Source organism: Aulonocara sp. 'chitande type north' Nkhata Bay, linkage group LG11 (genome assembly GCF_057382095.1).
Source record: "Aulonocara sp. 'chitande type north' Nkhata Bay isolate Kocher_YH1m ecotype deep benthic linkage group LG11, A_spYH_male_GT1.1, whole genome shotgun sequence".
NCBI classification, from domain to species: Eukaryota; Metazoa; Chordata; class Actinopteri; order Cichliformes; family Cichlidae; genus Aulonocara; species Aulonocara sp. 'chitande type north' Nkhata Bay.
In genome coordinates, this window is record NC_141354.1 from 27,959,948 (window position 1) to 28,094,063 (window position 134,116).

Here is a 134,116-nt window from a genome sequence, read left to right on the forward strand (position 1 = left end):
CAACACATGCACGTGTATACACATGCAATTTGTCTCCAACTTCACAGTGCTCATGCAGAATGCTTGGCCTGACCTACATCTTATCGCCCATAGCTTCAGACAGCAAACAGTAGGGTAAGCCTTACTTATGAACAACATTACGGACACCTACTGCAGCTTAAAGGATCCTGGTCCGGTGCCATCGGCACCGTGTTAATACAGCTGTCGGAGAAAATGACGGCTGTGCATTTGCAAGCTGTCGGAGAATTAAGCAGAAAGACAGTCAGTGGACAATCTGTATTTAGGGCAATTTAAAAAAAAAAAAAAATTCAGCCCTGATCCTTGTGTCCTTAATGCATTGTCCAGTCTGCTAGAGTCTCCACAAATTAAGGACGAGTCATTACAGTGACCGGACTGCATCAGGAGGATCAGACAGATTCAGACAGGCTACATTTAATTGACAGAATCTGTCTCACACATTTCCTTGTTTTTGTCAAGCTGAGTTGTGAAGAAATGAAAGGATTGGAGAAGTTTATCGGACATAGACGGGCAAAGGAATAGAAACGAGGGCAAGTGAAGGGCCACAGATTGTAATTTGGCCCTGCTTCCTACTGGTCAATTAGTCTAGGTTACCTTGGCAACAGCAGACACAGCTGGGTTTTATTATGGGGTATATGGGATATGCCAATGCAAACTGCCAACACAACCCGCAAGTCTGGGTTATTAATAGAAAGGAGCATGTACGTGAAGAAACACTCGTTGGATGCTAACATTAACCTGCTATATCTACCTTTGCCCTGCTGAGTCACATGTTTGGAGCGTACGTGCTTTGGGTCACAGCAAGCTTAATATTATACGGGTACTATTATCCAGTTGTGCGTGCACCTTGTTCAAGAGCAGATAAGAAAGTCATATAAAGAAGATATAAACCAAGAGAGAGCGGGCCTGTGCACCTGTACAAGTGTTATCACGACTCAGTAAAACTTTTATCTTACAACTGTATGCGCAAAGTTCACCTGTGTTTCTCAAGAATTGACTTTGAAAGTTGTACTGTTTTGGCCTGAACAATGTAAACTGTAATCGCAGCTCTGGAAGCTTTCTTGTTGTGTGCCTGCAAACTCCCACAGAGACAGGCACGGCAATGCTCTCAAGGTTTACACAGACACTATTGTCCCTTCATCAGACTAGCATTGTCTCTGTTTGTGCATCGGGTTGCACTTTTGCAGCAGTGTGTGGAGGCATCCATTAGTACATAAAAAAAGAGGCATGCACGAGCATGATGACAAGCAAGAAAAGAAAAGAAGGAAAGAAACACCCATTGGACCTTTGTCTTATCAAACCTTATAAAAGGTGACATCATGCCTGCTGGTAAGGCCGGCCACTGATACTATACTATTTACATCACCAGAAACACTTCTCTTGTTTACCTCACCACATGCTCTGTGCTTTCTCATCTGAGTCAACCATTAATGCGATACAGTGTCCACTCCTCTGTGATGCCATGGTGCGGTCAGCATTATTCCAGGCATCGAAATTTGAAGCCTCCTGCTAAGTGTTACAGTCTATGTTACTAGTTTAGTATTCCCACTCAAGTATACCTGATAATTGTAGCTTTTGTGTTCCTGTTTGCATAGCCTTTGTAAATGGAGGTTTGATGTGGTTTCAGGAGACAGCAGACTGAGCAGAATAAACAGTGGAGTGCAGTAAATCTATGAAGCAACAGCTGCTGAGAGTCCTGCAGCGAAGTGTGAATTTCCCTTATTTTATTGTACCTTTCTTTTATAATGCCCAAGGCCAAAGTGAATGATGTGGTGTTTTGTAGAAATGCTCTTCTTTATCATATAAAAAATAATGACTGTGATTTATGGAGAAAGCCAAGGTTTGGTAATTTTCACATGTAGTTCTCAGTTCTGTGCTTGGCACATCAAAACCAGCAATTAAGTCATCATCTAAACCATTGAAGAAATGAAAATATTTGTTTCTTACAGACATGTCCTGCTCCCATTTTCAGTCCATGTAATGTCTATTTGAGCACATGTGGGAATAGAGCAGGCCTATAATGTATAATTCTCTACCCAGACGCCACCCTGGCCTAAACCACTGTAGTATTTCCAGTAGTGAGAACACATGTTATGTGGACAGCCTCCTTCTGTGTGCTACATGGGACAGTGTCCTGACCTGATTCTCCCGACAGTGTCCGGACTTGATTTGTAGAAACAGCTTAAGTCTGCCATGGCAGGACCTAGTGTAGCCCAGCTTTGCATTCTAGGTCAAGGGAGCTCAAAGGCTATGCTCTTCCCTTTATTCCAATCGTTTTATGCGCCCAACAATAACTGGGTCTCTGTTTGGTGCTGCTGTAGTTTCCTCGTATCACAGAGCCCACTGTGGCTGTCAAAAATGTGTTTGTTTCAAAAGCGATGGATTTGAGCAGAATTCTGCTTTTTGTCCGAAGACAAACAATTAGATTAGTGTGTGCAGGGGATGTGGGTGTGGGTAACAGAGTGAGGAGAGCCGGCATTCAAGGCTGTAACTGAACAAACTCATTTACTGGCCGTTTGTTAGGCCTGAGACAGGACCAAACAAGACACAGAGAAGCAGGATAACAGAGGTTTGAGAAAGAGAGCAGGCTTCAAAATAGTTTTTTTTATTTGACCTTAACTCAATTCGTGGTCAGGTTACAAATCATTGTATTTAAATCTGCAGTCACAGTAGATGTTAGCAAACACATGTACAGGGAGGCCTAATCTTACTGAAGATACGTACACTAACTAGCCACTTTGCTGGGTGAAGCTGTGACATCTGATGAACATTTTTCATTCTACTTTTATGTGATAAATCTCTCAGATGTTTGTTTTTGAGGCTACGGTGGGTGCTGCTGGTGGAACACATTGCATCAAATTCAAACATGTTCCTAATAAATATTTTGTCCACACATTAAGACACATGCATTGGCAGGTATACCTAATAAAGTGGTCTGTGAATGTGTACGTATTGTTACACATGAATAAGTCTGTCATGCAAAAATTACACATTCTTATTAAACAGACTTCAACACTCTGACAACAGCCACTTATGCTTCATGTGATTTCTAATTCATACGGAAAAAAGAAAACCATAAATTGTATAGTATAGGTCTAATTTTTTTATAGGTTGTAAGTGCTAAAATGATAGAGTAGAATTAGGTGTGGAATTATTTAAACATTACTTTGAAAAATGATCTTTTGTTAGCACAGAAATTGTCCTCTTTATCATTATAAAACAAAGGACTGAGTTATGAAGAAAATGCAAATGGGGGCACTTTCATGAGTACAGCTAATATGCGTCAAGTCTTTTAAAACTTATATATATGTTTTCTATTTCTTTTCCATATGGGAAACACAATTCAGCTTGACATTAACGATGAAACCTAAGTGCTGAGAAAAAGCAATAAAGAAAAACTAAAGTTTGTAGTTCGGCTTCTGCGCCATATATTTTAAATAATGCATGGATGGCACATTTTAATAATACTGTCCTCTTGCATTAGGAAAACCATGAAAAATGGGCTCTACTTGAAGCAGCTGCAAAAACCAGTCAATCAGTCATTTGTTTCTATCTATTTTTGACCCTGTCTCATCAACAGGTCTTCTTGCTAACACCAACAATCTACTGAAGGGGACACAATCTGCACATCATTGTAGGAAGCATGAATGACTGTGAATCAGATCCACCTGCTTTGGTGCAAATGAAAGTGACAACAGGTGCACTGGAGAGCCAACAAGACCACCAACAATATGGCAACAATTTTGCAAGCGGTGCCGACAGACCATTCCTCTCTCCTTACATCTGCAGACAGCACAGTGTTTGCTATCGTGTCTCCAGACTCGTCTGTCACATGTTCAGCGCAAACCAGCTCTAATGTGCGAAGAGAACTGGGCGCTAGTGGTGGCATGCCAGTTCTGTTGTTCTTGGTAAATTGCCTGAAAACAATCACATCGTCCTGGGCTGTGAGCATAGGTTCCTCTAAAGACCCTTATGCCAAACCCATGGAGTCTGATACGTTAGTCAGTAACATGCACATGATCGCTGGAGGTCATCTGTAGGGATCTAGCCGGGATCCTTTTGTTCCTCCTTGCACAAAGATTCAGATACCACTCCCGCTGCTGTGTTCAGTTGGTCTTTCACAGTTTTGAGAGTGTGCAGGAGGCACATATCCAAATAGCGTAATGATACATGTGACGACATGTATGGATTTATGGATTTAATATTCTGCAGGAGCTGGATACCCTGTGCAACCTGAATGAGCTGCAGGTACCATCTCATACTACCAGCACTGATGAGGAACCTTTGTATTCTAGGCCAAGGGAGATCAGAGGCTATACTCTTCCCTTTATTCCAGTAATTGTATGCTCCCAACAATCGCTGAGTCTCTGTTTGGTTTTGCTGTAGTTTCCTCAGAAAAGCAAAACTGGAGAAAAATCAGCCAGGCGGGATAAGGAGAGGGCAATGATCTGTGGCAACCACCTGCAAACCATTGCTTTCTGGGAGGTTGTCTTGTAGCTGCCTCTCCGCTGCACCTGGTGTCACTTTCATTTGGACCAAAGTGGATGAAACTGATTCACATTTGTTTATACTTGCAAAGTGGACAGATTGATGTCCCTGAAGTTTTACGGACTTTGTGCTGTGTAGTTATTTAAGATGACCACTTGATATGTTTGTTGTTCAAAATTCCTTTTCATGTTTAGACATTTGTTATACTTTGAGTTTAAAAGCACAACTGCTAATAACAATTTCAATAGGAGATTTTTCACATTATATCTATTTCAAGAGAAAAAGGAAAATAAAATTAATGATGGCTCAGTTTCATTGAGTCCTTTTCAGGGTGCTCCTATTTGTGCATGCTGGCTCACTGAACAGACTGAATAGAAGTTGTTTTTGTATTTGATCGTTTTTGCATTAACAGCTGTGCTTCTCTTACAAAGCTGCAAAAAGGATAAAAGAGAAACAAAACAGATCCCACAGTTAACAGCTGCATCCGTAGGTCAGTACCTTTGTTATTCCAACAAAAACACCAAAATGAGAGAGGAAAATTACAAGTATATTAATAATAATACGTAAGCTGCAATGCAGATTTGCATAGAAAAAAACAAGACACAGTAACATAAGGCAGCTTTATTACTCATTTATGTCAGATCTGAAGATCAAGGCCACTCACCATCTTGCACTTTCAACACTGCCAAAAGGGAGAAATCCTCTATAGAGCTGGAAAGGCAAAATATCAAATTCTTCACTGACAGTGGCCTCAGTAGAGCGTGATGCAACACAGCCAAAAGGCATGTCGTGTTTTGAGTAATGGACACAAAAACTCTGGCTTTCACCCACCGGGGACCTCCTGCTGCGACTACCACTAACACCTTAACTATCACTGCTGAGGTCTGCTCCAGGATATAAACAATGGCAGGATATGTCCAGGCATGTTTGGTGAAAGTGGTTCTGGGAAATGTAGTAAAACACTTAAATAGTGAGGCAGGTTGTGAGGCAACAGAAGGAAAAACATTCTACATAAAGCAGCAGGCAAAGAGACGGTCGTCATGGACGGAGAAGGGAGGCCAACCAAAAGCAGATCTGTTCTTTGGGTCATGTAGTAGAAATTATTTATTATCTCTATGTTGTGCATATGAGCGAGCATTTGTCAGTATAAGAAACCACCCCCGAGACAGCATGTCCAGATGTTCCCAGATTATTTTTCATCATCATCTATCATCCTTCCCCTTCTGTCCTGCCCCACTGACTTACTGCTGTTGATACGTGTAATCCCACCTCTATGGTCGTTGTGTCCTTGGGCAAGACACTTCACCCGTTGCCTACTGGTGGTGGTCAGAGGGCCCGGTGGCGCCAGTGTCCGGCAGCCTCGCCTCTGTCAGTGCGCCCCAGGGTGGCTGTGGCTACAATGTAGCTTGCCATCACCAGTGTGTGAATGTGTGTGTGAATGGGTGGATGACTGGATATGTAAAGCGCTTTGGGGTCCTTAGGGACTAGTAAAAGCGCTATATAAATACAGGCCATTTACCATTTATCTCTCCCCCCCCCTCCCACGGCCGTGTCTTCATTATGTATTTTTCTGTCCATCACTCTTCCCCATTTAATCTCTTCTCCGCTACAGGAGGTATTTTTGGACTTGTTTTGTATAACACGTCTTTAGAGGGCGTGGGTGTATTTATAGCTCACAAACTCTGGTACGACCCTTCAGTAGACACGTGTTAATATGCTGATGATGCCGAAAGAAGCAAGGACAGCCCGCAGAATTGGTGTTAATGAGGTGTTTGGATTGATTGTAATGTAGCATACTATATGTGTGCGTGTTTTTCTTTTTCTTTTTCTTTTTTTTTTTCTATCTACCAGCTTCATGGGAGTTGCACAAACATGCTCAGCCTTGGCGAAAACAGGAAGCGCGCAGGCTCAAATCCCCACTTGTAAAACCAGAGCAAGATTTTCTATATTAATAACTTGTTTTTTTTATGTAATAGTCCAAAATAGATGTTATCAAACCGTCATGTAGGATGACATTTTGATCGCAAAAAAATAAGCTGAAGTGAGGAGAAGGGTTAGACCCTGTTTTTAAAATCTTTATTTTTGAAGATACCAGATAACCCTTCCTGATGTACAACAAAACAGGGAGATTTTTTTTTTCATCAATTCATAAATATCTCACCTTAAAAATTAATTAAATGGTTGTAGCAAAAAACATTTTATACAGTAAAATACAGACGATTTTGAGCCATGGATATGCACTGATAGATTAACTGTGCCTGAAATTATTTAATACAATAAACGTAATATAAATGAAAGTTTAGTTGCTATTTTTCATTAACCAATGGATGAGGAGATAACGTAATGCCCCTTCTTCTTGTGTTAGTTTACTTTTTACATTTGCTGAAATAAATGACTAAAGTTTGTGATGCTACTTTTAATCAGACCAGAGAGGAAATTGATGCCTCTGAGTTTATGTAAACTAGTATCTCTTCAAAGGCAATGCAGTCTTTCTCAAGTAGCAATGTATAATCCATGTTAAATTAGGTAGAGACCAATGCAAATACCAGAGAAACCCGAGAACTTACACTGCCTAAGAGGTGTCAAATCAACTTTTAATTTTTTTGTCCACAACATCGATACACACAAGGGCAAAGGTATTATGATATATACTATAGTATTATGATACAACCGCTGGATGCTGGAGTATTTCTCCAGTTAGCACTGGTTCCTGGTAGTTTCTGGCAGTAGCTCCACCAAAAACCTTCTAGTGATTACTAGTGGTTGCTAGCACATTGCTTAGTTCGCAAGTTCAATAAAAAGGTTCATGTTTGGCTGCCAGTCTGTTCTTTTGCATCACTTCCACTTTCCCACGCTCTAAAACTCAATACATCATTGCTGTAGTCCAGACATATTTCTGCCCACCTTGTTTAGGTCAATCAGCCTACATGCTTGCACTTTAAATTGCACTGCTCATCTTTCGTCCTCCCTTCCAGACTCCTTAATGCAACCCACCTCCTCCACATCTCCACCTCACACAAGTCCCTCCATACAAGCCTCAATCTCATCTTTGTCATCACCAACATTTATACTCTGAGAGGTCCTGTCCTATTTCCCATCTCTGTGTTAATTTCATTCAAATTGTCAAATAGCATGGCTGATTTTGTACATCATTAAATCCTATTCATTTTCTTCCAGTGATCTCTCCTAATTGAATTACTTGTTCACTAAATTGCTTGTTTGCCTCACACTTTTCACCATGTTGCTACAGCTCAGAGAGCAGAAGGCGAGTATTTGAAGAGAAATCTGTCACTTCCATTAAAACTACAATTGCAGCAATGTACTAGTAACCAGATCATTCACAACTGGTTGGACAATACACATTTTTTACCTAGTGACAGGTTTTTGCCAGGGGGGGTCACTGACCGGCCTGTGGGCTAGTGTGAATGGAGCTTTAGCAGAGATTTTCCTGGCGACTGTCATCAGCTTCCAGCAACCACTTACAACATTTTGGGGAATGTGTATTTTTCCATCAAGACCAGTGTTTGCTAGATGGTTGCAGATGGTCGTCATGTCAAACAGACCATTTCTCTCTCCTTATGTCATTGTCATCCCCCAAAACGGCAGAAAAATTAACATACCATGGTTAGAAGTCACATGTTTGTAAAACCTCGGTAATGTTCCAGGATCCTTTACAGTATAAAGTATACATAGTATATAGTAAAGACGTTTTTGGTTACTATTTTCATATCTCATATCAATCTAAAGTACTGTCCAAAAGATATTGACTGTAAATCTGAGGTGCAGAAACGACATTGACTCACCTTGTGAGTTAAGTGTCTTTTTATGCTTTAATGATTCATAGGTCAGTGGACGGATTGAAAATGAGTGAAAAAGCAATAAAAGATCAAAGAAATTGTGCCTCAAGACTTTTACACGCCACTGTAGCTTATAAAAACAATACCAGTCTCAGTGCAGTGCTTTAGAGCAAGTCAAGAGAGCATGAAAATCTGTACAACTGTATTAAAAAAAAGTGAGACAGTCCATCCTATTGGAGGGGAAATATTACACTCCAGACTAAAGTGGTGTATACATTAACAGAGAAACATTTCTCCTGCTGGAGTTGCACAGCTTGAATGGCTAAAAATAACAATAGAGCTGAATCAACACCACTCTGACACCACATCAACAAAAGATGCTTCATTAACACGTGATCTGCTACATTCGATTGTATAAAGTAGTCCTGCAATGGCTAAACGAACAACAGTAGATACAGAACAAAATAAATAAATATACACCCTCACTCAGATCCTATCCCAGGGGGGCCGGAAACATATATTACCAGATTTTTGGGTGCGTAATGTCAAAAATAATCAGGCTTTTAGTTTCAGCCTGATACATTCAGTTAATGCATTTGTGTTTACATGAATGTGCGGAGTAATCACTGCTAATTAAAGGTAAGGTCAAAAACAGGTAAATTAGCAAAATTAGCAATGCTGCAGAGTAACTTTCTTTCAGTGAATTTTCTGTGTATACATTCACTATCTGCAGAGGCTCAATCACATTAATTATGTTTGGGTCTTTTGTTGTTATTAAATTTGGTCTCGACAGTGTTTAAGATTTAAATGATTTCTCATTTCTGGACTTTTCTTCTAGACAACCAAAGATCTTACCATCCAAAAGCTTGTACTTTCTGAACGTGAAATAAAAACTTTGCGCAACCAGAGAAGGCTGGGATGAATAAAAACAGGAACTTTTTGTGTATTTTGTACAGTTTACAAGGCTGCACTGTATGAGGCAAGTATAACTACATTACAAATCAGAAGTAACATAAAAAGTGAATACCTGCCTTCCAGCTGTTACCTTCTGGAAAGATATGGAAGCGATTTTCCTCAGATATCTTGTCCTCAGTTGTAAATATTGATAAGAATTACCTCATGCCTTAGTACAGTCCACATCATCAGATGGTGAAAGAATTTCTATGGGAGCAGAGGTTAAGATGCATTGGACTTTCTTTTTCAACTCAACTGTGCCGTCCATACATTCAGGACATGTTGTTCATTTAACCATCATTCTAAGTTCTCTCTTCAAATGGATGAATAATATATGTACATTGTATTTTATATGCATAGTGTTCTCTATGTTAAAGCACGGCGTCTTGTTTTTATTTGTAGGCTGTGTACACTGTGGACCCTGAGCTTCGCAGTTTCATCCCTCTCTATACTAATACAGAGATGACAATAAAGTTCACTTTGACTTCGACATAGGCGTTAAAGACTTTAAGCGGCCATCCTTCCCTGTGGCGTATCTGGACCAAACCTGAGGAAGAGGAATAGGCATTATTTAGGATTTGTCATGGTGAAAGTGCAGTCAGTGAGCACTGATTCTATGGTGTGTGCGCAAGCAGGAAGAATATTGGCTTTTGCCTCACAGATTTCCCCACTTGGATGCTGTAAAAGAAACAAACAAAACCCCCAATAGCATTTAATTTGTGGCCAATGTGAAAACAGACCCCTGAAGCCTACAACAGAAAGATAGCATCAGCAGAAATGCATCGTTTGATCTGCAGCACCCATCACAGCAGGACTGCGCTCTTTTTTTTCTAATCCTAGCAGGAAAAATGACAATTGCAGTTACAGATGGAAAGCTGAATGTATGTGTTTAATACTGGCGAAAGCAAACAGTATTACAGTGAGGCTGAGTAGTTGGATTTAATGGGAAACCATTGTGGTGAAATGAAATAGACACAAATGGCTGTGCATCAAGGGATGACCTTTTTCAGATTCAAAAAAACAAAATAGGGGTTAAGGTTAGAAGACTGCAAAGGCGAAGTACATTAGATAACAGCCATGCGTTAGCTAATGCATGAATGTCATATGAAGTTTATTAATAATAAATGTTTGTACAAAACAATGTCTCTAATGCGTTTCACCGCAGGAGCACACATTTGAAATAAGGCTGACAATATAGGACGTGGCTCAGTCTATATTATGAAATGCAGTGACCTGAACACACCCGTTATGTCAGTTGCATATAAGATTTATCACAGTAATAACAATAACTGCGTTATACAATTGTCATTATAATATCCCGATTCTCATAGTCATTATCAAAACAGTTGGTGTATTTCTGGCATCTGATTTATGCAAAGGTCAGAGGTCAGAGGGGATCAGGACAGCGCAGCAAAAAAGCCAACAGTTATGAAATCGCTGCAAATTACGAGCCATAGGCTTTGGTGAAATCCCATCACGAAAAACTACTCATACAAACATCGTCAGAATTTATCATTAAGGAAAGTGTATTTCAATGTCTGTGAATCTTTTAAAAACAATCAAAAAGATTAAACCGTCATTTTGTAAATTCTTGCTTTTTCATCTGGCATTTATCCTCAAAAATCTCGACCCCGATCGCACAAAGGGCACAGAGTGTGAGTGATGCAGTTCAAGATGAATCCCAATCAAAAGGATGTTCTATAATTAGAATCAGAGGGGTTCATCTGCCTCTAACATACCCCCATATAATGAAAGGGCATTCTGGGACACAAGAAGAACAGCTTTCAGAAACTCGACATGAAGCTCCTGCAACATTAAGCCAATGTTGATTTGTAATTACATGAGATAAGAAGATGAGTGGAGGTTTAGTGCATGTCTTGACTAAACGAGAGAGGTTATTTGTGTTCCAGGGGGCCACGGGATGATACACTCATTTTACAAGCTTAGGCCACTGCACTGCCTGCTCAGAGCATCAAGGCCACGAGAGGATCTTTGCCTCGTTCTCTTTTGTGCTTCCATGTGCTAACAAAGCACGTGTAATTAAACGCCGATGCAGAAGAGCACGTGTTCATGTGTAATGACAGTCTGGAAGATCCTTATTCCCGCTCTTTATTTCCTGCTTGGAACTAAATGAACATAACCTACATTGCCAGGATGCAGGTTACAGCCTCGGAGATGTTTACTAATCAGCATCTGTGAGTGTGTGTTTGTTTTTTCGCCATCAGCTAGAAGAGTCAGTTTAGAATTTATTTTATTATGAGTATTAATGCAGCTAGGATATTTGCTGATATCAAGGATGTCTCCCTCAAGAAAAAATGAAACGTAAGCGTCTCCATTGTGCTCTCTGTTTGGAATTAGAATGAGTGGAAAGTGGTGATGGTGTCGTCAGTGTGCAGGTAAAAACAGAGCACAGCTTCTGCACTGGCTTTTTAATCAACACCTACTGTTGGCCTTGGGTTTGTATTCTGCCATGTCACTTTGTTCCAGCAAAATGGTAAATGGCCTGCATTTGTATAGCGCTTTTCTAGTCCCTAAGGACCCCAAAGCGCTTCACACTACATTCAGTCATTCACCCATTCACACACAGGCGATGGCAAGCTACATTGTAGCCACAGCTGCCCTGGGGCGCACTGACAGAGGCGAGGCTGCCGGACACTGGCGCCACCGGGCCCTCTGGCCACCACCAGTAGGCAAACATGGGGTTAGTATCTTGCCCAAGGATATTTGGCATCCAGCCAGGAGGCAGCCTGGGATCGAACCACCGACCTTCTGATTAGTGGCTGACCTGCTCTGCCACCTGAGCTACAGCCACTGCAAATCAGAGCCAAAATTCACATCGAAAGCTGAATGCAGTAAAAACAAACCAAAAAAGTTCTTATACACTGCATGTAGCGAGGCTACACAACCATTGAGATCTGATTGTTCTATACACACATGCACACGCATGTGCACACTGTCAGTGTCCCACTAGTTGTTATTTTTTCCCCCATTAATTCCTCTATTTGGGCCAAGCATTACTTTGCAAGTTGCAGCATGCTCACAGCTTCAGCCGTGCTCATCAGCTTGTGTGTGTGTGTGTGTGTGTGTGCCATGACGGCTCAGCTGTTTGCTTCAAAGTTGTTGGGCATTTGAGGGACTTGTGGATAACAGTGGCGATGGTAGTCTTAGAGTAAAGAAAAAAATGATGTCTGCTTTTTATGCGGGACAACAAAAAAAAGCAGCTAGAGTCAAAATGAGGCAAGAGATTAAGTGGAAATCTAGGGACAAAACAGCAGCTAGACGACACACCATATGCCTCATGGTCCATTAAGCAGCACTTCAGTCTAGCTGAATGCCACGGATTTTCAAAGACCAACTTAGTCAACCAACAAATAATAGCAGAGCTTTCCATTTTATTCCTCATTTCCACATAAATTACTTACACACAAGAGAATCGTTTTTTCTGTTCATTCATAAATTAAAGAGATAATTTAACTCCCAATTGAGTGTTTGAGTATTAAACAGTAACCCACACAGTCAAAAAGACATAGTGGAAAATGCACTAGAGGTGGGTCTTAGCTTAACTTAGCACGAAGACTGACAGTAAATAACTACAGTCACGTGAAAAAAAACAACTTAATCCTTACTGCTTCCGAAGGAATTTAAGAGGGTAAGAATGAGCCGTTATATTATACTTGGTTAATTGATCATCAGAAATTTCATGTGTGTTTACATTTAAAATTCATAACAGTACAATTAGGAAAAGGACTGAACTAAAAGACTGACGTATGTTTATTGGAAAGGGTTGTTGGGAGAAAGCCGCTCCTCTCTAAAAATAACGACTTCGGTTTCCAAGGTTGCATCTGAACAGACTTTTGAAACAAGGTCCTTCAAACAGTAGAGACCAAAGTGGAGCTTTCTGGCCATAATGCACAAGACCCTATCTGTCCAAAACCAAATACAACTCCTATACAACCATTAACACAAACACCTCACAGCAGTGCCGAGCACGGTGGTGCAGGTGTGATGATTTGTGCTTGTTTGAGCTTTTCATGAATGAATGCAACAAACTGAAGCAAAGGTGTAAAGAAGAGCGGTCCAAAATTCCTCCACAACAATGTGTGGCTGATAAAGTTACGCAGAAACTCATTACTTCAAGTTCTTGCTGCTAAAGGTGGTTCTGTTTGTGAAGTTTCAATTTATTTTGTATGTTTAGGTTGATTTTTAAATTGTGAACTATTCTTGTTCAACAGTGTCGGTTTTTAAACTAAACCATCAGACTACATATAACATTCAATCAACTCCACAATTATCTGCGTCACAGACACATGGAGCCTTTATGTTGGATTACATATAATTTTGTGGCTTTACATTTCTGGCTGAATAAGTTAAGAAAGTCTGAACATGCAGAACCTAAACAATAGATATGAATCCTCTTAAATGTATTCCATTAAACCCGAATGACCCCAAGCTGACCACAGGCGTTCTTTTCCAATGGGGAAATTAAAACCTTTTAAAAAACACATTTCTATGCATCTGTGAGTCTACAGAAGTAGAGGGTGTGGCATTTAAAAAGTGCATTTAAGGTTTATGGCCACGTTTAATCTGTGACACTGCATGAGATGAGAAAGTATAATTGAGAAATATTTTTAATTTAATGCAATTTAAGAAAAATCTAGATGGAAATTGCCACATTTAAGCAAACAGCTTCGTGTTTGTTATACTCCTATTCTGATGAGCATCAGAGAATCATTTTCACGATCCCGACCTGACATTTGGGCTGTGAAGTAAACATATTTCTCTTTTCATGTGACATGGATAAATGGATGAATAATGGAACGGCAACCGTACCCTCTTCTGCAGGTGGTGTGATGGCACGTGTGTCACCGTGTGTGATAAATCCTTTTGGTCTGAAGACCTCACATGACAAACAACACAATATGTCCACCGTGATGGCAGCCTTAGGTTTGTGTTTATGTGTTGTGTTGTTGTTGTACAGAATTAGGTTAAAGTGTGCTCCGTACATCATATGCTCTCTAGACTTTGGCTAAAAATCAATCAACTGGCAGAAAAGAGACAAGATATGTATCATTTCAGAGATATTGACCACAGGTACAACAGTTTGTTCATGTTCACTCATGTGTGACATTTCGACATGAATCAGACAATGACAATGATTCGCCCAGGCTTGCCACATATGTCACAGACCACACTTCTCTATGTCACGTGTTCTTTGTTATACATGTGTATTGTTAGTAGAGATGGACCGATCCGATATTACGTATCGGTATCGGTCCGATACTGACCTAAATGACTGGATCGGATATCGGAGAAAAATAAAAAATGTAATCCGATCCATTAAATATCACGAAAGCACCTCACAAAACTTGCAACACGCCGTAACTCACCTCAGAACGTTAGCATGTCAGAGCAGTATGCATCACGTGATAGAGCGGCTGTGGCATGCGGGACCTGTCGGTGGTCTGGATAGCATTTGGAGCTTCGCTAGCAACCTGGCATTTCATCTCCGACAAAGTTATCCCCGAGAGAAGTAAAGCAAGTGTGTAAGTCCATCTCTGAATGTTTGTAAAGCATTCCTGCGTTAAGCTTAACGAGCGACTGCCTCTCGCTCTCCGGCTGCTACTTCAATCGTGAAACTGCTTAAATGATCAGCTGATCGGCTTTTCTGTCGCGAGCCCGTCTTTGTTTTTGGCCCACTTTGCACCAGAAAGAGGAAACCAGCGGCTGAACAACAGCAGCACGTTTAAGCTTGATAAGCTGTTGTTAGAATGTATTTAATATTACTTTCTACTCCAGGATCTTTTTCTACGTAGCTGACGCTGGTAACTGTGCAGGGGCGGATCTAGCAAAGTTTAACCAGGGGGGCCGATAGGGCATTAACTGGGAAAAGGGGGCACAAAGACATACTTTTCTTTCTTATTCTCATTTAAAATGTCTAGCTTTTAATAAATAATTATCTGACACACAAAGTTTTAATTTGATGTAAAATGAATAGAAGTCAATTACTGTATATAGTGACTATTAAGTCTAATATATATACCCTAGTAAGCTATAGTACTTTTTCCTTTGGGAAGGTACCATCTGTGCAGTCTGCAATTTTGTTGAAGAAAGATGTTGAATCTATTTAATATTTCTTGAAAAATAATTGATTTCTGTGCATTTTTTTTCACACTGCATCAAATTAAGGTTGATTACGTTGATTAAGCATCATGAGGTGGCGCGTGAGGGGTGGTTCCCTATTTTTTATTTATTTATTTTTGTTGTTGCTGGGAGTTGGAACCCTATTAGTTAGGTTGCTTAATATTTACGCTAAGTACTCTTTAAAATACCAGAATAGGGAGGATGGTGTAGGTCTAAGTTTTTTAGATTGATCAGTATTGCTGAACTATGAAATATTTTTTTTGTATACAGGTATAACAGAATAGCTTTAGTGTAGTTGTTGTTTTAATCTTGAGTATGAACTTGCAGACTTGCAAAATGCAGCAAGATATTTTAAAAAACAGTTTTGTTGATTAAAAAACACTATATCGGATTCATATCGGTATCGGCAGATATCCAAATTTATGATATCGGTATCGGACATAAAAAAGTGGTATCGTGCCATCTCTAATTGTTAGAATAGAATAGAATAGAATAGAATAGAATAGAATAGAATTCAACTTTATTGTCATTGCACATGCACAGGTACAGGGCAACGAAATGCAGTTTGCATCCATCCAGAAGTGCTTTAGTGATATAGATATATTACAATATATATTAGCAATAATATAGATATGTGAGTATATTACAGAAATGGGTCTATTATGGTATGTTATAATGTACACGGTATGAAGTATGTTGTGAATATTCTATAACTATAAGTATGTACAGACTGTAGTGAGTACAAGCTATGTACAGGATATGGACAGGATATAAATATGAAAAACTATACAGAATATGAAATAAATAACTTTACAGAAATCTGAGATATACAGCTATACAGAAATGGGAACTATGCAAGTTGTAAACAGTTGTAAGGTTAAAAATTATCGTTAGTGTCTCATAGTTGAACTCTGTGTAGTGTTTCTTCTGTTTTGAAAAGCTTGAGGTGTGTGTTCATGAGTGACATGCTTTTTGAAACCATAGTACCGTGTTTCTGTTAAAAGGTAACTGTTACTACTACACAAGCAGTCCCAGCGGAAGGAGATACATGAAGAGGATGTGGGACCTATGGAATATTCAACACGCAGTATCTACACTGACGAGGAAATAGAAGATGTGGAGGGTAAAGGCAGCAGCGGTTCCTGTGATAAAATGGAGCAAATAGGACAGCGACCTCCAAACTGGGCGAGTGGATCCAGCATCGGGCAGTTCCCAGGAACGACATCAGAGAAGAGCGCAGTCCTAGGAAGATACTTCGCAGGACCCTCAAACTCCAAGGCCTCTGGTAGAGGACAAGCGCTTTCTAATTAGCACACACCCACTCACATGACAATGAATGTATCTGGAGTAATTTGGGATTCGGTATCTTGCCCAGGAATGCTTTGACGCGTGGACTGAAGGAGCCAAGAGTCAAATAACTCACCTTCTACTACCTCAGTTACTGTTATTGGTGTGGCCTTTTAGTTGGTGCCTTTTTCTCTCATCAAAAACGTTGCTGTATATATGCTGTATATCTACCAGGGTAAGTCCTTAGAGTATAAACAAATTTGGTGAAGGAGTTACAGTACTTGCATTGGATCACTGGCTTCAAAATAATAAAATAAAATTTTAAAAAACTGAAAAAAAAACAACGCATAGGTATCACGCAGAGTAACGAGTTACTGTAATCTGATTACTTTTTCGAGTAACGAGTAAAGTAAGGGATTACTATTGCAAAAACGGTAATTAGATTACCGTTACTTTCCCGTAGGAACACTGCGTTACTGCGTTACTAAAACCGTGATTTTTTTGCGAGAATGTCTCACGACAGTGACGTAAGCGAGTGCGCCGTTAGTGACAACAGCTGTGTGCAGATCAACAATGGATCACATATCGATTGTGGGAGAAAACTTCTTTTTACAGCGAAAAAAAACCCCTAAACTTCCAAGCAAGCACCGAGTGCGCAACGACGTAATGGGAAATTCACAGAGAAAGTCGCGGATTCTTCAACTGACCGCGGCACACCTGCACCAGGGTAAACCTCCGCCTACCGCAGTGCTGCTTAATAGGTGAAAATAGAGCAACAGGACCGCTGAGTCTTTGACTTTATTTATTTTCTGCTGTGTTTTACTTGCATCTATTTGAAAGAGTGAGTGTAAACACAAAAAATATTTTATTTTATGTGCTGGAATGTGCAGAAAATAGGTTTAAATGTTAAACTAATTTATTCAACTCAGAGAATGTTGCATATATAATTTTTGCTTGATGCATAAAGTTAAAAGATTAAAACTGATAAAACAAGTTAAAAAAAAGAGATTTTTCCATTTGATTACATTTTGTATGATGGATTATGTAGAAAAAGTAGAATTGGGCTGAAAGATCTATCGCTTTATCACCTCTTCAGGTTGTAAATTGTGTTTTTAAAAAGTAACTAAGTAACTAAGTAATTAATTACTTTTGAAAATAAGTAATCAGTAAAGTACTTTTTTGGGGAAGTAATCAATAATTAGTTACTGATTACTTTTTTCAAGTAACTTGACCAACACTGGTAGCACATTTACAGTAAGCCACTATTATGTGACTTCCTGCCTGCACACGTCATATAAACAGGTAGAACAATTGGTTGTCGTCATTAGCATTTCACACACTCCAAAATAAAGACTAAAGACTATCACTCCGGAAATCCTGGCTCAGATAATCTGGTGCTTACAGGATAAGAAAAGAGGACTTGGCGATTAAATCGCACAACTCCATTTCTCTGATTAATCAATTAGACCTAACTCCATTAAGTCTATCTGAGACATGGTCTCACAGTAAAATCTGTTCTAAGAAGTACAAACACTACGTCGCAACGTTGCCATCTCTCATAATGGTGCACTGACCTTGGAAACATTTCAAATACTTTATATATGCAATATGCTTTTCTAGTATCTTGATCTGACAAATCATAGCAGGATGTTTTCACTCTCCGGTCTCGGTGAGTCTTTCATCTCAAGTGTGCATTTAAATGTTTGCACAGTGTTAAAGTACATGTGTACTGATGTGTGTGCCAGACAGAGAGACAGAGTAAATATAACCATCCCATCTGTTGGGGCTGTGCAGGTGCTGTCTTAGAAGCAGAAGATTAGTGCTAAACTTGGAGAAGAGGGGGACTTGTGAGGAGGGGACAAGGGGCAAGTTAGGCGGTGACTAATGCCAAAGGCATAAATCAGGGGGAGACTGACAGCATCAGAGCAGCCGCTCAGAGGGAGGATGATTAAATAGAGAGACAGCAGAGCATGTGTGTGATGTGACGGGAGGGCCGCGCATGTTGCGCCCACACGAGAGATGAGGAACTGGGAGAAAGGAAAATGTACAGATAAGGAAGACAGGATGATAAAGAGAACTCGCACAATTCCTTATCTCATTATGTCATTAAGTATGGTTGGACACATATATCCATACCCTAGTCAGGGTGATTAAGCAGTTGAAGCAAGAAAAAGCAAATCTCTTTGAGCATGAAAGCAAAATTGCTTTTAGTGAATGTGTGTATGTGAGTGTGTGAGTTTGTCCCCAGAGACTGGATTACTCCACGATTCACATCAAAACTGCTAGGTATTTCAGAGAAAAAAAGATTTTTGCTTCATGAGAAATCCATGGAAACGTCCACAGTGATGAACAAAGTAAGGCTGTCTTTTCACCTCTGAGCTAAAATCCTGGGTATGCTGCTGAGTTTTCTAAGAAAAACTTAAAGTTGCATTCATCTAAATGTCCCTATTTTAGAACAGAACTTAGAAGCAAAATCCACAAATCATGTCCTCTGGTTATTCCTTTAGCATCATGCTTTGTGAGATCAGATGATTAACTTAGCGCTTTAAATGCAGAACAGAGAATTGGGCAGCTTTTGTCGCAAGAGATTCAAAGAGACACAAAAGTTAACATGAAAAGGTTTACAGTTTTTACAGACACATGCTGTTCACCAAATCTTCACAACAGACAGAAAAAAGAAAAGAGTTTTTCTATAAGGTTGGCAAAAAATAAGCCGTTTACAGAGGTGCTAATGAGCTGCTCCAAGCTGTCCTTTCCAGTGTTTGTACAGCAGGGGTTACACTCATTATAATATATGAGTTTTCTTCTGTTTACTCAGAAGAATTCATTGTTGTTTCTCCAATAAGTAAATAGCACATGGCTACCTGTTAACAAGTGTCATGTTCCCACGTGTGTTTGTGGTTTCTGCTTCTTCTTTTTTTTCTTAGGTTGTTTGGGATTCATAGTTTTATTTATTGGTCTGTGTATATAGATATATTTAAATCTTCAGTCTTACAAGCCTTTAGTGGAATCTTTAGTTCTTGTGTCAGCTGCCCAGTTAAGTTCATTCATGCGTCTGTTTCCCCATTCAATCATGGTTCTCACTTCCTGTTTTATTTTGATAGTTTTGTTTCTAGTGCCTTGTGTCCAATTTTACTTCCTCCCTCCTGTCTCATTGTCCGTGATTATTGTCACTTGCGTGTCCTGCTCTGTTCACTTCTCCTAACTGGCCTCATGTGTATAAAAGGTGCTATCTCAGTCTCAGTCTTGGTCTCAGCATCTTTTAATGTCTTCTGCATGTCTCACTCAGTTTTGATTTTTTTTTTTTATACTTTCGGTGGACTTTATATCTTAGACCTTTCATCATCTGAAATAAAGGCTCGTCTTTTGTTCCTTTAGTTGTTTTTTTTTTTATCTGCGTTTGGGTTCAGATCTCATGCTTTGTGACAGCCTGACTCTGCCATCAATGTTAAAAGGTCAAATGAAATGTAAATCACATGCAGTGTTTCACAAACAAATGTGCTGATTTAATGTGTGAGAGAAAAGCAGAAATTGCAATAAATAAATAAATGAATAAATAATCATACTAATTCAAGTCATATAAGACAGGTTAAATGATCAGCATCAGTAATCAGGGATAAAACTGCATCTCTCAAATGGGTCAAAGAGTTGCTTAGCATTAGAATCAAAACTATAAAATTCAGAATGGAAACTGTGTAAGAAGGTTTGAGACCTTAAATACATGTCATTATCCTGAAATTTAAAACAAACAACAACGGAAAACCGAGAAAAAACTTTTTGAATTTTTGTTAATATGTAGGAGAATTTACCTGAGGTGCATCGCTTGATCACCCACACCCAGGTTTAAACACCATGTAGGCGTTATGATTAAAAAGGTGGGTGAGACGGCTTTGTGAATTTGGCTGCAGGTTCCACCGCATTCAGTGACTCAGCTAGCTTTCACCTTCTGGGCTGGTTCTGGAAAGATGCTGCATCATTAAGCACACACACACACACATAGACACACACACATAGACACACATACACAGACACATCATATGCATCAGCACCAAACAACATGTAATCCAGTACATCTTGACGCAATCACCCTTATGTTCAGTCAGAGCCCTGACTGAAACACATTAAATACTGAATTAACATGCAGGCAGAAAGGCAAGGGTCAGGTTATTCGAACAGGAACCATAAGGCAGAGTAGGAGGGCTTCCCTTGTGGCTGCATCAGTCACAGGACTCATCAGCACACAGACGTGCCTTAGGGGACATGGAAAGTTGGTGTGTCTCAACAGGGGGATCGTCTGTTTCATATATGCTCTAGTCATTTCTGTGGGTTGAAGGAAGGTCTGGCTAAAACCACGTCTTAAAGTAAAAGCACATTCCAGCACCATGGCCAACAGTTCTGATAACAGTGTAATGACTAAAGTTATTTTTAAGCTCAGAAAGCCACAAAGAATAAACTGAGTGAGTAAACATGAATGGACCTTGCATTTTCTGATTGATTACTCGGCGCCCTGTTCCAACACTGGTTCAAACACTGCACTGCTCAGTGTAATTATGTAGCTTTAATACTCTATTGGCATTTTTCCATTTTTAGCTTGAAATACTGCCTGGTCAATTCATTAGGTACACCTTGCTAGTACCACGTTGGACCCATTCTTGCCTTCAGAACTCTCTTAAGTCTTAATGGCACCGATTCAACAAGGTGCTGGAAACATTGCTCTGAGATTTTGGTCCATATTAACATGAAAGCATGACACAGTTGCTGCAGATTTGTCAGCTGCACATTCATGATATGAATTTGTTGTTCCAGTGCATCTAAAGGTGCTCTATGGGACTGACTTCTAGTGACTGTGAAGATCATTTGAATTCAGTGAGCTTACTGTTATGTTCAAGAGACACGTCTGAGATGCTTCTGGAAGTATTCTTCAGAAGATGGACACACTCTCTTCATAAAGGGATGTGCATGTTAAGTAGCAGCAGCAATACACAGTTAGGCTGCAGTGTTTACATGATGCTCAGTTGGTGCTAAACAGTATCACCCACTCTATTACACCATTAGACCACCAGCATCTGCCCAAACCGTTGATATAGGGCAGGATGGATCCAATAATTTAAAAAAGCATTAAAATAAAAACACAGAGCTTTTTAAAAGTGTCATGGCAGCATCTAAATTTTTAGCAAACTAAAAAATACTAAAATTAATTATTTCCTCTTTATTTTTTTTTAATTTTAGTAACTAAATAGTTGTGATATGGTTATGTGGGAAAATCCCAGTAGATCAGCAGTTTCTGAAACACAGACCAGCTCATCTGGCACGAACAACCATACCACGTTCAAAGTCACTTAAATCACTTTTCTTTCTCATTCTGAACTTCAGCAGCTCTTCTCGGTCTTGTCTACATGCCTAAATGCACCGAGTTGCTGCCACGAGACTGGCTGATTAGATATTTGTGTTAATGAGCAGATGAACAGGTTTACCTAATGAGGCGAGTGTGTAGTGGTTGCTTTACCCCCTCATAGCTTTTTGGTGTTGTGCTTGTTAAGAATACATTAGCTAAGGTAAGGATAAGAGTTTTAAAAACAGGAGCCGGTGTTTTGTATTTGCATTAAAATTGAAAACAGCTTTAGTGTAAGACAAGACCTGAGGTTAGCCATGCAGCACAGACTTTTCAGCTTAATTGTAGTGTCAGAGGTTTTCATTGCAGAGCAAAAAACATGGGTAGAACTAGCCTGTCGTAAACAGCTTCATATTTACAAGCTTGGCCATGCATAACGTTGGTTTCTCTATAAAACAAACACAATCAGAGAAAGTCGGGGTTATTTTCTCTCACTCTCTTCAGCCTGACTCATTGTGATAAATGAATGCAGAAAGAAAAGCTGCTTTCAAGTCTTTGGCTGGAAGACCTTGAGTTTACACAGTCATTTGCTGAATCCTTGGATGAGCAGTCCTTGAATAATTTTTCACTGCTCAATATGTTATAGTACGAGTACTAAGACGCAGTCATATTGATTTTAACCTTTACAAAGCCACAGCAAAGCCTTCCCCATGAACTCACCTATTGTGACGTGTGCAAAATTAAACGGTTATATCATAACAGTGACATAAATTTGTGCGATTAATCCAGCAGCTCTAGTTACACAATGTCCATTGTGGTTGTAATGGATTTATGTATTGAGGTAAAGGATTACAAGTCAGGGGCATTAGGGAGCAGTGCCTCTGCTCGCCAAAGCTGCGACTGAACAGCATCATCAAGTGGTCAGAACTCGGTGCTGCAGCATGGATGTGTAAGCGCTCCCTTCGTTATGACAAGCATGAAGTATGAGAAGAGTCACAGTTGTGTTTGCATGAGGAGTGGCTGTTTAATTCAATATATTTTTCTGTTTTTAATACTTGGAAGTTTGGAGCGTTTGCTTTTTTGTGCAAAACTGAGATATGGCTGCGTCATCTTTAAAATGAAGATATGTGAACAGAAAGACTTGACATCCGTGAGCATGACAAAGAACAAGAGCCTGATGTGAATAAAGACTGGGGTCAAAGGACCATCACACACTCTGAACTGTGTGCTCCTTGAAAAAGCAGACTTCATTCTGGCAGAAAATGATTTGTTGAATGGTGTCAGTCATAGTAGTCATCCCTCAAGCCTACTTCTCAAATGCTACTGGAAGTCTGAATCACTGACTGCATCCTTTCCCAGAAGGCTGATGATGTGTCTGCTTCCAGATGGAAATGATGAGCACATTAGATCAGGAGGATGGACAGCTGCTCGTTTTCTTGTGATTTCAATGATAATAAAGAAAGCAATCAAACCGCTTCTTCTTATCTTGGTTACAGATCTGCCCAGGTAGCATAGGAGTGTCTGATTGTATTTCCTTTCAGATAATTATTTTTATACTAAACATTGTTGAGCCCTTCTGCAGCTCCTACTGGCCTTGCAGTGGAAGTGCAGAAATCTTAGAGTGGTGTGTGAGCTATATTACCTAAATGCCTAAAGTGCCTGTGGTAGCCTGGAATATCCAACACTCTACATCATCATACTATCCTGTTTTTCTTTTTAAGATTCATTTTTTTTGTTTGTTTGTTTGTTTTGGGTTTTTTGTTTTAGCTTTTTGTTGACTGGAATTATGTGAGAGAAAGCAGGCAGACTGGATTATATATAACCGTAGTTTTCACAGCACCTGAAGTATTTGAAATAAAACCCTGTTCTTGTAGACATAGTTGCTACTCTCTGTTTTGTGTTGCAGAGTGGATCTTGGCCAGCAATAGCAGCCAAGCTAAAAGGTATCTGGTACCAAGATGTTAACAACAGATCTTTTAAATCCTGTAAGTTGTGAGGTGGGACCCCCATGGGGAATTTGGAGGCCAAGTCAACACCTTAAACTCGTTGTTGTGCTCCTCAAACCATTTCTGAACTATTTTTGCTTTGTGGCAGGGCACATTATCCTGCTGAAAGAGGCCACATGCATCAGGCAATACCGTTTCCATGAATGAGTGTACGTAGTCTGCAACAATAGATGATGTGTGTCAAAGTAACATCCACAGGGATGGCAGAAACCAAGGTTTCTTAGATCACTAGCCAAGGCATCACACTGCCTCCCCTGTCTTGCCTTTTTCCTACAGGGAGTGCAGAATTATTAGGCAAATGAGAATTTTGTCCACATCATCCTCTTCATGCATGTTGTCTTACTCCAAGCTGTATTGGCTCGAAAGCCTACTACCAATTAAGCATATTAGGTGATGTGCATCTCTGTAATGAGAAGGGGTGTGGTCTAATGACATCAACACCCTATATCACGTGTGCATAATTATTAGGCAACGTCCTTTCCTTTGGCAAAATGGGTCAAAAGAAGGACTTGACAGGCTCAGAAAAGTCAAAAATAGTGAGATATCTTGCAGAGGGATGCAGCAGTCTCAAAATTGCAAAGCTTCTGAAGCGTTTCATTCAAAATAGTCAACAGGGTCGCAAGAAGCATGTGGAAAAACCAAGGTGCAAAATAACTGCCCATGAACTGAGAAAAGTCAAGCGTGCAGCTGCCAAGATGCCACTTGCCACCAGTTTGGCCATATTTCAGAGCTGCAACATCACTGGAGTGCCCAAAAGCACAAGGTGTGCAATACTCAGAGACATGGCCAAGGTAAGAAAGGCTGAAAGACGACCACCACTGAACAAGACACACAAGCTGAAACGTCAAGACTGGGCCAAGAAATATCTCAAGACTGGTTTTTCTAAGGTTTTATGGACTGATGAAATGAGAGTGAGTCTTGATGGGCCAGATGGATGGGCCCGTGGCTGGATTGGTAAAGGGCAGAGAGCTCCAGTCCGACTCAGACGCCAGCAAGGTGGAGGTGGAGTACTGGTTTGGGCTGGTATCATCAAAGATGAGCTTGTGGGGCCTTTTCGGGTTGAGGATGGAGTCAAGCTCAACTCCCAGTCCTACTGCCAGTTTCTGGAAGACACCTTCTTCAAGCAGTGGTACAGGAAGAAGTCTGCATCCTTCAAGAAAAACATGATTTTCATGCAGGACAATGCTCCATCACACGCGTCCAAGTACTCCACAGCGTGGCTGGCAAGAAAGGGTATAAAAGAAGAAAAACTAATGACATGGCCACCTTGTTCACCTGATCTGAACCCCATTGAGAACCTGTGGTCCATCATCAAATGTGAGATTTACAAGGAGGGAAAACAGTACACCTCTCTGAACAGTGTCTGGGAGGCTGTGGTTGCTGCTGCACGCAATGTTGATGGTGAACAGATCAAAACACTGACAGAATCCATGGATGGCAGGCTTTTGAGTGTCCTTGCAGAGAAAGGTGGCTATATTGGTCGCTGATTTGTTTTTGTTTTGTTTTTGAATGTCAGAAATGTATATTTGTGAATGTGGAGATGTTATATTGGTTTCACTGGTAAAAATAAATAATTGAAATGGGTATATATTTGTTTTTTGTTAAGTTGCCTAATAATTATGCACAGTAATAGTCACCTGCACACACAGATATCCCCCTAAAATAGCTAAAACTAAAAACTACTTCCAAAAACATTCAGCTTTGATATTAATGAGTTTTTTGGGTTCATTGAGAACATGGTTGTTGTTCAATAATAAAATTATTCCTCAAAAATACAACTTGCCTAATAATTCTGCACTCCCTGTATGTTGCATTGTGGTGCCAGGTGTTCCCCAGGTAAGCGATGCACACGCACCCATGTAAAAGATGTGATTCATCAGACCAGCCCACCTTCTTCCATTGCCTCATGGTCCAGTCATGATGCTCACATGTCCATTGTTGGCGCTTTCAGTGGTGCACAGGGGTTAGCATGGCTACCCTCACTGCTCTGCATAAGCAACACACTGTGATGCACTGTATATTGTAACACCTTTCTATGAGAACCAGCATGAACGTTTCTGGCAGTTTTAACTATAGTAGCTCACCTGTTGGATAAGACCTCAGAGGCCGGCCTTTACCCCCTTGCATCAATGAGTCGGACGCCGATGACGCTGTTTCACCATTGTTCACTTGTGATAGATACTGACCATAGCAGGCGAGGGACAGCCCACAAGAGCTGCAGTTTGGGAAATGCTCTGACTCGCCATTAAATTTTGTCAAACTCACTTAAATTCTTACACTTGCCAATTTTTCCTGCTTCTAACACATCAACTTTAAGGACAAAATCTTCACTTGCTCCATGATGCATCCCACCCACCAACACGTGCCATGATGAAAAGATAATCAGTGTTATTTACTTTACCTGTCAGTGGTTATAATGTCATACCGGATTGGTGTACAGTCATGTGAAAGTCATTAGAAAAGTTCCACAGGTCTCTGAAGTCCTGTGGAAAACTAAGAACACCCTATGATTCAATAGCTTGTAGAACCACCTTTAGCAGCAATGACTTGAAGGACTTGTTTTCTCTATGAGTTTATCGGTTTCTCACGTCATGGTGTAGGAATTTTGTCCGTCTTTTCTTTACATTGTTGCTTCAGTTAATTTGCACGCACACCTCTCTTTGAGTCCTGCCACAGCATTTCAATCAGGTTGAAGTCTGGACTTTGACTAGGCCATTGCACCATCTTGATTCTTTTCTTTTTCAGCCATTCTGTTGTGAATTTGCTGCTGTGCTTGGGGTCATTGTCCTAATGCATGACACAATTTCAGCCAAGCTTTAGCTGTTAGACAGATGGCCTCACATTTGACTCTAGAATACTTTGGCATACAGTACGGTTCATGGTCGACTTAATGACTGTAAGATGCCCAGGTCCTGTGCCTGCACGACAAGCCCTCCACCACCAATCCCATGCTTAACAGTTAGTATGATGTGTTTGTGCTGATATGTGTGTGGATTTCTCTAAACTAGTCATTATGGCGAAACATCTTAGAAGTCCTGTGGTTTGTTCAGATACAGCTTTCAAAACCAAAGCCGTGTTGACATGTTCTTTAGAAAGAAGAGGCTTTCTCACAGCAAAACTTCCAAACAAGCCACACCTGTTCAGTTCTTTTCTAACTGTACTGTCATGAACTTAATCAGGTAACATGCTGGCTGAGCCTTGTTGTGTCTGAGATGTAGCTCTTGAATTTAAACAAAACATCTCTTGAACATTGCAGTCTGATCTTGTGGTAAATTTGAGAGGACATCCACTGTTGGGAAGATTGTGGCATTATGTGTCATGGTTCTCAAGATCTGGAGAGGTCGTGGTGTGTGTATTTTTTGTCTTAACCTCTCCCACCAGGGCGGAACTGGACCTTTGTTCCCCGCCTCTGAACCCACCCTGAACACACACCTGTGGCTCATTCACACTGATCCTGGCAGACTACTTAAGATGGCAAGAGAGGCTGCTTCCTCGCTGGATCGTCACACTACCAAGTGTCAGTGTAGCCTAGCCTATGAAAGTGTTCCTTTGATCCCCTAGAGTTTCCTCCTGACTTTGTTTTTTTTCCTCTGTGTACAGGCCTTCTAGACTCCCTGCCCGTCTTCCCTGCCATCTGGATTTCTGTGGATGTGTGTGAGTGAGCGTTAGCTTCTTATTGTGGACATTTTTGAGTTACGGATCAAGTGGAAGAAGAGCGTGTGTGTACCCCCGTCTTGGACCTTCCCTTCGGACCCCGCTCTACCCCCTGGAGCCCCTGTGTTATCTGTTCCATATATGTATATATTCTCACTTGGTGTCACATTGCAAATAAACCCTCACCTTCTCTCTAAACTTCAGAGTCCTGCGAGTGAGTCCTCTGCCTACTAATCTGTGACATTATGTTAAGAACCCCCTGAATGCTCCAGCCCTGCAAATTGCCAAAACTTGCTAATCATCACTTAAGTGCATTTGATTATACTTAGCTTTAGGACTGCATATAGTCCTTTGAGCAGTGTCCTTTTCAAATGACTGTAAATATCCACACTTTGACTTTCTGTATAATCTCATCTTTCTAAATGTCTAACTCTGCATTTCACATCTCCATCTCCTTCTATACCCCAACTCTATCTGTTTATCTCAACCCTTGTGCTGTCCTGTCACTCAGTGGTGAATATGTTACCTCTACCTATATGACAGAAACCTGTTGCATAACATCACAGCCTTTAAGCTTGGCTGCACTCTGACATCAGGAGCAGCATTATCCCTCCATCAGCCGGTCCAGACGTACAGGTACACACTGCTGCCCTGTCCCATTGTCATTCAAATGTTGGGTTGGTGATTGAAGTGCTTATCTCTCCTAATCGGAGTGTGTAAAGGTATTACTGCAGAGGGAGAGCCTTGCCACACCAACTTTGATATGGAAAATCACATCTGTGAGCTCCCAAACAACATTATCTACAGAGAACTGAGTATACCAGGTAAAACCTTTTTTCTGCAACCCCTCCATCTGTTGTCTTGGATTAGCTCCATGCTTATTTTGTTTTTTTTAGATCCTCAAAGACTTAGAGAGCAGGGAGGGTGAGGGAGATTAACAGGGGGAAGCAAATAAAGAGGCGAACACACGTCTTGTTAAAAGTAACATTTGTAAGCTTATTATTTTGTTATCATGATCATTGTTATAACCTCTGTTATGGTTCGTTCAGTTTACAGTTTATTTTCAAGTTCATTTAAAGTCATTCCAGTCGAAGGTAAACATGATTGTAATTGTTGTTTCCAACACTAGTAAATGCTTTTATTGTTTTGCCAGACAACAATCAGTCACATTTTCTCATTCATACGCACACATGGAAAGATCAGAAACAAAGAGTCTGTCGCTCGCTCACTCACTCGCTCTCTCTCAATAATTTGCACACACGAACGCACCCATGAACACACATACATGTTTTCTTGCCCGCGTGTCTGAGTTCTTAAGTGCAACTTCTTGAAGAGTGATTTAACCTTTCAAACTCTTCAATTCTCCCATTGGACACCCGAACCCAAACCTTTCCTCCTTCACCCTCCCACCATGAGCTATATGTACACCTGGGGCTGGATCACACATGGTCTTTTAATTGTTTGTTTATTTCCACAGGCACAATCTCTTGTCAGGGTGACATTTCATTAGACTTACTTGCATTCTTTTCAGTTTTTCTTACTAGACATGTTGATCATTTTAACCCATTTAGGTCTCCAAAAAGGCCAAAATAGGTAAAAATTACACCTTTAAAAAGGTTCAAAATATATCTCTGCCTCAGTGAAACATATGCTATCTATATACAATTAATAGCAAACAGACATAGTTTATTTTAAAAGGTTATCACTTTAGTACTTCCCTTTTATAAATCTGGGATTTCTTTAAGATAAAAGCACATGGCCAAAATGAAAACGAGAACAGCTAAAACAGATAACAAATACCAACTTTCTGTCCACACTATAAAATCCTCAACTCAAAAATACTTGATCTTACAATTCCCATGATGCAACTCTGTAACTCCTCTCAGAAGTCATGTCTTGTACAAGCCTATATTTTTCAAATGTCATGGCCCTTACTGATTAAACAAGACATCTATTTAAAATTTCAAGGCTAAAGTTCAGCTTAGTTTACTTATCCGTTTAACTTTTCTAAAGGTTAAAGTTATCATAATTAGGCATGTGGACTGCCAGGAAGCTGTAGCCAGTAGTTGTCTGTTAAGCCACTGAACTGTACCTCTTTCCTGTGCTTGCAGTGTTGGCAAAAGGCTAAAATAATGGCTTCAAAACTGGACTTCACAAACCAATATGTGATGTCACTGTTGCTGTGCCCATCTTTTATTTACAGTCTATACCCCAGAGCCAGAGATTACATTTAAAAACGTTCTCACGAGTTCACTAATGCTCCTAATTATCTCCTAACTCATGTATATAGTCACCGGAGCGTCTTTTAAAGGAAATAAAGCGACGCGCCAGTGTTGTTGTTAAAAACATAGTATGCAGCATGACTTTACCTTAAAGTTGAACGAGTTGAAGAGAATCACAGAGTGCAGCCCAGGTTTACATAAAGCTTAACCCAACCCAATTTTCAAACTTTTAAAACCCGTCTTCCCATCTCAACATAAGCAGTTATGTACCACAGCAAACTCAAGAAAACTGAAAATTAAAAAAAGAAAGGAAAGGAAAACAACCGCAAAGAAAACTGAGCTTCAAGTTTGTAAAAATGCTTACATCACATTTCACCTTGTCAGATTTCAATACATTAGAATTCCATTCTGTTCTGTTGTGACATTTACACGAGTACTTGAACGCCTCACGTACCGGTGGGCGAGCCGCGTGGCGTCAGTCCTTATCGACTAACGGCCAGCTCACAGTCCATCGTCATCATCCTCTTTATTATCATTATAATCAACATCACCTTCATCATTGTTATCAGCTACTATGGTAAGCCATGCCCTAGTAGAGTCCATCTGTTGGCAGGGTAGGGTAACCATGGTGAATAAGGTGCTAGTTGCTATGGAAACGCTATTCTGAAGCAACCAACTGGTACATTTGTTTGAGTTTTGGACTGCTGTACCTCCCCACCAAAGCACTTGGTTTGTATGTATAACTTGCTGCTTTAGTCGTGTTTTGATTTTTTTTTTCTTTTTTGCGTTTTCATACTTATAAGATGTACAGTATGTGGATGTATGTATTTTTTTAGGCTGCTAGTACCTTTTAAAATAGTCTCTCTCTCACTCTCAAACACAGACAAACAGCACACTCGAGATGGTTTTGTTTTTTCCCCACTCGGGCACGCATAAAACACACTCAAACAGAAACGCAAAAATGTGGCAACTGACATATGGGCATACAGAGAACAGGGTTGGTAGAGCAGGCCGCTAAACCAACATGGCTTGGACAGGACCTATTTATTGATGCTCGTGTGAGTGACTGCTCCTCCTCTCTCGTCCCCTCCTCCGGGTTCCCCTTCCTCTCCTCTGAACAGCTTGCAGTCGCTTGTGAGGAGCGTAGTATTGCTGAGTGTATCCATGGCTGCTCGATGGCCATCGTGTGCTTCATTAACCTCGGAGCTGGCAGAGGACGAACTGAGTACTTCAAGGAAAAGACAGAAAAGTAGCACAGCAACTTCTAACGTCCACAAACCCTTGCACTGTCTGTCAATGCCACATATTCAGGTTCCTTTCCCCCTCTTCTATCTTTTCCTCAAAATGGTGAGTCGACATTTAAATGCTTTGTATTTTCCCATGACCCCTTTCTGTCCTTTTGCCTTCTGAGCGCTGATGGTGAACACAGAATGACACAGCATAGTGGAAATGGCAACTGAAACACTGGTGGTCTGGAGTCCCAGGGTCTATCTGTGTATGAACTACCGGCTACTTTGACTACATGGGGCCAACATAGTTCATCAGCTGGCTCCATTTTTTTTTTTCCTCTGTGTGCTGGGAAAAGCTCCCAGTATCAAGATAAACAACAACAAGAACAACAAAAAGGCAATTTCAGTTCAGTACCGCTGAAATCTATATGAATCAGTTCATTTCAGTTCTATTTGTTGCAAGAAACTATGGCAACTAGACTTAAGGATTCTTACAGCCAATCAGATCCAAGGGAAAGTCTTCAAATAGGTTTCAGTTTGGTGGTTGGATTTCATCTTTTTATTAGGATTTGAGCTCCACCTCACCTGTGGAATAAATGCTTTGTGTGGTGTGCAGGATTCAACAAGCTCAACATTTGGCCTGCTCATGCACACACACACACATTCACACACACGCACACAGAAACAGAAAAACACACACTCACAAACAGTCTACCCCCACCTGCACCTGTGGGCACAGGCTGACTTTAATGCCAGATATGGTTCAGTCTGTGTCACCAAGTGTCTGAAGGTGCCTGTACTCTGCCAAAACCACACTCCCTCAAACACACAGCTGTACACACACAGACACACACATGCACGCACGCACACAAAGACACACGCACTCCCCCCCCCCACACACACACATTGTGATTCTTCCAAACTCTAATTTCAAAGTCTTGCTCCTCTTGCTTTCTGCTCTATTTGCCTCTCCTCTCCTATCCTCTCCTCCGATATTGTACACCTTCCCAAGGCTAGTTGGCATGGTGACGCTAATGGGATGGCCGTTGCTAGGAGATGCAGAGAGCGGCCAAAAAGAGCATCGTCACGGTGAGAAGAAGGCGATCCCTGGATGGGCTGCTTCCACTGACGCTCTTCTCCAGCTTGGGAATAACAGGATTAAATTCAGCTTGAAAAATAAAAGAGAATGAGAAACTATTAGAACGCAACAACAACAGGAGAGAGACAGAGAGATCTTAATTATAATCATGTCAGATGAGAATTTTTCTGTACTTTTAATCCAAGGTTTTATTATTTGGTCATTCAGACGCCGTCTTTAACATCGGCAGCGCTCCTTATATTAGCTGCAAAATTTCTATGTCTGATCTTAGACCATGTTAAGGACAGTTTTTTCCAACTTTCCGATGTATCACCACTATAACCACATGCCACTTTATTAGGTACAAATGTTCAGCAATTTGTTCATGCAAATATCTAATCTAATAATAATATCTAATCAACCAATCACATGACAACAATTCAAATGCATTTAGGAACATTAGACATGGTCAAGTAGTATTAGGTAGTTTCTTTGTACATTTTGGGCTCCTTAACATCAAATGAGCATCATTTAAACACCACAGCGATCCTAAACATTGCTGCTGGCCTGACAATCCCTTTATGACCACACTGTACATATCTTCTGATGGCTGCTTCCAACAGGATAATATGCCACGTCATAGAGATCAAATCATCTCAAACTGGTTTAATGAACATGAAAAGGAGTTTATTGTACTCAAAGGACCCCAAAATCATAACCTGAAATCCATCTCAATACAGTAGAGCCCCTTTGAGATGTGGTGGAACAGGAGATTCGCATCATGAATAAATGTCAGTGCCTTGTTAAATAGATGCTCTCTAGGCAAAAGAGGTTCAACCCAGTAATACCAAGTGGCTGGAGTACACAATAATACACTAAAATAACAGATAATATAAAATATTAGCAAGAGCCTCTACTAATTGAGACTTCAGCTAAACTTCGGGGTACAAAATTTAGGCACTTTTTCCCCCTCAGGTGACGTGGCTGGGATGTGTTATTCTGTATAGCAAAGTATCACAGGGTGCAGTACCCAAACACACTGAGCCTTTCAGGATTTCTGTTGGTGTGTTTTTAGTTTTAAACAAGCATTGTTATTTCAGCTAACTGCTATCTCTTGTTACCTGGCCTCTGTACCAGGACTACAGCTGGCTTCAAATGGAGCACTTTGTTTTACAGTACACTCCACTGACACAAAACAGTCACAAGTCCTAAAGAAATATCTTGATTTTTGAAACAAGAATACCATGCTTACGCAATCCACAAAGCATAAGTCTGCATTATGTTGTTGTTCAAAGTCTGGCTCTTTGTCTCAGACGACATGTTGCCCATCCCTGTCTTAGATCATCTGACCAGATGCTCCAGGTGGTTTCAAGTCCAAGTTACAAACAAAGAGGTTTTGTACTTTTTCAGCTGGCACCTCTAAGCATCGGAACAGACTACCCGTTCATATCAGATCTGTCCTACATTTTTCCCCTCTAAATCCTCGCTTAAGACCTACCTGTCTGACAGAATTGAGACCCGTATGTAATTGGGTAGGCAATGTAATAAAGCGATTACTCTTTAGATTATCTATTGCCCAGTTGTCTTTTTTCCCTGTGTTTTGGTGGCATACTTCTGCAACACTTTTTTGCTGCTTTGAAGCGTTCTCTATAAATAAAACTCGGCTCATCCTTCAGTGGAACATTTAAAAGCGTTTATCTGGCTTCCTAAATGTGCTATAATCTGGTTTCACAGCACAACTTTTTCTCAAATGTGACAAAAAAAATGATGACAGCCCAAGAGAACAAAAGGCAGCTTTCAGTCTTACTCCCACTGAAATATGGTCAGTCTGCACTAAAAACAACACAAAGACTGCAGCTGTTACCAGACAGCATTCATTGTTCTAATAAGGTGACACATTGCCCATCATACCTGAGACATAAATCTACTGTATGCACTGTAATAGCCCCAATACCCCTGCACTTACACCTGGAAACAGGCTAAAAATAGGTTTCTTGAGGGCAACACACCAAACTTTGATGTCTAGTCAAAGTGAGAAACACATGACCGAGCAGACAGTTTGCTACAAGCCTGCACCTATGAGACACACGCAGGGGCAGACACTCCCTCTGTAGTCATTTGATTAATAAGACTGGAGACCAGACAGGAGCACAATTTTCTGTCTGTACAGAAGGTCCCTGATGCTGATTAGCAACTATTGTGTTTACGGTCTGATGGCATTGAAATAAAGCAGGGCTGCTCTCAGTGTTTCCACTCGTCGCTGTATCTATCTCCAGAATATTTCCAGCTGCTCCGTGGGTCAGACAGGAGAGTAATGACTCTCTGACACCTGGTTTTAGAGATGGGCTTCTCTGGTATGCTTTGCCAGCCAGTCTAATGAGGTCCATGCAGCAGCGGAGCTCAGGTTAAATGCTTTGACCGTGGTGTAACTGAGTATGCAGCTGAGGGGTCAGGACACTGTGCGGCTTCAAACTGTTGTTTTGGTGCTGACTGACAGAGGAATGTGGTTTTGTAGACACCAACAGCAGACGGCAGAGCATCTCGTACAACTGGTTCCAAAGTGAGGCTCTGCTAATCGCCCCATTACACAGAGACACACAGACACTCATAGTCTGCCACTGCTGTTAATAACCGTATAATTATTGGCGTACAAGTTGTTTGTGCAAAGGTCATGTGAGGTGCATTGTGACCTTCTGACACGCTGGGCTGAGCTAAACATACAAACGTCTGCATGTACATATTACAGTGCACAAAAAGCAAGTAGCATCTACCTAATAATTAAGCTCAGACAGCTGTAAGTGTCTATAAATCTGGAAGTCACGAAATGCAGTGTTGTGCAAAAGTCTTGAGCCACCCATCATATTTCCTGGGAAACTTGCCAAGACATTTTTGAAACATGTGTAAACCGAAATGGAAATATAGTATATTAGGCAAAAATAACGTTTTTACAGTTCTAATGAGCTTGAAAATCACCACCTTTATACTTCTACACAGCCTGAATTCTCTGAGACAAGCTTTCCTGTCATTTCTTCAGGAATAGTTTTCCAGGCTTCTTGAAGGACATTCAAAACTCTTCCTTGGATGTTGGCTGCCTTTTCTTCTGTTCTCTGTCAAGATGATCCCACACTGCTTCAATAATGTTGAGGGCTGGGCTCTGGTGAGGCCAATCCATGATTGATGGTGTTCCACTGTGTGTTTTTCTATTTAGGTGTGTGTTTGCAGCACAGGCAGTGTGTTTGGGATCATTCTCGTGCCAATCAGATGCTTTGCAGATGGTATTTAATTTAAATCAAATCAGAATCAGAAATTTCTCATTTGGATTCATCACTCCATCAGACCTGTTGCTCCCATTTTTGTGTAATTTGGCCTTTTCTCCCTGTTTCCCTTCCATAAGCTTCTTTAAGAGTGGCTTCATTACAGCCACTCTTCCACTGAGGCCATTTCTGATGAAGCTTCAGTACAGTAGATGGAACAGCTGAATATCTAGATGCATCTTTCCTGTGTCAGGTCTTTGCATGATTTCCGGATGCTGGTGTAGATACTATTTTAGAGCTGTCACTTGTTTGTCCACCACTTGTCCAGTTTCCTCAGTTTTTTTTACAGAAAGCACTACACACCCGAAAGAGATATTTTATTCTGTCAAACTATATTATCTTTGACATTTTTCATAGACTCAGATAAAGAAATGAAAGGAAATCGTGTGTTTTTGCTACAGGCTGCTAATAATAAAGAGTCTAAAGATGTGCCAACACACAATAGTGGTTCATCCCTTGAGTTAAATAAATAAATTGAGTGATTAATAGCTCAGTGATAAAGGACTTAACAAAAAAATCATCTGACATTTCCCTCAGACAGAAAGACTGTACTGAAAATTAGTGAAAAATCAGCCAATGCCCAAAGAAAAACTTTGAAAGACTTTCAGGAAGCCTGGAGAACCATTGCTCACGGCCGCTTTTTAAAAACTGCAAGAAAGTCTCCTTGGAAGCCAAATATAGAGTTGATCGTCAGCTTCAGGAGACGTGAAGAGGAACCTGCTCCGCTTTGCATAAGTGGAAACATTGTAGAGAGAGTGCCCAGCTTTAAAATCCTCGGCACACTCATCTCACACGGACTCTAAACACAACCTCTCGCGTGAAGAAGACACAGAAGCCATTTGACTTCTTAGAAACACTGCAAAGAGCAAACCTGCTCAAACAGCTGCTTGTGTCCTTCTACCACAGCTCGGTGGAGTATACTTAGCCTGGCATCTTGGTGTGGTATGCCAGCTGCACCGAGGCTGACAAGAAAGCTGTTCAGAGAGTCATTAAATCAACATAGAGGACAACCAGCTACCTTCACTCGAGCAGGTCTACAATCAAGGTCCAAACGGCAATCTATCCATCTGTAGCACTCAGAGACAGGCTTCAAATTTCATTGTACTCCCATATAATCAAAAATAAAGGCATTTTATTCTAAAATTTAAGAAAATAAGAGTAGCTTTTGCACAGTGCTGTAGCTTAGACTGGATTACGTCTGTCTAATCTGTGTTTGTGAAGGAGTGTGTGAGCTAAATCCTCTTTTATACACATTTTATACTACATTATGTTACTGTGGGAGTATAAATCTGACCTTATTCTGTATTTTATGAATACTGAGTAATTTAAAAAGAACTTTTACAGCATTATGCAATTCAGTAGAAACGTCCTGGCATAAATAATTTAAGAGTGACTTTGTTGACACTGTGAGATGTGTTGAGTCTTCTCAGAGCTTATAATTTGTGGCGCTCTTGCATCAGAAAGCCCTCATTAAAGGGGCACTGCAGTGATTTAGTACTGCATTTTTACATAGTACTGAGGCTTCAGAGACGCAGGTTAGAAAAAAAACAAACACACAAAAACTGTGACCGAGACTGTTACAAGAGCGCCTTTCATCAGATCCCGCCTGACTGGTTCATACACACGTCTTTCAACATAGTCTTTATTTAACAAACATCTCGCAGAGCCTCCGAAGACAATAGTCAACTGTCTGCAAAAGCCGCGCAGCTCTCGCCGCGACTAGTAAACAGAGTTTGACATGCTAAATCAGAGGCAGGTTACTTAAAAATAAAGAGGGAACGTTAGCTAAACAAACACTGGCTGTCCAAACAAACGCCACAAACAAACAGCTGTTAGATTGCTGAAGAAATTCAAAAGAAACTGACAGCAGACCGCATGCATGTATGCAAATAATTACGCTTTCCAGGAGTTTAACTGCAAGTAAACAGAATCATTAGCAGTGACATTTGGAAGGGATAAATGGTAAGCTCGAGTTATTCATGTTATTGGGCAAATAATAAATAAAACACATTTTAAATATTTACTTATTTGTTACACTTTGCTCCAGAATGCACTCGACCATCTCGCTTCTGTTTTTCTCGTGTAATCTTAGCTTTGTAAACCAAATATTTAAGGCGTGTTTAAAGGTTGCAATTGTGTTATTCAGCTCTCCCATACACCACAAAAATGCATAAATAGGTTTGCACGTTACAGCAAACGTGTAAGCTTGCCAGATAGAGATGGTTTAAACTGGTTGAGTGCAAACTGTCTCACAACTCTTTCTACAAATTGACCTAAAAAACAGTGACAGGTACTTTCACACCTAAGTCCAGCTAAAACAGTTGTTTTTCACTTTTGGGGCAGTTCGATTGGAGAGGTGTGATCATTCACGTACAGATAGACCCCCCGCTTTTTTTTTTCTTTTTTTTTTTTAGAAAAAAGGTCCTCACAACAATCCGAAATAAGTTTATTTGTGATGAGCACGGGCTCTTGACCTCGATGCAACTACCGGGTGACCTGGAGTTTGAGCTCCTGTAGCCAGGTGTGCTGTAATGTAGCAGGGCTCACAAACTGCCGTCCTAAACACCTGACTTTCCTCTCACCTCTGCTTTGCCAGCTATATCTTAACACCCAGTGGGCTGAACTTTCACACATCCCTTGCAGTGGCACATCATAATTACCTGCTACCTTTTTTCCTCAAAAAGAAACCACAGCATAGGGAGAATTTACAAAATTTACAAACTGCAGGTATGAAAACGTTGATCTGTAACTGTGCTGTCTTCTGATGCCAAGTACCTTAAACACACTGTGCTCATAGGAATAGTAATTGCTACAACAAGCCCCATTAACAAGAACACGCTACAGATTTTTCTACTAATGGCCAGAGCTGATCATCGGATGCAGTAATCTGAGCCAACAGGGTGGGAAAATGAGCGTCCTCCCACTGAAAGCCTTCAGTAATCGCACGGTTGCACGGGGAGCAGCTAGCGCCATTCCATCTGCGTTGTAAATGAGATCTAAATGAAATCTAATGCTAGTGGCCGTATTCAGCAGGGAACCACATTGATTGAAAGGGGAAGGTGCCCAGGAAATAAACTGCGAGGAGAGAAGGGGGGAGAAAGACACGGGTGGGTTCCAATACGCAACATTTGAGTTATTTCAACATTTCTACACACAATAATCAGGCAGATTTGAACTGCGCAGTCTGTGTGAAACTTCAGTAACAGTAATTAAAACTACGATGTGAGGACATCTAACCGGCAGCCAGGAGGACTGAGAGCGAAGGAGGAGAACAGGAAACTGTACCACTTCTTTGTCTTCAGCTCGTTTCGCAGCTCCCTGCTGATCTTCTCACTTCCTCTCACACCACTTGGGTTATCGTATTAATTTAATTGGCAACACAGCACTACAGGTGAAAAAGACCCATAGGGGCTGGGGTAATTTCTTTTCAGCTATTGTGTTAGCCGCTCACTATCAACAGTACAGCTAGAGTGCCATGTCCTCGAGCTGTCTCTATCAGTTTAACACATTAAATGTAGATATTCTTCTGTTGAAATGATCTTTAATGTCCTTTTCCTTCGCATAAAAAATCTGTACATGTGTAGCGAACAGATTTTATTTTGCAATAATCATGTTTTGCATTTACTGTATTAGAAAAGAAAGCAAGGAAGGACCAAGTACTGAGGAAATGTGATAAGAATATATCGTACATATTGTAATATATTGTTGCTAAGTAGCGAATGGGAATTTTTAGCTCTAAAAATTGTTTTGGCATAAAAATATTTCAAACTTTTTTTAATATCACTGTGATAGTGTTAATGAATACCATAAAACCTAAGATAAATATCGCTTCGGGGCGGGAAAAGTATTAAACGAGGGAAAAACTCAATTTCACACATCAAAAGGTGAATAAACTGAGTTTAGGTGGCTTTCTCCTCGACTGCATTGCTACTTGTGCTCTCGGAGGAAAAACGGAAGATGGGAATTAAAAGGCAGAGGCATGAGGAGGGCATAGAGAAAGGAGATGGAGTGAGAGTGAAATAAGATGAAAGAATGATGAGAGGAAAAAGAAGCGAGGGAGCGGTATCTCACAGAAACTCGCATGACCTGCAGCTATTTGCCGCAGCCAGTCATGAGTTTTCTTACGACAATTATTAGAACAAACTGACTTACACGCGTGCGCGCATGCGAGCGCGCGCACACACAAACACTCAGGCACACGGGGAGATTAACAACAACGCAACGCCATATTTTACAAGATACCTTGGAGGAGAGCGTGTGATAGCTAGACAGGATTATGATTGATACCAGCATGCCTGGTTGTGTAACGGCTGCTGGATAGGTAGGCCAAGCTACCTGCATGTTGTTACTGTGTTGCTATGCTGTTGCCACAACACTAAAAATCAACAATATGAACAGGTGATCCCAAAGTCTGTCATTTTTTGATTTACTTCTTCGCTTCTCTCTTAAATCGCTGCCAACAGATTTCACATTATACACACGATCAATTTAATCATATAACTCCAAATCGGAGCAACACAACGACAAACAGGAAGCAGTTCCAAACGGGCAGGGGCTATCTGAATACGGGATATCTAAAGAGGCCCCGCTTTTCTGAATGAATTTTATACTTTTTGTTGTAAATTTTCAAGAAACTCTGTGTTCTCTGCTCATCTGGGTGAAAACGGCATGAAATGTGTGAAATGAATATTCATGTCGTTGTTTAGCAGGATCAGCAGCTTGCCAAGCCAGCTGGCGCTGTGAAGTTAACTGCGCTGAATATCATTTCACTTGGTTAGCCACTTTTGATGCTGCACAGTCGCACTGCCATCTATATCAATATCATTGGTCAGCCAGCTGACGCGTTCAAAGAATAATGCTGATGATCTTCTACCATATGCGTTTTTTTTAAAAATTGCAAGCAAATCCAATACAAGCGTGTCGTATCCATGTTTGCAATAATCCACTGCTGAAAATACAGCGAGCAGCATTAATAGGAAGTTGTTATTCCATATTTTCAGTCACTTAATATTTCAGACTAATAACTAATACATTGTTGCTTGTTTATGAATTTATGAACTCTGCTTTAACTTCAATGAGACGTTGAAGGCAAATAATCTGATTTCCTTGATTTGGTACTAAAGTGATCAAAATCAGAGTCTGTCGCTGTTTTTGTGAATCGAGCTGCAACAGACAGATGTGTCTTACACTTCCTGAACTTCCTGTGTGTATTACTCACCAAGCTCATCAATTTTTAGGCCTGGTCTAAGCGTGTAGACTCCATCTGTAGGCCCTGGCTCATCGTCCACATCAGAAGCTGTGTGTGAGAGAGAGAGAGAGAGAGAGAGAGAGAGAAAAGTAATTGAGCTGAAAAAAAAGGGAGCAGGGGTTAAACTATTGCTCCAACCAAGAGGACTTTAATTACTTCCAACATGACATCCAATAGAGTGGCATGACAAGGGTGCAGGGTTGAAAAACCCCACAGCATGCCGACTGACAAGCCACAATATCACAAGAAGCCCTGACAAAAAGATAGAGAGAGACGGGGAAAAGAGGGAATGTGAGGAGAGGCAGATCAAACTGAAGAGAGTCAGTGTGTGAAAAGGGATGGAGAGTGATGGAGTTGTGGGGGTGAAAGAGGGAGGAGAGGTTAATACTACAAAGGACCGGACAGGCCAGGGATCAAAGTCTGTGTGTGTGTGTGTGTGTGTGTGTGTGTGTGTGTGTGTGTGTGTGTGTGTGTGTGTGTGTGTGTGTGTGTGAAAGTGAGTGAGAGCGGGTCGAGAGATTGAAGGGTGGCAGGAGAGCGAGAGAGGATAACACTACATATACATAGCCACCCACTGACCGCACACGGCAATAAATGGATTCTGACAGGGAGAGAGGGAGGAGGGGTGGAAGAGAGAGGGAGAGGAGTGGAGAGGAAGCAGGAGGGGGTTGAGGGCCTTCAAAGCTGAAGCTGCTCCCTTTTTTTGCTGCTGTAAAGAGAGGGAGAGAGAGAGAAAGTGAAAGAAGAGTGAGACGGGGAAGAAGAGAAAAAAGAGGAGCTGGGACGTGGGGGGCTATGCTGTGAGTGAAAATGCTGCAGGAGACTCAGCAGCAGTATTAATAGCTCTGCCTGTTTTAGGCTGTATTTAGATTGTGTGTGCATCTGTATGCAGAGAGTGTGTGAGTTCGTTGGGAGCCTGGTGCTTTCCAGATGGGCAGAGTGGCCAGATGGGTCCAGGTAAAGCCTGCGAACAAGTCCAAGCATTATAGGTCAAACATCACCCCCCCCCCCAAACACAAAGCAGGAGACTTACCCGTGGAGCAGCAGACGTACACTCGTAGTCTCAGACAGGCGCGTCCGTGGTGATGAGTGGGCGTGGCTGCACAACAAAATAACACACAATAAATTAAATGCCGTGTGCACTTTTGTTACAGAGCTTGTACTTAAATATAGCCAGAATTAACCGTTTGGGTCACTATTATCATGCATTTGTTAAATAGAAAAACAATCAGCCAGATGTTATGTTACTACTACTTGACTAATCAACCGGCTGGCAATCAGCGACACAAAACAATGACTCGAGAAGGTGGGTAGAATGTTTTATTGCATGTGGTCTGAAAATGTTAGGATGGCACATGATTCTTGTAGATTTGCTCACTTACCTACCAGAATCCTACGTTAATATTACCAAACCCACAAATACACACAAATATGTACAGGAGTAAATGAGTACTGCACCGATTATACAGTCAGTAATATCTGTTTTGGCACTGTTTTATGACAGGCTAAAAGTTCATTATTTATACAGTGGCTTGTTGGCACAAGGTGCTGCAAGTTAATTTGATTAGCAATCAACAAAATGGATGAGCCTGCACGGCTGCAGGGCGATATGATTAAATGTGAGGCTGCAATTTGTCATCCCCATATTACTCGAGGACATGACTTGGATGATCGAGCCGAATATTCAAAGATAAAAGTTATATGTGTAATATTGTAACGAGCAGGGTTTTTTTTAACCTGCTGCTCTGACCTCAATAACATCGTTCTTTAATATTTATATCTAGACATTTACGACATTAGTGAAATTTCTTTTATAAGATATACAGGAGGTTCGATTCCACTCACAGATGTAGTAATACTCCTGGCCGACGTGGAACTCGTAGCCCAGCGAGAAGGCGCTGTAGCGCTGGAACTTCTCGGAGAACTTGATGGGCGCGTGGGGGGCGTGAGGCCGGTTACACTCCCACCGCTTGAAGCCCATCTGGGGATCACAGCTCCTGTAACCGCGGTAGCTGACCATGTAGAGGACGTACTGCTCTCCGGTGCCCACCATGCGCTGGCTGTCGTTGTAATGAGGGCAATAGATGTCCAGGTAGTCGTTGACGTTCACCTGCATTGTGTAGCCCTCCCTACGCAGACTGGACAAGCAGAGAAGCAGCAGAGATTAAATTATTAAACACTCAAAACAGCTACATATAAATATTACTTGAAATTCTGGCACTTTCTGTCATCATTTACATCATTTTTTTGAAATCAGTGCCATTGCAAAGCTGAACAGAGGTGTTGATGAACACACATTTTACACTCTTTATATTATGAGTGCTAATTTTTGAGTATGTTCGTACACAGATGACACAAACAAACATAAACATGCTTTGGGCATTTCCTCAACACTCAGTATCACATACATCACTGCACAGCAGCAGCAGCGATGTAACATCTCAGATCACTGCACGGGATTTTGTCTTTCGGATGCTTTCTGCTTGAACAATCACCGGGCGTAACACAAATCTTTGTTTCAGAGGTATCGAGTTATTAATACCAGTAAGCGGGTGTGTGCTTAAGGGGGCGAGGGTGTGTATTCGTGGCTGCGGGGCTGCTGCATGCAAAGAATGCGGAGCTGGCTCTTCAGAATGGACTCAAGGCCCCAGGGCCACAGCTCCTTCTCCTGGTGTCAGCGCAGCGTTGTCCCCTAACCCCACTGCTCGTACATCAACCTGAGCGCAACGTTGCACTCACGTCAACCGTCAACGTCCCGGCAACGTTTCTTACCCCCCAAAGCTCATATATCAGCGTCAACCCTAAAAAAGATTCAGCTTGACAGGAAGATAAGGTCTGATTCTGTGTCTGGGAGCTTGTGTGCGCGCCTATGTGTGTGTGTAGTTTCTGTGACAAAGTGAAATAGGTTCTTTCCTGACATCCAAAAGCCCCTTTTTTTCTCCCCATCACAGACACGGGCCCATATCTGTGAGACTGAGACAGGCTGCAGTTGTAAATCATGCACACTCCGATGAGCATGTGCGTACACACATCCGCTCTCGTTCACTCAGACGCTCTAGTGGTGACACCATAAAATCACAAGGGGGCAGCAGTGTGTCATCCTCAGCCCGACTCTGCCTCGCTCCCTCTTTGCCAGTTCTAGGTCATGTCTCCAGGGAGATTATTATTCAATTATTAAATGAAGATCGAAACACTGCTCTCAATGTCTCCTTCTCTCCATCACTTCTTACCGCTCTCTTTAAATCCATCCTGAATTTCTTTTTTCTCTGACCTCTTCATTTTTCTCTCATCTCTTTCTTTCAGAGCAACCTAAGACTAATTGTTCGACATTCATCCTTTACTCCTTTTGCCTCGTCTCCTATCCACCCCTCTCACTTTCACTCATTGCATCACTTAATAGCCTGCAGAGGAGATTTACTTTTTCTGGCATTAGTGGTAGAAAAATGCAGAAAATGCTTTAAGGGAACTATATTTATAGTGAATGCAAAAGAGAGAGACATGGAAAGCAAGCGAGAAAGGACTCGAGTGAGCGATGAGTTTGGTTCCACTAGGGAGGTGTGAATGCAAATTGAGTAGAAGAGGAGTGAAAGCCAGAATAGAGCAGACAAAGAAAAAAGAAAAAAAAAGAAGCAGCAATTGGCGAGTTTTATGATACCAAAGAAAAGCAAGTTTTGAAAGATGAAGTGATAGTGGCAGAAAAGAAAGTGAGAGAAAATGAGGGGAAGGGCATCTCAGGGCATCTTGAATAATCTGAAAGCAAATCACTCCTCCAAGATAAAAGATGCCACAGGATTCCCACTGTGTATGTCCTGGTTTGGTGTGTAGTAGGTACGAATGAGCATTTCTCCGAGCGTACAGCGCTGCGATTTGCCAGCCATTTATTTGATATCTTGACATCTTTAGGAGCCCCATCTCTGACACGCACACATGTACGCACATAAAATCCTACATAAGTGACTTAACAGCAAAACCAATCTTATATAAAAGTGGCATCAGATCATATAATAGCCTTTGTTTCACGCCGTGGATAATCGGAAAATCAGACCAATTTCAGAGTGAGATTAAAGAGCAGATAGAGCATTGCAGTCTTATTCATATATCACAATAATTATACGGCTCTTGCATAAGCAGAAAGACTGATTGCATTAAACAAAAATGATCCAAATTCTGAACTATACACAAGGATTTTTTTATTATTATTACTCGATTAATGACCAACTACGTGACACAGAAGACATGAAAAGCTGAAGAAAAAAAAAGCAAAAACCACGCACAATAAATGCAATGTGGCATTTTGAACAATTTTAACAACACAATCAGATTTCATTATATGTTGCTCATATAATAAAAAATACAGTGTGTTTGAATATTCGCTTTAAATGTAGTTATGAATTATGTGAACTGAGACTCTCTCATCAGAAGAATGACCCCGATGAATTTGACAAGTTGAGATAAATTTTAATCAGAAAATATGCAGGTAATAAAAACGAGCCAATAAAGCATGTTTTGGTTTTACTCGAGTGCGTTACACAGTAAGGCATTTTTACATTTTAGTCGATGCATATGTCAGTAAATATAGAAACGTTTCAGTATAAAGCAGTTCAGTTTAACTACGGCTCAAAAGATGTCCAATAATGTGGCCAACAAATAAACAAAAAGCTTTTAAGCTATAATTTACTGCATGAGTGCGACACTGCATTAGAATCCTGGGTCAGCGTTTCCAGTATATGCAAGACGCTGTTAACATGCTTTGCTCACTATATTTTTAACCATAATGGTACACACTAATGTACTCATGTTTTTAGAGAAATGTGTTAATTCTTCTATAAAACACTTTTTTTTATTCATTTTTATTTACCAACAAAAAGTCGACTCACAGTTACTGAAATATTGACGACTATCATTCATGTACCAAAACATTCTTTTGAGCAAAGAAGCTGCGATAGTCACGTACCAGCCATATCGTTCCTGCCGTCTGCTTCAAGTCCAAAGAAAATGCAATAAATATTTTAATTTTAAAAACAGATTTCCTGAGAGTCGTGAGCGAAAGTCGCTCTGGCTGAGAAGACTATCACAAAATGTTCAGCCTCATTTTGGAATTTTCTTTTATTCCCCTCTATGATACCGGAGTTTATTAGATCGTAACGCTTCCTGAAATTCCAAACAAAGAGAGACGCAGCGATACAGCCCAGCAGGTTATGAAAAGTCAGAATGTGCTGCTTGCTGATGCTGCCTCCTGATGCCTCAGTTTCCTTTTGTGTTGAGGCACCACTAATTTCCTCTCTTACAAGTGATACCTGGCTAGGTGACGCTGATAACAGCCAGAGACCTGATGGGACATTTCATCGGCCTGAGCAAAAGTTTCCAAGAGCAAAAGATCACTTGTATACAGATCCGCCAGAGAGATGGAGCGATGGAAAGACGGAGAGAAAGATGAGAAGATTTATAGCATGAGACGAGGGGTAGTTGGGGTTAAAAACAGCAGACTCTAGCAACCAGAGAGCCAAGGGTGATAGCTGGAGGGAGTGAGAGCGAGCAACAGCTAAGAGCAAGATCAAAGTGGGCCTGGATCAATGTCACTACTGTAAAATCACATCAGAGAGTGTGAGGGAGATACAGAGAGAGAGAGAGAGTATGTTGCCTGTATAAATCAGTCATAGGCAACATAATGCCACAGAGTTACCCTCTATCTACTTATTATCTGTGTGGACTGTTGGAGCATCATATATCAATAAAGCACTTGACAGTAAGCGCCATCGTTCCTTTTTATAACAAGAGCTAGTGGGACTGGCTTACTGTGCTCTTCTGTTGGTTACATGGAAGATTTTGTGGACAGCGGAGGACAATAAGGATAGGTAGAAGCTCAAATATTTAATTCAGCGAGAGGGTCTCCCCCTTAGGACCATGTTTTTTGTGAGAACAGCACATTGGTCAATATGCTGCATAGTGTATGGCACATCTATGTGATTCCCATTACGTGGGATACGTGTCCAGGCATAGCTCCACTATTTCACTGTACCAGCAGTGTTTGATTAACTGCTGAAAATGCTCTCATTTGTTACAATTATTCTAATGCAGGGTATTTTAAACAAGGGATGGTGTGAAAGCTCGCTGATGCCCCGGCTAAGGTGGAAAATGTTACTTATTAAGCATATTTTTCTTATGGCTTATTAAACCTTGCCATGACAGGTAAGCAAATGTGGGAGAACGTTACTTTGTAGCAAATTTTAAAATAAAAGCTCAATTTCAGCAGTGGGCTTGAAAATTGCCATGGAAACAAAAGGAAAGACATTAAAAAACACAATGTAACAGATAGCAAACATTAGTACATAGATATATAAAAAAGAAGAAAAAAAAAGAAGAAATCAAAGAATATAAAAGTAATGCTGCTTTGTTTTAGTGTTCTTAGGCTGTGGATCGCCTGGTTTACCATCACGCTATTACAGAAGTTTGTGGCGCTGTCATTACAGTTGTTCTATTAGTCACACCAGTGTTTTTTTCTGACATGATTTTATACACCAAGTCAAAATGCTTGCTGCGAAGAAGGCCATCTGATTGATTTTTCCTTATTAGGGGAATCAGATTTACTTTTAGAGATATCTCTGAAAATGCAACCATGACAGACGCACAGTAATTTGGAGACGTTACATTCTGCCCCTTTCAAAACTATGATAGTGTCAAGATAGTTAAAGAAAGGCCAAGTCTGGCTGTAACAAACTTTCCCTCAGTAACTCTGACTCACTTAGTTTCTGAACTAGAGCTTTTGAACTTTAATACAACATGCTCAATCCGTTTGCTATAAATGACACAAAATGTAACATTGTGGGTTCATGTCAAATACATCACACTCATTTGAATATCCGTCGATGTGTACACATGGTAGAAAATTTTTCAGAATAAAAGTTGAGCCGACTTCACGGATGTTACCTCAACTTTGTGAATGTTGTCTGAATGTCCTTGTTAAACTTCCTGGAAAGAAAGAGTTTGTTTTCTCCTACTCTATATCGATTAGATCAAATTTCACTGGGGGGGATAACCTCATGTTTTGCTTGGATTCTACCAACTTGGTAATACATGCTGGGGGTTAGCTGAAGCCACAGTAAATACTTCAAATAAGGGTTTACAGTTTTTAAATTCTTTGGCAACTCTTACTCTTACAATGTACTCTGGAGTCCACTGTCTAAGCTCTCATTTGTTAACCTTGGGTGGACATCCCAGACCATCGGGAGTTCAGTACCAAAATTTGGCAAAGATGTACATCTTAAGTTTCCTGATGGTTATCAGTGTAAAACATTTTAATGTCATCATGTTGCCAACATCCACCTAGCAATGGATGAGTTAAATGACCTGTCTTTTTTTTTTTAGCTTTTATGCACCTATAATGCCTTGAACAAAAGAATTATATAACTTTTATCATACACCATTTAATTTATATCCACAAAAGTTAAATTATACCTTATATAATATGCCATAAAGCTCCCTGGCAAACAATTAGTAGCAGAAGAAAATGACCTGTGTTTACCTTTTATTACCTACGACACTATTGGTTTATTTCATCACAATAACATCTCATTTATAGCCACAAAACTTGAATAAGACATCCACAACCACCTAGCAATGAGCTAAAATGACCCATTTTTAAGCAACAACTACCCTTGCTATTTTGTTGCCAGCAGCACATAAACCAAACAATATTGTCACACAGTTAGATCTTTAATAATAACACTACTCTGTAAAATATAGTGTTACAGTCCTATTTTCTTTTTTACCTAAGTGGGTGTTTTCACCTTTGGAAGGTGGGGAGGAGTGAGGAGTGAGGAGGAAGACAAAAATTTCTCATTTGTCGGTGATTGATGGAAATTAACGTGTTGCAACTCTCTCCGAGTTGTAGCCATGCACAGCTGCCTACTCTCCCACTCTCCAGTTATTTAAAATAAAATTTTGATCTAAATAAAAATTTAACTTCAGGTGCATCAGAAAGCGTCACAGCTGTACCGTCCAATGATAAAAACAACCATCTCCCTGCACGCTGGAGAGATGGTGTTATTTTATTACTTATTAAAGTATGTTTATGTTTTTAAATGCTGGCAACAAGGCAAAAATAAATCATTTATGCTTTTTCCCCCTTTGTAGTAATACATTTTTTAAAAAGGATGTCAGACGCTGTATTTTATTAAGCTTTTTAACAACTTTTTTCTTTTTCCATCAACCTTCTTTGAAGATTAACCATTTTGAAGCTGTGCTTCAGCAACACAGCTTTCTATAGTAACTCGGCACAGTGAATGCTAACTTATCTTTGGATTTAAGTATGAAGCATTCAATTTAATTTTTCTAATCATTTGCTGATCAAAAGTGGAAAACCACAGGTGGCTGATTGGGTTGTAAGACTTTAAGTGTGCGTTACTGTTTGCCAAGATAAATCAAGGTTAAAGAAATCAAAAGAGACACACCTGATGGGCACAAGGTAGGGCTGGATTAAAACTTGTCCAGCAGTGTTACAAATGATTGCCAATCAGGACTTAAAAGCCACTTTGCCTCCAGAGGCCAGACTTCTTAATCCCATCTCGGCTCGCTACAGAGATGCTAACATTGTTGCGGGAGGACTCCAATCAGCCAGCGGAGTGGTCGGTGTAATTGAACGGCTCCCCCGGTGAATGGAGACTCCCAGAGATCTGTAGCATCAATGAGGCCCTCATCAAAGGCAGACACGAGTCTTTCCCACTGCCTTGTCATTCTACTCTGCCTTTCCTTCTTTTCTCATCACCTTCATCTTCAATCTGTTTCTGTCTACGTTTAACACCGCATGAGAAGAAGCGCGCAGACAAATTTTGATTAAAAACTTGCGTAGAAGCTTGCTCAAATGATGCCGTCTCATTAAATACTGGTTGCAGATGAATTTATCCCTTTATTTGAATCCAGCTGGATTAGTTGAAGAACATGTACAGTATGTGTGTGTGTGTGTGTGTGTGCCTGAATGTGTGTGTAAAGTGGTGTTTGATAGGGTGTAAGGATTGAAATGGTTCTAAATTCTCCCCGTTAAAATCAATAGCTGTCTTGAGTGTGTCCAACAGCCTGGAATATGCTCCCTTTTCTCAAGGCCACTGCACACACTTCCTCTCTCACACACATACAGCCCAGGCCTGCTGAGCGATGTTCCATCGTTGGTAATTGATCAAAATATTACAGGTAACAGGATTTATTCCCAGGTGGCCTCTCACACACACACACACACACACACACACACACACACACACACACACACACACACACACACACACACAAAGCACCGAAATGATCACACAAGTAGCATTGTCCAAATCACTCCCTCTTTTGCTTAATTTCTCAGCTCTCATTTGACTTTTTCGCTGTCCTGTCCGCTCACTCCGTCTCCCTTCTTCCCTTCCTCTCGGTGTCTGTGGATATTGACTGCACGGTGAGAGAGAGAAACTGTCCCAGCAGCACAAAACCTAATGGCGAGCGTTATTAGCCCTTTGAACCGAGCCGTCTCGCTCGCACACAGAGCCACATTCGGCGAACACACTCCCACACCATTATGTATAATAATAAGCATGTTCTCTTCCACACGTGTGTTTCTGCAATCAATCATACATGCGCTTTTTGTGGCTCTTGTTCAAACACTCGTGACACAGATGGATGAATGTGAGGAAATTAAAATGAACAAACGCACATGGAACACCAGATGGCAAAAGCCGAGGTCAGAAAAAATACAAAAAGAGGGAAAAAAAAAAACACATGCTGAATAAGACAAAAGGCAAAAAAAAAAACAGATCAGAGACGAAGGCGGATAAAAGCGTGAACGACAACACCAGGAAGGAGGAAAGACAGAATACTTCAATTAAGAAAAATGTTGTTTAACCTGTGAGTAAGACCGGGACTTGTGGTCTTTACCTTAATTTGCGTGTTTATTGATTTTGTTTTCAGCTTTAATTTATTGTCCATTTCACCACCATCCCACCCACACAGCCTATTTTACGCTCCAAAGACTTTCTTCACTTTAAGGCTTCTTTTATCTCCCAAACCCCAAGTGTCACCCTCCATGTGTCTGCCAATACAAACCCATCTTTCCTTCTTATTCTGTCACTTTGTTGCCATCAATCCACCCTGCGTTGCTCTATCCCTCTGTTTCCCCACATCTCCCTCTGTCTCTGTTCCTAAAGCCCTTACATGAGCAATAGTGATCCCATCAGACACTGGGCCAGCAGAGGCAAAGAGACGCACTGAGAGCAGAGAGTGTATGTTCCCTAAGCTCTCCCATGATTGATAGTGATCCTGTCTGATGGCTGTGTATAGACTCAGCACTCAGTGAGACATTACCCTCTGACCCAGCTATTGATTCTTGCGTTCCCCGCCCCAAACACACAACTCTAGCCTTGACCCCCAAACACTCATGCTGTGTGTACAGTCCTACAGATTGATAGTTTTGCGGTGTCCTGTGAAACCTGATCAATCTGCTGCATAACAATCGCTCTCCCTGCCTGCCTCAGCCCACTTCCTGGCTGAGTCACACGGCACCAATGTCCTGTTGACTGATGTGTTTGGGTCAGGGAGGCTTGAATATCAGGGCTGTGGGGAAAAGAGCTCCAGCACTGGGATAAACGGTTCTCAACAACAACAAAAACATTACTCAGATCCCTCTCTTGAGCCACTTTAATAAGGGATCCGGGGCAAGAAACGCTGCTTGCCAGGCGTAGGGACAATGTAGAATGAGAAGAAACGCCATCCATCAAGCAGAGCAGGGTCAGGCAGATAATTCTTTATCTGCTTGAACTTGTTTTAACCTACTTGAACTGTAAGGTGGGTGGGGTCTACCATATAGAAGCTGGAGCTACTTAACCAAACTCTTTAAAACTCAGTGAGTTGATTTTCTGTGCCATACCCAGCTGTGCTGCTCTGTGAGACCAACTCGGGTGATGCAAGAAAAAGTATCCCTCAACGAGCACTTCAAACAAGGTGAAACAAAAGCTCAGAAGAATTTAAAACCCTTATATGACCCTCAGCCAATATCGCAAACTCAAGTTAAAACCAGAGAGACTATATTTCACCATTGTAAGTCAAAGGAGGCAAAGCCACAAAGAAAAAAAGAAACCGAGAGAAGTGCCAACCGAGCTCCAGCTTAATGGGCTGCCAAGACAAAACCACAGCTGGCTTTCAACATTAGTCTCCATGACGACTGAAGAAGCCCTTGCTATGGTGCTATTGTAGCAAAAAAAAGAAGAAGAAAAAAATAGGAGAGGGGGCGGACTACAGGGGTTCATTGCTTTGTGCAAAAAACCCATCCCCTCTTTATCCACCATCTCCCCTCTGTGTCTCTAATGGCTAATTAAGTACCACTTATTACTCTTTGCCATTATCACAAATCATCAGCTATTACTGTGGCAAATTTGGTTTCACACTGTTTTTAGGTGGAGAGTTTCTTTTGTTACGTCTCAGTCCGGCTGCAAAATGAACATAAAAATAAAGGCTAAAAGCAGTGGGAGAGAGCAGGGGTGTGTTTTTAACGGCTACAGGCAAAACTCGAGTCGGTCACGTCCTTTACGACCAGTCAGACATACAGTGCTTCACTTGTACATAACGGGGGGAGGGGATTGCCCCAAAGAGAAGCGCTTTTTCCCAAAAATGTACAATTAACTTACCAAGACATGGCAACATATTTTAATTTTTTACGGACAAACCGGATTAAATATTGATATTTTTATTAAACACAAAGTCGAGCTAAATGGATTCAGCTGACGGGGTTGACTTGCCAGATTTACTCCTTTATGACTCATCGAGGTGGGCGCTTATAAAAAATATATGAGGGAAAAGTTGAGAAAAGTTTACCAACATGAGATGGAGAAGAAACTGATTGGGAAGGAGGGATAGGCAGAGCAGACAGCGAGAGAGAGCTAATTATGTGAAATGACACAAGAATGATGATGATATACCCACACAATGATAACACAATACAGTGAATAAACACATAACTCATCCTATTTGCCTTTTAGGGGTATCTTTCCTCTTCTATTCCACAGATATTGTCATATGCCCATGATTACTGCCTTGAATTGTGCTGGGCATCGCTGTGCTGTGATGCGAGGTTTAGATGGCACTATTGCAGTTAGTATATAATGTGTTTCTCTGCGATTCCCACGTCTTCTGAGTACTATGTCATTATAACAAAAAGCCCCCTGTGACCTTTCAATGTTCTCAGTAAAAAAGAAAATAACATCAGAACAAGCACATTTTAAAGGCACTTATAAGCTTTGTTACTCTCAGGGTAAGATACATCAAAGTGGCGAGACACATAGTGGACTTGGTTGGACAAGCAGGCGCCAGCATGAAGTATTTAAGTGTTTAAAAGTGTCTGGGTATTCTTGTCAGATAGGAGATGACATTGAGCTCTAACATTTCTATTAATGCATTGTGACGGGGAGAATTAATTACATATATTCGCATATACTAGCTCAAAAAGGCCTGAAATTAAAGAATGCAGACTGAAGCGCGGTGCTAATCGAAACAGCAAGCATTCAATTAGCCGTTTAGGAAAGATGGAATCAATGGAGTAAAACAATGAACGGAGAGAAAAAAAACCTGCACAATGTTCTGCCTCACTTGATCTTGAGAGTTTTCTATTTTTATTCTTTATCAAAGCTGAACATAAAAGACAAGCGGAGCACAGATGTTTCAGCGTTAAGACCTTCTCCAGTGTGCGGGCCAAAGTGATAACAGAAACAAACGGATTTTGTTGGGTGATAAATGAGCTAAAAATCTATCAATGCCAGTTTTTTAACTCAACTCGGTGACTGGTGCGGAAACAGAAACTTTGACTTTGGGGAGTATACTTAATCACTCAGCGACTGTGTGCAAGGAAGTGGGGGTGGTCTCTGTTACTCATTGCAACTGTATATGCTTTGCTTCACTATATGCTCAATCATTCCCCCTAATCAGGCCTGAGAAATGCTGAGAGCCAATGGTCAGCTCTGAATGGGGCCTGCTGCACAAAACCTCCTCGCACTCGGGTATAGTGCTTTTCAGAGAAACGCCATTTTAATTTGCAGGACAATAAACCAGTAAAGTGGACTATTTGCACAGTATCACTGCGGTGTTTAGATAATCAAAGGGACACGGGCTAGCCTCGTTTGCCATAGTAATGTAAATGCACTGAAGTACAGTGAGTGAAACTGATAGTGTAGGATTATGAGCTAGAAGCCTTAGATCGTGTGGATTTTATAAGCTTATCGTGCATCTGTCTGTGCACGTTTGCAGGTGTCGTTGTCGTTGTCTGATGATGTGGCTGACTCTCTCTGCTGAACATGAGCAGACTCTGTCAGACTCGACAGTCTATCAGTGCAACATCCGTCTCACATCCCCTCCTACATCCCCCCAAAAGCACACACACACTATCACTCGTTCTGCCCTACTCTCCCTCCTCTGTCTGTCCATCCTTATCAGCGTCCTTCCATCCGTCTCCTGTTCAATTTTTCATTTCAGGTTCAATCTTTCTGACGTCTGCTTACTCCTCCTCTGACGACACCTCTGCCTCCCTTTCTGTCTTCCTCTGTCAATCTGCCCCCACCCCCCCAAACACACACACACACACACACACACACACACACGCTCTCTCATGAAGTCGATACACCTCTCGATGTGGCGGCGACCTGCCAATCATCATGTGACAGTCTGTGCTTTCATCTGGACTTTGTGTTTGTGTGTCTCCCAGGGGTTTACTGAATGCACACATAATAATCACAAAGTGCTTCACAACAAAACACAAGAAATAAAAGTGTAACATATAACAACGTAAAGCAATAGAATTCAACATAAAAGTTAATTAAGGGCTTGTCTGTATAAAAATGTCTTCAACTGCTTTTTAAAACAGTCAGTGGCGTCTATACAGTGTAATAACAGTGGAAGACAACCTTGGTGCCACTGCCTGAAAAGCCTGATCACCACAGGTTGTGTGGGGCTAGCAGCAACCTCTGGAGCCAACACTGGATTGATATGCGATCTTCTGCTGATGCACAGTCTGAAGGCGATCCAAAGCTGATTTGTTGAAACGACTACAAAGCGCATACTTGGACACAAGTGTACAAGTAGGGATGGGTACCGGTGTCCGGTGCCATCTGACATAAACGGTAGTAACCAGACCGAAAAGCAGCACACATTTCGGTGCTTTATTTCGGTGCTTTTTTTTCCTGAGCTGTGATACACTTCTAGCCAATCATTTTACGTTTCCGAGGATAGTAGGCGGGCCCAGGTACGTACGTTCTTGTAGAGCAGAGCTACAGATTAAAAATGTCCAAGGCGAAGCGGTCAAAAGTCTGGCTGTACTTCACAGCAAAATATGCAAACTCAGCAGCAACAAGCTGATACTGTGATACTGTCAAAGGAGGTAACACCTCAAATCCGATGAAACACCTGGCGACGCATAGCGTTTTTTTTAAAAGCCCAGAAATGCGCCGTATTTGATAGCTTGCTGCGAGACCTCACACCGAGCGCATCTACTGCGGGTGGGTTGCCTGTTATGCAACATCCCCCAAAAACACGAAGAGGAGAGTCCTGGCCCCTAGCCCTGCCAGTGTAGCAGAAATGATGACGGATGATGATGGCAGCAGCAGCCGTTCTTTTCTGCGTGAGTAGCTAAATGTTGTTCGTGTGTAATTTACGTTGAGTAGGCTAACCACGTTATTACATTAATGCATGTAAGGTGAACTAGCAAACATCATCATAGCTACATGCGGCTGTCTTCTTGTTTAATGGCAGATACTCCCTTCACCCTGGCCAAAAAGGCTAAAATGACCAAAGAAAAAGTGGAAAACAGTTAAACATGAGAGGTTTTGGACAAAGTTTGTGTTTTTTCCATTGTTTAAGCACTGCTTCCAGCCAAGAGTGATACCATATATGCCCCATAGCTGCAGAAAAGGCTAACATTGTTATCTTTTTACAAAAAACAGCTGAACATAAGAGGTTTTTGGACCAATTTTGTGTTCTCCATTCTTTTGAGCACCGTTTGAGCACCGGCACCGTTTCAAAAGTACCGATTTGGCACCGGTATCGGATAAAACCTAAACGATACCCATCCCTATGTACAAGTGGTTCACAAATGCAGAACACCTGCATTTGAAAGGAGTATAAGACTTCTAAAAAATAAAATAGTATCATAAACATGGGAAAAATATCAAGTTTTCTTTTCCTTCTATGTTCTTGTGCGTGTACTTCATGTGACTTCACATCTTTTGCAGAGACTGATGAGAAAAAAAACCAACAATACATCATGGTGATATGGTTTTTCTTTGATGAGCTTTTCTGGGTTTCAGTCTTTTCTCTCATTCTAACTACTGAACTCTTCATCTTTTTATTCCAAAAACAAACTGCAGTTGCTGCTGGAGGCATAAAAAGCATCACATTGCATGTGCCCAGAGGTATTTCTGAAGAGAGAAGAGAAAATGAAAATGGAATCAGTTCAATCACTATTGTGTGTTTTTTGTGTGTTTTCTTATGTGGGAATGGAAAGAAGCAAAGTTAGCATTTTTATGTAAAGACTTCAAGTCAAGTGATGTCCTTTGCATTAAACGACATGCAAACGTACACCTGGTAAACCAATGTTAAATCATGTAACCGATGGCCACATGGGTCCGTTTGAGATCTCGTGCCTTTGCCCAACTTTAAGGTTTATGGACATCTTTCTGAAATGTGTTGTATTTATTCGTACTCTGGCATTTATTCAAAGGGGACAAAGCTGTGGGATGGGTATATGAGCTCTCATAAAGTCAGCCCACGTCCCAGTGCAACATCCTGGCCATATAAGCAATGCCTGCTCTGCTCTGCTTTGCTGCTGGAATATGAAATATGCATGGGCCATAAAGAGCATATGGACCATCCGTCTCAATACGCGCCACAGAAAACCATCAAAAAGATCATTAAACCTAACACACACTGGTGTGCACGCACACACTTACAGTATGTACACACCAAATGGCACACAAACATGCACTCCCACGTTGTGCATAATGGTTTATCAGTTTCAACACCAACTTTCTGCTGACAGCGCACACGCAATAACAGTCAAAAGCACGTACACACAGCCGAGCAAATACTTTTTAGGAGAGGGAAGAGATTTGACACTGATTCGTGTACATTTTTCACTCGAAGTTCCTCATGTTGATGTAAAGACATTACAAAGAGCAGCAACATAACAACAGGCGAAAAGAGTCCTCACACAGAGAAACACAAGCAAATGTCTCGACTGTCTCAAAGACATAAACAAACACACATCCACATGCATGTGCCACCCCACTAAGCTGTCACACTGTCTTTATTTTCTTTGCCACACTTCTGTCAGGCTCTGTCACTGTCAGGCTCTCCGGCCCTCCACTGCAGGGAATTAAAATTTAATATAAGCCACGCAGGGAGGGGAAAAGAGTGAGACACGTGGACAGACAGACAGGCAAACAGATAGACAAACAGACATGTTAGCATACCGGAAGAAGAAGAGGAGAAAGGCATAAAAGAAGCGAGGGCGAAGAGGAAGAAAATGAAAATTATTTGGGCAGAAAGTCCATTTTCATTTATTCAAAATTTACAGAGATGACAACTAAAAACACAGCCTACCACAAAGCACTAGTGCATCCAAATCTATCCATCTCTCTACTTTCATCTCATCCCTTTTTTCGTGCACATCTCTCTAATCTTTAACTACACTATGTGTCAGCGAGGAGTCTGACACTAAGTCAGCGTCAAATTCCATCATCCATGCAGACAGAGACGGGAACACACACAAACAGGACAGCTACAAGACGGGCTTCGTTTCCATCTAATCTCTTTACTCTTTCAGTCAGCCTTCCTTCATCCAGCTTCCCCTAAAAGTTGTCAGCTCAGGTGAGCATAACATCAATCTGTTAATGGGCACTGCTCTCTAGTTACTGCACTCTGCAGGCTAACGAGAGCATTCCAGTCAGCAGAAAGCTCTCGCTTTATTTTATTTGGAAGAGCGAGGTGAGAATACACGGCCGACAAGATGCGAGTGTTTGTTTTCGGACTTTATGTGTATGTGTGGAGGTTCAAAGTTGTAGGAACTCCTGGTTGGAATTAGAGATGGCACGATACCACATTTTTATGTCCGATACCGATACCGATATCATAAATTTGGATATCTGCCGATACCGATATGAATCCGATATAATGTTTTTTAATCAACAAAACTGTTTTTTTTTTAAATATCTTGCTGCATTTTGTATAAGTTCATACTCAAGTTTAAAACAACAACTACACTAAAGCTATTCTGTTATACCTATATGCAAAAGAAAAATATTTCATAGTTCAGCAATACTGATCAATCTAATAAACTTAAACCTACACCATCCTCCCTATTCTGGTATTTTAAAGAGTACTTAGCGTAAATATTAAGCAACCTAACTAATAGGGTTCCAACTCCCAGCAACAACAAAAATAAATAAATAAAAAATAGGGAACCACCCCTCACGCTCCACCTCATGATGCTTAATCAACGTAATCAACCTTAATTTGATGCAGTGTGAAAAAAAATGCACAGAAATCAATTATTTTTCAAGAAATATTAAATAGATTCAACATCTTTCTTCAACAAAATTGCAGACTGCACAGATGGTACCTTCCCAAAGGAAAAAGTACTATAGCTTACTAGGGTATATATATTAGACTTAATAGTTACTATATACAGTAATTGACTTCTATTCATTTTGCATCAAATTAAAACTTTGGGTGTCAGATAATTATTTAGTAAAAGCTAGACATTTTAAATGAGAATAAGAAAGAAAAGTATGTCTTTGTGCCCCCTTTTCCCTGTTAATGCCCTATCGGCCCCCCTGGCTAAACTTTGCTAGATGCGCCCCTGCACAGTTACCAGCGTCAGCTACGTAGAAAAAGATCCTGGAGTAGAAAGTAATATTAAATAAATTCTAACAACAGCTTATCAAGCTTAAACGTGCTGCTGTTGTTCAGCCGCTGGTTTCCTCTTTCTGGTGCAAAGTGGGCCAAAAGCAAACTAGAGACACGGACTCGCGACAGAAAAGCCGATCAGCTGATCGTTAAGCAGTTTCATGATTGAAGTAGCAGCAAGAAGAGGCAGTCGCTCCATATATCGTTTGGTAAGCTTAACACAGGAATGCTTTACAAACATTCAGAGATGGACTTACACACTTGCTTTACTTCTCTCGGGGATAACTTTGTCGGCGATGAAATGCCGGGTTGCTAGCAAAGCTCCACATGCTATCCAGACCACCGACAGGTCCTGCATGCCACAGCCGCTCTATCACGTGATGCATACTGCTCTGACATGCTAACGTTCTGAGGTGAGTTACGGCGTGTTGCAAGTTTTGTGAGGTGCTTTCATGATATTTAATGGATCGGATTACATTTTTTATTTTTCTCCGATATCCGATCCAGTAATTTAGGTCAGTATCGGACCGATACCGATACGTAATATCGGATCGGTCCATCTCTAGTTGGAATTCACACTCTCTACAATTGGGAACGTGGGAAAACACGCATACACAGGAGGGTACAGTTAATATACATGACAGGTTTTATGATCCAAAGAACAACTTTAAATATTTATTGTCCAATTCTGAAAAAAAAAATTGTTGCCACTTTGATATTGCATGGGGCGATCGTGGCTCAAGAGTTGGCAGTTCGTCTTGCAATTGGAAGGTTGCAGGTTCAAGCCCCTGGCTCCGACAGTCTCGGTTGTTGTGTCCTTGGGCAAGACACATCACCCTGCTCATGGTGGTCAGAGGGTCCGGTGGCGCCAGTGTTCGGCAGCCTCACCTCTGTCAGTGCGCCCCAGGGCAGCTGTGGCTACAATGTAGCTTGCCATCACCAGTGTGTGAATGTGTGTATGAATGGGTGGATGACTGAATACAGTTTAAAGCGCTTTGGGGTCCTTAGGGACTAGTAAAGCGCTATACAAATACAGGCCATTTACCATTTAACTTTAAATACTGTAGTGTACTGCACTCTGCTTTTTTTGTGTAGTTTATTTTTACTGATGTACTTTTCAGTTTCCAGAGAAATCTGCTATAGTTTGTTTTTTGGGGGGTTTTGGAAAATGTTTAGTTTTAGGATAGTTTGCATTATTTTCAATTAAATTTGTTTAATTGTTTTTTGTTTTTTTTAAAGGTGTGTATTCACAAGAGCTGAAAAAAAAAAACAACAAAACCCCAACCTATGAACATTTATTAAAATAAGACAAGTAATGAGATGCTCCATCGCAGTATGTTTCATAATACTGACAAAGACTAAAACTAAAAACAAGTAAAATTAATGATTGATCAAAAACTTAGAATCATACACTTGCATGATTCTTACAAGTGTGGTTTGTATTGTCAACATATAGAAAGTACTGTATAAAGATTTAAATATGATGCTATACATGTAATATATGTATATATATAGTATAAAGAATAATACAAAATAATTATATTAGAAATTATGTCATGTATGTCAAAATGGATTTTGAAGTAACTTTGCACTTGTTTTTACTCCCCTACAATCTTCTTGAAGTGTATTTAAAAGGAACAAAAAACAAAAAAACAAAATGAATATATACAAAATACAATACTATTTTCTTAAAATTAAATACTGCCCTAAAGTAAATACTGTAACATTTTCACTGCAATTAAAGTGAACTTACTGAACCCGAACAAACTAAAAAAACCTGATGAAAAACAATTATTTAAAAGAAAAACATGTCAGAGGGACTTGGTGGAATTATTTATTCCAGAGAAACAAGACAACATTAAGACATGCAGGGACAGCCAGTGTGATTGTTTCTGACCAAATTTCCAGTGTCCCCAACTCCTATTCCCATTAGTGCACATTCCTTGCACAGAGTATATGTGGATCTTCATGCAGCCAGGAGAACATGGCCTGGTTGATCATTCTCACAGGAGCTAACTGAACTAAGTCTGTTCATTCTTCATTAAATTCAGGTCCAACTGTACTTTTACACTGATCTTGTACTCAGCTGTGTTATTCATCGAGTCAAATACCTTCTTTATATTCAGTCGAACATACACAAAGCATAGTTTTAACCCTGATATCACCAGACACTGATGACACTGATTTCCTTCTTGTCATTTGACTTTAAAAAAAGCTCTGACTCATAGTAAGCTGACTTTCCCAGACTTTACAGCTATCCAGGGATGCACTACACCTCCGCTTTCACTACACTATCCCCCACATATTGCCAAATGCTAATTTTACATGTGAATGCAACAATAGTAAAGGAAAGTCATTGGTATACTGCTCCTTTCTGGGTTTAAAAATATCTCTTTTGAAACCAGATGTGCCACCTGCTCACCTCAGCTGCTGTGGAGCTCTCTTGACACAAACCGACTCGCTTTCTTGTAAAAAGCACTTTGATTTAGCCAATTTCAGGATTATGAAAAGACGCTGGTATGTCTTGGGAGACCGTTGTTGTGCTGTTACGGAAGGTGCTGTGTATGTGCGCACCTGGCTAAGGTTTGATGCCGTACGTAGGCGTGTGTAGTCCTTCAAAGATGTGTGTCAGAACACAAACAGCCACAACTGACATCCAGGAGCGGAAAAAAAGGAGAGAGAAAAAAAACAAAAAAAACACACACACACAAGAGAAATGAATCAAGTGTTTGCTATTTGACGTTTTTGTCCCCTCTGGCAAGGACTTTCTCCCTCACTCTTTGTCCTTACTCCCCTTCAAACGCGCTCTTTTTCCAGTCTTTTCTGTCTGACATCACCTGCTCCTCTCGTCTTCTGTGCCACTGTCCTCCCCCTGTCTCTCTCTGTGTGCCACTACCAATCTAGCCACCATAGTGTAAAGTTATAATCCCTTTCCTTTTCATTCCTGTCGTTTACATCCTTCTCTATCTTTGTAATTATCTCTCCACCCTGTCCCCTTGTCGCGCCTCCTGTCAACCATCTATCTGCCTCTATGTAAAATATCTCCATCTGTTTTCGCTTTCATACTCCATTTCGCATTCCCTGCCCTTCCTTATCTCACAGGACTGACCCCTTCATCCTTCCCTTCGTTCCTTCTATCCCTCCTCCCCTCATCAGCGCCCTCCTTCTGCTTCCCTGCCTCCGTCTTTCCGTCCCTCCCTCCCCCCGCTCACGGCACGACTGAAATTCAAACCCGAGCTTTATTGACGGCCCGTGCGGTCAGTGATTTGCTTAGCGCACATTCCTGTCCGGGGCCATGGAGGTTGTGAGCAATCTGGTGTTGGGTGTTAAGAAAGAAGATAAAGCGGCATCAGAGGCCGCGGTGACCGACTCGCCCATCCATTAGTTTGCTGTAATGTTTATCATTACCGCTGAGCTGAGAATACCAGGAGCCGGCCGGCTCTGGCTCTTCTGTCTGAACTCTGAACCTGGTTCATCTCTCAGAGGCAGACTTAACTCGCTCATCGGCTCATGTGCAGCAAACGCCACGTGGCACCATCTGTGTTTTCTCTACTCTCCACCACCTCCATTTTTTCAGTTATAGCAAAACAAAGGAGCGGCAGTGAGACGGTAAAAGAAGTGATGAAGGTCAACTTTTGAGTGGACATTTGGGGAAGTGCAATAAATATTAGAAAATGTAATCTATTACTGCCAGTTTAGTTTAGTCCTTTATTTTAAAATTTGTTAACACTTGACTTGATTTGAACTTACATGTAATTTCAGGATAATGTAAGCGTGGCAACATGAATTTGCACTGTTTGGCAGTAACAGTAGCGAGGCTCCTGGTTCAGACCTCCTGGTTGGCTGTGGCCTTTCTCAGTTTGTAGTTTCCCCCAGGTTTTCCCTGATAGTCCAGAGAAAAGCGTGTAAGGTTAATCGGTTATTCTAAATCGGCTGTCGATATGGATGTGAGCGTCTGTGCCATTGTGTTACCCCTGTGATAGACTGGCGACCTGTCCAGAGTGTGTTATCTGCCTCTCATGCCACGTCAGCTGGGACAGACTACAGCTGAATAAGTGGATAAGTAAATGGAAGGATGGATGTATAGCATGATTCACACTTTAAATTGCATATTTTAATATAGAATTTTCAGAGAAAATAATTTTTTTAAAGGGGAGAAAATAGACAAAATTTAGCTCTATAATATAAGAATCTTTATCTTTTTTACTTTAAATTGCAGGAAATTAAATATGTAGTGATTTGGGAGTGCAGGTAGGCCAGAGCGAGATATTTTTACTGTTATCTGGTGTGTTAAACAAAACCCTAATTGTTAAAAAATTGAGAAGCATATGCTGGATGAGGCGAGAGAGAGGGATGTTTGTTTGCTTCTACATACATTACAGGTGCCACAACTGTTCCTGTCAGCTGACCTATTGTCGCATGAGTAAACCATCCCGTATGCACGTGCGTTAGTGTCTTCACGTGGATTTCTTTGCCATGTGCGTATCATCTGTGAGACCATCTTGCGGACGAGGACAGCTGCTTCAAAGATAGCAGTGTGAGCTTTTGTTCTGTCTCTTCAATCAAAGTGCTTCCCCACAGCTCGGCCTGCCAGACAAAACCAAAGTCAGCCAACACTCGCCTCAAAGCTCGGCTCAATCGGACTGAGAGGCAAACAGCGAGGGACAGAAAGAGACAGAGAGGAGGAGAAACAGAGAGAGAGACCTGTAGGTGAGGAGGCCACAAGGTCTGCTTCTGTCTCTGGCGCAATGTGATGAAACCGGCAGGCAGCCAATCAGACATGACGACGAGCCAACCCGGGGAATAACCTGCGGGTCAGCCAGCATGGCGACATGCACACACACTGGCATGCGCGCACAATCGGCAGCGTGTGCTCGTTTGAATCGCGGCATTGTTCGCAGAGGCCTGAGCACACTTTTCTTGATATCAAGTGTTGCATGTAGACAGTAATTGGATTGGTTGTAATTGGTTGTGGTCGGCTGGTTTGAATAGCAAACGCTGGCTTTGCATAAACACACAAATTAAATCCTTGTTTATGATGTGTGCACATATTTTTGTGCTGATATATGTTTGCGTTGGGGGAAAAAAAAAAGCAGTCCTTAAGCTAATTTTCTATTGGAGACTGAAGATGCTAGTGGTGAAAATGGGTGAAAAAGAAGAAGAAGAGTGAGTGATGTGTGAATCACATGAGCAAGAGATGGAAGGAGCATGTGAGGGTGGTCAGGGAAAGAGACAGCAGGAGGCCAGAGAGGTCAGCAAGAAAATGAAGGGGAGGGCTAAGGCTGTACTGATGTTTCTTGCGGCATGAGGCTTCATGCGTGGCTAATGTGCTGCGTGTCTGTGTGGCCTCTTGTCTGAGGGACTGCTCCGTTTCAGTGGGTCATGCTAGCAATACCAAGGAACAGACTACAGTTCATTAATATGTAGTGTATGTGTGTGAGTGTGTGTGTGAGCCATGCTGGTGGCTCTGACAGTAGCTGAACGCAGCAACAGACAGCCAGGACATGTCTCTCCCTCCCTCTCATGCAAATGGGCAAACACAGCCATCAGCAGTGCATTTGGAAACACTAAATGAGACAAAGAAACTCCAGAGGTGCGCAAAGTACACAACACTTTGGACCTCCCACTGAGTGTGGATCTGCAATGTCAGCTTTTATGTCTCCGCCTGTCTTTTATTACCCTCTTGTCTCTCTCTTCTCTTCTTCTCAACTTGTTAAAACCTATTCGCTACCTCACTCTCTCCTCCCTTCCTCCCACACTCGCTGCAAGGATCCCTCTCTGTGAAGAGAGCGAGCAGCGATCACCAGCGCGTCTCACGCCGCTATACTTGCGCCTATATTGGGTTGTTAATACGTCTCACTGCTCCCCATCGCCGTCCATTACAGAGGGTTAAATGCGCCGCTTAACAGTGACATAACACTGTTACTCGATGTATGGTATTTTGCATTGTGGTGGCGCACTGATAACACATTAGTCCCATTTTTACATAACCACTGAGAAAGGAGCAAAGTGGGGCAGGCAGAGAGGCAGCAAAACATTCAAGTGTGTGTTTTGTCTCATGCATACTTTTGTGTGTGTGTGTATTGGTCTGCGTATGCGCGTACGTGTCAAGGGTCAGCGAGACAGGGAGAAAGAAGACAGACAGGCAGGCAGGCGGTCTGGATTACGAGAGGAGATGAGGGAAGAGCCTCATCTTTGCCACACACCATTCTCTAGCTCTGTTTACAGAAAATAGAAGGATCTACTGTCATCTACAATATTTCCGTTTGTTCTCAAAAGAGTTAAGCTTTTCAAGATGCAGACGTCTTTAATTGGAGCGTGTGACACAGACAAAGATGCTTCACTAAGCAAAGACCTCCCACTTAACGAAACCTGCGTGTGTTGCACAGACTTGTTTGCAGCATTACATCTTTTTGAATAATCTTTCTGGCCATATGAGCAGGCAGAAGGTGCAAGGATGAGATGCAAGACAATGTTAGGAGGCAACAACTACAGTTTAGAAAGAAGCCAATAAGACAAACCAGGAGGGATTGGACAGTGTTGCTATATGTAGTGTTTATAAAGCAATTTGTTAGTGATGCACAACTCGATGTAAATATGTACTTTTAAAAGGAAAAGGGAAAAGAATCCATTCGTTGACTATTATTTGTATTTCTTTTGCTGATTATTCAAAACGCCACCTAACTGTCATTGAGAAACATGGAGCCATTAGTGTAGCACAACTATTTGCTAATGTTGTATCATCTGCATCTCTAACCTGTGCTTGCTTTTTCTGGACCAAGAGAAGTTTGACCTTTGTTCAGCACAGGTTTAAAAGATGATTCCATCTTTTCTTCTCACTTGTTGTAGTCTTTTCCTTTTGTCCAAAGGCTTTTAATGTTTTCCTAGTATTTTGTAATGCAGCTGTAGGTCAGATGATTACAGATTTTGAACCCCATTAGCTTCCCATTTCTGTAGAAAAAAAGAGCTCCTACCAAATGAAGGAACAGTCTGTAGCATTAAGACTGGGACAAAGAAGGAACTGTTTTATAAACTAATTAAGGTTCATCAAATTTTATTGAAATTTTATTTATTGAAAAATGTAGGAAGACAAAAAAATTCACACTTTTTTAGTCAAATTTGTTGTCTTTGTTTTTGCTCATCTTCCAAATGTGACTGCTGATTTTGAGTTTTTTCCAGTCAAAGTGCGTCCATCACAACTTCCAGATAAAACCAGTCGTTAGTTTTTACGATGAGCAGGACGCTGCAGTTTTTAGCTTTTCACTGACACAAACAGATTACCTACACTAACTGAATCAGATGGCTCCTGAGGCTTTCTGAGCTGTTTGTTATTTATTGACCTCAATGAGGCTGAGAGGTATTTCAAGATGTGCTTAAAATGTATGTAATCATGTGCATTAAAGCAGAATTAACAATGAAGACAGAAAAACGTAAGATATAAGTAAATCAAATTCTAGCCACATTAGAATCAAGTTTTAATTGAGAATGTGTCAAGTGAGAGGAACATTAGCGTGTGTTTACACAAGCATTAGCACTTCTCCTTATTCATTTCACAGTGCACAGACAAAAATGCAGAGAAGTGACAAAACAGATTTTTGGTTATTGTTATTTCTTTCTTTTACATAACGCTCATCAAAAGAGTGTCGCTTGTTGCAAAGTACATGGAAGCATCTGTGGGTCTAAAAAGTAAAGCCAATGCAGAACCTGCATTATATGTAATAACCAGCAGAGGGCAGCTCCTCTGGCTACAAAAAAGATAAAAAGTCTATAAGAAAACAACCCTTTGGGTATTGTTTTTGACCTCACTAAAACACTTACCTGATATTTATGGTCCCATTGACCAGTTTCAAGACCTTTTTATTACAGCTGTTTTGTAAATGATGGTCTCCATTAGAATAAACAAAGGATAAAAGGACGAGAGCGCACCATCCGCTCCGAGCTCCCTGACCTGCACTCAATCTACAGCAGGCGGTGCCGGACCAAGGCCAGGAAGATCGTGAAGGACCTCAGCCATCCCAACAACAGACTGTTCTCTCTGTTGAGGTCAGGAAAGCGATTCCGCTCCCTGAAGACCAACACAGAGAGACTGAGGAGGAGCTTCTTCCCGCAGGCGATACGGTCTCTCAATCACACCACCACACAGTACTGACCCACACATATGGTTCTTACACACACACTGGACATTCTGGACATTGGTTTTGCACAACACTGGTCACTATATTCTTCATTTCCGGTTAATACTTGTACAGCTGCTGTTATTGTGTATATATTTATTTATATTTAGATTTCTTCATACATTCTTATATAGTTCTATATTGTGTATTGTGTATTTTGTTGTACAGATTATGTTTTCAGGAGGTACACTCTGTAACTGAATAGTACTGTACAAGCACACAGTGTCCCTCATTTTCTCAGTCAGATCCACTCTTCAGTTGTCACTGCCAATTTCAAAATGATCAAAATACTTGGCTCCAGAATTCACACTGGAATTTTACTAAGGGTGATGTCAAGGGTTCTACCAGAAACACAGAAATTTCAGATATCTGTACATGGTGCTGAGTTGGACTCCTGGCTAAAGGCAGTGAGCAGAGGGGGAGGGGGGAAAAGCTGCTAAAAAGCGTTTAAGCAGGTGCTCTTAGTACCAAAGACATTAGTGGGTACTATCCACAATGAAAACCCATAAAAAGAGCAAGTACAATCATACCACATCGAGCTGTAACATGCAGGGGAAGGAATATTATGTTTTCAGGTTTTCGATTTATCCATCTATCTTCTTGTTTTGAATCAATCTCTTTAACGTCTTTAGAGACTTCTCACTAAATTTGGTACAAATGCCCTTAAGCTATGAAGCTATGATGCTATTATGAAAAACTCCCACACAAATATCTAATAGGATTTAAAAAAAGACAATTTATACCCTAAAGGTCAAAGTCCACAGCTGGATGGAAAGAGATTTAGGGGTGTTTTTCATATCTGCAATGTTTATGTCTGTTTACACTAAACTCTGGGTTGTGCACTCTCCCGTTGTGCAATTCATTGTGCAGACGCGAACATGGTCATTGGACTCGCGTGCAGACCAAAACAAACCCACAGAGACCCTTTGGAGGAGGTGGTCTCCATATGGTTCCAAACAAACTCTATAATGGTTTATTTATAGTGAGAATGTGATCTGACCTCAAACTAACCCATGTAGCTTGTGTACACTGCAAGATTGAGCACCTTCCCATAGCCAGGTGTGTTTTGCATTGCGGGATGATGGCAGAACACCATAGACATGTACAATACACAGACGACAGCTAGCTGTAAAATTTATGTAAACCCTAAATGTTATCCACTAGACCAGAACGTAGCACCTTCTTCCTGTATTTACTTTTGTTGCTCTTGTCCCACATCTGGGCAATAAAGCAGACTGAAGGCTCTCTTGTGCGGTTTGATTTGCTTGGACATCGGTTGGTGTTTTTGTCAGTGAAAAGAAACCAAATTTCAAGGAAAAGCTCTAAGTTTACAAACTCATCAGCTGATTCTGACTCAAATGTACTACAGGTGTGAGCGTGCCCCAAAACTGCAGTTTTGACTGGTTGGTGGAGGCGTACAACTGCAACTGTTTAAAGTGAGCTACATCCTGCTAACTTAGCTTGACACAAAGACAAAACAAGGGGTAACCGGGAGCCTAGCTTGGTCTAGAGATGCAAACGTCTCCTAACGTCTGCATCTTTTATATTACACAGTTTTCTGCTGACTGTAGCTTCAACCAGCAGACATAGCAGTGGTGTCAGCGCTCTTATCAACAACGTGAACAAGCGCATTTCACCACATGCCACACCGTACCGTTTTTATTAACAGTATTTGTTACTCAATCCATATCCCCTCCTACACGTTCTCGTAAATCTAAAGTTTCAACCAAGCAGACGCCCTTTAAACCCACAGCCGCACTGCTGCCAGGATACTGCAGCAGTGTCATTATAAAATATCACACAGGAGGTCACTCTGCTCTCCATATTTAAAGAATTTATTAGGATCATTATTCAGGAAGTAAAAGTTAAAACTGATGAACAAGGATTACGATTTCTGTCACTCTGTGACAGGGAGTGGCAGTCGTTAGCAGGAGATATTAATAGACAGGCTATTAGCTTAGGTCAGAGCTTTGTGTCAGACTCTGTTACAGTTACACTGACTTTCTCTCTCCCTTCTCCAGCTTCCTCTCCCCTTACTTCCTTTCTGTCTTTCCCAAAACATCTCCTTACTCCTTCTTTAGCCAGCTCTTGGTTATCCCGATTTCCTACCTTGACTCGTTTATGGCTCCACTCTGTTCCCACCCTACGTCTCCCACCAACACACAAACACTCTCTCTCTCGCTTTCATACACTGGCTCTCTCTGTCACTTTACTCGCACAGTTTTCCTCGCTACGGGCCCAAACCACTTCCCCGCGGCGTTGTCTATCTAATCCTGTTTTCCATCATTCTGCGCTCCCCTCTCTTTTCTCACACTCACACCATGCCATTTCTCACCATAAATCCTCAAACCAGCACGCATCATTAAATAACACACTCTCACCACTCAAACCCATCTTTTTCTATCTTTCACATTCACTTTAGCCATGACCGCACTATTGCAGGAATATGTGAACGCACTGGTTCATTGTTTTGCTTTGGGGTTTTTTTTTGTGCGTACACGCATTTATTGTTGCTTGCAAACATCTTACCACCTTCGTCTTGTTGTCTTTTTCTTGGCTATGATGTAATTATGCTCCACCGTTGCTGTTGGTACAGAGTGTCAAACATTTAAACAAACTTGCCTTTTCAAGGATACACTTTGTTCTCGCGCCTTGTGACCTTCTATTTAATCACATTATGTTTCACTATTGACTGCAAATAAAAACACTTAAACCCTGACACGTGTCACGACTGAATAAACTCCTGTATAACTATTTATTGAAATAATTCACACGTTATTTGGTGGTTTAAAGTTGGAACAAATCCCTGTAAGATCGACACACTGTCCCCTCTTCCTTAACCACAACCGACTCACGCCCCCCCCCCAACCAGGTACAAACAAATGTTAATATAGCATTTGTCCTATCACACTATGGAAATCAGCCACTGTGCTGATAGAGCGGTTGATTTCCACACTGCGTGGTCAGATGCTTCCAACGCCGCGTCTTTCATGTGAACACGCAGAGGGGAAACACTGTGTGAACTTCTCAAGCTGATAACAACCTTTGTGTGACTGATCATCCTGATATCCTGGGTTTGTTTAACTCGGTTCGTGGCACAGGGCTCAGGTCTAAGGTCTCCTCATTATTATTTTAGACATAAAATAGAACATTGTGGATACTTTAGCCCCCTGCTACTGTTTTTACAAAAGTTTTTAAAAAGTAACAAAAGAACCAGTCATTTAAAAGCATTAATACCTGTCATTTACATTCACTTCCAACTTTTCTGATGGAGGCTTTATAATGTGTGCAGCTCAAGAAGCTCAGAAAGCTGCCATTAGTGCAGCTTTTCACCACAAATATCTAATATTTTTTACAGTCAGATGCCAGGTTCTTTTTACAATTTGATCAGATAATCAAATTTATAAATGTTCCGTGCTAGTGTTACAGTGAAAGTACAGTTTTATCAGTCTGTTATCTCACTATTTTAGTCCAAATAGCTGTATTTACTTAAACTATCTCCTGGGATTTTTCTAAAAAACGCCCCATCTCACGCTCTCACCACTCTAACTCATCTTTTTCCTTTCTCTCATCTTTTCACATTCACTTTAGCCTTGACCACACTATTGCAGATATATATGGAATCACAGTTTGTGTGCCCATGTGCATCTGCATTTATTCTTTTGTTAGTTTTCCTGCCTTGTGACCATCTTTTAAATCACTGTTTGTTTCATTGTTAACAGAAACTAGACACATTAAATGTCTGCAAGCCTAAAGCACACTGTCTGCTCTCACCACAACCCCCTTGACCCACCTCAGGTACAGTTAAATGTTAATACAGGACTCAGCTGGAGGTGTGGAAGAAGATAGATTCCAGGAACAAGACCTAAGCTGACCCCTCGCCAGGCTTAAGTACAGAGATTTCTACTTGAAGCTCTGTGTTGGTATACCTATATTTATTTAAAAGGAGAGTTGTTCAGAGTTCAGATTGTTGGGTTGGATTTTAAACTCCAAATATACGTCTATTTTTCAAGTAATCACTTTCAAGTAATTTCATTGTGACTCATTTAAAGATTTCGTGGTTCCTGTGAGTTTTACATTCAGGGTTTGAAGCCCGGAGACCTGCCTTAGGCCTGTAGAACCAGGCAGGATTTCCTCTTATCAAGTAAGAAGGTAACTTTAGGGTTAACCCTGGGTTTTCTGTACTACAAAAGTGGTTCACTTCTTACAAGGGTATAACGGTAACTTGTAACTTGAGAGAAAAGGTAAGAGATCAACAGGTATGAATTCACTGCCTTTGGATCAACCAATTCTCCAGGAAATAATGCCACCATTCCTGGAACATCCCTCAGACATCAGAGTTCAGGAAGTAAAAGGGTCTAAGCTTTCGCTGATGTGCATCAGTTATAAGAAGCAGCAACTTGATTCATTTTTCTCCTGTTTGATATATATATATGATGCTAAAACAGGGCACCTCATTGTACTTATAAGCCTTTTATCAAATTTGTATATAGACTATACTGAATTTCATTTTTATACTGAAATGCACTCAGATTATTAAACACCACCAAGGCTGCAGTAGAAAGAATAAAAACCAACTCTGTCTTTTAATGCTAATTTATTGATATACTCTATTAGAATCCATCAGAGCTGTGATGCTGACTTGGCTCTAGCAGCTGTGTCGTTTTCAGTCTGTATTATGTGTGTAACTTCTTCATATTTTTCCCAAACTATAGTTTCATCTTTCTTTGTAAAATCAGCTGCTCTGCAGATAGAGCAGCTGATTTCCACGCTGTGACGGGTCAGATGCTGCCCACGTTGCCTCTTTCATGTGAACACACAGGGGCAACCCTCGGTGAACTTATCAAGTTGATAACAACTTTAGTGTGACCACTTATCCTGATTGCCAGGTATGTAAAGCCAGATAACCAAAAGACATCATGGGTATGGTGAACTCGCTTCATATTACCAGGTGTATGCATCAACGCTTCATTATTTTTATCATTTCTTTAGATGTTATTTATTTACATATTTGCTCCTCAGGAGGCTCAGAAAGCTTGCATCAGTGCTGCTTTTCCCGAAAATATCAATTTTTACAGTGCATGCCAAGTTATTCTAACAATTTGATCATATAATCAAATTTCTAAATATTTTGTGAAAGTATTGCAGTGTTCTTAAAATACAATTTTACTGCTCTGTGCACTATTTTACTCCAAATAGCTGTATTTACTTAAACTACTTCGTGGGTTTAATCTAACAACTCCCTATCTGACACCCTCATCATTCAACCCATCTTTTCATGTCTTTCTCTTCCACATTTACTTTAGCCACAGCCACACTATTGCAAGTATATATTAAAAGCACAGTTTTCATATCCACGTACATTTGCATTTATTGTTCCTTTCTAAAATTTGACCACCAGAGTCTCATCATCTTTGTTGTCTTTTTGCTGGCCATGACATAACTGTGTTTCACTGTCACTGTTGGTACAGAGTGTGAAACAGTAAACAAAGATGGCTTCGTGTAATGCTTTTTTCTCCTGCCGTGTGACCGTCGATTTAATCACATTTTGTTTCATTAACAGACACTAGATACATTAAAACCTTGAGATATGTGTTGTAACTGTAACTGTAAAGTCGTGTGTGACTATATATCAAAATAATCTCCAATTGTTGACCCTGGGAAAAATCTCTGCAAGCTTAAAATTCACTGTCTCTCTGCTCTCTTTCACCACAAACCCCCTGACTAGGGCTGAACGATATATCGCATTTGCGATAATATCGCGACATGATCAAGTGCAATTTTCTAACCGCAAAGGCTGCGATTATACTGCGATTATATTATACAATTCATGGGCTGCATCCTCCTGAGGCCGCATTTGTAGACCGATTACGTCACAGCGACGCGCCGAAGGCTGTCCAAATTACTACCATATCCCAGAATTCATAGCGCGGCCCAGCCAAACTCCAGTTTCCAGCAATGGCGGCCGCTACTAAGTTTTAAAATTACTCATACTAATCTTTCTGGGTCACAAAATAAACTTTTAACATATTTTCAGGCGAGAAAGTAGTTGTGTAAACATCAAATATCTGCTCGGTTTATCAAGATATCCCATATTTGCAAAAGTGCTTCGACGTTTTCAGAGGCGTCTGCTACCCACCAGCTCGACAGCTAGCCGGGAGCTCGAGGGTTACTGATGCGGCCGAGAACGGCACAACTCCCGGCACATCATTTTCAGATCACCGCGGAGTTTCGCTGCTCGGGTTAAACGTGATATATAAGTCACTTAGACAACCTAAAAATGTTATTGTTGGGCTTTTTTCAGTGTTTTGTTTGTTCATGAGTAAATCGGTTTGGCTGAGATTAAAGTTATTAGATTAGATAAAATAAAACTTTATTAATCCCCCGGGTGGGTTCCTCCTTGGTTTTCACACAGCTGACTAAACGTCAAACAGAAAACTTATTAAACAGAAGTATGAGACAGTCGAGAATTTACACCAGTGTCTGGTTATATTTTAGATAGCAAGAAGCAGACGGCCGAGTTTATTAAACTCCACCGAGACAGCGGTGACGCTAATCAGAAGGCTAGACCGTCCAATTTCACGCCTTTAAACTTTAAAGGCGTGTTTGTGTGTGTGTTTATACAATTGCTATTATGTTTGCACTTTATGTGTAATGTTACTGACTGCAGAGATCAGTAAGATGTGTGTATTTTTTATTTATTAGTTTTATTTATTTAATATTATTTTTTAATTGAATGACTGTCTAGTAGTTCACAGATGTCGAAAAACTGAGTGTGGTAAAGCCACTGATTTTTTTTATGTATATTTCTGCAATCTGCACATTGTACTGACTTTCATTTTACTGTTTACACCAGGGTTCCTTGTCAGCACTTTATGCTCAGATGTTTGTAAGCTAAAAATAAACTATTGTGTATGTTCAAATATACTGTTGTGATTGAAGAAGTTAAATAAAAATGTCAGTCATCAATTCATGCATCACCTCATGTCATCATAACAGAGGTCTGTCTTCCAGGAAAGAACAGTTTAAAATTAATGTAATATAGTATTGGCCATACTATATGATGTATTGCTTGTCTTTGTTTAATAATACAGAAGACAAATACCTTAAAAAATAATCGCATATCGCATCGCAATCGCAATATTGGGGCAAAAAATCGCAATTAGATTATTTTCCATAATCGTTCAGCCCTACCCCTGACCCACCTCAGGTACAGCTAAATGTTAGGCTGTAGCTTGAGGTGTTACATTCCAGAAACAAGACCCAAGATGACCCTCTCACCAAGCTTTCTTTTATTTTAAATAACTGGTATAGAGCGTATCTTCACCCTCGTGCTGGGTGAAATCCACCAGGGTCATAAACATTTGTGTTGGAAAGCCTGTACTTGTATAGGTACATTTATTTAAAAAGGGCAGTTAGAGTTCAAATTGCTGGCTTGGATTGTGAACCCTTGCCACTGTTATCACATTGTGCACAGTGTTATTGTTCAGCCACTAAATTTCAAGGAATTTTATTTTGGATCAATTAAAGTTACATTTTGTGGTTCCAGTCTAAGCTCTCGGGCAGTAGTAGATAAAATCCAGTGTCAACCTTCGGGTTTCTATACCACAAAGGTGGTTTATTTCTTACTGCAATACTATATGATCCTAAAATTTGTACCTGTGGACTTTACTCTTATAAAATTTGCATGTAACTTAAATAGATCTCTGATATTTACACCTACACTGACCGTACATTGACCACAGAATCTCTCCCCACACCAGTATGCAGAGGGACATTAGTGACATTAGCATCAGTCCCAGCAGCACTTGGCTCTACCAACTTTTCTGATGGAAGCTTTATGACCTGTGCAGCTCGGGACGCTCAGAAAGGTGCAATTGGTGCTGCTTTTCCCTGAAAACAAATGTGAATTTCCACAGTATTTTTACTTCTTCAGTAACTCAGGTCACTTCCTGAGACTCTCAAAAAATGCCTTACAATGATGAAAATGGTAGAAAGAAATTGCCACTATGTTGAACTACATATTTACATTATACATTTTAAAAAAAGATTGACTTTACTTGTTCAGCGAGGATAAAAAAAAAGCTTTCATCTCGTGCCACAATTGGCTTCACCCTAACACTGTCTCCATTTTATTCCCCAACAACGACCTTTCCGTCCATCCCTATATCTTTAAGAAATTCCCTCATTTCTTCCCAATCACCTTATCTCTTCTCTTATCACTTCTCCATTGTGGAGCTGTGACCCCCCCCCCCCCCCCCCCCCTCCCTCCCCACAAGAGAGAGAGGTTGAGAGAAAGACAGCTTCAAAGGGTGGGAAAAGAGAAAGGAAGAGAGAGGCAAAGGGTAAAGTTTCGATTTCACAGGAGACAAATAGGCTGACTTTACGTAGGTAACCTCTGTAAATGGGTTTTCGATTTCTAATTTTCAACAGATCCCAATAAACAACTACATAAAGACACACGTGAGAGCAAGAGGGGGGGAGAGAGAGAGATAGAAGAAGACGAAAAAGATTAAAGAATGAGAGGGAGAGACTTTTAAACTAACACCTACATAAAAACTGGCAAATCACCACAGAATTTCCCGGTGGTTTCTTAGTCTGGTCAGTGACTCAACGTTTACAGTCAATCTGACTCCTACACTTAACATCACATAAACATATCACCAATTTAAACACAGATATACACATACGGCTGTCGCCCACGCTAAATATGGTTTGAGGTCGGATCTTAATTAGTCTCCCACCATTTGGCGGTTTGCACAATCTCTTGGAAGAAGATCTCGCAGCCTGTTTGTGACATTATTCATTCAGCAACCACTGACCTATGCTCAGAAGACCTCAGAAATTATGCATCCAAAAAAAAATAATTCAAAATTCAAATTTTATTTGTCACGTACACAGTCATACACAGTACGATATGTAGTGAAATGCTTGGACAACTGCTCGTGACCTAAAGAAAACAAAAAAGGAAAAGGCTATGAATAAGATAGGAAATAAATATGAAAAATTAAAAAGGGTAAATTTAACTAGGAAGGAATAAAATATAAATTAAGGTTAAAAATGAAATAACTGTACAACACAAATTAGAATGAAGGGTAAATTTAACTGGGAGAATAAGATAAAATATATAATTTAAAGTTGAAAATAAAATAACTGTACAACAAAATACACAATATAGAACTATATAAGAATGTATGAAGAAATATAAATAAATATATACACAATAACAGCAGCATATACACAATAACAGCAGCGTGATTTAAGTAATGAAGTGAAAACAAAGTCCAGAAAGTCCAGTGTGTGTGTAAGAACTGTATGTGTGGGTCAGTACTGTGTGGTGGTGTGATTGAGAGACCGTATCGCCTGCGGGAAGAAGCTCCTCCTCAGTCTCTCTGTGTTGGTCTTCAGGGAGCGGAATCGCTTTCCTGACCTCAACAGAGAGAACAGTCTGTTGTTGGGATAGCTGAGGTCCTTCACGATCTTCCTGGCCTTGGTCCAGCACCGCCTGCTGTAGATTGAGTGCAGGTCAGGGAGCTCGGAGCGGATGGTGCGCTCAGCTGACCGCACAACCCTCTGTAGAGCTCATCTGTCCTGCATGGTGCTGTTCCCGAACCAGGTTAAGATGTTTCCCGTCAGGATGCTCTCTATGGTGCAGGAGTAAAAGTTCCTGAGCACCTTGGAGGGCAGTTGGAAGTCTCTCAAGCGTCTGAGGTGGTAGAGACGCTGACGGGCCTTTTTCACCACGGTGTTGATGTGACAGGACCATGACAGGTCCTGCGTGATGTGAACTCCGAGGTATTTGAAGCTGTCCACTCTCTCCACTGGGCACACGTTGATGACAGGGGTCTGGTAGTTCCTCTCCTGCTTAGTGCTGAAGTCCACTATCAGCTCCTTTGTCTTACTGACGTTTAGAAGGAGGTTGTTCCTCTGGCACCAGTTCTCCAGATTCCTAATCTCCTTCAGGTAGGCCGTCTCGTTGTTATCAGAGATCAGGCCCACCACGACGGTGTCGTCAGCAAACTTGATGATGGTGGTGGAGCTGGTAGTGGCCACACAGTCATATGTGTACAAAGAGTACAGCAGGGGGCTCAGAACACACCCCTGGGGGGCTCCAGTGCTGAGAGTGGTGGAGGCTGAGACATGTCCGCCCATCCTTACTGCCTGTGGTCTGCCAGTTAGGAAGTTGGAGATCCACTGACACATAGATGAGCTGAGTCCCAGATGCTCCAGCTTGGTGGTGAGTGTGGAGGGAATTATGGTGTTAAATGCAGAGCTGTAGTCTATGAAGAGCATTTTAACATAATTCCCCCTTCTAGTGTCCAAGTGAGTGAGTGATGTGTGGAGGAGATGAGAGATGGCATCGTCTGTGGAACGATTTGGACGGTAAGCAAACTGTAGTGGGTCCAGTGTGTCTGGTAGTGAAGAAATGATGAAGTCTCTGACCAGGCATTCAAAGCACTTCATCACTACTGAGGTGAGGGCTACAGGGCGATAGTCATTGAGAGAAGCAGGGTGGGGTTTCTTCGGGACAGGAACAATGATGGACTCTTTGAAGCATGTGGGGATCACCGACTGAGATAGAGAGATGTTGAATATCTCAGTGAACACAGGAGCTAGCTGGTATGCGCAGTCTCTTAGGATACGACCTGGGATGCCGTCTGGTCCTGCTGCTTTCCTGGTGTTCACTCTCTTGAAGGCTCTCCTTACTTCATGCTCGGAGATGACGAGCACGTTTCCGGTGCTGGCAGTATCTTCCTGTCTGCAGCCGTTAGCGCCGCTAACACTAGCATTGTTGGAGACCTTAGCTGCAGCCTCGAAGCGAGCATAGAAAGTGTTCAGCTCGTCTGCCAGAGTCACGGCCGCGTTCGTCATACCGGTTGTTGGTGCTTTATAGTCCGTTATTGTCCTTAGTCCCCGCCACAGGCTCCTAGAGTCACTCTGTTGGAGTTGTGACTCTAGTTTCCTCCCGTAGCGCTGCTTCGCCTCTTTCACCGCCCTCCGCACGTTATATGACACGGCTTTGTACGGGTCCATGTCCCCCGTCATGAGTCCCGTGTTGTAGGCAGCGGTGCGGGATCTCAGAGCGTCGCGGATGGTTTTATCCACCCACGGCTTCTGGTTGGGAAACGTTGTGATAGTCTTTGTCTCCACGGTATCATCCGCTAGTTTCCCGATGAATCCCACAACCGCTTCCGTAAACACGTTGACATCATCATCGGAGCTGTTTCTGAACATGCCCCAGTCTGCGTCATCGAGTGCGTCCTGTAACGCGGCCACCGATTGATCCGTCCAGCGCGCGACCTTCCTCTGAACCGGAACTTCCTGTTTCAGCCTTTGTTTGTATTTTGGGATGAGGAAGATGGCGGCGTGATCAGATTTACCAAAAGGAGGGCGGGATTGTGCCTTGTAGCCGTCCTTGACCGTAGTGTAGCAGTGGTCCAGTGTCCTTTCACCTCTGGTGGGGCAGGAGATGTGTTGATAAAAGTTCGGCGCTGCGCGTTTGAGGTTGGCGCTATTAAAGTCCCCCGTCACAATAAGCGCAGCGTCCCGGTGTTGTGTCTGGTGCTGTGTGAGTGCCTCATGCAGCTCGCATAAGGCGGTGACCGTGTCCGCTTGTGGTGGAATATAAACGGCACTTATAACGACCGATGTAAATTCCCGAGGTAGATAAAAAGGACGACACATGATGGACAGTAGTTCCAGATTTGGTGTGCAGGAGCGTGTGAGAGGAACAACGTTCGCACTGTTGCACCAGTTGTTGTTCACCATTAAACACACGCCGCCTCCCCTTGACTTCCCCGAGTCCCGTGTCCTGTCCATGCGGTGAACCGAGAAGAACTCGGCCGGCTGGATGGCGTGGTCCGGCACCGCTGGGTTCAGCCATGTCTCGGTGAAGCAGAGGAGATTGCAGTCCCGAATGTCTCTCTGGAACTTTACCCTGGCCCTGAGGTCGTCAAGCTTGTTCTCCAGTGACTGGACGTTGGCGAGCAGGATGCTAGGCAGAGGTGTGCGGTGTGCACGAGCTCTCAGCCTGTTCCTGACGCCGGCTCGCTTCCCTCTAGGCCGCCGCCGCTTCCCTTTGTTCTCCCTCAAGATCTCACTCGGCCAGCTCGGATCCGGAGTTAAAAACTTCGAATTGTGAGTACATTGTAAACCAATAGAAACAAGAGTGTCACTGTCATACCTAATGTACCCAATGGTGGTGATTTTGCCGATTTAGAAACGCTGAAAACTAACTTAAAAAACAAAGAAAAAGAAAAAGTGGTCGGAGCAGTCGTGACGGCAGCCGACCTCACCGGCGCCATCCTATGATTCAGATCGACACAGCATTGAACAGTTTGTAATTGAAAGGATGCAATGGCATTGCTTATCTCATCTCAGTACTCTCTTCTAAACTAACCTAACCAAGTTAGTAAGTAACAATTAAAAAAAAAAAAATTTCTGTACAAAAAAAGAAAAAGTAACATACCACAACTGAGATGGACACTAGCATGTATGCTGGCTTTAGAGAGAGCAATGCTACCACACTGAGCAAAATTACTGTACAGAAAAACCATTTTCAGCCAGAAAATGAACAAAGAGCGCTGCAACAGATGCTGCGGCCCCCACAGATCTCCGATCTCAACATCATCAAGTCAGCCTGAAATTACATGAAAAGACAGAAGTGGTCGAGACAGCCTGTAGAAGAATTTTGGGAAATTCTCCAGAAAACAGATACAAGCTACCTGGAAAGTAGCGCCGCACGCAAACGTACATCAAAGAACTGCTGCTACATTAAATGCAAAGCAGAGCATCAGTTTGTTTTCTGTTTTACTGCACTTTCATTGAGAAAAATTAAAGTGTCCCCGTGTTACTTTTTCAGCGGTTGTAAAAGAAAACAATACTCAGATACTAATCACTACTAAAAATTCCTATGTGATTACATACTCATTTGTGGCCACATGTATAACAACAATGATACCTTCACCTCCAGCTGACACACACCTTTGCACAATATGACTGCACAAAGGTGTGAACACAGTCCTTCCTCTCACTCATTGCTGAAGCAGCTGGACAAACCTTTGTCAGGAATTTCGGGAGGTCAGTTCGAACTACAGTGGAGTACTGTACAAGTATAGATGTAAACCTGCCCACACATAGGGTTAGCTATGGTTAGCTAATAAACTATTAGCAATTAGCTGATAGCTACATAAGCTATTACTAAGGAAGCAGCTAGTGGCTATGGCTAATTATTTATGTCTAAAAAGTTTATGTTTATCTTAAATTCCCACACCAAAGCTGAGAAAAGTACACCAGCAAATGCGTATAAAGAGTGGCAGCCTACCTTCCCAGGTCCATTGGAAAGCAATAAAATATGGAGCCAAGTCAGCAGAAGCGCAACCTAAAAGTTTCATATTTTAAACCACTTGTCTCACACACCTTAAAGTTATGATACTTTTTTGATACCAATGATTTTTTGCCATACATAAACACAAAAATAGTGTTGCAAATAGATATTGTTATTTGTTTTTGTAATCTTTATTTAAAATAAACCCTTTCATCATATCAAAAATAGTACAGAGCATTGAGTGTACCGGGGTGTTCAGTAATGATTTTGAAATTCTAGTACTGTGACAACCCTACAGTATATAAACGACATGGCCCTTGAGTGTGAAGAAAATCTTCCAAGGAGTAATTTTTCTAAGTTCTAAGTGAGAAACAAGCTGTTTGATTTAGAAATAAGCAATCACTCACTGGTCAGCTTTACAAGCTGAAAATATTGGGAAAAACAAAACAAAATAAATATCAATCCATCTGTGATTTGAGAGGTAAACTGCAGACAGGACACTCAGCAGGACCGTTAAAGTGCTGGTTTATATAAAATACTTGATTTTACTTGAGTACCCAAAGGAAACCAATGCAGAAAACAGCCAAAGTTGCAAGCTTCAAAGGGAGCGACAATAACAGCCTTCTTATGTGTACGTCTCACAATATTATGCAGCAGCTGGGGAAGTGTTGCAATTAAATTTTACCACTGAAAATATTTGGCTTGTACTGAATGGCAAAAAAAACTGCTGGCGATTTACATATCAAGTAATTATTTAAGTCATTTCTCAAGCAAACATTTGCAAAACATTTGCTGCTTCCAGCTTCTTAAATTAGCTTTCTTTTATTTTCCATCACCATAAATTGAACATCTTCAAATTCTGGACCTTTTATTAGAAAAAAAAAATGCATAAACAAGAAATGGAATTTGGCTCTGCATAATTGTAAATGGGGTTTTTTTTCTAAACAATGTTGCTAAAAAGAGACTGATTGATAACAGCAATTGCTCTAATAGGGCCATAATTACTCAGAAATCACCTCCCTCTAAAGGGGATTTCTCTTTCATTCATCCATCTATGAATCAGCAGATTTACAGTCATATTGACCTTTTTTAGTCAATGAAGAAGAAAAGAAGAGCCAGAGCTCATCCTCCCCTCCTAATAAGCCTGATCTGTACTTTTTTGTTTATTTCGTCTCGCTCAAAATTGCTTCTAGGTGCGGCTTGTTCAAAAAGTAATTCTCCTCCACCATATTTAATTGTTTTATTGTATCATTACTTCATGTTGCCGCAGCATTAATGCACTGCACATTCTACTATGCCTATTAAACTGTAATGGCTCTACAAAGCAATATACGTCGTGATCAGGCGCACGCACACGCACACATACACAAACACTATCCTAACGTACACAGACTATTAAGCGCCAATGTTGCCAGAGAGTGATATGAGGCAATATTGCAGACGAACAATCTGATGAAGTGTGCAGAAACAGTCATTAGCTGAGTCGTCGTCCTCATTCAGTTTACCACACACTTAACATCTTAACGAAGGAGCTGCGTTACTTCCACACTTATAATCACTTGCAGCAACACTACCAAAATACAACGCGCGTGCACGCTGTCTGTCACCGTGAGAGCACGCAGTCATTTTTAAGTCATTTCTATCAACTTCTGTCAGCAAACTGGAGAAAGACTGAGAATATGCGCATACATTACGCTGCATGTAAGTGCGAGCTAGCGAGAGAAAGTCTTAAATGTTTCTGAGAGTGTGAGAGGAAGTAATAAGATGAGGGGAGTGCGTTTGTCTGCTGAGAGAGGGATGATGGATTGTTGAGGAGAGGCAGGTGAACCTGTATATCTCCCTACAGCGCCGGTCATAAAGCATGGGAGCAGCCTCCTCTCCAACAACACAATGAGATCAAATAACCTCCAGTGCCTCTGAGCATAGGCGCACACATACACACGCGCGCGCACGAGGTGAACGCAGCATCAGTGGCTGGCACTGATATTCAAGTTTCGCTCTGTTTTGAAACATCCATCATATTTCTGAGTAGAAAGGAAAGCAATGAAAGCATTAAGGCGAACACCCTTTGACGCACCCCTCTGCCTATCTCTAGCAAAAACACATATATGCTTACACGTATATGCACGGGGGCGTGTGCACAGCAGCCCATGAAGTAGCAGGTGAACAGAGGTGAAGTAAGATGAACAAGCATGAGAGAAGGAGAACAAATCTGAGCAGGAAAGGGGAGAAAAACAAGGCAAAGGGCTCAAATGGAAGAAGGGTCGCTTGATGGGAGAGACTCTTCTGGGCTTGATGAGGAGGGAGGGGAGGAGTGTTAGGATCCAGGCAGTGCGTGATTGTGCGTGTGTGAAAAAGTGAGAAAAAGGAAAGGAATGGCATCAATCTTGCTGAATCTGAATGGTCACTTTCTTTCATAAAAATAAACCTATGAGCAAGGCATTTAACAACCAGCATCTATCACAAAGCCCTGACACCGCCACAGTCCTACTCCCTTTCTGTCCCTGACAGTCATTAACAGGCCTCTCTGACTTCTCGCTTTGCTTTCTTATTGTGCGTGTGCTCCCGTTTGTGTGTGTCTGTCCACATGTAAAGCTCCCCACTGCTATACAATGTGTGTGGAATTTCACGCCGTAATCAGCCACAGACCGGAACACAAGGCAAACAAAGCAATCGGCACAAAAACACGCCGCAACACACACACACACATGCAAGCATCGTGTTGCAAACACGCACTTCAAGCAACGGCTGGCGAGATCTGGCAGGCTTTGAGATTTTTGCACTTTGCCCTCTTCTGCAGATGGCCAGTTACATGATCAGCTATGGTCTGCTGCACTGCAGCCACTCACCGAACTGTGCAAACACAGATCATGAAAACATCCACCAGCACTGGACCTGGGGCTAATTTGGGATTAGGGTGTGTGATGCCTAAAACAGCCTAAAACATGCTCACATTGATATGGAAATGCGACCAAATACCCCAAAAAAACAGTTACTTTAATGGTGAAAAAAACCTGTTTGTACATGCGCACACACAGATATACATATGAATGGCATGCGAGGGATCTGTCCCAGAGTTTGGTTGCGCCTATCAAAGCCTCGTCTCTCCCAGAGACCAGTCGGGGCCCAGCATTGCACACTTAGCATTAGAATACATCAATGGCACAGGATTGGAGGCACGCAGGCTTTCATACTCAGAAAAACCCACCTTCAGCCTCTATCTTCCCCTTTTTTACTCCCTCTTTGGTTCATCCCACCCCCACTGTTAGCCCTCTCCTATTATCTCCCACTCCTCTTACTCCCTCCTCCACTCCACATCCTACCGCGTCTTAAGACTCCACTCCCCCCTCCTCTCCAGAAGGAAGCCTTTTTAACCGTGACCAGAACTCAGAGCTGCATGGACCGTGACCACATAGCCATACAACACCAGATAGGCTGTGTGTGACTGTGTGTGTATGTGACTGACATAAAATAGTCATAGTTAGGGCTGCCACTGCTCAGTCACCCTCAGTGTTGTGAGCGTCTGAACAGGCTGCTTCAGATCCTGTTTATCTGTGTGGGATTCACTGTCGGGCCATCAGCATTCACCCCCAAAACTTCACTGACTAACTGACAAACTCCACTTAATGGAATCAAACTTGGCCCATCAAATGTGTGTCAGTGCATGCATTTGTGTGTGCGTGTGTGCGTGTTTGTCCCATCACTTCTGTCTGTCGATACCAAGAGACAGCCTTCAGCCAGAGAACAGAGGAGAGAGAGGGGAGAAAAAAAACAAGCCAACTCTCCTTTTCTCTCTAATTACAAATGACAAACCTGCTACCAAGAGTCGGTCTGGCACCTGACGACGCATGATAACCTCTCAGCTCTCTGCCAATATTCAGTAACAGACTGGAGGCTATCTGTGTGTGTGTGTATGTGTGTGTCTGTGAACATGTTGACTGACAGATTAAACAAGAACACCAAATCAAACAGTGTCCTGCCCCGTGGCTCTGATTTCCAATGACAAAGCAAGAAGTCTACGGCCAATATCTCACCTATCTTCCTCCTCTTTCCCTCTTTACTGCCCTTTTAGTTCATCCTCCACTTTACTTTCATCGATTTCCTCCTTGCTTGCTTACTTCCTTGCCCTCTCCCTCTCATACTCCGCACCTTCTGCTCGCAGTTTAAAAAGTAACCCTTCTTCTCGAGATCATCCATTTCCTCCCCGTTGCGTAATAATCAGGTTATCACTACATTGTGGCTTGTACTCTTACTGACTACTATCTCTAATCCCATTATAATGATCTAAAAGGCCATATACTGCGAGTGCCATGTGATATAATAAGTTTAGAACACGGGGAGGCTGTAACCTGCTCTCACATCATGCGCTCTCATTTTTCACACCCTGCTCCACTGTGTTGTTTCGGTCGTCTTCTATCTGAAGCAAACTGCACAAAGATGGTAAGAGCAGAGATGATGTACCAAAACCTTCATGTAGAATTTATTCTCTTGCGTTCAAGCATAACTTTTTATTTGCGAGAGCCACATACACTAAGTTTAAACTATTTGTTGTTCAGTCATATTGGAGTAAAAATAGAGCAACTAAGAAAACTTTAAGGTTGCCTGGTGATTACATTTGTTTGTTGCTGTCAGAGAACGACTGCAAATATCTTCAGCAGCCAACTGACTGCCCAGAGGTTCAGCATGTAACTGGACGACCGCTTTAAATCACAAAGCACCTGTACAGGTTGGTTCGTGGGAGGCAAGCTGTCTCCAAATGATTGCATCTGACTCTGACTGCAGTAACTCGTTTTGGTGAGGAATTTCTGAATTTCTCTTTCAAGTTTGTGAGGTTCTGTCTGGACTCTGGATGTAAATAGTTATCGTGTATTTGTCTGTATGTAGACAGGAAGAGATTTGTAGCAGATCTCAACACATTTCTGATTTTCACCAATTTATCACAGTTAATTACAACATGTAGCTGCCAACTCGACCCTGTTCAGTCACAAGCTAATAGCAGACTGACGTTTCAGTCTGAAGTCCAAATTTTCGACTTTGAAATTCAAAGCATCCGCACCAACTCCAGGTTAATCCAGGTTAATCCAGATTAATCCAGGTTAATCCAAGATGGCCGTGGTGAACGTAAACATTAGTAAAACTTTCATCTGAACCAGCATTGTTGTGTGTTGGAGACTTGCTAAGTCTGGTATGCACAGACCGCTGATCAGGCAAACAAACAAGTATTGCACTTTATTGGTAGTGATACATGAATGCCTCTCCGTAGCTAAAAAGATAAACAAATTCTATTTTTCTTACTTCTGAAACTTTTTTACTGGAATGTTTTTAACTCGAGAATGACATCACTTCTTCTGCACCATGTGTCTTATTGCTATTTTATTACTATCTTGATCATTTCAAGATGGCAACTGAATTCAAGCGATCCCAGACCTGGCCGCATTCTTCAAAGCAAGAATTTCAAAGGCAATGAGTGTGCAAGATTTTTGCACATGGTCGCAATAATTTTAGCCGTGCAATCTCCAAGTTGTTGCTGTGGGGCTTTGAGTCGCATAAGTGCGACACACACTGTTGTCTCTTAATGTGGATGTTCAAATTTGTTCATGTTGTTTTTAAGAAACGTTTTGTGTTTTTAAACAAACTTAAATGTTGGCTGAGAACTTTCTATAAAAAACATTTTGTGCAAAACTGGCAGAAATATGATTAGAATCAGAAACTGGTCTGAATTGAGCAAGAACTGGATGCCTGTCTTTAGATTTTTCAAGTATTCAAATCTCTGCCAGCGGACACATGTCAGTTGGCACTTAAAAAGTTCAACATTCAGCCCCAGAATATAAGAGCAACTTGAAATATGAAAAGAAAGAGTCAGGCAGAGACAAGGAAAAGGGCTGTTTTCACACATTCCAACTGCAGACAACATCAAGAGTCCGAGTATTGTCTGAAGTTGCCCTTTCTCACATGTAGCACACAGCATGAAGTCCGCATCAGACGCGTTCTCACTACTGAAATATTAACTTTAATTTAGGCAAGGGGTGGCACCTGGGTAGTGTGTGCAGGAGGCACACATGACGCCCCCTCGCTTGCTGTGAATTCAGCAAACAATTAGCTGCACTGCTCCCGCATGAGCGTTATTGTACACAGACTTTGTACCACAGAGCTGGCAAGCTGAAGTCTGTTTAAAGTCAAATCTAAGACACATACAGATCCACCCGGCAATGCCTAGAAAAGCCCAGGGCTGCAGTGCATGTGTGAAAGCTGCATCATATACACGCCAACGCTGGCCTGAATGCACAGCAGACATGGGTTCACGCTACAGGGGTGAGCTTACACTTCTTCCCATTCACACTTAGTATTGAGTTAGCATTGACACCCTGCTGAATAGTCTTGTGAAGGCACAGGACGATGCTAACCGGCAGGCACTATCACTAGCCGCCCTGGTCCTTGGCGGAATAGCCGGGGAAGCATTGATATGGTAATGCTGGGGACATTTCAGGGCCAAAGCTTGGGACCGTGGGCGCTCTGTGATCCTCCAAGCCCAAAAAGGACAGATCTCCAGGGTATTGTGATTTCCCCAGTCAAGGCCCTGAGTGATCAGGATAAGCCCGTCCATGCCGCTTTAGTGCTGTCACTCAGCCGCTATTGTGGTCATGTGAACGGCCATTTTCATCACAATTGACCTCGGTTTTGGCAGTACTGTTCGGCAGGGCCCTCCTTTCTCTATTCTTTGGTGCCCTCCCTTTCCTTCTCCTTCACCCTCCATCAATGATTTTTTTTCTCTGTCTGGTTCTTCTTGTTGTATGCGCTCCCTGTCTTTTTTTTAAGTAACAACAATTGCCAGCAGATATGCCTTATGCAGAGTTAAACTGCTCTCCCGCTCTCTGCCTATCCTCATCCATCTCCAAAGCCACATCCAGCCTAAGAGGAGAGTAGCTTGGAGGTTCTGATTATCTCATCTGATACTATAGCAATGCGTGATGCAATACATATGTTGGGATTTACTGTTCACCTCTAGGGGAAAACACTCGAGTGTGTGCAGTGTGAGTGACATTTTACACACAGCGAGTGGGTGGTTGGGTGGCGCCGTTCTTTTTTCTTCAGTCACAATTTTGCAAACAGGACTGTATGTGTGTTTCTATGAATTTGTGTGTGACGGAGTGTGTTCTCTTTGTTCCATTTTATTTGATCAGGGCTGGTAGCAAATAACAATGTACCCCCTTGAGGAATCTATGGGGAGCAAAGACAGAGATTGCCCCTGTGTAACCAGTTTTTTCTTCGGCATATGTGCATGTGTTGGTGAAAGATAGTACGTGTGTGTGTGTGTGTGTTTGTGCATGGATGGAGGTGAGAAAGCAGAGGGGAAAAATGGAAAGAACAGCAGAGGAGGAGAAAAGGGAGAAGTATGCATATGTATGGGTCTAATACATGTGGGTAAAATGTGTGGGTGGTATGCTCGTAGGCTGTGGGGCATTCACATGCCTTCTTTCTTGATTTCGTTCTGCACCCCAGTGCAACACATATACGCATATTCACACACGCACACACATATACACAAATGCACGCAAACACTAGAATGGGAGGAGAGTTCGTCTGGCTGCGAAGAACTCAGCTCCATCAACACAACACATCCTATTTCCCAACATCTCCTCCCACATCTCCCTCTCCCCCGCCACCACCTTTATTTCCCTCTCTCCCGGGAAGTGACACAGAATTCTTTTTAACTGCAGTACATTCATTACAACAACCCTGCAACCCCCACATCCTCCACGCGCCCCTCCACCCCCCAATCCTCTACCCTCCTTCTCCCTCGCCATCGCACATGTGGAATAAAGAAAGTGGATGTAGCCACCTCCAGCAGCTGTCCTGGACTTAAAGCTTTCATTAAAAACAAGACAGGCGCTCAGGACAGAGAACTTGGCTGAGAGATAGTACACACTCATTCATATGCAGTCTTACTACGGTGGCGCTACCACATTGCCGTACCTCAAAGCTAGGAGAAGAGAGTAGAGCCTACAGACAGCGTGGGTGTTAGCGTAGAGGCCAGGCAGCATTGCTAGCTCTCAGCCATCCTCCTCTCCCTCCACTGACAACCATCAACTCTTTTCAGTGTACTCATGTATGCACCTCATTAAAATATATAACATACATACATTAAAAAAAAAAACACATCTGAAGTCCAAACTAAAGGTCGAAAACTCAAAGGTATTCAGAGAATCACACGTGAACATGCTTAAAAACAGAGCAAGCATAGACAATACATACATAGATTTATTAATATCCATTTCATGTAAATCAATAACTGCACTTGCTTTATAGAAGCACTAGATTTGTATAGCTGTTATGGAGCTCCTCAGATGTATAAATCCACAAAACCACAATTATTAGTGGATTCCAGCAAGAAATAAATAAATAAAGTATTTTATAAATTGATTATATCTATTGGTTTTCACCCAGAGAATTAGGAGACCAAATATCATTAAAGCTGTGTATTGCATTGCTTTCTCTTCCAATACGTCAATGACACACTGGCGTCAAACATTATCTGATTGATTAAAACATGCTCGAAAATGGATTCCCCAGAAAATTCGTAACAGAGTCACAACTTCTCGACTCCTCATCATCGAGCTTATTAAATGAATAAGTGTAAAATGAGCAAGTTAACTAACTCACAGTGAAGAAAAAGCAATTCACAGGAGGAAAATGGTGAACAAATGAGAAAGCAAATCAGAGAGGCAATTAACTGACAAATTATTAAAACTGAATAATAATATAACGCACACACACACACACACACACACACACACCTTCACAATAGATTGCAGTGAAGACTTAATACCTGCTTTTTGAGGGCATATTTTCCTTCATTTACAAAGATGCTGTTACATATTACAGATTGTGACGCCATCGCTATAGAGGACAATGTATCAAGATAATATTTGTCATCATCAGTTTCTCTGATGTCTTTGTCATCATCAGTTTTTGTCATCATCAGTTTACCTGTAGGGCGTTTGTAGACATCAGGGATGAAAAGATATTAAAAATTACTACTGGATTAGACACTAATATCCAGCAGTGTCGACACCAACACTCCTATCTTTGCCTCCTCCAGCTGACTTATACCTTCACGCAGCCTCTCCACTCAGTAGCAGCTGAACACTTGAACAGCAGTGAACCTTCACAAGACTGAATAACATTTTATGAGGAATTTCGTGAGGTTAGTAAAGCCTGGCCATCTTAAACATTAAGAGACAGCGTTAATTTATCAGGATAACACAATTATTTGTGTCTAAAAGGTGTCATGTTTCTCCTAAAATCCCAGATTGGAGCAGAGAAAAGTCTACCAGCAACTAGACAAAACCAGTGGCAGGCTAACTTAGCAACTCTGTTTGATCAGCAATGAAAAAATAGAGCCAAATCAGATTTTTGTCCCTAGCCTTTGCAGAAATATAACACTTGAAAAACACCTTTTTATTTCTGTTAAAAATAATATAAGAACAAACTATGTTATTTAAACAATTAAACCTTCTGGAGGCATTAATTTAATATATAGGCGCAAGTAACACACAAGGGTTTCTCCCGGGATAAACACACTTTTGAGTTTAAAAAAATGTTTTTAAATACAAAAATATAAGTGTACCTATCAAATGTACAATAAACATGACATAACAATTTTTTAAAATAAATGTGATATATATAAAGAACGCAATTGTCCCGTGGAGCTATGTCACATATGTTTCCGTTTAAGAAATAAAATTTTGAAATAAAATCATGACATTGATGACATCACTTGACTTCCTGAGACATATTTCCTGACGGTCTATAGAATGTATTGTAATTTTTCTCTTCTGTCTCATAATTTCATAAGACACTTTAAGTCACTGGTTTGACCCAATTTTTTTGTAAAAAACAAAGAAAATAAAAACAGCAAAAAATTATTGTCAATAATAATAATAATAATAATAATAATAATAATAATAATAATATGTTTTTGTGTAGAGTATGTCTCACAGGTTTGATGCCTTTTAGCAGCTATTTTGTTAAAAGCATTTTTCCTGAAAATTTGTCACTGCTGTTACTTACTTAATGGTAACATCATTGACGCCCATCTATAGAAAAACTTTATCAAAAGCTGTTCACAGAATATTATAACATAATCCTCCTTTTGTCAGGAACGTTCAAACAAAGTGTCTCCAAACGGTTTACCTCGATGTTACTGTGTGTGTGTTTTTTCCTGTCTCAAATAAAACGTGTCACAGACACTGACATGATAATAAAGTTAAATCAATGAAATTATGTTAAACTTAAGGAATGAATCATTACTTATTTTGAAGTATTTTCATAGTTATAGCAAACAGATGGCTGCATACACCTGATTGGAAATGGTAACATATAATTTATTTTTGTATAATTTTTAATATTCTGTGACTCTGGCTACGTGTGCTAAATGTTTAAAGTAACACCAGTGACAAAAAAGCAGGACATGGTGTCTATAAATAAGTAGGGAAATAAGATTTAAATCTGTCATTTTTGTAAATACATAAAGTCAACGAGTTATGTAATAATGCAGTCGAAGTTAATGCCAAAAAACGAAAGCAATTCTAAGACATCTTGGTGTCGCAAAAGCAAATATTTTGCAGAATGACGCAAAAGCAGAGCACTACCTCAGACGGCCTAAAAATACTCGTTTTTTTTTTTTTCCTTTGTTGCACTAGGAGAGTGTTAACGTGTTTGTCATACACACACCTTACAGTTAGATGTTTTTTGCACTTAAACACAATTTTGTCATTGATGTTACGATTTGTTGGATCTTTACGAAAAAACGATGCGTCTTAATTTTCTGTCAATTTTTTCTCCACTAGTACTGAAAACTTTACCAAGTTCTGAGTATTTTCCAGCTTATCATTACTGAGTTTGAAATTTTAGCATCTTAAATTGAACAATACAGCAATAACCAATATAAAATTACAATTTAAGGCTGCAGATTATGATTCGAATCATCAGCTAATCTCTCAATAATTCATGTGTTTCCAACACAATTTCCATCAGCCTGAGGTAATGCTTTGAGGTAAGTTTTTTTTCAGTCTTCTCATCAGAGATACACATAATGGAATATATAAATAGATCACATTTTAAAACTCTAAGGAAATTTGTGCTAAAAACTAATAAACTCCTTTTTTAGCCTACAACATATTAACTGTATTCTTATTGCTGACCAAAAGTAGTTAAAATAATTATTTTTAATCTTAATGATTTACTTTTTTTAAATAAATTTGAAATACCTTGTTTTTATCCAAAACCAGACACATTTCGCACAAGTCCTCAAATGAGAGACAATGAACTGATGAATCATTGTGGATTAATTTCTGTAGAATGAACTGTTTTGGTACAAAGCCACATACACACAAACGCATACCAGTTAAAACTAGTACAGAACCGCTGCATCACATTGGCATTCATCACACAAGTGCAACCTGGACAAGATGTGAATACAACAAGAGGAATCCCTCATAAAGAAGCTCTAATAAATGCATACACTTAATACACACACACACACGCACTGAGAGCTCATTGTCTGATGTGAAGAGAGACTTGAGAGTAGTAGGATGATGCAGAGGAGGACAATGAGGAGGAGAAGAGGAAGTGATGCCAAGAGGCCGAGCCAACAAGTGAGATGAAGAGGTGGAGGGAGGGCCGAGCAGCAGATACACGGCGAGAGAGAAGAGGAACAGGCTGAAACATCCAAGAGAAGAGTGCAGAGTCTGTAGGACACCATCGATCCAGCTTTGGCAGAAATAGACAACCAGACCAAGAGCGGCACAGGCTCTCTGAGGCACACTGACTGACAGCAGCATGGCTGGCCCTACACACATCAGAACAGCAGGAGCTTTTCATGCTGTACATGAACACTTAACACCCACACACAAGCATCCATGTGTACGCACAAACACATTAACAATGAAGGCACAGATAAAACCACCAGGAAATCACAGGCAAAAAAACGGAGATTGAGACCAACATCAACAGCACGCGCATGCTTGGCAGAACTACTACATATTTTCTGATAAAAAAATAAATAAAATCATACAGCTTGTTTTATGCAGCACCACCTGGAACCAGTTAACATTACGGCACAACAATCTTTTCAAGCTCATTCCAAAATGAATCCAAAACTTGTAGTCGTGATTTATGCACACAAAGTAAGCAAGCTATAGCTACAAATACAAACCTCAGCTTTTCCTGCGTCATATTCAAACCAAGTTTCCACTTTTGATCACGACAAATATGTGGTATATATATGTTCGTTTGGATTGTAGGGCCTCGTAAAACGATTAACAGGACACTTTCAAAAGCTACAATAATCGGACATGAAATCAATCAGATATGAGTTAGTTGGTTAAGCTTTTTCTGCTGAACATTTTTGGGGATTTTGAGCTAGCGGTCAGAAAACAAGCAATCTGGTGATGTCACATGTGACTCTGGCCTCTATTAAAATGTAACAAGCAAATTTCACTTGTCCTGTTATATCACACAAATTATCTGAGAATATTACAGTCGATTAGACTTCAGATAATATATTAATTGGTAATGGAAATGTCCATTTAAGTGATTTCAATAACAATGATCTTAGTGATATAATTGCATTTCGAAATCTTTTTTTAATTAGCACCAAGGCTGTATAAAAATTAAAAAAGAGGCTCTGTGTTTTCAGTATACCTGTCACATGACATTGATAATGAAAATAAATCACCAGCCCACCTAACCAACAGTACTCTTCAGTAGCCACTTGGGGACGGCTTAAACTGGGAGTCAAACCCATTAGATCAACAGGTTTAAATGCTCAAGCTTAGAGATGATATTAGCATGTTTACAACACTGTTTAACTCACTATTTTTTTTTATATTCAGGCTTAAAGTTGGGGTCACTCAGTCACACAGTGAGCGGCAGCCGATCCTCGTCTCAGTGAAGCTCTCCCAACAGTGTTTGTGGTTTTAGTGACTTCTGCAGTATTATTAATTATATCAAAAATAATATGGCCTGTTGGCAGGTGTTCAAGAAGTTTTTGCTTCAGTTTTGAAGAATGAAATCGCTGCTGTTGTTGCTCTGTTGTTTAACTCTGTACATTGCACCCATTAGCTTGCTATCCAAGCTTGCTATTACTAGCCAATAGCAGAGCACTTCTTTTTCTCTGAATGTGGCTGCTGCTGGCTCCAGAATAACAATATGGTGATGACGCCGGCACTAGGCTGGAATTTTCAGTGGCTGCATCTTTTATGTACAGTCTATGTGCTGCGCAGATACAGAATGAAGAAAAACGAACCAAAGTGTCATGAATGCAACAACCCTCATTTCAGCCTTATCATCATGCATACATTTTCTGCAGGTGGTTTTGGGACTAAAGCAGTCTGAGTGACTGCTTTGCATTGACCCATCAGACCGGCTGATTGTCAGCTTTACTGACTGGCTGCTGTGGCCATCAGGAGCAGAGTGCTTGTGCAGCGAACATTTCTGCCTCCCTCCCTGGCCTGGCTGGGACTGATTAAAGCCTTCTGCTGAAACAAGGTCATAATTCACTTAGCCATTTCCCAATTTCCGCATAATTACCCTCCTGCTTCACAAACGCTAACACGCATGAACACATCCGCACCCGCACACATTCGCACTGAAGCTCAGACACAAACACATTTCCTCTCTGATTTGTGTCATTACTGAGAAGAGAGTGGTTAAAAGGTTTCAGAGTTGGCCTCTTAGTGACAGCTTAAATGGATAAAACCTCAATTAAAGACTCTCTCCCTCTCTACATGCTGTCTCTCTGTGGATGGAATAAGCATAATTCTGCGTCCTGTGCATTTTGCTGAAGTGAGGACCTTTTTCCCTACTACCAGGTGCTAAAACAAACCTTCACAGTCAAGACTTTCACACCACAATTCTTCCTGTCTTACGAAAACCTGTTACAGAGAAGCTAACTTCCCAATAAAAGCTCCCATCATTCCCTCACAATTCAGATCTGATGATGTTTACGTCTTGACGAGCCGATAACAATATTCATAACTGAAGCTCAACAATAAACATCAACATTTCTACCCAGCGAGCAGTGACAATAGAAACATTTCTCCTTCCCTGCTGCGCCTCTGTATTGTCCTGGCTGGCATCAGCTGATTCCTGGTTTGTGCAGAGTTGGATGCAAACAGCTGCATTTTTCACGTGGAACTGTACTGTCTTTATGCAGAGGAATACTAATTGTCACGTCAGTAGAGTTTATTAACGCTAGACCACTCCGCTCTGTTGTGATCAGGCTCAGCATATGGCCTCAGACTGCCGCTCTGCTGCTATCATTAGCCGCGTCACAAACACACCATTGGAGCATCTGGTGTGTGCGTGCGCGTCCGTGTGTGTCTGTGCAGGAGCTGACAGTCATTATTAGTACCCCCAAAGCCCCTAGAGCGCTGGTGGGGAATAGAATATAGAGAATGCTCACATATACTTCACACATACACACACCAAAACAGCTTGTAAACATCGCAGCCTTGTTATTAGCACCTGATTACACTGCTGGAGCTTAGACAGCAGCTCAGAGTATTATGTACATATCAACAACAACATCAAGTGCGTGCATCTGTGTTTATGTGTGTGTGTTTTGTCTGCTCTGACTCCAGCTCGTCGCTATGGGACTTGTTCTCTGCGGACAATTTGCTCAAATTTAACACATGGGTGGGAAAGATAAATTCTTGTTGCACCCCATACTTTGCCTAAAATCTACAGATAACAAGGGAAGACGGTCATTCAATAATTTGGCCGTCAAGGAAAAAGGCAATTCATCCGCTTCAAACGGCACCGTTTTAAGTTAAAGCGCTGCGTGACTCGGTGACTCTGATGTGGCCCCTCTTGTTCTTGCAACGTGATTTCTGAGGATACTCCTCTTTGCAGTCACCATTTGATTTGTGCACACACTGCTTCTGTCCTGAGATAAACTCCAGGTTATGCTGAACAGACCTCGACTTTAAGAGCATTAACAGAAAAGATGATAATGTGTTTGACTGTGTGAACTCGTGTGTGCCATTGTGCAAGTATATCATTTACATTTTAAGGTACGCGGTGATTTGCATCTGTTTAAGCTTAGAAAGTGGTCAAGTTTGAGTCAGTGGTACAGCGGTAAGAAGAAAGCAGAACTATTAGCAATGCATATAAGGTTAAATATTTTTGGAGTACGCTTAGGTGAGAGACTAGACGACCAGGGCTGTGCCATACCATAGAGTTCACAATAACTATGCAATATAAAAGTGTCATATTGCAACGTCATGGGTTTATGTTCAACAACAAGAAACACTCACAGATACAGAAAACAATATGACAAGTCCAGGCATGTCTGAGAGGAAGAGCACCTAATACGAGAGCTACTTCAGAAACCTCCAACAAAACATGCAAGTAAATTGTTCTTGATAAAGGTCGAAACAACACACCTGTTTTAGTGTATATACACCTTTAGGGCTACAACATAAAGTTACGTTGGCTATTGTTAAACTGAACTGTTAAGTCATGTTTTACTTTTACTTAAAATTCCCAGAAAAACACTACAGGGGTACTTTTGTGCTTTCATTTGAGTGACGCTGTGTCACTGTGTTTAATGCTGTGTCACTACTATTGTAATATAATGCTGCTGCCGGCACCTTGTTTCAATAGATTCACACTTCAAAGTAGAAACGGTGACATCAGTGACAGCATCTTATTGGAAATGAAGGATGAAAAATGCCCTTCATTTACTTATAAATTCTGCTGCCTGCAAGCATCAATCAATCACTGTTCATTTTAATTTTTTTTCTGTATCATCAGAAATATCATTATTGCAATTTTTTTTGGTATCATGATGTAAATTTGAGACTATATGTTGTATACTATGTTGCCCACCTCTCCAGACAACGCAGAAATGGAAATGGTGAACAACAGACTCAATGCTTAAAAATGATTTGATTTTCTTGTAGTAAGACTCTTTCTCTGTTGAGGACCACAGAAGAGTTACTGTAATTCAAAAACACTGAGAGTAAGTAACGGGAGAGCTGACTCATATTTGTCCCTGGCTGTTTTTCAGATCCTATTTTGGCTGCAATCTCTTGTGCTTTGCTACAAAAGCAATCCCACTGTTACTATAACACAGTGCAGTTTAGCAGTGAGTGTTGGGCAGTGAGTAGAGTGAAGCGAGTGAGATGGAGGAAAGAATTTGCACCGCATTTTGAGATCACCCAATTTTCACACCTGGCCAGAGCCCAGGTGTGGCTGTCAGATTGTTGCTTTAGGAAAGTTGCATTAATTGGACAACACTCGCCCACCGTGTCTGAACACCTGAGCTTTTAATCACTTTAAGACTGTCCAGACAGCACTTCTGTGAGAGTATACAGTGGCCTTAACACAGAACACAGCAAGAAAAGCAATCACTCACACTCTTAGTCCCGTCTTTGGTTAGACTGCAGTGGCTGGAAGCACCAATAAGGAAACACATGCACGTTCCAAATGCCACACGAGCACCAACCTAGAAAATTTTTTTAAATAACAGCTTCTAAAGAAATTAATCTCATATTGATGCATGATTTGAGCCACACCACTGGGTCTGTTGCATGATCAAGCTTTTCTACTCCGTTATTTAAATCAGCTTTTCCTAGTCAAACTGTGACTATTAGCACAGAATTTCCAAAATAAAATATGTGCTTTCTTCATAAATATACATGCACATTCCAGTAGATGTAGACATATACTGAAGCAATTAAAACCAACCTTAAGTTACAGACTGGATGAAACACTACTATACTAGTGTGATTAGATCTTTTACTAAGGGCAAATCTGGAAATTATGTGCAACACGTTATTGATTATACCCACTGACCTACAAAGCTTCAATACCAATCACTGTTTGTAATATACAATGAAAGAGGTTTCTGTGTCCGAAATATGTGTTTGTTTTTATTAGTCAGTGTCATTAATCGCATAGGTCACTCATCCAAGACCCAACACTGACAATTTCCAAGTAAATCGATATCACATTATCAATACATACTGGTCATATGTGGATTAGCCTTGACGTTTTGGCCGGTTGACATACTGATCTATAAGAAATACTGATTTATTCAGTATTTCTTCACGACAAGGTTGTGTAAAAACGCAGATGAAATTTAAAACTGACTCGGTCTGCAACAATACAGCAGCTCACTGCAGCCCACCAAGCTACACCTCCACCTCCCATGAGGTTGACAACCAAAAATAAATTCTCAACCAGTTAGAAACACTGATAGGATTATAAATACAGGGAACCACATTACTATCAAACACATGCACCAGTTTTTAATTATTCCTGGTCATAAAAATAGGCATATTCTTTCTAGATCGATGGTTTACTTCTCTTACCGAGGTCGTGTAGGAAGATTAATTTAGCAAAGACTGTTTAACTCAGCTCTGAGGTGAAAGCATTTCTACTCCTCAACAACACAGTGTTGGTAATTCTAACAGGGAATCTAAAAGGCTTGATAACAACACCCTCTGCTAACCACTGAGCCACCAGAACAAGATCAGCAGTCACATAAATCAATACCAATCCTGGGTCAGATATTTGTACCTGTGAGACCTTTACTTTTTGCCAGGCTTGATCACAATTGCCGGACTCACAGTGACTCTCAGATGTGTGTTAGTAGAATTACAGCCGTAAAATTCCCCCACACCTCGACCCCCCAAAAGCTCTTTTTGAATCCAACCATTACAGTGACCAGTTAGTGCTAAACCCAAGGCCAAGCAAGCACGAACACTTAACATCAGTACTTCATTTTCACAGCAACGCTTCCGATTAGTCGATGGTGTAAGCGAGACAACATTTGAGGAAATGAAAGGGCCAATCGAGATGCAGAAAAAAAAACAAAAAAAACCAAAACATGGTGGGCTTGATTTTTCAGGGTTTTTGAGTGTTTCATGTGTGAGCTTTGAGAAAGATGCACGGCAAATGGCTTTAGTCAACATTTCAAAGTGTAAAAGAGGAGAGGAGAGAAGAAACAGGAAGAAAGTGTAGGTGGCGAAAGGTGAAGAAGAACTCAAAACAATGCAACATACTTTCTAGCACATGCAGTTCAAGTTTATTTGACAAAGCAGGAAATATCGCATAAAATCGACATTAAATTAAAATACCACCACCTTATGAGTGCTTTCAGGAGAATGAGAGAAAGACACACACCCTTTATATCTGGCTCATCTGCAAAGTTTAAAAAAATAAAATAAAATTCATTTATTTTCCTCCTTTGCATCTCTTATTGCTCCTCTCACCTACCAAGCAATGACTGTCCAATCAGAAAAAAATGACTGCAGCATGCACACGCATATATAAAGAGTGAGGAGCAGCGCAGGACAGAGAAGACCACTGAATCTTGTTACGCAAACAGGAGTCATCCATCACACAGGTGTTCCCTATTGCTTTTAATTAATGACATCTCTGTGTGAACGTCTGACACCACGCATGGACACACACCTGTACACCATGTGGCCTCATGATTCCTTACTAATGAACAGTCTGATAAATATGTCTATAGCACAGTTAGAACCCTGTGTGAGGCTTTTGCTGCAAGGGTGCATCAACACACATCACAGCTGTGGCACCTCAAACATCACGAATAGATGGGTTGTACACACACATGCATGCCACGGGTCTGGTGATTGTGAGTAATACTCTTCTTTGTGCAGCTACTTATAAATGTAAATACTGTTGTCCCGAGTAGGGCTCAGAGACCGATAGTTTTGCGTTGCTGTCGAGGAGAGTGTTGATTGGCCTGCTCGACCCTCCCGTCTGTCTTAGAGTCTCCCTCTTTCTTTCTCAGGCACAGCCGCGTGTACGAACTCGCCGCGCGGATCAGGGCACCGGCCGGGCATTATTATCATCATTATTATGAAGGCCGCCCTGCCCGTGCCCTATTACAATTCAACACAGCATCCACCTGAATTCGTCCTCCCTTCTCCAACCAGTCTCGCAGTGTTTCTCTCTCTCGCCGCCTCAGTCTTCTCATATTCCTGGCATTATTTCTCTCCTGCCTTGCGTGACGTGTCTCTGTTCACTCCGACAAGCCGGATGAATATAAAACAAGTTCCACCTTGGCATCGATTACCACACATGCACATGTGCATTGGTATGAGGAGTAAATTCTCCCTGCAACAGCTGGCTTTATTCCAGAGGTATGCATAGAGGTGACAGTGTCATGAACAAACACACGCACAAGCACGCACACACACACACACACACACAACGCACACGTAATGCCTACAGTTTCTTATGTGTTTGTTTATCCGCAGCCTAATTGCTTGAAAAATATACAACTGATAAATTAAGAGATATCAGCAGATATCTATTATGCAAATCAGTTAACTGCTGTGTTATTAAATTACACGCATACACATGTATAGCCACGCACACGCTCGCGTACGCGCGCGCTCACACTTGCAGCAGTGGTTAATTGCCAGGTGGTGGAAGATAATGTGTGATTTAACAGGCTGATGGATTTGTTTTTGTTTCGGTCACCCATCAATGAACACAGACATCTGTAACAGGGCAAACACACATGCACACACTCACTCTCACACAAACACGCAAAAAATATGCACACCGTTACACACACATTCATGCCCAGGGATATCAGTGACAAGTGACTGATAGGCGGTGGCACCAGCCTTTGTGCGAGACGCAAACGTGGGAAATAATCCATCTTATAGAAGTTTAAAAAAGTACACAGCAGCGATGTGCGTGTGTTTTTACGTGCACACACAAAGCTGCGCATGTAAGTGGGCGAGCTAGCATGCGCACAAATGTAGGCCTGCAGACCCACATTTCTGCAAGCGTGTGTGTGTGTGTGTGTGTGTGTGTGAAATAGTTAATGCTTGGTAACAGTCTCAGCCTGTCTCTTGTGGTTGATGAGTGGCTTGGGGTCAGAAGCTGGTTGAGAAACTGCTGGGTCCTGAGGCTTTACAATGTGTTTACCACTCAATCTGACAGCAATACTACAGCTTATTATTGGCCTTCTAAACCTCCACACTACACTGCAAGTTAGAGAAACTCCAGGGAGGCGGATCGCCAACGGCTAAAGACACGCCAGCCAACCTTACAAATGTCGGATGTTGTGCTGTTGAGTACAGAGATTAAAATAAATGCTGGAAATAGGATCTGCACTGCAGAAAAATGGTTCAGTAGTGAATGAAAGAGTAGATTAGACAGGCTCTCCTGCCGTTTATCTGTCTTTTATGTCCCACTGTCCATGGCCCCTTTGTCTCCTAACTCACTAAGTAGGCTGAATTGAAAAAGTTAGCCCCACTCACTGCTCGTGCATTGTCATTGTGCATGTGTGCAGTGAGAACGAGAAAGAGAGAAAAAGACGGGGAAGATCAGGGATGAGGCAGGTCCGCTGAGATGCGGCTTGTTCTTTAATTAAACACAGTCTTTTATAAAAGACTCACACTGCAGGGGCTAAGAATATTCTGCCACTGGGATGAAAACAGTAAAGGCAGGGAACCTGCCGAGAAAGAAAAGACTGACTGCTGGGCTCTGCAGTGCTCGAGTCCTGGACAGTAGGGTTAAAGGTTAGGCTGCTCCAGACTGCTTGAGTTCTTGCCCTGCTTTTTCTAAAAAAAAAAGAAAAGAAAAGAAAAGAAAAAAAAAGAAAGAAAGAAAAAAATGACCACACGCTGAATTTACAACAAAAAAAAAAAATCAGCTGAAATTGCTTAATTGAGTTTGCACTTCACCAAGGTTAACGCAGCTCATGTTACATCGAGCTGACTGAACCGAGGTCTGGGGTTCACGTCTCGCCTTTCTTTTATGCCTTTTAGCGTGTTTCTTTTTCCTGCGTTTTACCAAAATCAACTTCTGTCTCTTACATAAAAAGCGAAGGTGGAATTTCATTAGCATTTATTATCAAATTTTTATAGCGGGGGGGGGGGAATATAGAAATTGAATATGAGCACCTTCCACGCGGGCGGTGCTTGGAGAATAAATACCGGCTAAAATGCATTAGCAGCAACTGTGCGTGCAATATTACTCTCTAAAATGTGCAGAGATTATTTTCTTACTTTCAGGAAAACTAATATTGTTTCCACTCACGTCACAACGAATATCCTCATACCTTCCGCGTCTATTACTTCACGCAGCATTTTATGTGTAGTAATTCTGCTGCGAGGTATAAATACACCTGCCTCTCTTTGTTTTATTCCACGCTGTAAACTAAAATCACTGGCCTTGAGTAACCGTTGGCGGGCAGACTCATTCATCCTCCTTAAAGTAAAACAACGCCGTATTTTCTGACCTTTCACTTTGTTTATGCTTTTAATAAGCACAGTCATAAAAGAACCGCTATTTATCCGACTGCTCATTCGAGGAGGTCGGTAAATTCTGTTGAAGAGGTAAATATCACATGCTGAGCTGCTCTGAGGGACACCTGGTATCCGAAACACTTTGTGCACAAAGACAGGATTCACTGCAAGATGGAGCGCGAAAAGGTAGGTGCGTGCTCTCTTCTGTACTTCTGACACATAAAGCTGTGATTTTCTGACATTATTGAGACAAGCCGACTATATTAAATCTAACAACTTACTAAAAATATGGCTTCCACGTTTCATCTGTGTTCATTCAAGCGCAGGACAAAGTGCCTGTAGGCCATGTTGAAACATGGCTGTTAAAACATGCAACACTTTACTATGAATTCTACCAGGAAACATAAACCCAGAGTGTGTTGCAGCAGACTGACGCTTCATTCTTAAGAATCCAGTGGCAGAGCCCTGAACTCAAGAGGACAGTATTAGAAAGGCAGCTTTCCAAAAAGAGGGGGGGGAAAGAAGAAAGACGAGAGAGAGAAAAAGCTTTTTCACTTGATTCGAGATAGGGGCGAGGAGCGAGGGATTAGGAGGATAACAAAAAGGCCAACGGACTGAGTGTAAACAAGAAAGGGGGTTAGGAAGGGATAGAAGGAGAGAGCAAGTTGGAGAGGGAGCGGGAAGGAGAGATTGAATAGTGACACTGCTACAACACAATGGGGTCAGGATGAAGAAGTGCTCCTAATTGAACCAGATAGAGGAGAAGACAGAGAGAGGAGAGGAAGGCAAGAGAATCACATGTGATTTCCTTCCTTTTCTTCTCTCTGTTCTCATCCACCATAGGTGTAGCAGAGACGGGGAGAGAAGGGGGGGGGGGGGGGGGGTAAAATGTTACAAGCAGAGATTGGTGGCTGAGTAGGGAACAGAAACCAAATATGTCTGACCAGTTGTGCAACAGAAGGTGTTGAAAAGATGGTTTGGAGCCACCTTGACTTCACAGCAGGGGTCTGACAGAGCTGTTTGGGGCTCAAAAATAGCTTAGGAGAAACGTGAGAGGCCTGCTTAAACAGTGCCTGTGGATCTACATCATTTCTTCCATTAAGTTTAAAAAAAAAGAAAGACAGACAGAGAAGGTGACTGCTGCAAGGCTGATAGAGGCTTTAGAAGCAAGGCTCACAAGAGAAATAAACAACTGATGAAGTTCAAGTGTGATGGTACAAATACGTCAGCTCGGGCCAGACAGAGCACATCATTTTCTTCCCTTTAGAGGGGGCAGATTAAGAGAAATAGTAGACACACACAAACACAGACTGGTAAACATAAGAAAAATGGGGTCTTACTGTATGTTAGAGCTGTTCCAGTAAACGGTATGCCTGTTGGCTGACACCTGGAGCAGGTTCGCCCAGGTGAGACTTATTAGCACCCAGAGAGACAGCGCTACCAGAGCCATGCTCTCGGCTCCTCTCTCGGCCTCCGATCCTTTGGTCTCTCCGGCCACACTCTCGGTCCCTTCACCCCACCAACCAACGCGACTCAAACATCCCAGCAAATGCCTAACAAACGGGAGAGGGGGAAAACAGATGCTTCATGCATTCATACAAAACGTTCAAAGTCCATACCTGATGTAGTAAATAAGTGTTGGAAAAACTCAAAAGTCTATAGCGCTGTAAAGTAACTGAGAACCCTCCCCTCCTCCGTAAACCAGACCTCCTTCCCTCCCTCCCCAACAAATCCTGGGGGCTTCAAGTAAAAAAAAGGAAAAAAAAGAAAAAGAAACGGGGAGGGGGGGGGGGAGTATTGTCCGTATGTGCGGTCCCCCCTGCTTTTTCTGACTGAGCTGATCCTCTCTTCTCACCGGGAACTGCTGCTTGTGAACCCGCCAGAGGAGTGTGGGAGGACGGTACTGGGTCCAAACGGGAGGTCGGTCTTTCGTTGAGCACCAAACAGCCCGGTGCGCCGGGAAAGAGTTACGTGCTGCAGATGTGGAAGGAAAAAAACAAGGCTCAGGCTACTGAAGAAAAAAAAATGAAGGATGAAAAAACGATGCAAAAATCAAAGATACTGAGCAAGTCCACCTCTTTTTGTCCCTAACTGTTCTTTTTCTTCTTTATCAGGATGCTACTGCAGTTCTTTTTCCGTCCAAGGATCCGAGAAACGCAAAGCACACCACTGAGCTCTATTATCGCTGCAAACAATTCAAGCAGCCAGTTTCATTAGGTCTTCAAGACTCTTTCCGACAACCATCCTTTACGGTGAGCACCCTGCCCACCCGTCTCTCTCCCTTCTCTCTCTCTCCTCCTTCTCCGCCTCTCTCTGTTTGGTAGGCAGCACTCGTTCACTTTTTAACTCCACCCCCAGCGAGCGACAAAAGCGCATTCCTCCAATGTCGTGGCCGAGCTGCAGTCCATCAGGCATCACTGCAACTTTAAGTTTTTTCTTCTTCTTCTTTTGGTCAACTGTTCGACCTCCACCGATGGCGTGAAAGTAAAAAGCTCCGAATCTCCCTCGGTGCCAGAGAAGTCTGCAGCGACCATCTGTATTTATACCCCCTCACCGCACTCAAACACACACACCGAAGGACGTGTGTGTGTGTGTGTGTGTGTGCGTGTGCGTGTATCCTTGAGTTGTCGGATGTTTCCGTTTATTACAAAAGCTACAAACACGCATACACTGGCGCACTTGCAGGCCTGTTCTCCACAACTGCCCGTCTTTGATCCCCAGACACTGTAAGTCAGTTTAATACAGCGCTGTTGGAGCATCACCTGCTATTCTGTTATTGGTGCAGCGCACGCAGGCTCGTCCGTGCGCTGCGGGCACTAATACACAGAAATATACAAACTGTACCCTTGCAGATAAGTCATGTGCCTCCGTAATATTAAGATTCAGCCTTTTTTTTTTAATGCACAAATAGATCACATCCAGACAGTGTCTGATAGATTCTGAGTTCTTTGCATGTCCTGCAGGGACAAGGTGTAATCCCCTCCCCACCACGACCACCACTTTCACCTCCACTGACACAACCATGTGTTTAAGGTGTGTGTGTTTGTGTGTGTGTGATACAGAGAGAGAGAGACAGACCAGACAGGAAAGGAGACACGTGGAGAGAGGGAGAGAAAGAGAGAAATTGCAGGTAGGAGAAAGATTGTTACAGTTTTCTAGCTGCCTGCTGGGAATGAGTTGGTTAAGGATAAGTCAGAATGATTTATTGGGAGAAAAAAGGAGGGAAATGGGAAGAAGGGGCGCAAGAAAGAGAGAGAAAGGGATGAAATGCCATTGGGGAATCCCTCTGTCTTCTCCGGTACTTCCAACCCTTTCACGAGCTGTCCATTTTATCCCCCTCTGTCTCTGTCCATCCTTGCTTCCTCTTCTCACCTTTTTTTCCCCCTCAGATTTCGATGAAAATTCTCTCCTCTGTGTGCAACGTTCTACCTGGTAGTTTGCTTCTGTCCTTTGTTAGCTCTGTTTCTGGCGGTGTCCAGATCTCCTCTGCTTCTCTCTCCATCTCTGTTACATCAAGGAGGCTGTTTTTTTTAATAAGCACTCCTCTTTTTCCTTTTCTCCTTGCCCCTCTGTCTATCATTCTTCCTCAGCCTGTCCAGTTCATAGATCTTGTTAGACAGTGTAGTATCACAGCAGCACAGTCAAACATCTGGTACAGTTAATTAGTGAATATTTGGTCTCGTATTCAATCGTTCTGCCTTAAAAAGACTGGTGCTTGAACTTTGAGAAAATGATATTCTTTCAGAGCGTGAGGTTACTCTGTGTGCTAAATATGAACAAGGTTATTTTCAGCTCAGCATAAATTGTGCTTTCTTCTGAAGCCCCCCTCCTTTGTTTTTTTCCTCTACCTGCCCACTTTTAATTGCATGCTGCCACCATGATAGAAAACAGTAATAAAAAAAAGTTTCAAAAATAAAAACACACTTTCCATTTTCAGATTTTGTGCTAAGCTAACTGCTGACTAGCATCTTAATCAGCAGTCGGATATATTTCATTTTTCACAAAATAAGTAAATTTCCCAAGTTATTATCACACAGCCTTTATAATGTTGACCAGTTTTATTCCTGGCTATGATGCAATATTAAAAACTCAAGGGACACTTATTAACTTTTTCTGGGGGTTTAACTTCCATCTCATTGCCTCTTTATTGCAAATGAAATTTGTTCAGGTGTTATTGTGTAACCTTACAGTGGGGGAAATAATCTTTTGATCCCCTGCTTAATTTGTAAGTTTGCTCACTTACAAAGAAATGAACAGTCTCTAATTTTAATGCTGGGTTCGTTTCTATGGAAAAAGACAGAATAGCAACCGAATCGCCCTCGGTCTAAAGCTCCTCACAAGATCTTACCTCATGGGGCGAGGGTGATCGTGACGAAATGAGAAAGATGGTGGATCAGCTCACAACTACACAGGAGGAGCTTATTTGTGATCTGAAGGCAGTTAGGACCTAAGTCACCTAGAACACCAATGGTAGCACATTATGTCGTAGTAGATCGAAACCTTCACTGCCTGCAAGATCCTCCTGGTCTAGAAAGTGCACATACGTGCCCGTCTTTGCCGGTGAACATCTGAACGATTCACAGGAAGCTTGGGAGAAAGTGCCGTAGTGAGATGAAACTAAAAAGCACGCTCTTTGGCATCAATAAGACACCTCATGTTTGGAGCAAGAGAAATGCTGAATATGACCCAGAGAACACCATCCCCACAGTCAAGCACAGAGGTGGAAACATTGTCTGTTTTTCTGATAAGGGTACAGGATGACTTACTACTAATGGATGGGACCATGTGCCGTATGAACCTCATTCCCTCAGCCAGAACACTGAAGATGAAAATTACCCAAAACATACCACCAAAGTAAGAAGAGGAATGACTAAAGAAGAACAATAAGGTCATTTAATGGCCTAGTCAGCCTCCAGACCTCAGTCCTAGACAAACTCTGTGGAGGGAGCTGAAGCTGTGAGTTGCCAAGTGTCAGCCAATAAACCGAAAGAGTGTCTGTAAAAAGGAATGGGCCAATATCCCTCCTGAGATGTGTGCAAACCTAGTGACCAACTATAAGAAACGTCCTACTGCTGTGCTCGCCAATAAGTCATGATTTTCTTGGGGATCAAATACTTATTTCACTCAATGATATGCAAATCAATTTATAACTTTTATGTAATGTGGAAGTTTTTTTTTTCTAGATTTATAGATGATTTTCTGTTTCTCTCTATTAAAACGAAACTATCATAAAAATAGAGACTGTTCATTTCTTTAGAAGTGAGCAGAAGTGATCAAATAATTATTTCTCCCAGTCATTAAAAAAATAAACAGTTCAAGATGTTTCCTCCTATAAGGTGGGATGACACGGTTAAAAGACTAGAATATTTGTGAAGCGTGCATCTTTAACAGCAGCGTCTGTGGTTTATCCAATCTCTATTTCTTCAGTAACAAAAACACTGAATATTTTAAATTGGTTTATTGAGAACGGAAAAAAGGTGACTATAGAAGCAGGTGAGGAAATCTAAATCACCAGTTAGGTAAACATGCCCTTTATATCTCATCCTATAGCACATGGGCGACTGAGTGTATACAGGCTACAAGATACTGGCAGTAAATATCTTATATGACTGTGTTTTAAAGGAAACTATAGATCAAGAAGACAAAGTTGTCCCTCACAGAGGCACGGTTTTGGTCCTTTTTTGAATAATAAAAATTCGGTTTCTCGCTTTTCCATTTGGTTTCCCTTAAACAGACGCTGACATGCTCTGTTTCAGCAAACGCCCCTGTCAATTCTAATCATCCAGGTTGGATTTTTCAGGCGTGGGTTGCAGTGCTATTGGATTACTTTTGTATTGGGGTTATTATGAGAAACGACCTCGGGGCTGACTGCATGCGGTGACACAGAGGCTCTTATGACATTTCCAACCCATAGCCGGCCAACAACACATCTGTCAAGGGCTTCTTTCTGAAACCTCGAAATCTAATCGGAGCTTTCTCATAGCACTGATAATTGGATATTAGGCCCCTATAGGGCTCACATCCCTCTCCTGGGGCACCAGGAAGTAAGCACTGCAGAGATGAATTCAGCAGGGCTCTTGTATGTGCATGAACATCATGTGAATATACAGCAAAGCCTTTTTTTGTTGAATACTTTTGTTCTGATGGCATTCTTGAACTGGGAGTCTCTTTCTCACTCTGCCTCCTGCTCGCTCCGTTTCTTGGCCTGCTTCGCTGTTCACTGTTGTGTTAGTAAATTGTACTGACACTCCTCCCGCCTCCTCCCGCTCCCTCACCACCTCTGCTGCTCTCCCTCCCTCCCTGTCCCTCTCTCACCCGACTGACTGACACGAATTTTCAATTTCTCTGTTTACCTTTCACCGCTGTGCCTAAAACAACACTGGTACAGCCTAAGAGCAAGGAGGAGAAGACCGGGGGAGTGTGTGTGAGGGGTGGAGATGGAGATGAGTACGGAAGAGTGTCGTAGGAGGGAAAGAAAAGAGGGGGAGAGAAGGAAAGGTGCCACTAAGATTGGATGAGGAAGAGGGGGTGGATGCCAAAAAAAATGAAAGAGGTGCAAAAAGAGAGAACGGGGCTTTCTATGTGTTTTGGTTGGAGGGGAATCCAAGGGGGAAAGAGGAAGAAAAAGGAGTGAGGGGTTAAGGGAAGGAGAAGGGGAGCTGATACTTTCGAACAGTCACGCAAACTGATCCAGAGGAGGACGCAGGAGATGAGAGAGAAGAGGAGTAAAGAGAGGGAGAGGAGAGGAACTGAGAGAGTGGAAGCCAGGGTTGGGAGAAAAAGTTAGATGGGGCACAGAACATTAGGAGTGCAATGAGATATAGAGAGTGGGGGTGGCGGGTGGGGGGTGTAGAGATTTATAGAGGTACAGAAAGAGGGAGAGGACAGCAAGAGTGATGTGTGGAGAGAGGGTTTTTTAAGACGAGGAAGAGATGGAGGAAGAGGGGGTAGAGAGGGCGTATATAGAAAGAGAGAAAGAAAGAGAGAGCTCAGAATAGATACGCTCTCAACGGCATGAAATATTGAACGAAGGAGACGAACACAAGGAGGGGCGAAGAAAATGGAGGGCCTGATAAAGACAAATACAATCGTTTTGTGTGTGTGTTTATGTGTGTGTGTGCGCGCGCGTTGTTTTGGAGACAGAGGAAGATGAGAGGGAAGAAGAGTAGGCGACAGGAATATGAAGAATAGTCGCTTGTGACTGGAGACCATCACACACGCGTGTACACACACACACACACACACACGAGTGCACGCACTGATGTTGCTTTGAGTTTAGATTATTCCCATGTGTGGTGGAGCTGGAGTGGAATTTGGTGGTGTTGAAAATATCACAGTGCAGAATACGTTTCATCACTACTTGCACCATCCCAACACACACTCAAGCGCCCATACGCACTGGCACGCATGCACCCCCACCCCACACACACACGCGCGCGCGCGCACACCCCACTCCCACATCCTTTGATCTCACTTCTCACTGATCTTCTCCCCTTCCATGTCAAATATTTAGGCTGCGTTTGGCAGGTTTGACGAAAATTACCATGGAGAAATGATTTTATTTATTTAACTTCCACATCATCAGAAGTCAGTGTCAGTAGCTGAGAGAGGGATGATCCCAAATTTCAATGAGAAGAGACTGGCGCTAATCCAAAAAAACTGGAATGCTGAGGTTCCTGTTTCACGTGCTATTTTAATGCAGGGAATCACTCTTGATAGATTTCTTAGAGGATAAAAAAGAAAAAGAACGCGAGAGATCCGTTTAGAAAAGTCGGAAGAAGTTTAGTTAGCTTCAGAAGATGCTACACCCTGGCATCCAGACACACATGCAAACACACGGCAATCAACACTCCAGCGATGAGTAAACGCTCACGCTGTTTCTGTCATTTAGAGTCGAGTGTCGAGATTATGTCTCACTTTGGATAAATAATTGTAATTTTTAATTGATGCAGCGCCTTCAGGGAATCTTGATTTTCAGCCGAGGCTAAGAGGTGTATCATTTTAACGACAGCCTTCATGCAAATATCTAACCAGCATCTCACACATAGAGAGAGCGAGCACAATGGCAGATCTCTCTTCCCGCCCTCCCTGTCTCTCTCACTATCACGCTCACACATTCGTGCAGTCACTTACTCTGCATTTTTTTCTTAAAGCAAGGATCTTGACATAAATCAGATAGGGTGCGTCACTGAAGAGAACGATGGGCTCACTGTAGATAAAGAAGCAAGAAAAGGAGGAAGGAGAGATGCAGCAATTACTGCAGATGTACTGAGCTTACCTTTTCTATAGCATAACCATTTTAAAACTGTACAAAGGCCTCCGCTGTCTGCATGCAACATGTTAGTCAAATACACGTTACTTGCCAGGATTTTATAAAAGAATCGAATGCCAAATGAAATAAGTAAAACAGATATTCACTCATATAATTACTTCCCTAAAAAGAGAAGCTGGTATAATTTCATAGTTCACAGTATATACTTTTTAATTTAACAGTTCAAAACAAGTTGAAATATTTGTTTTAGTAAAAGAATGGACTTACAATCATAGAGCAGCAAAACTGTGATAGACCACACCACAGCAAAGTAATGGCGCTCATTGGATTAGACTTTCATGGTCTTTGAGCACCATCCATTCAAATGAAAGGAATCAGTGTAGTCATTGTGGTGCAACATCTGTGCGTGATGAACCGAGCAGAAAGGATACAAGATGACCAAAGTTTAAAGAGTTCAAAATAAAAGTTAAAACAAATAAAGGAAAGTAGTCTAAATGAGTATGTGTTAGTTAACTTTGAATTAAGGTTTATTTTGGGGTTAATTGCCCAAATTAACTCAATTAAGTCAATGTATTTACATCTTCTTTTGATATAGGTGTCCCAAAGTAATAGCATAAGCAATTTAATATTAATCCTCGCAGCCCTATGAAAAAGAGCATCATTACTTCTTCCATGGCAGTGACTAGGGTAAGAGCAGTGCTAATCAAATGCACTTGGTTGACTGATCATTGGAAGGTGTGATCCCCTCTACAAAAGCAGAAGTTTTGGGAGTTTTCTGATCTTGAGCATTCAGGTGTTAAAGTTCATGACAGTACAATTAGAGAAAGACTGAATGAGTATGTCTTGTTCAGAAGGGTTGCCAGTAGGAAGCCTAGTTTCTGTAAAATTAATCATGGCAGCATGGCTTCAGTTTAAAAATCTGCATCTGAACAAAACTCGAGAATTTGGGAACAAGTTGAAACCTTTGAGACCAAAATGGAGAGGTTTGCCTTATTTGAGAAAATTAATTAATTAATACAGCCCAGTGGTGGAGGGGGTGATGATTTGGGCTCGTTTTGCTGACCTTGCAGTCATTCACTCAACTGTAAACTCCTCTGTTTACCAAAGTATTTTACAGTCAAACATGAGGCCATTTGTCCAACAGCTAAATCTTGAAAAAACTGTGTCATGTAGCAGGACAATGGTCCCAAGTACAGCAGCAAATTTACAACAGAATAGCTGAAAAAGAAATGACTCAAGGTGCTTCAGTGGTTCAGTGCCAGGACCTTAGGAGAACTGTGAATAAGTCAATGCCCACAAAGCCTTTTAAAGAAGAGTAGATCAAATTTACTCCACAACGATGTGAGGCAAAGTCACACAGAAAATGATTACTTTAAGTTATTACTGCTAAAGATGGTTCTACAAGCTAGTGAGTCATGGACTGCAAAGAGTCCTGTGAAATCTTTCTTTTCCACAAACGTTCTTTTTTAAAATGCAGATAAATTCATGAATTTGTCATTCAGCACAAGGTTCTGTTAGGTTCCAGTTAAAGTGAATGTCCAGTACTGCAGGGTAAGTGTAAGGGCAACTGCAGCTTTGGGGCTATTTAGACAAACGCTCCTGACGCCTCATATATCAGAAGTCTCAGTACTGTGTACTTCTGCAGACAACACAGAAACACTGAAGACAACAGGCACGGACGCACATACACATACAGAAAGACATAAACAACAAAACCCCTTCTCCTAGACAGACACGCATGCCCCCCCCCCCCCCCCCCACCCCACCCCACCCCACACACACACACACATACACACACGTGCACAGAAAATGAACAGGTGCAGGTTGAAAAAGCCAGCTGCCACCCGTTCTTTGTAACATCTACATTTCATCAGCCACAGCAGCAGCACAGGTGATGCCGAGCTCAGTGGGCACCCAGATTAGGTGAGTGGGAAGAGCTTTAACATACACTGTCATCTAAGGTCAGATTTGCATTTTCCTTTTATTGTTAAAGGTTAGGTATTCCAGTGGCTAAGCTTATCTAAGATCAATGCCGAAAGGCACCTTCCACCCTGAAGGACAGCTTCCTGGTGCATCTGATGGTGGCATCATAAATGTGCAGGAAGTTGAAAGAACTGTGGGGAGATGTTTTTTTTCTTCTATCCAGGCCATCATGGTGGACACTCTGTGTCATCCGGGCCTGTATCTGTTGCTTTCTGTCTCTTTCCTTTCTTCCTCTGTATCTCCATTTTTTTCTCTTGCCTGTAGCTTCCTCTTTGTTATTCTATCTCAATCCCCTTATTTCAGCTATCTCTGTTGCCTCATTGCTTGGCTTCCTCTTTCCTCTGTCAGCCTTTATTTCCCCAACGCTCTCTTCCTTTCCATCCCTTTCCTCTGCTCGACTGCTGTGAAAAAGCGCAGATTAACCTCTGACCCTCAGCGGGAGGTGGGACCTATTAGCTTGTAATGGCTATCAATGCGGCATGTGTGTGGGTTATCCATTTGTGTTTGTGTGTGTGTGTCTTGTCTGGATTTAGAAAGTGTGATGCCTATATGGCTGCCGGCAAATTTAAAGGATGAAATACATTCTGGGTTGTGATGGTGCATTATGGATGTAAGTGGGTTTTGGGTGTCTCCACCAAAGAGGATAATAAAACAATTTCTGCTGCTCTCAGCAAACATGCTGCATCCACAACATCCATATACACAAACATATGCAAACACACACATGCACAGTACAGAAAACATAAATACAGTTTTTTCCCTCTCTTGCAGTGACTTTGAATGACACCTGATTTGTGCAACAGTGAGTGCTAAGGTCCCTGTATGGCAGAATGTCTGACTGGGTTTGTGCGAAAGGTGTGGGCAGAATATTCACCACTCTGTATGCAAGTCTGCCAGGGCACTGGTGTGTTCATTTGTGTTCATGTGTATGCGCAGAGATGAGATTGGATTTTGTGAAATGCAGGCTCTGACTCCCAGCAGTCCTTTGTCACACTGACTGACTGCTGAAAGGCTGAAAGCGGGAAAGCCATTTCAGACTGTGGAGCTAAATGATGGCAGGTACTCCGATCCGTCCGCTGCTCTCTACAATAACACAATACAGACCAGTCATCGACAGCCCTGTCATCTCCATCTGTAAATGCACTTCACACACCCCCTTCTGTCTCTGCCTCTCCTCTGACTGCCATTGCAAGTTCTGTAACTGTCCCCTAAACTCAAATGGTCCTCACGCCGCTGAAGCAGAGCTGGAGCCACTGAAATCATTTATGTGACTCCTTTTAGCTTGTTTCCTTGCTTTGGTTCCCTCGTGTCATCCCCAATTTGTTTTACAGTTGCTGCTGAATTTGGCTAGTTGTTTTGGTCAGGGAGATGTCAGTCGACTTTAATGTATGAGTCACTTAGAGTAGCCATGTACCTCTGGTTCTGTCGCTGCTACTTCTTGAGTCTATTGATGAAATTAATGACCAGGGGGACTAAATGGCCCGTCACAATACATGGCCCTGGAGACTCACGGGGGTGGGCAGGCTTTTACACTAGCCAAGCACTAACAGAGTCAGCCACAAGAGAGACAGAGCATTAAAAAAAGAAAAGAGGACTACAGAGTATTTTCAAGGTGAGGTGGGCAGAAAGACATCAGACAGAAGAAGAAGACATGCAGCAAAAGAAAAGGATGGAAAGAAAGGGGGAATAAAAGCGGGTGGCAGAAAAGGAAGGGAGGGGAGGGGAAGCGAGATAGTGAGTAAGTAAAAGCAGGTCTGGTCCAGGTGGGGTTCAGACAGTCAGTATGTTATTTTAGGAGGGCAGAGGGAGGGAGGACGAGAAAAAGGGATGGATGGAGGGAGGGGAAGATGAATGTAGTTAATTAAGATGAGCAGGCGGAGGAGACAGTGTGGAATTACACAAACACTAATTAGAGTCTTCGTTAGGGGGCACAAAACGAGAGCAGCACATCCATCATCTCAACCCTCCATCCCTCTTTTCTCCCTCCTTTACCTCTGTTCTCCATTGCTTTTGCATGGCAACCATATTTCCTCTCACAGTCCTCCCTGCTGCCCCCACCGTCTCCAATCCTCCTCTGCCACTTTCCCTCCCTCCATCTTCCCTACCCTTCTCAATTTTTCCCTATCGATCCTGTCAGCAGTTAACTAAATAGGTGCCATTTAACACCTGGAATCATAATCGAAGCAACCTGTGCTATCCTCTTTCTTCAGTCGGACTTCTATTCTTTGTTTTCACGTAATTCCTTCTTTTCTTTTCTTTTTTAAATCACTGCTCCGGGAAGGATTTCATTTCTACTCTCCCACTTCCCTGTTACTTGCTGACAAACACACACACACACACACACACACACACACACACACACACACACACACACACACACACACACACACACACATTAACTGTACCATGTCAGCACTATTTTTATTGTCTTGCCAAGCCAGTCAATGCCTCTTCTACTCTTCCTACTCCTGCTGCACTCCTCCTACACACTGTATACACACCACTGTAAACTACTTACCTCTTCTGATCTTGTTTTCTTTCCTCTTCCCTCTGTCTCTCTTGTTTTTACACAGCCTGTGAACACCACTCTTGTCCTCTTCATCGTTTCAGTGTCCTCCTCTGACTCATCTTTCATTCTTTTCTAACTGAGGAGCAAATCAGCTCCTCAGTGTTGTCGTCTGCACCACTGTCCCCTCGTGAGACCACAGGGATGGATGGAATAATGAGGGATAAGTGTGAATTGAGCTGAGGGTGGTCCATGCCAGTTCTGGCTTCTGGCACTCTTTTGCATGTCGCAAAATTATATTATATCCAGAGTGCAGTCACAGTGGAAGCATTTGCAGCAGTACTTAAATAAGCCAAGTATTCAGTGTCTTCACATATTTGACCAGTTATCTACACAGTTACTCAGAGCTGTTACTTCCAGGATTTACTCACTGACTCCAGCATGGCAGAAGAAAAGAGATGACATTCCAGCCGTCAATAATCTATCACAGAGAGCATTTAGTTACCTCATTTCAAGGTTTTCATAATACATTTGGCGTCTCATATATCATCTCTTTTTGTTGCCATGTGTAAGTGTCTCCAACATCAGACACTATAAACGTTTCAGCACATCTGAAAAGCTTTTTAATTCCATGATTCCTATAATGGGAATACCATAGCCCATTATTTTTATTTAACTCAACCATTAGGTGACCATTTTTTCACCACATAAATAAAAATCATCGTCATTCTGTTTCTTTATTCTAACTATTTTGTTTTAATACACTAATGGAAACTAACGGTTTTCAATAAAAGATCCACAATGTTGTTAATCTGATAACTACTGGAAGCTTTGGAATGATTGGTTTGGGAGTTAACAATCAAGTTTCTATTATAAATGTATAAGTAAGCACTGACAAATGACTGAAAACTTGACCTTGCCTTGTTTTAAGATTAAAAAAGTAATGTTTATGTTTTTATGTTTTCATTGAAAAAACATACATTCGTCAATTTATTAGGCACACCTTGCTGATATTGGCCTGGAAGCCCTTTATGTCATCAGAAATGCCTTAATGCTTTCCAAAAGGTGCTGGAAACAATCCTCTGAGATTTTGGTCCACACTGACACATAGGGATGGGTACCGGTGTCCGGTGCCATGATGGCACCGGTTCTGACATAAACGGTAGTAACCAGACCGAAAAGCAGCGCACATTTCGGTGCTTTATTTCGGTGCTTTTTTTTCCTGAGCTGTGATACACTTCTAGCCAATCATTTTACGTTTCCGAGGATAGTAGGCGGGCCCAGGTACGTACGTTCTTGTAGAGCAGAGCTACAGATTAAAAATGTCCAAGGCGAAGCGGTCAAAAGTCTGGCTGTACTTCACAGCAAAATATGCAAACTCAGCAGCAACAAGTGCTTCAAGCTGATACTGTGATACTGTCAAAGGAGGTAACACCTCAAATCCTATGAAACACCTGGCGACGCATAGCGTTTTTTTAAAAGCCCAGAAATACGCCGTATTTGATAGCTTGCTGCGAGACCTCACACCGAGCGCATCTACTGCGGGTGGGTTGCCTGTTATGCAACATCCCCCAAAAACACGAAGAGGAGAGTCCTGGCCCCTAGCCCTGCCAGTGTAGCAGAAATGATGACGGATGATGGTGGCAGCAGCCGTTCTTTTCTGCGTGAGTAGCTAATTGTTGTTCGTGTGTAATTTACGTTGAGTAGGCTAACCACGTTATTACATTAATGCATGTAAGGTGAACTAGCAAACATCATCATAGCTACATGCGGCTGTCTTCTTGTTTGATGGCAGATACTCCCTTCACCCTGGCCAAAAAGGCTAAAATGACCAAAGAAAAAGTGGAAAACAGTTAAACATGAGAGGTTTTTGGACAAAGTTTGTGTTTTTTCCATTGTTTAAGCACTGCTTCCAGCCAAGAGTGATACCATATATGCCCCATAGCTGCAGAAAAGGCTAACATTGTTATCTTTTTACAAAAACCAGCTGAACATGAGAGGTTTTTGGACCAATTTTGTGTTCTCCATTCTTTAAGCACCGGTTTGAGCACCGTTTGAGCACCGGCACCGTTTCAAAAGTACCGATTTGGCACCGGTATCGGATAAAACCTAAACGATACCCATCCCTACTGACACAACAGTATCACCACAGCTGCTGCAGAATTGTTGACTTCGCATCTATGATGAGAGCTTTTCATTTGACCATATACCAAAGGTGCTCTGCTGGATGAGATCTAGTGACTGTGGAATACATTTGAGTACAGTGAACCCATTGCCGTGTTCAAGGAACCAGAGCCTCCTGGAAGCAGCCATCCAATTATTGCAACACTGTGATCATAAAGATGGACATGGTCAGCAACAATATTTGGGGAGATTATGGCATTTGCTCACTTTGTATTAAAGGCCCCCAAGTATGGCAACAAAATCTCCCACATTATTACATCAGCACAGCAGCATGAACCACTGATACAAGGAAGGATGTTGGTTTCATGTTGTTTACGCCAAATTCTGACGGTAACAAAAATGTCATAGCAGAAAGACTCATCAGACCAGGCAACAGTTTCCCCAATCTTCTGTTGTACAATTTTGGTTTTCAAAATGTTCCTGTTCTTAGGTAACAGGAGGGGCAGTGCTGTAACCCACGTGCTTCAAGTTTTGACGAGATGTGGGTTCAGAGATGCTCTTCTGCATATCTTGGTTGTAACAAATGGTTATTGCATTCCTGTGACCATTCTCATCTGACCTCTTGCATCAGCAAGGAGTTTTCACTTCTTTGGGCCATTCTCTTTAAACCTCAGTGATGGTTTGCAAGAAAATCCCAGTACATCAGCAGCTCATGAAATACTGAGGCCAGTCTGTCTGATGCCACATTCAAATTCCCTTAAATCACCTTTCTCATTCTCATGCTCAGTTTGAACTCCAGCGGGTAGTTTTTAACATGTCTATGTGCTCAAATCCATTCAATTGCTGCCTTTTAAGTGGCTGATTAAATATTTGCATTAATAAGTAGTTGATCAGTACCTATTAAATTGGCCAATGAGTGTATATTTCCTTTATGTAGATCCTACCACCTCATAGTTTGTCTACATTTAACAATTTGCAATGTTTTAATCAATATAAAGGACATTATAGTGCTTAAAAATATACATCGTCTTTTGTTTTATCCTGGTGAGAACAGTAAAAGGATTATTAGAGATCATCCCATTGCAGCTAATTGTAGTAACAGACAGACAGCAGTATTTACACACACACACACACACACACACACACACACACACACACACACACACACATCAGTGACTCAACAAGAGATCTGCTGTATCATCCACTGTAATGATACAGCAGTATTTTGTTGAAGTGAGGCAGCAGTTTCCATAATCTGTTTAACTAAAGCAGTGGTGAGCACACACCAGCCAGGATAGCACCATCAAACATAAATATTGTAATATTGCTCTCTGTGTGAATATTTACCATATTATTATTTACTTCTCACTCCCTGACCTCTGACCCAAACCCAAACTTTACACGAGCAGGTTCAGAGACAGAGAGAGAAAACAGAACAGAGAGCTCCCAACTGTTTGAAGCTCCAAACTCAGGTCAAAGGTCACAGTGTGCTCACAGCTGGAGCCTGCTAACAAGCTACTGACCACCTGCCCATCAAGCCTAGGTGACCCCAGAATACTAGCATGGCAATGTACCAGCTACACCTTTATTTTTTTTTTTAAAGTGTTTAAATTCATCTATTAGTATAGGCTCGGTGCAGCAAAATGTAATGTATAATATGAACAAAACAAAAGGTAGACAAACATTTGGTGACGTGAGGCAGTGTCAGGTCTCGTTACAGAGACCAAGAGGGGAGGAATTTCAGTATTCTTGACAATGACGTTCTGCATCGCAAATAAATAGCCTATCATTTGGGGAAACAGTCCCACTTTGCTTTCTGGAAGTAAGATGCGTGAATCACATCTGTACTGTTAGCATTAAGCTGGAGACAACAGCTGCTAGCTTGAACTACCACAGGGTAAAAACAGGGCTACTGTAATGCCGACCCCATTTCCTCTGGTAAGTGGAATTTGGTATACCTGTATTTCACCGAGCAGAAGTGGTATCAGTTTTTCATCTAACTCTCTGCATCCATCCATCACCACTTTCCTGACTTAGTGACAGGTAGTTGGACAGCTGGAGTCTATCACAGCTGTCATAGGGCACAGGAGCACCTCCTGGACAGTGTGAGCGCCAGTCCACCACAGGGTTACCACAGAGAGACAGACACTCTCGCACATCCCTCAGAAACACCAATTGACCTAACTGCGGGAGGAAACCCACACAGTCGCAGAAGAAACATAAATAATACCCACACAGAAATGTGCCAGCCAAACAGTAGATTCAAAATAGGAACTGTATTTATATATAGATCATCGTAGAGTAGATCAGCTTGAGTGAGAGATTTCCATCTACTGGCCTCTCTTAACATCCAGATTTAAACCTAAAACCAATCTGTCAAAAGCTGCTCCCAACTCCTTATGTTCTAGCCTCTAAAAAAGTTCATATTATTCTATAATTGTTTCATACTTCCTGGCAGAGTAGTGTGTGTGTGTATATATATATATATATATATATATATATATATATATATATATATGTTAGGGGTGCAACGATATTCGTATCGATATTGAACCGTTCGATACAGTGCTTTCGGTTCGGTACGCATATGTATCGAACAATACAACATTTGTAATTTATTTTATCAATTTTCCTTCTGACGATGCTGTCTGTGTTGAGCGCTCAGTGAATCTGTGTTCGACTACTCCGCCTAGGCTGCACTGTCGAGCGCAGATCCACTGAGCGCTCAACACAGACAGCATAGTCAGAAGGAAGAGCGCAGGGCAAGCTAGCGAGACAGAAGTTAAGCTCTCCTTGCAACAGGCAAATTGAACGTCATTCAGATCTGGCGTTTGGAATTATTTTGGTTTTCATGTGACGTATGACCCTGAAGGTAAGCGAGTCATGGACTAAAGTAAAACAGTATGTTGAATGTGCCATGCAATGCTCAATTACATTGGTGTGAACTAGTGTGTTAGCGCAGTTAGCTCGTTAACGTGTTGGCCGTCTAGCCCCATGCACGGAGTGATCGGCGGTAGCTCGTTAACGGAGATTTGCCGTGTTGTGGCGTTAAGGTCATTTCAACGAGATTAACCTGAAAGCACTAGCGGGAACACAACGAATATGACTGCACATTTACGCCGACATCATCGTAGTGCAAAGACAAGTGGAAGCAGACAAAAAAAAGCAAGCATGCTACTAACTTTAGCCGAGTCATTTAGACAGCTGTTAGCACATGATTCTCCTTATGCTGCTGAGAATATAGCCCAGAAGAAGCGGATAGTATAGCTTTTATTTTGGAAAGAGCCATTTCTCTGTAATAAACTCTCTTTTCCAAAGATGAGTGATTCCTCAATCAGATACAGGGCTTGCAATATCGCTAGCCCGACGTCCCGGAGCTAGCGATTTTTTCAGTCGGGCTACCAAAATCTATCTCTTCCCTGCCCGTCGGGCTATTGTAGGAAAAATATATGTCAATACTTTTGCATTCTTTCGGAAATGTAGCTGGGTAATTATGTCATTGGCATCGGTGAGCCACTGTCAATATGTGACATATTGAAGTCGCGTTTGAATTTGCGCTTGTTTTTTTGCTTTCACTTTGCAATCGTGCGAACTGTGTATAGAGAGCGACAGCACTGATCTGTGAGTGATGATAATTTGTGCACCAATTCCTCTGACATCGTCTTATTAATCGTTAGCTTACTATGCAAACATGACGCAGCAAGCTTAAACATGTGAGAGGTTGATCGCGCAGAGAATCGCTGAGCTTATGTGAGTCCGTGTGTAAAAGCAGCAGGATTTATATTTGACTACGATGACCTGGATGACTGAGAACCTTCACAGACAGATATATATTTTAGTTCTGCTGAGCCAAATAAGACAGGTCAGGGTGAAGAAGTGACAGCCAAATAAAAGCTTACCACAAAACGGAGAAGTTATGACAAATCAGACTATAAGGCAAAAAGAAAGTGCAGCTTTATGGTTTCATGGACAAAATAATTTCTGTGGCTGCAATATGACGAGCTAAATAACCAGGGCTGCACATAAGTGGTCCGCAGGTGCGCATTCGCTGTCAAAATAAAAAACACGCACAAGGGTTAGGGTTAAATTTAAAAACTGTACTTTTGAGTTAAAATATATATTTATAATTTTAATAAATGACAAATTAAAAAGGCATGAACATTTTTTTTGTATCGAAAAAATATCGAACCGTGACACCAAAGTATCGAACCGAACCGAACCGTGAATTTTGTGTATCGTTGCACCCCTAATATATATATATATATATATAGATAGATAGATGGATAGATGGATAGATAATTTATGTGACCCCTATAGGTCTGGAAGGTTGGAATCCCTTAACAGTCAGCTTTTGCAACAGCAAATCACCCAGTAAAACCAGCACTTTGTGCGTCACCCGGCCTCTTTCTTCCATCAGGAACCATTGCGGCACATTCATAATTCCTCCTGGCCAGCACAACAGCAGCATGCTAATTTACTGTGAAACCAGCTTAGTGTGTCCCATCACTGCACCTCCTGTAATCCCTGCAGGTGAGAAAGAGGGAGAGATGGGTTCTTGAGTATCTGATTGAGCAGCAGACAAGATGAATAACTGATATAAAGGTTCTCCGTCCCAGTGAATATACAGAATACAAACAGATGCACAAACACCAAGTGTCCTGCAGCCCATGCAGTCACCAGTTTCTCAGACTAAGCTAATCCTCCAGGAAATGTAATACGTGATTCAATTAGTAGCAGCACATAGTGCAAGCTACCTTCTGCGTATGACTTTTGTGTGCGTGTAGAAGTGTGTGTTTGTGCGTGGGTGTAAGCACTCCAAGCGCAGAGCTGAACTAAGTCCATTCATTAATGAAAAGCCATTTATTAATATAAGGTGATTTCCCACATCTTTTCCACATCCTTCAGCACGAAGAACAATTTATATCCTGAAGAGAAAGGAACCACGCACATATTCACAGGAAAAGGCCATCTACTACATTTAAATTCCGCTGGCTTGAATACTACATCAAAATGTGCGATTTAATATTTTTAAATAATGAAAATAAAAAGCTTTAAAAGCACAAAACGGCAAACAATAGTCAATCCGCGGTCTGAGGCTAATATTCTCTCTAAATGATCTCTCTATGCTTTTCTATTACTCATTATCTTGTTTTCGTGCACTAACAGTTGTTTTCCACGCTCGCAGCAGCTACATGACGTCACTGTCTGTTTCCAAGGGTCAACTCCAGCCCGAGAACCTGCAGTTTTTCCTGATTTTAATTGCTCTGACTGTTGACAGCAGACATTAAGTTAAAAAAAAAAAAAAGCATTAACATTTAATAAGGACTGAAGTCAGTTTCTCAAAGTGGATGTTTTTAAAACAGGCACGCTGGATTACTATTAAACTAAGTAGATCCTGTTCCTACTGAACTGTTTTCTTTTAGGCGGATGATGAGGTAAATTACATATCAACGAACCGTAGGCAGAAAAACAGTCTTGTTCCATTTGTAATGCACTGTTATGATCAGCTGCTCTCGTTTTTATCACAATACTTTAACTTTGATCTCAGCAGGGTGATTCCTAAAATCTATTTTCGTACATTATAGCTAGACTAACAGAACTAAACAATGCCCTTAAAACTTGCATAATTATCCTCAAACTTGGCAGATAATAATTGCTTTCTTTAAAAAAAAACCTGCAGTGGAATACAGCCAATATTTTGAGGTCCGCTGGGGGTAAAGATGTAGGAGTGGGAGCAAGAGAGTTACTCTTTATTGCTCCATCTCTCTTTCACGCTTTCTGAATCTCTCTATTACCCTGGAAGTCTCTGGAATCTCTAAAATGCACACACAAGCACAGTGCAGTGTCCATCTGTGAATACTACATAATATACATGTAGATTGGGATAAGCGTGTGCGCGTGTGTGTGCGTGTGTGCTTCTCAGTGTGTGTTTGTGGCTGAGTTATGATTGATGTCTTTCTCCTTATATTAGGCATCTAAAGAGAAATGGGGAAGACGAAGGGAGGATGAGATGAAGGAGGTGGGGTGGGGGCACTTAAGGGCCTGGACCATTTAACCATTTAACCTCAAAGCTCTCTCAATGTCAGGCTAACACTGTCTCCTCTGTCCTCTGTCTTCTCTGTACTGCAGCTCGTAAATTTCATTTCAATTAAGCGCGATATTGCCAAAGCATGTTTTCAAAGCAAGAATAATGATTCAGAATGTAATAATAGTAATGAAAAGAACAGTCAGTTTTGGGGGTTTTTAAACATAGCTTTGCTACAGATGGCAATTATCTGAGTTATGGATTCATCTGCGGATTCTTGTTGTTTTTTTTGTCCAGTGTTCACATCTAAAGTAGTTTTTAAAAAGGGAATAAAATGCAGTCGAGATTTTGGGTTTTAAATCTGACCAGTATTTGAAAAATTCAGATCAATTAAATTTTTACTGCACTGTTAAACATAAAAGCAGCACATTCTGACATTTGGCATGATGTTGGGTTTGTGTTTAGCTATTTCTTATTTTATTTTGTCATTCATATTCTGTTTATAGTGTCAGTTTTTGAGTCTTGTCTGTTTCTTTTCCCTCCTTTGTGATTGTACGCTTCGCCCTCATTAGTCTCACCTGTGTTTAGTCTGCCACATTTCCTGTTAGTCATTAGTCTTCTCGGTTCTCTCTTGCCAGATTGTGCAAAAAGGGTGCACTGTGAGACGAGATTAATGAGTTAGCCAGGTATGTTGAGCCTTAAATCAGAGGTTTCAGTGTCACTGGCTGGAGCACTATGGTAACTTATGCTGAACAAATGGTCCAAAGCAGATTACGTTTAGAGTGTCTGCTTAACATCTGCTGGAAGCGTCTCATTTTTCACTGATTCTTTTATTTAAAGCGTGCCTTTAAGTGGGATATAAAGTCTCTTCTGGGGGAGTATGTATGCAACCTGTAGAGCTTATACTCACTGAATGAAGCTGCTGTAAATTTTAAAGTAAAGCATTCTCACTGGAATTTTCATGCATTCTTTTCAAAATGCAGAAAATGTGTACGTTCTTGTCCTCCTAATCCACTGCTGTGTCTGTTTTACACAGCTAAAAATTAAGCTTTTAGAAAACAGCAGCATTCATAGGCTGTGATTTTATCTGATCTTCTCTATTAGGCTATGGGACCATGTCAGGCTGTCACATTAGAAATCAACAACATCAAGAGTGCTCCAAGTTGTAAAATAAATACATAATAAACATATATCTCAGTTAAAATATTGAGTTTAAATCACAAAATGAATTATTAGTTTTATTTACAGCATAAGTGTTGTATTTTATAGATCTGTGTCACCTTTCCTCTGATAACGGCTTAGATTGGAGTGGGTGTTGTTCGGTTGAACCATTTTTCTGCAGAAGGAGAGTCAGATGACAAGTCAAACACCCCATTTCATGTGAGCATGCTCAGACCCTGAAGCTGACAACCGGGGTTAAGAGTTGCTAATCAGTGTCGTGATAATGGGAATCTCTTACCTGTCAAGACAGTTGCGCAATGAAAACCTGGCTTTCAGCAATTGTTGTGATTTGGTGGTATATAAATAAAGTTGAATTGAACTGAACTGAATTGTGTACCACTTGCTTCATAGTATTCCCCTCCGTTTTCCCGTTTATATTGATGAGTTTAACAGCGACGCTGCGAGGAGTAGAGGTAGTGAAGGTGGATGAGTTTAAATACCTGGAGTCAACCATCCAAAGCAGCAGACAGTGCACAAGAGGGGTGAAGACAGGAGTGTAGGCAGGCTGGAGTGGGTGGAGATGAGTGTCAGTGGTGATTTGTGACACAAGTATAGCAGAAAGAGTGAAAGAGGAAGTATACAAGATGCCAGTGGCCCAGGGAAAAAAAGACAAGAAGCCAAGCTGGAGATGGAGAGACGGGATAGTGGGTACATAGTTTAATACCCTATTGAGTGACTTGTTTTTGATCCATACTGTACCATGTGCCTTATTTAGTATATTAGATGAGGAACATGTAAAAAAGGAAAATGGAAATGAAAGGATCCAAGAAAAGAAAATAGATTTGATTATTATCATGCCAATTATAGATTTTTTGTTGTTGTTGGTGTTAATATGGTGTTAATGACAGAGGCTGAAGCTCTCCAAACCTGTCGTGAGGACCAAAAAACTGTGGAGCAACGAGGCTGTGGAGGAGCTTCGCACGTGTTTGGAGACCACAGACTGGGACACAATGAAGGCTGCTTCTAACAGCTTGGACGAGTTTACGGACACTGTCACCTCCTATATCCACTTCTGTGAGGACAGCATTGTGCCATCACGCACCAGGGTGAGTTATAACAATGACAAACCCTGGTTTACTCCTAAACTCAAAAAGCTGTGGCTGGAAAAGAGTAAGGCGTTCAGAAGCGGAGACAGGGACTGCTACAGAGAGGCCAAGTACAGGTTCACTAAAGAAGTGGACATTGCCAAACATCAGCACTCTGAGAAGATGCAGCAGCAGATCTCAGAGAACGACTCGGCCTCTGTGTGGAAAGGTTTTAGGAATATTACAAACTACAAGCCTAAAACCCCCCACTCCACTGATGACTTGCTCTTAGCCAACACCCTTAACGACTTCTACTGCCGTTTTGACGAGCCATCAGGCAGCCTTCACACCTCCAACGACCCCAACAATAGAGGCACTTTGGACACTCATTCCCCCACCTCTCCCCCCTCCATAGAGCCATCACCACCTTCAAACTGTTCACCTGCAACACCCGCCCCCTCACCCCACACAAAAGAGGATTTCACACCACCTCCTCCGACCACAACTCTTCATATTCATGAAGCAGATGTGAGGAAGCAGTTTAGGAGTCTGAATGCTCGGAAAGCTCCCGGCCCAGACGGTGTGTCTCCTGCCACCCTCAGACACTGTGCAAACGAGCTGGCCCCAGTGTTTTCTGGCATCTTCAACTCCTCACTGCAGGCATGTCATGTGCCTGCCTGCTTCAAGTCCTCTACCATAATCCCTGTCCCCAAGAAACCTAGGATCACTGGACTAAATGACTACAGACCCGTGGCTCTGACATCTGTGGTCATGAAGTCATTTGAGCGCCTAGTTCTCTCCCATCTCAAGACCCTCACGGCCCCCCTCCTGGACCCCCTGCAGTTTGCATATAGAGCCAACAGGTCTGTAGACGACGCCATCAACATGGCCCTACACTTCATCCTGCAGCATCTGGACTCCCCAGGAACCTACGCCAGGATCCTGTTTGTGGACTTCAGCTCTGCCTTCAACACCATCCTTCCAGACCATCTCCGAGGCAAGCTTTCCCAGATGAATGTGCCTGATCCCATCTGCCGGTGGATCACTGACTTCCTGACGGACAGGAAGCAGCACGTGAGGCTGGGAAAGAATGTCTCGGACTCCCGGACCATCAGCACCGGCTCCCCTCAGGGCTGTGTTCTTTCTCCTCTGCTCTTCTCCCTGTACACCAACTGCTGCACCTCCACCCACCAGTCTGTCAAGCTAATCAAGTTCGCAGATGACACCACCGTCATTGGGCTCATCTCGGACGGGGACGAGTCTGCCTACAGGAGGGAGGTTGAACGTCTGGTGTCTTGGTGCAGCCACAACAACCTGGTGCTGAATGCCCAGAAGACAGTGGAGATTATTGTGGACTTCAGGAAGCACACAGCCCCACTCCCCCCCATCATCCTGACTGACACCCCCATCACCTCTGTGGACTCATTCCGCTTCCTGGGTACCACCATCACCCAGGACCTGAAGTGGGAGCCCACCATCACCTCCGTCATCAAGAAAGCCCAGCAGAGGATGTACTTCCTGAGGCAGCTGAAGAAATTCAACCTGCCAACACGGACGATGATGCAATTCTACACTGCAATCATCGAGTCCATCCTCACCTCCTCCATCACCGTGTGGTACGCTGGAGCCACTATCAGGGACAAACAGAGACTGCAGCGTGTTGTGCGCTCTGCTGAGAAGGTGATTGGCTGCAGACTCCCATCTCTGCAGGACCTGTACACCTCCAGGACACTGCGGCGTGCAGCCCGGATCTCAGCTGACCCTTCTCACCCTGGACACAGTCTGTTTGACCTGCTCCCCTCAGGCAGGAGGCTCCGGTCCATTCGCACCAGAACCTCTCGCCACAAGAACAGTTTCTTCCCCTCTGCTGTTGGACACATGAACAATAACCACATGACTGTCCCCGCCACTAACACATGACCCTACGCTGTGTCACTGCATCATTTCATGTTTGGCACTGATCACCACCTGCACTCATGTATATATCTTTCTACGTAGCACTCATAATTCTTATTCTCATGTATATATCTCATGTATATCTCATGCACATATCTTTCTTTCTACATAGCACTTTAATTCTTATTGTTTGCACTGAAGCACCGCAGCAATTTCCTAATGTTGTAAACCTCAACATCTGGCAATAAACCCATTCTGATTCTGATTCTGATTCTGATTCTAATATGTGATTTTGTTCAAACATTCAGTTTTGGCTGGGAAAAACGATAATTGTGTCAGGAGTTGGCAAACCTGGAGTCTTTGACACATTTGCTGGAAGGTGTTACAAAGTAACAAGGTAAAGAGATTTGACAAGGATCCATCTCCACTTAAACAGACTTTATATCAGTGATAAACGCTAAGTGGCCCAGTGTTGCTGCTGCTGTCTGCCTTTGAACGAAGATCCCCATATACAGCAAAACTCGAACTGCTCACTGAAGTGAAAAAGCCCCCCAAAGTAACAGCTAAATGCTTAAAGCATTCAGTGGAGATAGACAACATCCACCCACCCATTTACTTGCATAGGTTCGTGGTAGGACATCACAAAGGGAGATACTGCTTTTCAATAAAAAACTAAAAAAACAACAACTATGTTTAAGTACATCTGTCTCTGGACCTGAACAGCTGTCCATCAGCAAGGGGAAAATATCGTCACATAACAGCTGTTTACCAAATGAAGCTTAGTAAACGCTGGGTGATGGAGCATGTCAACGACCCTAAATATTAAGTAAGTTGAAAACTGCAGATTGAAAGTTGTTTGGAGTGGCCAGAATCTGACCCAAAAGAGGTTCAGTCAGTTACTAAGTCCAAATCGTTGTTTCGAGACCTCTCTGCATCTGTATTTTAACATTTGAATATAAAACAATACAAGAGAAAACAACAACTCAGGAGTCAGAAAGTTGATGGGAAACCACTGAATTCTCCTCCAGGCTTGTAAGATGCTCTGACATGATTTACTGGTTCTGTGGCAACGTCACTTTTTTCCCTTTGGCGAGAACTTAATTTTTGCTCTTAAAACACTATCAAACACTTTAAAACCTTTTTCTCTTTGTCATTCTGTGTCTAACTCTCATTCTCAAGTTTATACATATTATATCGTAAGGTAATTCATGTGATCATCCAGTAAATTGAAATTGCTTATGGACGTTCTTATCCTACAGTCCTAAACAAAAGGAAACTCTAAGTGAAACTGCAGGTTGCCTTGAGGCAATCTGTGTTTTTTAAGAAAAAAAAGTTTATTCAAAAGACAAACATTAATTGCAATCTCTGAGCTGTGGTCCATCAGAACGGCCAGATTGTGGATGTGTACTTTCATTGCCTTTTGGCTTTCATGTTCCTGGTTTCTCCAACTCCTCAATAAGCATCAGTTCACAATCATCATCATGCAGCAAGGCCTGACAACCTCCAACTCACTTTTAAGCATCCACCTCTTCATTCATCAGCTTATCAGCACATTTGTCGCTAACCAGGGGAAATATTTGTGGTTGCCTTGAAAACCAGTCACTGACCGACTGATTTGCAGTGATGGGAAATTAACCCTGATTGGCTGGCTTGTCTGACTGTAATCAAAGTGGATGAGGCAGAGGCGAGCTTCAGACCAGCAGGATGAGACTCTCATTATTTTCCCCGCTACGTTATTCTTCTCTCATCCCTTACATCAATTTATAATACCCCTCTCTCATTGCGTCTCTTCTCCCACTTTCCCAAGCCTTCTGCTCATCAAATCCCCCTCCTAGACTTTTTACATTCCCTATTTTTCATTTCCATGTTTTCTCTCTGCTTTTCTGTCTCTCTCTCTCTCTCTCCTCTCTCCCCTGGATATTTAGTTTGATTTATTGCCTCTTGTTGGAAAGGTTGGCGTTTTAATAACTCAGCTCCTCCTCACCCCAACGAAGAGAGGGAGAATGTGCGCGAAGAAGAACTTTAGTAAGCACAAAATAAATGTGCGGACAGACAGCAAGGTTTTTCTAGTGCTTTCCTTTTATCTCCCCAGCGCTCTCCTGCTCTTTCATGTCTTCCGGTTCCTCTCACTGTTCATGCCGGCTGAGGATATAAAAGCTAAACGTGCAGCTGAAATGGATGTCAATTTGAGCTCCTCTCTGATCTGTGCAGAGGAAAATACACATATGCACACACACCCAACAGCTGTAATGGACTGAGGATGTGAAAACTGACAACCACATAAAAAATGAACCATCTGGTTGGAGGCAGGGGGGAAGCATGTGACACCCTCCCCTCCAAAAAATGAAAAAAAGACTTTAACAAGAATATTTTTATGACGACCGGACAAAATTCTGACCATGACACGCTGCGTGAAAACAGGAAAAACCTGAGTTAAAGGTGTGAAACACATAAAGACACGGATGGAAAGGCCCGATGGAGAGCTGAGGAGTGTCCGAAAACAGCCAGTCAGAGACCAAGTGGGAGATTTCTAGTGCCAAACAGAGACTTTATTTAGATGGTGATTATTCACACTGGTCATTAGAGAACCATATCACTTTCCCCTCATTTACTGAAAGGCAGCAAGGGGAGAGGGGGGGTGCGATGAGAACGAGAGGGCAATCATTAGAAGATATCACTTTCACCCGTCTTCTGATGAGGGGAAGAGCAGTCTGAGAATCTGCATCCTTGAGTAATAAGACAATAACTAGCAATTAATAATTCAAATCATAAGCCATCAGCCAATGTACTGGGAGTTACAAAAACCTGTTAGCAGAGCGTTAATAGTCTTTTTCATTTTGTTTCCGGTGTTCACGTCTACCTGATCAGCCTCACATGGTAGTCTTAGCTTCAGGCTGTGCACTCTATAGTAAAGTTAATTGCAAAACATGCACCCATTTGATTAAATGTTTGCAGATGTTCAATGTAAACCTGCCAGACATTATGTTGTGATGTAAGACCAGCAGAAAGCAGACATTATATTGGCACATGCAAAAGTCTCCCTCGCCCTCTCTCTCGGTCCTTCACACACACAATGCTGGGGTCTGATTCTGCAGTAATAACTCACAGGGGGAAAAAAATCATTGATGGGGGGGGGGAGAAAGGAAAGAAATCTGCATTTCTATCTTCAGCCCCTAATTCTAAGTGGTCCGGCCTGTTTGAAATGCTTCCTAAGGGAACAATTAACTTGCTTTTAGTTCCTATACCACATGAGCATGTCTGCCAAATCCCCATCAGATCCCTGCCCACAAAAAACCACACTCTGACAGGCAGAGATTGCATACACAGACACAAACTGGAAAATACATTTGGTGTTTAATACAGAATGCTGTGAACACTGCAAATGGCAGTGACACAGCAAGAAATTGGCGTAAAACTGGGAAAAAGAAAGGAAGAAAACAGCAATTTTGTTTGTACAGCTTGTGTTTTATCTACAAACGTGCATCTACTTAGATGCAGATATGCACTTAGTCAGCATTTTAGCTCTTCTGTGCTGATGATTAAAGAAAGACTAAACAATTTACAGTTTAACAAAATCGTAATATTCGGTGTACTAGGCCGTCCTGTCTGGGTAGACTCCCTGCATCAGAACCACAAGACTGATCCGGTATGGGACTTGTGTCCTCCAAAAGGACGCTTTAACGACATCCAAAGATCGTCACGGGACAGCCACTTTAGTCACCACCCTGCTCTCTCAACTTCAGCTATATTTAAAGAGAAATGTCTTTTTGGCACTGAGGAGAATCGCTTGTTTCGCGATACCACAGCATCAACCGTGGGAGCTCCTAAAAGTGGAGTGCCTTGGCAGTAAATAGATCAAGACATAACCTTCACTCCATTTTTTGGCAGAGTATCAAACTGCATACACAAACAGCTATAGCCTCGTTCATCTCAAAGTTAATTTTGCTACAGAGAGTTCACTCAATCCATCTGAGATGAGCAGGAGGAGCGGGGAGGGAAAGAGTACAGTAGGGGACAGAAAGGGAGAGGATAAATTGTGGGGGTGTTGGGGGAAAGGATGACTGCTGGCACACAAAAAAGGGAGGAGAGGGAGGAAAAAAAGAACTGCAGCGAGTGAACTGGTGAACAGAGGGAACATAAGGACAGATGAATATGCAGAGCGACCCGTGTGTTTCCTCCTCGTGCTTCCATCTGACTTTACTAATCATCAGGGTTTGGTCAGATTACTCGTAAGTGTAATCAGTTACTGAATTACAATTAAATGATTTGGGGTTTTTTAGTTGTTATTAGCAATGAAAGACATCTTATGTGAATGCTTTAGGATCCAATCAAACATTTAAAAAGTTGCACCTCGTACTACAGAATAGATTTTTTCATGTTTTTTAAAGCTAATAAAATGTATTTTTGCAAATGTAGCATTTACACTTGATCAAATCAAGTTATCCTTACAAAAACAATACTTGCACAAACTCTAGAAATGTTGAACTGTAGAAACATCTTTTTGTGACTCACGTTAAGCAAGAAGAGCACTTACTCAGAATGTTTATCTTCTACTTTATATGCAAAGAAAACTGTAAAAACTCCATTATCTATAAATCATATTTACATTAAAAAAAGAAGATTAGTCACCATCGCCTGTGGTGATTCTAAAGTCTGTTGGGGTCCTCGCTTTCCCAACTCTTACAGCAACCCTTCACAATTATATTATCAATAAATATTTTGACATTAACAAGAAAAATTATAAAATATAAACATGTTGAGATCTTAAAGTGCTGGTTGCGGACTGCGACTTGTACAAATGCTGTTATTATGTTCTCCGGGTCCAAGGATTAGCTGTCATTTGAATTGAGTGCAAAGAGAATCACGTGCTTGCAAAGTAAGAGTGCTGGGTGAAGTAGGGCCCCTTTAGAGAGATCATATATCTTCTACTGTTACCTCAAACACACATTGCTGCTGCTGCTGTAGCTTAAAGTTTGTCCGTCTGCCTCGTCTGGTGGCAGGCGGCACATCTGTCTCTTATGAAACCCGGCAAACTGACACTAGTGACTTACTTATTGAGTCATTGTGCAATAGCACAGATCAGATTTAAGACAGGAGCAAAAACGCAACATTTCGGGACCATTAAACTGCTTTGGTCTGTGGTTCCTGGTATTGTGCATACCGACTCGCTGTTAAGTGGTCACGACTAGCAGGAGCTCTTAAATGGAACAATACTGTAAATGCATTTGACACATCTAACTGTTTCTGTGTACACTGTATGCTGTGTGGACATCATCAGCGTAAATCATCTCTGTCAATGTGATTTTTTACATAAAGTATTTATTCAAACATTAGTCATGCTGCCTTGTATTGTTTTCTCTATTTGGACAGTACTGAAGAGAACCATACTGAAGCTTTATATCACTGTTGTCCTATGAAAAAAAACCATCAGTGCCTCCATTTCCTTAACCGCTTACACAATTCAGGGTTGCTGGAGAAGCACTGGACAACCCTAAACAGGTCGCCAGGCTATTGGAGGGCCAATTAAGATCGAAAAATCCACACTCATATTCACACCTGTGGTCAGTTTAGAACCACACATTAACCAAACAGGAGCTACTGTGAAAATTATACATCTCCAAAAAGCTTCTCATAAGTTCAGAAAACAGCCCTTTACAAGTTCACACCTTTTCCTGATCTTTTAACCACATTTCATGATCATGACAGAGGTTTGAAATGGCTAGACCTGGCTGCCTACTCTTTGCAGACATCTGCAGTTTTGCATTCAGAACATAAGACCAGACTCTGAGTCTTTGAACAAAAAAAAGGGACAGAGAGACGGAGAGGAGAAGAAAAACCCGATAGGAAACAAAGAAACACAGATGGGACACTGTAAGGAGAAAGAAGAGGCACAATTGGATTGCTCAGAGCGTTGTATTCAGTGGGGGCCACTTATACAGTCAATAGTAATGGATAGCACATGCCATATCAGTACAATAAGAGACCTTGCCTCTTTATCTGCTTACATGTAGTACATGGCAACAACAATAGCCACAAGTGCTGCATTGAAAATCTATCTGACATACTCAGCTCTCATCTTTTCTTTACAAATAGCAACTATTTGTCACCAAAAAAGTTGAAGCAGCTCCCCAGGCAACAAAAGAGAAAAATGAAATCAAGGAATAGACACAGATGACTGTCAATACACAAGAGGGCAAGAAAAGAGTAAACGCAGAGAACGACAGGTGGAGTTGAAGAAAAAGAGGGGAGGCGATGGGGGCTTAAGGGGAAGTAAGAAAGTGTGGTAAAAAGCATTCAATAAACACGTCTCTATAGTAACCAAGATGTAATTTGCTTGGTGAGAGAAAGAGAACGATGGCGATTGAGGGAGAGTGATGGAGAGAGGGGAATAGAAAAGCATTTACCATCGCTGCTTGAGTCCAGAGCTGTAATTACGGAACTGAGACGCAGCGACAGAGGGGGAGGAAAAGATTGGAGGTACACACAAGAAAAGAGCTGCGCACATAGTGCTTTTACAAAAGGATAAGGTGACAATGAAAGATACACACAAGTGATGACCCCATAAAATTGGCACTGTTGCAAATAAGTGTCGTAGGCGTGCAGAAGAAAGCCGGCGAAAAAAGCTGCTCTGGTAAGAACAAAACGACAAAGACAAATCAGAAGGAAAGTTGAGAAAATGATGCCTTTTGTAAGCACGTGTGGAGGGAGAGTGTTCCTATTCATTTGTTCACGGGTCACAATTATGCCTGGTCATTAAGCCAAAAAAACAAATTAGCCACTTGAATAATTAAGCAGAGATATAAAACTTGGTGCAGCCAACACAGAGAGAAATGCAGGGGTGGAAATGGGACAAAGAAGAAGATGTGGAGTAAAAGTGAGGAGAGGGAGGAGTGACAGGCAGAGACAAGCTATCTTATAGGGAAGAGCAGCCTTGAATGATGAGTGATAGACAGACCGAGATGTGCGTGAAACGTGCAGGCATATGGCTGATCAAAATAGTAAGAGACCAAAAATAGCAGCATTACAAAGTAGATGGAGAATGGGGCCAGTGTGTGTGTGTGTGTGTGTGTGTGTGTGTGTGTGAGTGAGACATAGAGAGACAGACAGTCTGTATGAGAGGAACATGGTCATACTGTGTGTGTGTGTCTGTGTCTGTGTGTCTGTGTGTGTGTGTCTGTGTGTATAGGGTAGTTGATTACAGCTCTGGTGAGCTTGGTGTCAGTCTGTATACGTCGAGATAACAGGATTAAGAGGCTACTGACACTACTGTACAAAAGCAATGGAGGGAGGAGAGGGAGTGATGCTAGGAGGGGAAGGGTTGCAAGAAAACTGGTGGGGGAAGAAATAAACGAAAAGGAACTTAAAGGGACGTTCCCATCAAATTCCTTTGCCATATGCCAATTGGAGAATTAGGGCTAGAGTTCAGTAGAATTTACAGTATATCCCGCTTCCAAGGAGTCTTGTAATTTTTTAAAAATGGTCTAAAGCAATACTTTTTCAGGCTTTCTGGAGGTCGTTCAAAGTTTTGGGCGGATTGTTTTGTTAAATCACTCAACACTGACGTACGAATG

The 134,116-nt window shown here is 41.7% G+C and overlaps 1 protein-coding gene across 2 annotated transcripts; it reads right to left on the reverse strand.

The window, feature by feature from the left end:
* Positions 1 to 31,672: 31,672 nt before the first annotated feature.
* Positions 31,673 to 103,814, reverse strand: efna3b (ephrin-A3b). 2 transcript variants are annotated; one of them, XM_086311725.1, is made up of 7 exons: positions 103,569 to 103,814; positions 103,349 to 103,467; positions 102,834 to 103,046; positions 42,614 to 42,906; positions 41,802 to 41,867; positions 40,739 to 40,816; positions 31,673 to 32,296 (listed from the first exon to the last, which is right to left on the reverse strand). In XM_086311725.1, the coding sequence occupies exons 3-7, from the start codon at positions 102,941 to 102,943 to the stop codon at positions 32,178 to 32,180; spliced, it is 666 nt and encodes a 221-aa protein (XP_086167851.1). In that variant the 5' UTR covers positions 102,944 to 103,046; positions 103,349 to 103,467; positions 103,569 to 103,814; the 3' UTR covers positions 31,673 to 32,177. The 2 variants fall into 2 exon arrangements, with proteins under 2 accessions (XP_086167851.1, XP_086167850.1); XM_086311724.1 differs by having other exon boundaries at positions 103,349 to 103,814.
* Positions 103,815 to 134,116: the final 30,302 nt, after the last annotated feature.

Coding starts and splice junctions, on each gene's coding strand:
- efna3b (XM_086311725.1), bottom strand. CDS start 102,943: ATGGCTCTGGTAGCGCTGTCTCTCTGGGTGCTAATAAGTCTCACCTGG. Junction 41,868..42,613: donor CCAGGAGTATTACTACATCT/GTGAGTGGAATC, acceptor TTTGTTGTGCAG/CCACGCCCACTCATCACCAC. Junction 32,297..40,738: donor CCTAAAAATTGATGAGCTTG/GTGAGTAATACA, acceptor TTATTTTTCAAG/CTGAATTTAATCCTGTTATT.